Source organism: Salvia hispanica, chromosome 1 (assembly GCF_029641045.1).
Source record: "Salvia hispanica isolate PSC_SH4W2 chromosome 1, Shi_PSC_v1, whole genome shotgun sequence".
NCBI classification, from domain to species: domain Eukaryota; kingdom Viridiplantae; phylum Streptophyta; class Magnoliopsida; order Lamiales; family Lamiaceae; genus Salvia; species Salvia hispanica.
The window spans coordinates 41,105,838-41,232,463 of NC_142692.1; the positions used below are offsets into that span (position 1 = coordinate 41,105,838).

At 34.2% G+C, this 126,626-nt stretch overlaps 19 protein-coding genes and 1 long non-coding RNA gene across 50 annotated transcripts in view; 11 read left to right on the plus strand and 9 right to left on the minus strand.

Annotated features, from left to right (window-relative positions):
* Window positions 1–11,335: 11,335 nt before the first annotated feature.
* Window positions 11,336–12,973, plus strand: DGL (alpha/beta-Hydrolases superfamily protein). Its single transcript, XM_048122822.2, has one exon. The coding sequence runs from the start codon at window positions 11,336–11,338 to the stop codon at window positions 12,596–12,598; it is 1,263 nt and encodes a 420-aa protein (XP_047978779.1). The 3' UTR covers window positions 12,599–12,973.
* Window positions 12,974–23,385: 10,412 nt separating this feature from the next.
* Window positions 23,386–24,873, plus strand: LOC125223639 (RHOMBOID-like protein 13). Its single transcript, XM_048126878.2, has one exon. It carries the CDS (start codon window positions 23,786–23,788, stop codon window positions 24,596–24,598), a length of 813 nt encoding a protein of 270 aa, XP_047982835.1. The 5' UTR covers window positions 23,386–23,785; the 3' UTR covers window positions 24,599–24,873.
* A 696-nt stretch (window positions 24,874–25,569) lies between these two features.
* Window positions 25,570–26,830, minus strand: LOC125223638 (ENHANCED DISEASE RESISTANCE-like protein (DUF1336)). 3 transcript variants are annotated; one of them, XM_048126876.2, is made up of 2 exons: window positions 26,710–26,830; window positions 25,570–26,603 (listed from the first exon to the last, which is right to left on the minus strand). In XM_048126876.2, the coding sequence occupies exon 2, from the start codon at window positions 26,600–26,602 to the stop codon at window positions 25,706–25,708; it is 897 nt and encodes a 298-aa protein (XP_047982833.1). In that variant the 5' UTR covers window position 26,603; window positions 26,710–26,830; the 3' UTR covers window positions 25,570–25,705. The 3 variants fall into 3 exon arrangements, with proteins under 3 accessions (XP_047982833.1, XP_047982832.1, XP_047982834.1); XM_048126875.1 differs by having other exon boundaries at window positions 25,570–26,635; window positions 26,710–26,823; XM_048126877.2 differs by having other exon boundaries at window positions 25,570–26,619; window positions 26,710–26,790.
* Window positions 26,831–29,280: 2,450 nt separating this feature from the next.
* On the minus strand, window positions 29,281–32,443 carry LOC125185563 (uncharacterized). 19 transcript variants are annotated; one of them, XR_016136241.1, is made up of 9 exons: window positions 32,244–32,442; window positions 32,090–32,135; window positions 31,487–31,558; window positions 30,877–31,363; window positions 30,493–30,791; window positions 30,224–30,409; window positions 29,905–30,019; window positions 29,743–29,801; window positions 29,281–29,497 (listed from the first exon to the last, which is right to left on the minus strand). It is a non-coding gene; the product is annotated as an uncharacterized LOC125185563 (long non-coding RNA). The 19 variants fall into 19 exon arrangements; XR_016136216.1 differs by having other exon boundaries at window positions 29,743–29,817; window positions 32,244–32,441; XR_016136228.1 differs by having other exon boundaries at window positions 30,316–30,409; window positions 32,244–32,440.
* A 255-nt stretch (window positions 32,444–32,698) lies between these two features.
* LOC125223874 (putative transcription factor PosF21) lies at window positions 32,699–35,474 on the minus strand. The gene is made up of 5 exons (XM_048127187.2): window positions 35,314–35,474; window positions 34,178–34,812; window positions 33,665–33,797; window positions 33,415–33,499; window positions 32,699–33,191 (listed from the first exon to the last, which is right to left on the minus strand). The coding sequence occupies exons 2-5, from the start codon at window positions 34,801–34,803 to the stop codon at window positions 32,995–32,997; spliced, it is 1,041 nt and encodes a 346-aa protein (XP_047983144.1). The 5' UTR covers window positions 34,804–34,812; window positions 35,314–35,474; the 3' UTR covers window positions 32,699–32,994.
* An 850-nt stretch (window positions 35,475–36,324) lies between these two features.
* On the plus strand, window positions 36,325–45,783 carry CHR18 (chromatin remodeling factor18). Of its 2 annotated transcripts, none has more exons than XM_048121272.2 (24): window positions 36,325–36,761; window positions 37,431–37,488; window positions 37,599–37,696; window positions 37,780–37,835; window positions 38,011–38,086; window positions 38,280–38,346; window positions 38,483–38,549; window positions 38,693–38,759; window positions 39,732–39,815; window positions 39,887–39,928; window positions 40,685–40,840; window positions 41,269–41,346; window positions 41,694–41,762; window positions 41,837–41,902; window positions 41,992–42,120; window positions 42,411–42,467; window positions 42,754–42,843; window positions 43,347–43,412; window positions 44,065–44,133; window positions 44,194–44,298; window positions 44,372–44,497; window positions 44,724–44,782; window positions 44,931–44,967; window positions 45,334–45,783. In XM_048121272.2, exons 1-24 carry the CDS (start codon window positions 36,546–36,548, stop codon window positions 45,553–45,555), a joined length of 2,160 nt encoding a protein of 719 aa, XP_047977229.1. In that variant the 5' UTR covers window positions 36,325–36,545; the 3' UTR covers window positions 45,556–45,783. The 2 variants fall into 2 exon arrangements, with proteins under 2 accessions (XP_047977229.1, XP_047977230.1); XM_048121273.2 differs by having other exon boundaries at window positions 37,599–37,633.
* Window positions 45,784–47,763: 1,980 nt separating this feature from the next.
* ASHH1 (SET domain group 26) lies at window positions 47,764–52,337 on the plus strand. Of its 6 annotated transcripts, none has more exons than XM_048120562.2 (12): window positions 47,835–47,965; window positions 48,307–48,390; window positions 48,511–48,605; window positions 48,698–48,752; window positions 49,023–49,179; window positions 49,792–49,878; window positions 50,072–50,156; window positions 50,236–50,329; window positions 50,441–50,639; window positions 51,143–51,177; window positions 51,322–51,760; window positions 51,943–52,337. In XM_048120562.2, coding segments are annotated over exons 4-12 (1,374 nt in total). In that variant the 5' UTR covers window positions 47,835–47,965; window positions 48,307–48,390; window positions 48,511–48,605; window positions 48,698–48,750; the 3' UTR covers window positions 52,219–52,337. The 6 variants fall into 6 exon arrangements, with proteins under 6 accessions (XP_047976517.1, XP_047976516.1, XP_047976519.1 ...); XM_048120561.2 differs by having other exon boundaries at window positions 47,888–47,965; window positions 48,326–48,390; XM_048120560.2 differs by lacking the exons at window positions 48,511–48,605; window positions 48,698–48,752 and adding an exon at window positions 47,764–47,807 and having other exon boundaries at window positions 47,900–47,965; window positions 48,326–48,390.
* Window positions 52,338–52,402: 65 nt separating this feature from the next.
* LOC125218790 (GPI-anchored adhesin-like protein, putative (DUF936)) lies at window positions 52,403–56,588 on the minus strand. Its single transcript, XM_048120557.2, has 4 exons — window positions 55,196–56,588; window positions 54,624–54,923; window positions 54,373–54,464; window positions 52,403–53,564 (listed from the first exon to the last, which is right to left on the minus strand). Exons 1-4 carry the CDS (start codon window positions 56,150–56,152, stop codon window positions 52,694–52,696), a joined length of 2,220 nt encoding a protein of 739 aa, XP_047976514.1. The 5' UTR covers window positions 56,153–56,588; the 3' UTR covers window positions 52,403–52,693.
* A 6,242-nt stretch (window positions 56,589–62,830) lies between these two features.
* Window positions 62,831–64,332, plus strand: LOC125185586 (large ribosomal subunit protein eL38z/eL38y-like). The gene is made up of 3 exons (XM_048082147.1): window positions 62,831–62,875; window positions 63,644–63,827; window positions 64,161–64,332. Exons 1-3 carry the CDS (start codon window positions 62,873–62,875, stop codon window positions 64,181–64,183), a joined length of 210 nt encoding a protein of 69 aa, XP_047938104.1. The 5' UTR covers window positions 62,831–62,872; the 3' UTR covers window positions 64,184–64,332.
* A 23-nt stretch (window positions 64,333–64,355) lies between these two features.
* Window positions 64,356–67,742, minus strand: LOC125185585 (uncharacterized). 2 transcript variants are annotated; one of them, XM_048082146.2, is made up of 10 exons: window positions 67,602–67,742; window positions 66,982–67,094; window positions 66,795–66,895; window positions 66,308–66,504; window positions 65,947–66,228; window positions 65,800–65,858; window positions 65,676–65,712; window positions 65,463–65,534; window positions 65,233–65,383; window positions 64,356–65,133 (listed from the first exon to the last, which is right to left on the minus strand). In XM_048082146.2, the coding sequence occupies exons 2-10, from the start codon at window positions 67,082–67,084 to the stop codon at window positions 64,594–64,596; spliced, it is 1,542 nt and encodes a 513-aa protein (XP_047938103.2). In that variant the 5' UTR covers window positions 67,085–67,094; window positions 67,602–67,742; the 3' UTR covers window positions 64,356–64,593. The 2 variants fall into 2 exon arrangements, with proteins under 2 accessions (XP_047938103.2, XP_047938102.2); XM_048082145.2 differs by lacking the exon at window positions 67,602–67,742 and having other exon boundaries at window positions 66,982–67,301.
* A 7,377-nt stretch (window positions 67,743–75,119) lies between these two features.
* LOC125185201 (mediator of RNA polymerase II transcription subunit 7a-like) lies at window positions 75,120–78,576 on the minus strand. Of its 3 annotated transcripts, none has more exons than XM_048081700.2 (6): window positions 78,417–78,576; window positions 78,256–78,322; window positions 77,418–77,584; window positions 77,247–77,320; window positions 76,594–76,681; window positions 75,120–76,382 (listed from the first exon to the last, which is right to left on the minus strand). In XM_048081700.2, exons 1-5 carry the CDS (start codon window positions 78,549–78,551, stop codon window positions 76,621–76,623), a joined length of 504 nt encoding a protein of 167 aa, XP_047937657.2. In that variant the 5' UTR covers window positions 78,552–78,576; the 3' UTR covers window positions 75,120–76,382; window positions 76,594–76,620. The 3 variants fall into 3 exon arrangements, with proteins under 3 accessions (XP_047937657.2, XP_047937656.2, XP_047937655.2); XM_048081699.2 differs by having other exon boundaries at window positions 75,120–76,409; XM_048081698.2 differs by lacking the exon at window positions 75,120–76,382 and having other exon boundaries at window positions 76,426–76,681.
* LOC125185198 (putative peroxidase 26) lies at window positions 75,308–76,597 on the plus strand. Its single transcript, XM_048081694.2, has 2 exons — window positions 75,308–75,568; window positions 75,640–76,597. Exons 1-2 carry the CDS (start codon window positions 75,308–75,310, stop codon window positions 76,432–76,434), a joined length of 1,056 nt encoding a protein of 351 aa, XP_047937651.1. The 3' UTR covers window positions 76,435–76,597.
* Window positions 78,577–78,679: 103 nt separating the features above from the next.
* On the plus strand, window positions 78,680–80,618 carry LOC125185199 (pentatricopeptide repeat-containing protein At1g62350-like). Its single transcript, XM_048081696.2, has 3 exons — window positions 78,680–79,032; window positions 79,387–79,773; window positions 80,453–80,618. Exons 1-3 carry the CDS (start codon window positions 78,727–78,729, stop codon window positions 80,480–80,482), a joined length of 723 nt encoding a protein of 240 aa, XP_047937653.1. The 5' UTR covers window positions 78,680–78,726; the 3' UTR covers window positions 80,483–80,618.
* A 91-nt stretch (window positions 80,619–80,709) lies between these two features.
* LOC125185197 (uncharacterized) lies at window positions 80,710–84,523 on the minus strand. 2 transcript variants are annotated; one of them, XM_048081693.2, is made up of 10 exons: window positions 84,289–84,523; window positions 83,526–83,676; window positions 83,249–83,432; window positions 82,974–83,044; window positions 82,204–82,341; window positions 82,024–82,115; window positions 81,585–81,856; window positions 81,391–81,476; window positions 81,202–81,303; window positions 80,710–81,054 (listed from the first exon to the last, which is right to left on the minus strand). In XM_048081693.2, exons 1-10 carry the CDS (start codon window positions 84,396–84,398, stop codon window positions 80,893–80,895), a joined length of 1,368 nt encoding a protein of 455 aa, XP_047937650.2. In that variant the 5' UTR covers window positions 84,399–84,523; the 3' UTR covers window positions 80,710–80,892. The 2 variants fall into 2 exon arrangements, with proteins under 2 accessions (XP_047937650.2, XP_088919301.1); XM_089063175.1 differs by having other exon boundaries at window positions 83,526–83,690; window positions 84,289–84,402.
* A 392-nt stretch (window positions 84,524–84,915) lies between these two features.
* LOC125185203 (F-box protein PP2-B11-like) lies at window positions 84,916–85,941 on the plus strand. The gene is made up of 2 exons (XM_048081701.2): window positions 84,916–85,007; window positions 85,404–85,941. Exons 1-2 carry the CDS (start codon window positions 84,916–84,918, stop codon window positions 85,810–85,812), a joined length of 501 nt encoding a protein of 166 aa, XP_047937658.1. The 3' UTR covers window positions 85,813–85,941.
* Window positions 85,942–86,074: 133 nt separating this feature from the next.
* LOC125185200 (FKBP-like peptidyl-prolyl cis-trans isomerase family protein) lies at window positions 86,075–88,367 on the minus strand. Its single transcript, XM_048081697.2, has 7 exons — window positions 88,258–88,367; window positions 87,639–87,883; window positions 87,125–87,208; window positions 86,883–86,932; window positions 86,753–86,801; window positions 86,562–86,636; window positions 86,075–86,331 (listed from the first exon to the last, which is right to left on the minus strand). The coding sequence occupies exons 1-7, from the start codon at window positions 88,286–88,288 to the stop codon at window positions 86,215–86,217; spliced, it is 651 nt and encodes a 216-aa protein (XP_047937654.2). The 5' UTR covers window positions 88,289–88,367; the 3' UTR covers window positions 86,075–86,214.
* A 3,797-nt stretch (window positions 88,368–92,164) lies between these two features.
* LOC125220668 (MATH domain and coiled-coil domain-containing protein At3g58210-like) lies at window positions 92,165–93,615 on the plus strand. The gene is made up of 3 exons (XM_089061617.1): window positions 92,165–92,324; window positions 92,424–92,711; window positions 93,482–93,615. Exons 1-3 carry the CDS (start codon window positions 92,165–92,167, stop codon window positions 93,613–93,615), a joined length of 582 nt encoding a protein of 193 aa, XP_088917743.1.
* A 5,134-nt stretch (window positions 93,616–98,749) lies between these two features.
* Window positions 98,750–101,159, minus strand: LOC125220667 (fatty acyl-CoA reductase 2, chloroplastic-like). The gene is made up of 7 exons (XM_048122820.2): window positions 100,886–101,159; window positions 100,429–100,517; window positions 100,151–100,350; window positions 99,979–100,079; window positions 99,718–99,868; window positions 99,467–99,628; window positions 98,750–98,843 (listed from the first exon to the last, which is right to left on the minus strand). Exons 1-7 carry the CDS (start codon window positions 101,157–101,159, stop codon window positions 98,750–98,752), a joined length of 1,071 nt encoding a protein of 356 aa, XP_047978777.2.
* Window positions 101,160–121,032: 19,873 nt separating this feature from the next.
* Window positions 121,033–122,156, plus strand: LOC125220666 (MATH domain and coiled-coil domain-containing protein At3g58250-like; the record flags this gene model as incomplete). The annotated part of the gene is made up of 5 exons (XM_048122819.2): window positions 121,033–121,132; window positions 121,430–121,542; window positions 121,599–121,672; window positions 121,758–121,924; window positions 122,008–122,156. Coding segments are annotated over 5 exons (603 nt in total), but the record flags the coding sequence as incomplete, so codon positions are not given.
* A 4,076-nt stretch (window positions 122,157–126,232) lies between these two features.
* The window catches only part of LOC148933815 (MATH domain and coiled-coil domain-containing protein At3g58250-like), a 1,733-nt gene continuing 1,339 nt past the window's right edge, over window positions 126,233–126,626 (plus strand). The window contains exons 1-2 of the mRNA XM_089064665.1: window positions 126,233–126,267; window positions 126,376–126,504. Of these exons, the coding sequence (XP_088920791.1) occupies window positions 126,233–126,267; window positions 126,376–126,504 (164 nt within the window). The remainder of the gene's footprint in view (window positions 126,268–126,375; window positions 126,505–126,626) is intronic.

Below are 126,626 nucleotides of genomic sequence, written 5' to 3' on the forward strand. Positions count from 1 at the left end.
TGGTCGATTTTACATTACTTAATTAATTTACACTACAAAAGACCATATATGTAGATATATATATTGCTGAATTTGATTAGTGCAATGTTCGATTTTACAAGTAATCGAACTCTACAAAGTAGAAAGAATCAAAGAACAAAAGGTACCAACTTAAATTTTATTCGCAAATACGAGATTGGAAAAATAAAATGAAATATCACCATAATAGGCCAAAAATGCTACATCATCTATTTCAAATATGATGCCATTTCTGGATGGTATAATAGAAAATTCAGATGAGTTAAATGTGAAATGAAGAAATATTGAAGGCCGCCTAATTATATTAACTGAAGTCTGACAATAGTACACAAACTATATTTCTAATTAATTTTAAATACTGCATTCTACTCCATAAGTTAGTACTAAGTACTAACTTTTTTCTTTCTTCATTTGTGACGTTGGATAAGCTATTGATGTGATATCATCACATCATTTAGGAATATAGGTAAAAACTGAAAATAAATAACCGAATAGGAGGAGAAATTCGGAGGAGAAATATGACTAAATTATCGTTGAGTACAAACCCATCCCGTATTGGGAGACTGAAGAAAGTTGGAAGGTATATATAACTTCTGTCCAACCTTAATCTGTTTGAAGCCTTTTGAGAGTGACTCAAAAACAAATTCGGTCAGGCTTGACCCAAAACAGACAATATCAAACGTCTGTTGCAGTCGACAATCCGAACAAGTGGTATCAAAGCCAGATCGAGTGGGGCCCAGGATGACTTAAGTTCGAGTCGGACCTATAATGTCTCGATGTGTCGACTGCGTCTATCTGTTCCCAATGTGATCTGGTTTGAGGCGAAGGTTTGTTTAGTACAAATTTATCCCACATCGGGACCAATGTGATCAAAATGTGATTTGGTTTGAGGGGAAGGTTTGTTGAGTACAAATCCATCCCACATCGGGAGTCTAAGAGAAATTAGAAGGTGTATATAATTCATGTTCAACTCAATCTATTTGGGACCTTTTGAAAGTGACTCAAAAGTAAATCCGTGCAAACGTAATCCAAAGTGGACAATATCTTGTTATGGCTCCTCCATTGTCGCATTCACTTGGCATGCCCAGCATTACGCGCAAGTGCATGCACATCTACATTTTCGATTTTCCTTTTCACTTTTACTTGATTTTCCTTTTCTTTTGATAAAAACATTTTCATTTTAGTTTTCCTTTTAAAAACAAAAAAAGTTAAAGATATACACATTATGTTGGAAAGTAGAGTTATGATGGCGGGATGTATAGTAGTAAAAGGTGTAACTGTGTAAGGAATAAAAATGTGAAGTAGTAGAAAATTGGATTGTTGTTGATATGTCATATTTGTAATAATATTGAATTAATATATGTATTTATAAATTAAATTAAAATTTATCATATAGATTACAAAATTGATAATTAAATTGTCAGTTAATTTAGTCATGATTAATATTTTTCCATAAGAAAAGGTAATAAAAGAAGCAGTTGATCCACAAATTCAATTTCATGTAAATAACTTTATATCAATAATTTCATTTAATATGATTAGTGGATAAATTATGGTTGAACTACTTTCATCAATTGGACGGTCCGAATTGAATAATTTTAAGCTAACTAACTCGAAAATGAAATTATGAGATGAATTTTATTTAATACACGTTTGAGTTATAATTGTAATTTCAATTTTCTTTTCTTTTCTTTTCTTTTTCTTTTCCTCGGCATAATAAAATCAAAATTCTTATGTACACATGCAAATCTTATGTATACATGCAATAATGCTGCTTTATATATAAAATAATTGCACTACATGAACTTATATTTTTGGACTATACAATGATCAGAAGATCAAATTGATTTCCACTTATTATAATGGGGACGATTCAAATTGATATGACATAAAAAATTGCTTAGTTACTATTTTCTTGGGCCCCTTAATAGAAGGGCTTTGACTGCCCACTCAAATCTCTTGTTTGAGGTTGACCTATGCAAATGTACTTTGATAATTCTATAAAATTATATGCATTTTTTATTTTCGTCCGTCTCATAAAAATATGAACATTCTTTTTATGAAAAGTTTCCAACTCAATACTCATCTACATCGATTTATTTATAACTTATACTATTGTGATCAATCATTACAACTTACTCTCTCCGTCCTACACTAAGAGTCATATTTTCCTATTTCGGTTCGTCCCATAATAAGAGTCACATTTCACATTTTTTACCATAAATGATAAATAGGTCTTGCATTCCACTAACTCACTTCACTCACATTCTATTATAAAATTAATATAAAAAAGTGGACCACATATTACAATAACTTTTCTAACCCACTATTCTTGACATCTCTTAAAACTCGTGCTCATACCAAATGTGACTCTTATTGTGGGACGGAATGAGTATTTAACACTAATAATAATGTGGGTCCTACTATCACTAACACTACTAAAACTATCATCTTCCTCATCTCTCTGCTACATTCAACTCGAAGACGACCCGCACAAGTCACGGACACGTTAACGACATGTAGTATTATTTCCTAATGGATTGCCAAAACTAGGTCCAAAATTGTCTACGTTCAATCTAGTAAGGTCAAGCTCAACCTAAATTCATTTTGTCTGTATTCATATAAAATTTTCATATCATCTCAAAAATTATCAGCATACCACTACTATGCTAAAAAAAATTAATATCATCCAAAATTGAGATATGCAAAGAATACTTTCAAAAGGCTAGACAAAAAACAAAAAAAAAAAAACATTCTTTTTACATGTATATGATGACAGCATACATGACAGTTGATGTATATGTTAGTTTGTTTGATTAGATTATTCAACAAATTAGATGATACAGCTAGCCCAAAAAGACAGAATGTCTGAAATATAGAGGTCACTTTCAAAAGGGTGGAAATGTCAATTATGTAAATGAAAAAACATGTTTCACAAATATTTGCTTCAAAATAAGAAGGCTTGAATGTTAAATACAGTAAGATTTTGACCACAAATTATCTGAGTTCAGACATATTCGCCAGGAAAATATTTTCTGTATTTTACGCGCAAATTCAGCGTTTTCCAAATAGTTGAGGAAGAAAATTGATGTTTCTCAACCTGGCATTTTGCTCATAAGTGGACTACGATAATAAAAGAACAAATACATTAAAACGATATTTTGTGATTGTGATTGTGAAATTCCTAGTATGTTGGACCAATAAATAGAAATATTCAAAGGAAAATGATTGTAAATTTCATGATCATGCATACATGATTTAGTGAGAGTGCACATTTGAACTAGCGGATGACGTTAGAATGTGCGTTAGTCTTTTGTTTTTCGTGTCTCTGTTTCATGGTACTTTTTTCCGTGGTGGTTTTGGATAGTAGGTTTATTTTTGTGTATACGTTGATTTCGTTGTTTTCTAATTGTTGGTATTTATATGCCGAGATGCTTCTGCATTGTTATTTTGTTGTCTGGTAATTGTTTGACTTGATTGTTGTATCTAAACACAAAAAAAAAATTGAATATTCATTTTATATAAGCATATAATCAGTTTGCAGTTAATATAACATTTGATCTCTTCCATGTTTATTATTCGAATTCTAAAATTCAACATAAATTAGAGATATCAATAAAGCTATATTAACAATAATTTTATTTAATTCACAGACTAAAATAAAAAGAGTACTAGTTCAGAAAATATTGAGAATTTAAGAATATAAAAGAAATACGAATAAATTAGATAAAAATTAATAGAGAATTCGACACAAAATGTGTAATGAAATACTAGAAATTTCGGTTTAAGAATAAATATTAAAATACCTATATTTTTCTTTAAAAAAATTCTAAAATGGATCAATAACTTTATCCAAACTCAAATTCAATGACTATCTTATCCCAATTAGCACACACTAGTAGAATGTATTTTTTTTTACCAAAACTCATGGCATCCGACCAAATTAAGCAAAAAAAGGCAGTCTCCGAAAAGCTTCTTAAACGGATAGGACAAACTTTATAAAGTACTAGTAATAATTATTTAGAATTAACTAATTAATTGCATAGTACGTAGACCTTGCTAGCTAGTAGTGGTGTAATAAAAAGACCTAGTCACTTATGAAGCTTTTCATCGCATAATGTATAGTTTAATTGTAGCTCACACATGTTTCATACACTTAATATTATTACTAAATGAATAATCTTTCTTTTCTATCCTTTTTTACTTTTATCTTATGCAATAGTGTTACTTTATGATGAGTTGAAATCAAACTAAAAAATTAATCTATTGCAAAATATTACACTTGATTGGGATGATTAATTGTATCTGTCCATAAATGTACTAGAAGCTTTGCCACAGCAAGTCAATAATACAATAGATCATGATTTGTGTGATATGATATGTACTTACAAAACCAGACATACATTATTAGTGAGATCTGAATGGGGAGAATTAATTGAGATTGAGACGAAATAAATGACCATTTGTAGTAATTTTTATGGTCTTTTTGGAGTGAATTTAATTTAAGTACTCTCAGTAATTTTTATGGTCTTTTGGAGTGAATTTAATTTAGTATTCTCTTTGTCCCAAGGTAGTTTGATCAATTTTTTTGCACTCGTTTAGAGAAATTGATAATAAGTCGAGAGAAAGTAATCTGACAAAGAAAATAATATAAATAAAAGTCTTCTCTACATTATTTTCTCTCGACCTTAACTATTTATTGTCATTCTTGCAAAATTGGTGCAAAAAAAACAACGATCCAACTACCTTGGATGGAGGGAGTACTATTTATTTTTAATTAGGGTATAAAGATCTTTTTTTCTACCCTTAATCATTCAATATTTCATTTTTCTACTGCCACATTGTTTGGTCCTTTCGTTCATGATTTATAATTTCAATTCATTTTATTTATAAGTAACTAAGAATTGTAGTACCTCCACACAAAAAAATAGAGTAAGTTATAAATAGTAATATGAGTTTTAACGTACAATTGGTAAAGTAAGAGAAATTGAGAAAATGTGGTGAAAGTAGTGTTAGTAAATTGTGTGGTCCACATTTTTACTAGCATTTAATTGTTTAATATTTTGCATATTTAAAAATTGGTTTAATTTTAGTGGATGGATCCAATATGATAAAACTAATCTATTTTTTTTTATTTACTAAAAGAGTAGAACTTTATTCATTCCATTCATAATTTAAAATTTTACTTGATTGGATACGAATTTTAGATTAACATATGCTATGCAAGCATTAAGTCCATTTATTAATAGTATTGTTCCTATTTAGTCAAATTCTTGATGGGATCTGAGCCAGACGAATCAAATATCTAATCATTTCATTAAGATAATGTCTCGTTGATCAAACTCTGAACTCTCGATTTGTTGTTTTCAATCCTAACATAATTATGGGAAGATTAATTAATGTAAGTACCGTCCAACTTATTTGGAACACTATTTCATTGAGTACTAAGTTTCATTCTCATACTCCCCTGTTCCATTAAAATATTTTTTTTAAAAAAAATTGGATGATTCTATAAAATAAAACGTTTCCAAAATAGAAAAAAAATTATTCCTATTTTTTCCTCTCTCTTAGTCCCTCTTCATTCAAACACACAAAATATATTCCAAAATGTAAATGTTTCATATTAATATCCCCAACCATTTATGCCAAACTCAAACCCATTTTTGAATACACGTCACACCAAAAAGTAGTTTTACTCCAACCATTTACACCATCTTTAAGTTTACACCATTTTTGAGTATTTGTCTAACAAAATTTTGGAATAAATACCATATTTGGTGTTATTCCATTGAAATATCCAAAAATGGATTTGAGTTTGGTGTATGGTTGGAGAAATTATCTACACCAAAAATGAGTTTTGGTGTACGGTTGGAGATGGTCTTAGAACGAATAATAGCTCCATATATAATAAATACCCCACATTGACAAATAAAATAATAGTACTAATTCCCTAAATAAAATAATAGTACTCTAATTTCCTTAATAAATTAAAAATCTTCACGGCGGTATCACTCACATATATTATCAAGTCAGTCTCCTTTATAAGTGCAATTACACAGAAACTACGGTACAAGAATATAGTTATATAGTCACTCAATTAATTAATATATCAATTGGGATTCTGAAAAAAGAATAGTTAATGAAAACCATGCACTAATAATTCAAAGCTGAGATTCAACATAGATCTTTTGAAGTCAACGAGGGAAAACCATGTAATGGACGGTATTCTACAAATTCATGCTTTTTTTCCACTCTTTTTTATTTTAATCCAAAAGCCGCAATTAACTTAATTAATACAGATAAATACTACTTCCCCTAACCGACCAATATGTTGTAATTCTTTATATATCTTTCATTTTTAATGTTTTGAATTTGGGTAGGTCAAACTCCTTGCCTAACATATGGATTTTTACTAATGTACATATATAAGTGATTCTGAAATATATGTGCGTGTGTTGGCCGAATAAGAAAATAATTATTATTCGAAGACAAAGTTTTTCAGTACAAGTCTAGCAACAAAAACAATATCAAGCTTTGCGGCTGATTTATGATCATTTTATAACAAGATTTGTTCAGTTAATGCACAAGGATTTTGGTTGAGCAACGAGTTAGAGTTTCATCGAAGTTAGTTAAGACATTAACTAGTTGTTCTTTGCTTCTTTTTTGGCAAAACTTGTCCTTGTTACTTAACCAAATGTTGCAACATTTTCTGACAAAGTCCAGACATAAAACAAGCTAATCATGTTGTAAAACGACCAAAGAATAATTGTAATCTTGATATAGTTGTTGTTGGTTGCATTAAACAATTTATCAAAGTTTAGACTGTACAAAAGGTAAATTTGAGTTAATGTAGTAAATGAATAAGGAAATATTTGTATATATAATTCATATCATAGTATGAAACAGGAGTGGTGTTTTTAAAACATTTTTTCGTTTACAAGATTAGTGAAAATCAAATTGACTTGATTTGTAAGATAGTGGTGTCGTAAAATTTGAACTGCCCACTTATAATTTCTTCCTATGAATTTGGGGAAATTAAGATAGCTGCTCTAAGAGGATTGGCTGAGCGTGGGTCCCAATAGGATGACCTGTCAAACCAACCAAAAATATTCCGGCGTTGAAACTTGAAACGTTAATTGTTGCCACGTGGCCAAGGCAATGAACAGCCTCGTACTTTGCTGATTTTAACAATGAACATCTTTTATTTTTACTCTAGAATTTATATTATTTAATTTTAAATAACAATTCAAACTTTCAACTTGTTATTATTTATTTGAGTTTTAAAATATCGAAATATTTATTAAAATATCTGTATTTTTGTTTATAGTGTGTTAAATACTACCTCCGTCCCCCAAATATTGACACACTTTGACACGACACAAATTTTAAGAAATGTAATAGAAAGTGAATTGAAAACGTTGGTGGGATGTTGGTCACACTTTGTTCGGTGGGGCCGAGCTAGACTAAACCGTTTAACTATTCTAGTAATTTAAATACTCCAATATAATTATTTTTAAAAGTGGTGAGATTGACCAAGTTTGATCAAATTTTATGATTTTTTTGACAATTTACCACGTAACATATGAGACACACTTTCTTATGTAGTAGTATTACTTAAAAAATCAAGTAGGAAACTTGTATACGCCCTCGTAGTTAATTAGATTGATTAGAATATTAATTAGAAAATAATTAAGATATAATTAAAATGACTAAGTATTAATTAGAATAATAAAGATTTAATTAAAATAATTAAATTCTAATTAGAATAATAAATTACGTGATCTCATTTGGTTGTGTTGCGTATGGTAAGGTAAAGCTCACAAGAGACCAACTCAAAAATCAATCTCCAAAGCATAAATTTGCAAAGTAATCGAATATGCTGCCTAAAACAATAGATCGATGAAATAGTGGTCATAAAGTAGCTTGAAATAAACCAATAATATTTTTTCTTGATGTGAGTACGTACTGATATATTTTAATAGAGTCGCCCAATAATTTGGAGGAATATATATTTGATTAATAATCCACATGGCGAATAGTATATAGTATCGTTATTCATGTCAAATATGGAAAACCTATGACTACTGACCACATCCAAATTATTCACAAAACACCGACCGTGCGTCATCATAAAAAATACTACTCCTATAATTGCTTTGAGATATTGGTTAGGAATTAGCTGATTTATGTATTTAAATAAAATAATTTGGAAAATTTGATTATTAGTACAAAACAAAATGAATAATAGTAGTACTAAAAAGTCATAAAGGTTAAAAATGGTAAAAATCAAATCTCGCCCTAATTGAATCTCATGTGACATAATTGTTTGATATAATAGTTAAGCTTAACTCAAAGCTCAATATAAGACAAGGGCCCTATGGTCCCTATCCAAGCTTACCAAAATTATAACTTTAATCATGTTTATGTAATCCATCAATTTGTCAAAGTAAGCCATGTTATTTAATATAGTATACAAATTTAGATAATTTATGTTCTATCAAACAACAATAACAAAAAAAAATCATAACTTTGCATATCTTGACATGAAACCCGTATTTGTTATCTTATTTTACATATCTTCATATATCTCATCTTTTTTATCAAACGAGTCTACCATCTCGATGTGAGGTGACTTTACATATTGTTTAACTAGATAAAAACGTTTATGTTTTGTTTACTAAACATAAAAAATCAAATTACATACTACCTCATCCTTAAAAAAAAATAGAAACTTTTAAAACAACGTGGATTTTAATGAACAATTAGTAAAGTAAGAGAAAAAAATTAATAAATTTATGAAAGGATAAGAGAAAAATGGATAAAGTAAGAAATATTGTTAGTTGATTGTGAGACCCACTTCCTAAAATAAAAGATTTCAAAAGTTTTTGTTTACACGAGACATACTAAAACGGAAATACTATTTTTTATATTTAAGGGAAGAAGGTAGTACAAAAAAAAAGCATGTAATTAATCAAAATGGCATCGTTTCATTTGTTGATATGCCATTTCTACACAAATTTTGTCATGTCATTTTCTGCGTCATTTAAAAATTGCCACTATATTTTTTCAAAATATTCAAAATTAACGATAAAGACGTTAATAGGTGTATTTTCTAACTATTAATTAGATCTGAAAACAATAAATGGGAATATGCGGAAAACTTTGAAAAAGGAAATTTACAAAACTGGATTATGTTCTTTGAGACTATGATTTAAATCAAGAATGTATTGTGATTTGTTTCCGAAGAAATTGAGTACGGAAAGGGACTTAGTGCAAAGTCGTGTTAGTGATATGCGACTCTTCCGAGTCTTCAATTTTGTCCCATATTGATTTATTTCCAAATAGGGGACCCCTCAAATACGAGTTAGCAAATTTCAATTTGTATTTTACAGTAGATTTTGACAACTGTCAGTCTATGACGATCGCTAATGCATACAACCTACGTATCTGAAAAATAGAAACATTTGAAACTGCACAAGTTTTTAACGCACAATTGGTAAAGTAAGAATAAAAAATTGGTAAAATAAAAAAGATAAAGAGAAAAATGGATAAAGTAAAAAAGAAGAAGAGAAAAAGTAATTGAAGTAGTCTTAGTGGATTGTGTGGTCCACTTCCTAAAATAGAAAGTGACTATTTTTAAGAAACGGACCAAAATGAAAATAGTTTCTATTTTTAAAAGACGGAGGTAGTATAACAGAAAAAATAAACTAAAAGGATAAAGAAAATCACGAATTTAAGTTCATTTTTCAGGTTTAATTTAGAAAGTAGACAAAAAATCATATAGTACAAATTTAATACTAGTAAAGAATTTCGGACAGTTTTCACCCAAATCATTACATGGTAGTATGTAAGAATATTTACGTGGCTCAAAATTGTTTTGATAAAGTCGGAATGTCTACGAGACACAAAACGTGGTCATTATAGCCATGAAATATATGAAAGAAAATGATCAAGTTATAAAATTTCATTTATCAACCTCATCAATTCATACAATGTGACTCCTTTTCCTACATTCTTATCATTCTATATATCCTTTATTTCTTATTCCATTAAACTCGTTGACGTTGAAATTAAAAAAAAATATAAAAAATAAAAAATAAAAAAAAATTGAGAAATACTAGAATGAAACCAAAATTGATTTGAGGATAGGGTTTAGAGAAAAAGAAGGAAGCGACGCCGTTTCATTCCTTTGAGAAGTTGGAATTTTTATTTTTGCTTATATAATAATTGTTATATTCGAAATGACGTCCTTCTAATATATTGACCTGCCACGACAACTTTAATTTTTCCAAATAAGTTTATTTTTTGACCGTAATTCTAAAACATTGGAAATTGGCTTATAAGTGAGCAGCCTTACATAAAAATTAGGATAGTGATAAACCATATAAGCTTAATTATTGAGAAACCACTAATGCTTACTTTAAATTTACTTCCTTAGTCCTCTATTCCTCAATTCGTCATGGATTTTAATGAATCGATTGAGTATTTTACAAGAATACTAAATTATATACTGATTTCAATTTTGGAGAAATAATGTAGAGGCAATAGGTTGGTCAATACAGATCCCACTTACCAAATGATAAAATGACAATACCAAAAAATTTACAGTACAATTTATCAACGAAAATTAGTACTAGCAATTATATTATGTTGCTATTTGTAGCATTTATTGGCGGAAGAATATACACCGGTAATTTTATCAACAGAATAGTAGCGGATTTCGGTGCCTCGATTAACCTCCGATAAAAATGATACATATCCCACCTATCAAAATGATAAAATGACACTATCCAAAAAATCCGCACAGTTTATCAACGAAAATTAGTAGCAAGTGTTTTCTATCGCTATTCATAGCATTTATTGGCGGGAGAATGTCCACTGGTAATTTTAGTAGCAGAAATAGTAGCCGATTTCGGTGCCTCGATCTCATGCAATAATTACATATAAGAGGGAACTGAAAATCAACCTCCATTTAACGTAATTAAAACAAAAGTAAAATATCAGGCATCGAATCGATTAATTAGATAATAAAATACTATAGTATAAAAAAGTGTCCCTAAGTGCACACACATAATAAAAAGAAATAAAAAATGTAGGTCATATGCATGTTTGATGTGTAAGCGCGTTCACTTTGAAGTCCTTCCTATTCTTCTTCCATGTCAAAACACTCCCTCTATATTGCCTACGCGTCGTATACATACTTACCCATATATATATATGCCCTCATTTCCATTTCCACCAACTGATCTAACTCCCATTTTCCTCTCTCTCTCTCTCTAACTCTTGAGGAATCCATCCATTAATTCCCCATTAATTCATGGCTTCCTCACTCCTTCACTGCATCCCTAATCCAATCCCAAACTCCCCCACTCTACTATCTCACTCCCCTCCTCACCTCAAATCATCAAATTTATCCTTCCCCGTCTCATCCCGGTCGCGAGCTGCATCGCCACCATCGCAGCTCGCGGCCGGGTGGAGGGAAATCCAGGGGCTCAACAACTGGGAGAATCTCGTCGAGCCCCTGCACCCCCTCCTCCGCGACGAGATCGTCCGCTACGGCGAGTTCGTCGCGGCCTGCTATGAGGCCTTCGACCTTGACCCCGGCTCGCGCCGCTACCTCAACTGCAAGTACAGGAAGTCGAGCATGCTCGAGAGCGTCGGCCTGGCCGAGTCCGGGTACGAGGTGACGAAGTATATCTACGCGACCGCCCCTGACATCAGCCTCCCCACTATCCAGCCTGGCCCCTGCAGTAATACAGAGGCCAGATGGATAGGGTACGTGGCCACCTCATCAGACAGTGAGGTGGCCACTCTGGGGAGGAGGGACATAGTCATCACATTCCGGGGTACCGTCACGAACCCCGAGTGGATGGCTAATTTAATGAGCTCCCTCACCCCGGCCCGCCTCGACCCTCACGATCCGCGGCCCGAGGTCAAGGTCGAGGAAGGGTTTTTGAGCCTGTACACGTCTGACGAGCGGTCAGATAAATTCGGCCTTGGGAGCTGTCGCTGTCAGCTCCTTTCGGAGATTTCTAGGTTAATCAATAAACACCGGGACGAGGAAGTCAGCATCACGATCGCCGGGCACAGCATGGGGAGCTCGCTAGGGCTTCTGCTGGCGTACGACATCGCTGAGCTCGGGCTCAACGGGGCCGGGAAGATCCCGGTGACGGTGTTTTCCTTCGGGGGTCCGAGGGTGGGGAACACGGGCTTCAAGGAGAGGTGCGAGGAGCTCGGGGTGAGGGTTTTGAGGGTTGTGAACGTGAACGATCCGATAACAAAGATGCCCGGGGTCGTTTTCAACGAGAATTTCAAGAGATTTCGAGGCGGATTCGAGTTTCCGTGGAGTTGCTCGTGTTACGCTCATGTAGGGGTTGAGTTGTTGGTGGATTTCTTCAAGATGCATAACCCTTCGTGCGTGCACGATTTGGGGAGCTACATAGGGTTGCTCCGGGGCCAGATGAAGAGCCCGGAGAGCCCGAATTTGGTGGATCGGGCCAAGGGTTTCTTCGCCGGGGGCGGCGAGTGGAGGGAAGCCGCCGTTAATATGTTCAATTTGGTGCGGTCGCAATGGACGTGATATATATATATATATATATATATATATACATAGAATGATTAAAGAGGAATTAGGGTTTTTTTGGGATTTTCTTAGGGGTTAAATTTTTTGGCGGGGATGTATGATTTTTTGTATCTATAGTAGAGAGTTGAGAAAAATTAGAAACGGGATAGAAGTATATATATGATCATTAGTGTTGGTCGATCATGATCTTGATCACTTGGATCATGGATGGCTCGTTGGGTTAGGAGATAAACGAACGAGTAATCGTTTGATACTATGTGTATCTATGTCTGTTGGCGGTGTTAAGCCAGATATTTCACTGTAATTTTCGAATAATGCTTACAATGAGATAGAATAACTATATATAGTCAATATAGCTATAAATTTCAAATATTACCTTCGTCCACAAAAAATAAACCAGTTTTACCATTTTGGACCGTCCACCAAAATTAGACCACTTTCTAAATATGGAAAATTGTAAATATGGAGTATTTATGATGTAAACCCAACAATCCACTAACACTACTCATCTCTTACTTTAATAATTTCACATTAAAACCCGTGTCATACACAACTATGTATATTTTTGGTGGAAGGAGGTAGTACTACCTACAACGCCAGACCAATAATTATACATAGACAATATAGTGAAAGCTGATTCCAGTAACCATAGGATTTCGTGTTGCGGAAGTCAAAAATGTTTGGTGGTGGTTTTAGGAAATAAACACACAAGTAATCACGAATATAATAATCAAGATAAATAGATGAATTTTTTTTTCAACTTCGATACGATGTGTATCTAAGTCTGGAAGCAATGTTAACCTAGATATTTCACTATAATTTTCGGATACTATTTATAATGAGAGAACAAATATAAACTTGGCGATTGATTCACTTCCTTTCAGGCTTCATACTCAAGTTGAAGCTATGGCGAGTGGTTCTATTACACATGTTTTTTTTTTTTTTGATAAAATTCTATTACACATGTTTACCAAGTATTGGAACCGTAGTAGTACTACGTAGGTACGTAGATATGTTCGATACAGACAAGAAATGATGTGGGCATATATATAAGATTTTGTGTTCAGCTTCTTCAACGTCGTGTTTTCTGTGATGTTGAAAAGCTTAAACCAATTTAAGCTGGACAGCATATCTCTGCGTTAATTTGCTAATATAAAAGGATTCCAATTTGCTTTGTTTCGGTTGTCAAAAAACCTAGTAAAAATTAAGCATGTTCCAAAATAAATCCTAGTAATTCTTTTCTTTTTTATACTGATAAAAGGAAAATAAATTAACCGATATTAGGCGGTTCAAATTGGTGTCAAGTACACAAAATACACATTAAATGCATTAAGGTATGAGTTAAAAGTTAAAAAATCAATAAATTTTTAAATGTATAGTAAATACTAAGTATAATAGTATAAGAAAGTGAACAAAAACTGGAAAACCCTACTGAATAGGGTTTGGCTCTTGTCTGGTTAAGATGGCCGGTGGTGGAGGAGTGCCGGTGGTTAGGAATACGACCAAATAAAATAATAATTGATGGGATGATGAACCAAAATAATTACAACAAAAAGGAATCAAAAAGAATAATAATGATAATAATAGTTATTATTATTATTATTATTATTATTATTATTATTATTATTATTATTATTATTATTATTATTATTATTATTATTATTATTATTATTATTATTATTATTATTATTATTACTACTACTACTACTACTATTTTTACTCGCAAATTTATTTACACTTGTTTGAAACTTTAGCAATAAACAACTACTACTAATATTGAAGATATATGTGAATAACATCTAATATATGATCAGGTTAAAGTTGTTGTTGTGGCTGCCAAATAGGTAAAGTACACTAGTCACGTCAAATTTAATTTTGTCTAATTTCGATTACTGTTGTATATATACAAAATTGTACTCATATTTACGATATCAATGTTTAAAAGTTAAATTAATGAGTTCAAAAGCATTCAAAACAGTGAAAGGATGGGGATTGATATATGCCTATTAAAAAGAATAACACAAAAGCTAATAAAAAACGAAATCAACTATATAGCACAATGTCGAGCTCAATCGTCTTCTTTAACATAGGTATTGATCTTTGTTAAACTATGTAATTTTAATACTTTATATAATTTCGCTATAATATATGGTGAAGATTCTCTTCTAAAAGGAAAAAGGTAAAATCTAATTACTTAAATCATGAAATTGTACTGGGGAGTATTAAATTAACAAGTAGGTGGACGTATCTTGAACATCAATATTATAGGATTAGCACGTGGTTTCTAATTAAGCACTTTGGTAAATGAATAACGAAATATAGTGTATTAACTTAATAGTTACATTTGTTTTAAAAGTATAAGTAGTACTCCCTCCGTCCCGGATAATTCAGGTCACTTTGACCGGGCACGGGTTTTAAGAATTGTAATAAAAAGTGGGTTGAAAAAGTTAGTAGAATGTGGGTCCTACCTTTATATATTAGTTTTATAATAAAATGTGAGTAGGAATGAGTTAGTGGAATATGGGGTTCACTACCAAAAATGGTAAAAGTGAAGTGAGATAAATTATGTGGGACGGACCAAAATAGAAAAATGGGATGAATTATCTGGAACGGAGGGAGTATAATTGAGAAAACTTTATTGAGTAATTGCCAACTGAATTCAAACGTGGCATTTTCATCTTAAATAAATTGACAAATGGCGTAAATTTTGTAGATATATAGTACTCCATGTCACTAATTAATTCATCATGTATGTGACCTCTTGAATAAACTCGATTAAATAAAATAAAATCGGAAAACTTGAACAAAGCCTATATTTATTTTGCCAAGGCCAATTTACATTAGAGATTATTGTTTGGGTTCGTAGCTAATTAAATTATTAAGATTGGTCAAATTTTGGTCAATACATAAAATTTGAAAGAAGAATATCAATCACGAAGTTTTAACTTTTTTTTTAATTGTCTCGTACAAAATATCGCCTTCTAATGATATTAAAAATGAAATTATTTTATTAAAATAAGAAAGGGTAAAAAAGGAAGGAAAACAACTTAAAATTACTCCAAATTTTCGACCAATTGAAGCTGATGTCTAATGTCAAAATCTGATTATAAATAAAGCTTATGCTTTGTCTTGGTTCGTTTAATAGTTTTACAAAAAAAATTCGTTCAATTGATTAGACGTACTGTCGAAAGTTGATTAGACATAGGAAGACCTAAATGTGATCATGAAGCTTATCTGTGGAAAAGAATGGTACTCACTTTGTCCCTTCATAAACGAGACAGTAAATTAAAGGGCGAAAGAAATCAAAATGTCTGACGGGTAAAGAGAAAATAAAATAGGTGGGAATATAAATAACAGATAGAAAATGTAGTATTTACTCTGTTCCATAAAAGATGTCACATTTTCTTTTTTAGTTTGTTCCATAAAAGATGTCACATTTACTTTTTTGGAAAAAATTCTCTCTCAAGTAAATATAAAAATTATATTTTCTCTCTCCATTTAACACACAAAATAAAATCTCTTAAAATCTCGTGTCGTCCCACAAATTTGACATCTTTTATGGGACGGAGGGAATATTTTTTATTAAAAAGAGAAATAACTCATTTTAGATGGGGCATTTCAAAAAGAAAAATGACTCACTTATAGGAGACCCTAGGAGTAATTTTTTAAATCAGCTCCCAATGATGCACCGACGTCGAGCTAAAAAGTACTACAATAGAATCAAATTTTAGGCTGTCATCGGAAGGTTAGAACAACATTGTACCAACCGATTCAATCTTTCAAGGATATTTTGATGTTGTTTGTTACATGGTTTTTTGTTAGACTTTTTTATTATTCATTTAGTATATCGAATTGTTTGTTTTACTAGTGTTATCACTCTTGATGAACCCTATTCTCACTATCCTCATATTTTTCAATTTCTATATTCTTTCATAGGATTTATTGAATAAAAGATCAACAAGCGTCACAAAATCACCATGGTGAGCATTAGTAATATAACTAATTTTATGACTGTCTCCCTATATATGTTCTAGTTAGGCTGTCGTTATTAGGCATATGTAGAAAAAAAATAAAATAAAATCATTCAAATTGGAAAAAAAAAATGTTAACGAAAAACTGTCTGTCTCCCACATGTATAGAATTATTTAAGAGTCAAACTATTACAAATGTAAATCTAACTTATTTCTATTCTTTATTATTTGATGTTTGAATATAAGGGAGCAAAAGTTTGCTCACCGACCCCCAAAAAGGCCAAAATCTCATCATAGCAAACGACTTTTATCATAATAGTATCACTCAACTATTTATATTATTGGACTTTTTGCAAAAAGCTGTAAATTATTACTATTTGTCAAGTACTTCATTTGGGTTTATTTATGAATATATGATTTTAAAAATTGTAAAAAAATTATATGTATTAAGAAAAAAATAGTTCAGATTATAGGGATTATCAAGAATATTGGGATATCTAGTAAATAAGTATACTACTACTATTTCTTTATTTGTAAAGCTGGTAGAAACATGTACTAGTAGTCATAGCTGCTTAAAAAAAGTCGCAATTATTGTGTAAAATTTAAAAAGTAGCCAGTAAAAGTTTGTCCAAATGAAGTAAAATTAAATCATTATTATGATCAATATATTTTAGTTGATGCTAGTAATTAATAAACTCGAATTAGAAATAATTAAAGTAAAATTGTAAATGCTAGTTAATTTTGGGGTGAATTATTTACGAATATACTTGTCTTATTCTCCTTGGAATTATGTGTATGTCCACGTAGTATATGGAGTATATATAAATGTAGTACTATAATATAGTGATGTGAAAACAAAACGAGTCAAATTAATTAGTAAAAGAATAAATTGGATAGACTAAATTAGAAAGACTAATTAGTGAGTGTATGAATATTTAGCACTGTTCATTCTATGGCTATTAAGGAGTAATCCTCTAGATACCTCTATAGAGTAAATATTATTATTATTAGTACTCCAATATTTTCAAATGTACAAGTACAATTTTCAAATGTACAAGTACAATTATTGATTATTATTATTGACAATTTTACAATAATCTTTTACTACTCCTCAATTTATTGTATTTTATATTTCGCGATATCAGAATCAATTAATATGGGTCATGTTCACATATTATCATATTAATTCCTATAATCTATATTTTCAAATGTACAATTATTGATTTGTGATCATTGCATGCGTCATTGAAGCATAGACAATTTTTTTAGGAAAGTACTGATTAAAGAAGTGTGAAATTAAACCTAGATTGTAGTTAGAAATGAACGTCCTTCAATAATGTAATAGGAATTACAAGTGTGAAAAAGTTGAAAGAATCGAAAAAGTTATGATACTTGTCTGGTAAAAAAAGAAGAAGATAGAATACTGGGAATGTAAGACAAAGTCCATTATTAGTTTTAGATACGACAGACACTTTTTGGCACGACACGATAATATGACACAAAACCCGCACGAAATTAATGGATATGTGTTAAAGTTTATTGGGTTCGTGTCGTTATCATGTCGACACAATAACGACACGAAAACTTTGTGTGTATTCGTGTCGTGTCCGTGTTACACATTAAGAAATACCCCCTCCGTCCCACTTTAGGAGTCCCGGTTGAGTTCAGCATGAGTATTAAGAAATGTAAAGGAAAGTTTGTGAAAAAAGATAATGGAATATGGGTCCTATTATTTTATATTAGTTTTATAATAAAATGTGAGTGGTAAAAGGTTAGTGGAATGTAGGGCCTAATACCATTTATGGAATATTCCAACCGGGACTCCTAAAGTGGGACACCAAAAATGGTAAGCCGGGATTCCTAAAGTGGGACGGAGGGAGTAATATTAATATATTATATTATTATTATTATTTTATTTATTCTAAAATTTTAAAATTAAAATTTAATATTAGAAATAATATTAATATATTATAATATTGTTATTAGAGCCAGCCATAGGCCAGCCACTCTCTCTCCCTGTCACGTCAGCAGCACTAAAAATCCACCTGCCACGTCAGCATTTACTCAAATAGGTCAGCCACAGGCCAGCCGCAATAAAAATAATTCAAAACAACTACATTTACGGAATTAAATTTACGATTAAATTACGTAATTAAATTTACGAGACATATACGGGAAAATTCAATAATTGCATTTAAGAAAAAGTACATGCATTTAAAAAAATAAATTACATAATAAAGAAAAAAAACTATCGCCGTGCAGTCTTCCGTGCCCACAACTCTTCAATTATATCCTTTTGAAGTTGAATATGAGCATCCACTTGGTGCATGTCGGCATATTCCTGGAGGCGGCCGACTTCATCGTGAGGTACCCCACGTCGTACGCTAGGGGTGACCGTTCTGTGGCTTGGACCGGCTTCATCATCATTGGCCCAACTAGTCAGTTGTACGCCTTCGTCTTCGACGATCATGTTGTGCATGATAATGCAGGCGTACATTATATCAGCAACGCATTTGACATCCCACAAACGCGTTGGACCCTTAATTGTCGCCCATCGAGACTGGAGCACACCAAATGCGCGCTCCACGTCCTTGCTCGCCGACTCCTGCCATTCCGCAAAGTAGGCCTTCTTGTCATCCGCCGCGTGCCTGATCGTCTTCACAACGACAGACCACCTAGGGTATATCCCATCCGCCAAGTAGTAGCTCATATCATGTCGGTTGTCGTTGGCCACAAATGAGACGGCTGGACCGATGCCCTGACACTTCTCGTTGAAGAAGGGCGACGAGTTGAGGACGTTGAGGTCGTTGTTCGACCCGGCTACCCCAAAATATGCATGCCAGATCCACAGCCGGTAATCAGCTACGGCCTCGAGGATCATCGTGGGATTCTTTCCCTTGTAGCCGGTCGTGTAGGCTCCTTTCCAGACAGTTGGACAGTTCTTCCACTCCCAATGCATACAATCTATGCTGCCTAACATCCAAGGGAACCCATGCTGCTCCCCGTGCTTCTGCATCAGATTCTGATAATCTTGGGGGGTAGGGCTTCGAAGGTACTGCTCACCGAAAATTTGAATCACGCCCTGACAGAAAATCTTTAGACATTCCAGAGAAGTCGTCTCACCGATGTGGAGCTACTCATCCCACATGTCTGCCGCGCCTCCGTAGGCCAACTGTCTGATTGCCGTCGTGCACTTTTGGATAGAGGTGTGGCCGGGTCTGCCAGCCGCATCGTGCCTGAAGCGGAAATAAAGATATCGACGCTCCAAAGCGTCAACGATACGCATAAACAACTCCCTGCGCATTCTAAAACGCCGCCTGAACATGGTTTTGGAGACCGCGGGTCCGGAGCGAAGTAGTCGTTATATAGCCGCTGATGTGCAGCTACGCGATCCCGATCAATCACTGCTCGGCGGTGGACAACCGGTGGAGGGCGAGGTATCGCCTGCTGTTCGACCCTTCGCATGTACCGCTCGCGGTTCATGTAGGCCTCCATAGCCTCGTTCATCTGCCGTTCGTACTCCTCAGTATCCCCACCACTACCACCACTGCTACCACCCGCGTTACTCATCGCTCGATGTTGCTCTTGTACAGAAATTTAGAGAGAGAGAAAACTCGTTAAAACAAGTGGTGCAAATGAAAATGAAACTAAAATCGCGTATATATAGGTTTTCAAAAATTTTAAAAAAAAACGAAAATTGGCGCTGGCCGATCGCTGACCGATCGGCACGCCACAATGGCGGCCAGTGCCCTCAAATCGGCTAGCCCACGCCGATTTTTTTGCCGATTCGGCGCTGGCCGATTACAATAGTTCGGCTAGCCGACCGGCTAGCGACGCGGATCGGCTTGCCGGTCGGCTAGCCGCTATTGTGGATGCTCTTATAGTGTCGTTATTGTGTCATGTCATATATGTGTTGTTATCGGGTCGTGTTGACCGAAGTGGTTCGTGTCGTGTTCGTGTCTGAGGGTAGCGAGTCGTGTTCGTGTTTGTGTTTGGAGTTTTTTTAACGGGTCGTGTTTGTGTTTGTTGTTATCGTATTGTGTCATTATCGTGTCGACACGATAACGACACAACACGCACGATTTGTCACCCCTAGTTTTAGAGATATCAATTAAAGCAGTACTAAAGACTTTTTTAAAAATAGCTTGCACATTATATGTTCAACAATTTAATTAATTAAGAGATTAATGTTATTTAGGATGTTAATGGAATTAAAGATTAGTACTCCCTCTGTCCCAACTAAGTTGAGTCGTATTTATCTTTGGAATGCCACACCTAAATTGAGTCATTTCTTTTTTTAATAAAAAATAAAACATCTAATTACTCATATTTTATTCCACTATCTACTTTACTGTATCTTTATCTTTCTTACTTTATTCCCATCTCCTACTTTTTAGAATAACTTTTTAATCTTTGTGTCCAAAAATTATGTCTCAACTTGGTCATGGAGGGAGTATAAATTGCCACGCGACCAAATTTACATTTTAATTTAAATAAAAGGTATCATCATCACCTAAGGTATCAAATAAAAAACCAATAAATTAAATATAATGAGAGGGAGTATAAATTGCCACGCGACCAAATTTACATTTTAATTTAAATAAAAGGTATCATCATCACCTAAGGTATCAAATAAAAAACCAATAAATTAAATATAATGAGAATACAAATACTGCAGTTTACAATGTTATTACGTTTGCTGGCTAAAATTAGGTTCAAAGATTATGGGTCAAAGATGAAATCAATATTTAAATTTTAATATTCATAAAATCATACAAACATATGTAGTCACCAAGCAGCCGCAAAATCTCTTTGATGTAACCTTTTTTATTCAATTATTGATTTTGTTCCCCATAGAGCCAAGTGACCTCATTGATATGGTTGACCACATATAATGCTTGTGTTTGAATTTTGAAATAATCTTTTGTCCTTTTTCAATTGTATGTACTATCTTTTATACTAGAAAAATAATCGAATCACATGATATCTCTATGTAATAGGTACATCTTTAATTACTTTCAATCGTATATATTGAGTAAATGAAAATTTTATTTTCAAAATATTGTTTTAGTAATGCTTGTGTTCTCAATTTTTGGTGTGTAATGGATAATTGATTATATTCCTGCATGTTAACGAAAAATTGTGAAGACCTTCACAATTTATAAATTGATATCGTTTTCACAATAAGATGGACTTAGGTGCATAAAGTTTTGGGCTTCTAAGAGCCATTTGGGCTTTAAAAAGTAGCATAAAACTTTGGGTGATTCTTCTTAGCCTCATTTAAATTTTAATGTCCTAGTGAATAAAATATTATTATTATTATAGGGGAGTATTATATTGCTAACTCAATATCTAATTGCTAACTATAATTAAATAATAGCTATTAGATATTCAAATTAAGGGCCTAGATCATCAACCAAGAAATATCAGTACGATCAACAAAAAACGTCAATAAAGCCATAAGATTAATTTCATAAAATATCAATAGGGGTATTAATGTCAATTAACTACATGTTTAGTTATAACTAACTTTTAAAAGAAATCCCAAAACTTTAAATTCATATAACATATATCAAATTAAAGATAATTTTATAAGGATTCCAACGATATCATATATGCATATGTTCCGACGTCAAAATTTGAAAAAAAATTCAAAAATTTTTCAATTTTTTCGTAAAGCAGAAATGTCAACATACTATATAAAATATGTCAATATAATACATGTAGAATGTCAATATAAGCAATGGGTTAACATTCTTAAAGCATCGTGTTGACATCCTCAAAGCATTGTGTCGATATTTCCGAAACACTATATTGACATTTTCATCTAAAACCCTAATTTGACGTTTTTTATTTATCTTTTTTTATTTTATTAATAAAAACGAAAATTACACGTGGCAAATTGTAGACCACACATTTTTCTAAAATCCTATGACCTTAAATTAATTGTAGTTAGTAATTAAATGATTAGTTAGCAATTGATCACTGCCCTATTATTATAAATTTCATTATATCGTGAATGCTATTTTAAATTAAATTAAGTACTATTGCGTGGGAAAATGGTGGACTACGTATAAAATTACCTTGAAATTTTAAAGCTTTATAAAAAAAAGACATTGGGCCTCAGTAATTTGTAGTAATATATTGGGCCTTAGTAATTTGTAGTATTATGTTGGGATCCATGATTATCAACGTATATTGGTTTGATTTGGTTCAATTGTACTAAAATACAAATTGATATTTTTATCAAATCAAATGAAATTGTATTAATATCAAAATCAAATCAAACAAAATCAAACTAAGTTGTATTAATATGTTTTGGTGAGGTTTTGATAACTTGATTTGTCATTTTATACGTGTGTGGTTCATCCATCCCGCACACGTACGGGACACTGCCCTCCTCATGATGAATCAGGTGGTCTTGTGCACGACAAGCGCGCACGTGAGGCGCCTAGTTCAACCACTCTAGGGAATCAATGTCATTGAAGACAAGAACAACATCGAGATAGAATGATTCAATCTAACCAAAGTTCGAATCAAGTATTCAATGGAGTCTTGAGGAAACAAAGGCAATAACCGAACTCATCACTAATCCCTCCATTCTCACTTGACGTTACCAGTTACCATATTGTACCTCTTGACATGTTTTTACAAAAGTTAAAAGCATTTTAGGGGATGACCTCAACAGACTCTTTTATAGATAATAATCACATCTACTTCTAACATTGTTTAAGTTTTGTTTATCCATAAAAAATCATTATTTATTTTATCAATTTAAGACACTAAAAATACAGTATAAAATTTCATGTCGAAAAAGTAATGCTCGAGAGATATGTCTCAAATAAGAAGAAACCTCTAGTAAGTCTAGTACTTCCCAGATGCCCCTAATCTCTAATTGATTTCACCTTCAAATTAGGGGAGATAGTCTTTCCCTACTCATTCACACCATTCGATTATTGATTCTTTGATTTCTGAGGAGTCGCGTTTATTCTCTACATTTGAGGGTTCAGATTCGACTCTGTCCCTTGTCGGTGAGATCGGCCTTCCATTATTTGGTTTCATTGTGCGGAATTTTCGAAATCTTGGAATCGAATTCTGTTTGTTCTCACAGTCAATTCATCAAACACTTGGTCCTCGACTCTAGGTTTTTCCGAGCATATGAATCAGATGCTGTAGAGTCTCAGAGTCGCGTCAATAACTTCAATTTGTGTAGATGGGGAAACCCCTAATCTACGAGATTTGGGAAAAACCAGCCACGAGCTGTATAATTGCGATATGTAGTTTAATTTGGTTCTACATTCAGAAAAAGGGGATTGGGTATTCACATGTGGGGTTGAGCTACGACACTGCATTAGAGGGCCATCATTGGCGGATCATTACATCTGCATTTTCACACATTAGCATCCTTCATCTTGTTTTTAACATGAGTGCTCTTTGGAGTCTTGGGGTGATTGAGCAGTTAGGGCATGTAGGGCTCGGTGTCGAATACTATCTTCATTATACGATGCTGTTGGTCGTGCTGTCGGGGCTGCTGGTTCTCGGTATCTACCACATTTTGATCAAAAGGTTCAATCTTGATTACTTCCGGAGAGTGACTGCTGTTGGATACTCTTGTGTTGTTTTCGGGTGGATGACTATACTGTCAACAAAGCAGCCCTCTTCGAAGCTGGAGCTTTTCGGGCTCCTCTCCCTTCCTATCAGTTTTGCACCTTTTGAGTCTCTCATCTTCACGTCCATAATCGTGCCCCAAGCTAGTTTCATTGGTCATTTGTCCGGGATAATCGTTGGCTATGCCATAGCCTGGGGTGTGATACACGGAATGAACAATTACTGGGCTGTGTCGATGCTGGGATGGATGGTTCTTGTTTTCATTCTTAGTTTGAAGAAGTCTGGTACATACGATTTCAGCTTTCTCGAGATTGAATCTGTGGAAGAGTCTTCCTTGCCATCTGTGCGGTTTCTTTCTCCTGGAAATGGGAGAACCCTGCAGATGAGTGCGTCTGATGTTGGTCTGAATCTTGTGTAGCTTCTTAATCGGATTTGGCTCTGCTTGTTCATTTAGTCTGAATGCGCAACTATGAGGATGTCACAGAATATTGGATTGAGAATAAGCTTTTATTGAAAAGCAACACTTATTTCTTGGATCTTAGTCCTCGCTTGCAGTAGCCATCGTATTCTTGTATCATGGTTTTTTGCTTCTCTTGCTAGTTTGTGATAAGATTTTAAACTGACTTACTTTGTATCATATCAGTTGTGACAATTGGGAATGGATGAATGAGATCGATTGACTTTCATTCTTAATCAGAGTTTCATTCTTGTTGAGTAAAACACTTACAAAAATGAGCTTTTCATGTATCGCCATTAATACTCGTTTTTAATGATTTGTCTCTGTTCATATTTGGTGCATTTGATCTCTTTAAATCTACTATATTCACAATAAATTTTGTTAGTATTTGGCTGGTTTTCTTTCAGCAATGAGCTTCTATTGTTTGTGATACATCATTCGACATGAATGCGTATTTTCTGTTTCAGTTTTGGTTGTTTTCAGTGAAGAAAGTTTAGTACTTTCACTAGTTATTTCTGAGATGATGCTATAGTTTGATTTTATCTGTCTAAACTAAATGGGCTATCTTAAGAAATGTCACACGCCATTTGATTTGAGCATTATTTATTGAAGGGGGTGTCGATTGAAGGTCACACCGAGACAGAGTGCAGCAGGCGAATCGATGTGTAACAGTGTAAGTGAAGTAATAATGTCCTCATCAATTTCTTTACGTATTCTTGTCGTGTGGGATGGGCGTGATGAATTGCTGTCTGCAACCCTTTTACGTTGATGTTCGTGACTACGATAGCCGGTGCCCGGATAGCAGTTAATCTATCTAAACTTTAATTAGACAACTTTGGATAGTTTCTTCAGGTTTTGTAGTTGTGTAGTTTTGCTGCTGTTGTTGTGATGGTGTCTGTGTTTTGTATGCCTTAGGAAGCAAGAATAGCAAGTAGATAAAAATATTGATATACATTTTTTATCAATCTATTGATTGTAGTCTTTCCCTCGCAACGCACAGGATTTATAACTAAGATTTTGAAAAACAAAAGAGAGAGAAGAATAAGATTGGGATGTCAATTGTAAGAACTATGTGTTTTCTTCATCTTTGGTAGTAGTAGTAGAAGTGTGTTGATGTGTTGGCACATTGGCATGAACTAGGTTGGTAAACCCTTGCCCCAATGATTTCCAAAGTCTCGTAGGTAACGGCGACTGCGAATTCCCACAGCATCCCGAGTCAATCTGCAGCGCCCGAGCATCATCGAGCCCAGAGAATCGAACAGCTCCCAAGATCCGCTCTGGTAGCTCCGACTCGGTCTGGCCCTCAATAACGAAAGCTAGGTCTACTGTGAGCGCAGTCAAGTATCCGAACGCGAGGTGCACGATCGCACTCGCAACCATAGAAGATCCAACGTCGATGTCAACTTGCACGAGGTTCTCCCCCATCGAGTATCTACAGCTAAGCCCCCGCCCTATTATGCAGATTGCCTGCTCCCCGATCGCTTTCTTCACCATCCACGGCCCTTCCACTACGTTTGTTATCAACTTCAGCCTCGAGTTTCTAAACCCATCGTCTCCCTTTAGGAAGCGGCGGATCAGAGGATCTCGGTGGCTGGCCTCCGTACCCTCGAAATACACGACTATGCTATGGTTGTCTTTGGTTGGGAGCTGGAAATTGAAAGCCCAGACGAAATGCGATCGGCCCTTGGCGTTTTCATCATCGAGAGTTTGCCTAACACGGCCGTTAGGGTTGTTTAAAACATCGGAGATCTTGGATGGAGATTTGATCCAGTCGAGGCCGAGAGGGTGTAGGAGATAGTCCCCTCCGGGGATCTTCTCCTTTGTCGTTGGATAGCCTGCTCCTCGTACCTTGAATTCGTCTCCGGGAGGAGAAGCCCAGCCGTTCGGGCAATTGTGTGGAACACTGCCTCCGGATCTCACTCTCTCAATCCATTCTTGATCTTGTTTTTGCTCAAGCATTGCCATTCTGCAAATGGAAATGTCTTCAGTTAAAAACAGCTGAAGACAATCAGAAATAAATTAAATCTCTAAAAAGAGAGAAAAATAACAAAATGTAGAAAATGAGTGATCACCTTAGAAAGAAGAGTGCTGAATGGTCTGAATAAGATGTGGTTGTTTTATGAACAGAAAAAAAGAAGGAAAAATATTTATGTTGGAAGATTCTTGAGATAGGTGGTGAAGAAAACTCACTGGGAATTATTTATATATTTTATTCAAATATCATATATAAATAATTAAATATGCAATCTACAATAATCCAAGTCATAATTGTTTCGTATGGATAACCGATTGTCCGTCTCTTTACTCTTTGGGCATTATTAGTAAATTTTTAATTAAATTTTTCACTATTATGATTCTTATTTTGAAATTTAAAGGCAATATTAGAAATGCATTAATATCACCACATATTTATTCGTTGTAAAATTAATATTTCTAAACTTTAGAAGATAACGAAGAGAAAATGTGAACGTTTTTCCAAAAAGGGTCAGTATATTTGATACCAATAATAATACTAATAAATAAGATATGTGCAATATTAAATCCTGTCTATAGTCTATAAAATATCAACACAAAATTCATGTGAAATTGTTGCCTCAACTGCACGTAACTTATTAATATATGTAATAAAGACAAATGAAATAACTTATTAATATATGTAATAAAATTGAAATTAAGTTTAAGTATTTTTTAGTACCACTATAATTATTTTTAAGGACTTTGACTAAGGAAATTATATATTTATTCGACTCATTAAATTTTAATAGACTACCCATTTTTGTTGTTATTGTTCTTATATAATTATGAGTTTTGAATTAAACTTCCCATACTACTTTGTTTGTTTGTAATTATAGAATCTGAATTAATAACATAAAATTCAATCTAGGAAAATGATATTGCATTATTGCCTCTGGGACTTGGATTTTCCTGAAAGAAAAAAAAAACTATAGACATAAATACAAAATTATTTTCTACACTTACTACTCCTATATTTGGATTAAATATCATATTGGCCCACAATGACCTGTCTTTATTTCCGAGGTTACATTGATGCACAGCCATTATCTATCAATTTTGTGGAAGTTGTACATCAATTTGTAATTAATTATTAACATGCTATATGTAAAGACATGTGTTAGGTTCTCTAGTGGAGATTTTGATATTACAAAACAAGAAATTGATAGCAATAATATGAGTAGTTGAGGTGTCCTTTTAAAATGATGCAATATAGTTCTCCATTTTTCCATTAACTCGAATCCCAATCTATTGAGTGGAATAGAAACACCTCCTTCACTGCCTTGTTATCCATTAACTTGAGCCCCAAAATATCAAAAAAAACTTGATTTTATACACAAATATTTTTGTACTCACCCTCGAACTCCAACCTATTGGTTAGACGAGATGCGTGTTAGGAGTTGAACTCATGACCTATGAGTCAAGAGACCAACATCTCTACCACTCCACCACATGTACTTGAATGAAATATTATGAACATTAATTATTGTTATACATTAAACCTATAATTTTTTTGTCCACACAAATTAATAATTTGTGTTTAATTTTATACTTTTAAATAATTACTATTAGTTGTGATATGATTAATATTAACTATCCATCACTAAATCTTACTTTTATTTGTATAATGTATATAAATAATAGATTTTATCTAAGATTTAACATTGTAGTATATATATTATTAACATAGTTTATTACTCCATATTTACTAAATAATACTCCAAACTTATTAATAATTCATGTTTAATTTATGTATTAACTAATAATACTAATATAGTATATATTTATCCAAATTAACTAAAAATTCATGTTTATTTTTATATATTGTCTATAATATTATTTCACCACATAAATATTTTTAAATTAATATAAATTTTATTTATTTATATATGAAAAATATTGTACTTTTTTAGTTATTCTAATTAATAATTTATGTATTTAGTTATTATTTAAATTTTATCATTCACTTATTTTAAATGCTCTTCATATTTAATTTATATACAAAGTTTAATAGTATATGTTTTTGTTATATATTACTAATTATAATTTATCACTCATTAAATTTAATATACTTTGTATGGATATATTTAATTATATATATTTGCAAGGTAAAACAGTTCGACCAGTGATTGAACCGGTCGGACCGGTTGAACCGTGAACCAGTAGCCTCACCGGTTCACCGGCCGATCCGATTTTTAAAACATTGGTGTTATGTTATCAACTGATGCGTGTTATGTTATCAACTGAACTGCACTCACTACAACAAAAAAACACATCTAAGGACGCTTATTTAGTTAATTTGGGACGCTATTTTGTGTTTCCAAATATTTCACCGACGCTTTAAAAAGTGTCCTTATTGGTGGCGTGCCAAATAAGAACAAGGACGCAAATAGCAAGCGTCGGAGAATTAATTGGAGACGCTTTTAAGTTGCGTCTCCAACATATTTTCCAACGCAATTTATAAAAGCGTCCCAGTTTTCACATCCTTCTTAACATTAAGACACTATTAAAAAGTGTCCCTAAATGGACTTAAAAGTGTCTCCAATTATGCATCAAAGATATTATTCATTAAATATAATATATACTATATAATTGAGAATCCAAACAAAGTAGAAAGCAACAATTGTAGGTGTCTTAAAAGCAATGCAATAATACTCTGTAAAATGAGTCATTAATACAAAATGGAGTGACTTCATATTTGTGGGAACTGACAAAGATAAATATTTAAACTAACATAGGAGGCTAATTGACTTGGTCCACATTTGCAAATGAAGTTTACTAAAACATATCTAAACATGCTCCAGTCCTTCCTTAAGGCCTTCGCTTTCATTTTCTTTACTAATGCCCCTGTTCAACAATAACAAAAAAATAATAAATATAATTTTATTAACATATTAGTATACCTTATACTAACATAAAAATAATAAATATAATTTCTGCAGACACAAGGCATGTTTCAGCTACTAGAACTTCAACATACATTATGATGCAAGATTGTGAAGCTAAAGTTCAAATCTTGAATATCATTCATTTAACTAAAATTCAATGCATAACAATATATATAAAAAAAGAATCAAGTTGTGCTAAAAGACCTTGTAAGAATGTGGAATTCTTAAGTGCTTTGAGTTTCTCGTTGGTCCGGCTTCACCTCCTTTGTCAAAAATAGGCTAAATAGCTAATGGTTTGAGACAGATTTGCAAATCGAAACCAAAAACTTCACAAACTACATGCAATAAACTATGATTATCACACACCTTTTCTGATAAATTGTGGAATTCAGCAGCTCTACTTCTCTTCTAAGAACGAGGTGCCACCGGTTTCAAAGTGTGTCACAAGCTTCACTTCCCTAATGAGAAGCTCCACAATGATCTACATAAATCTGAAATTAGATTAGATATTATCAATAAAACTATTAAATCATCTCATGAAGGGGAGGGGGAAAGTCTGTGTGTGGCAGAAATTATGCAGTTAGCACCATATGATATTTCTGGAAGTTCTACATAGAGGAATCAATTATCAGACATGGAATTAATAACATAATTTCAAAAATTAATGGGGATGAACTATCATCACCTGGAAGCTTTACATTTCCCCCACACCTCCACACACAGCATAGTGCAGAGTGGATGAGACATTATCAAAGTGGCAAGGCATATGTAGTGTACCTCTTTGCATTCCTGCTTGCTCGATTATGCCTTTAAAGTTAGGTATAAGTTCTTGTAAAGCAAGCATTTTCTGATTGATCCTATCTCTTCGCCTCTGTCATGGAACTACCATTATCAACAGAAAAAAAAGCAAAAGAGCAACTAATGTATGTTCATAACTGGATTACTTAAACATACCCTCCCGAAAGATTATGCGTTACCACTCGTCTTCTCTTTGATCCCTGATCTCCCTCCTCTTTAGCTGGAGTAATTTTTTCAGATTAACAGATTCAGTTCGGATTTCCTATTTCGAGATCTTACAAAAGAAGAATTAATAATTTAATTTTCATCCAGAGGCCTAGTTGAATCAATGGTGTTATTTGACATAGGAGAATCACCATTAGTTCAATTTAGTGCACTTATAGAATATCGAATTAGAAGTTTGCAAGGCTATCATCGAGTTGTTTCTCATCTTCTATAGCCACCTCCAAGATTTTCTGAGACGAGGGAAGCCCGACAATGATCTTAGTACAATATTCAAACTAAGGTGAAAATTAGCACACAAAGAGGATTAACACTTACAAGTATTCTCTGCTTCATCTAATTCCCCAAAGATCATGAAATGTTTGTGTCAAAATCGGCAGCCTCTAAGCCTGATCTTCACATAAGCTCCATCCAATCCTGCAAGTTCAACTTTTCCATCCAAGCCACATTATCAATACACTTTTACATATTAATTCATGTAACTGCCAAGTCATCAGAATAAGTAAATTGGATCATGGTTCGTATTGAACATAACCAACAAAGGGTACTATAGCCTCTAACGCAGGTGCCAAGGCAACAAGTCCAACAACACTAGCTGGAGCAACTAAATCTGTTCATTTATTCACAAGTAAATCCAATCGAGTTTTACATTAACCATGAGAACACTACAAGACGACTGAGAATGAACAATATATGCATACCTCCAATAACGGCCAATAATGTTCCTCCAGTTAATGCATTCTTCTTGGGTTATATAGATCGAGGAAAAAAGGCATTCGCGATAGAATGTGTGTAAAGAGCTAACCTGCTCAAATATTACATAATTTATTTACTAGTAAATAATTCAATGGCCATATACAAATGATTAAAATACATCACCAGTTTATACAATGTAACAATTAAAAGAAATATAGAAATAAGCTCATACTGGAATTGGATTTGAGTGGTGTAGGCGTGGCTTTGGAGCTCCAATATTTGTGAATACATGCATGTTGATTATCTGCCAAAAAAGAGAAAGAAAAGGCTATTCAACAGTGGGACCTCAAAATGTTGATCCATCACACGAACGAAGAAATTAAAAGCAAGTGCAAAACTAAACTCAAAATTAGGTTACACTGAAAATTGGAACATGTGAAGTCTTATAAACAAAAAAAAATCGTAAGATAGAGGATCATCATAGATATACTTTATTCTCAGATTCATCCGTGACATGAAGTCTTATAACCGTGTTTCAAATCAAAAAACAAGTAGCCTTCAGTATTCCCAATCAATACGAAATGCCAATAAAGAAATGGATATTGTAGCTTAAATTATAGTAGTTGAGTATTTAATTAATCGTTTGATCGGATTTAAAACTCCAAATCTGATTTACAATCATTAATCTGTCCCTTTTTGGATCTGGTATACAGTTCATCGCTAAAATTACATCCCAATGAACCTAATTCATTGCAAACAAGCACCAATATTCCGACACGGAATGGTCCGAAATCATCATCGACAAATTCAAAACAAAACAACATAATTAGCATACCTTTATCAGCGTCGTCTTCTCATTAAATGCATTGTCAATAGTTACCCTACACAATTCCCAAATCAAGAGAAAGAATTACGAATTAAGACTCTTCGAATCACTGAGAATTGATGGAAAAAAAACAGAGAAAGAAGACTGCGAGACATGAATTGACCTAATCCATTTCATCCATAACTCCGTTGGCGGTATATTGAAATCGCAGTTCATAAATTCAAAGAGCTGGTTTTATCTATGGAGATGGAGATCAGAGTTGGGTTCAAAAGAAAAATAAGAATAAACAAATGGTGGTTCGATTTCGGCACTGAGACATCAACGTGTCCTCAATTTAAGGGCATTTTATCATTGCGTCCCCAATTCAAGGATATAGGGGCGCTATTTATTATTGCGTCCCTGATTTAAGGACATTTTATTTTTGCGTCTTAGATTTTGGGGAGTTTTAAAATTTGGCAACGCAAAGAATTGCGCGTCTAATGTTGCGTCTGTAGATGATGGATTTGTTGTAGTGACTTCATTATATATTTATTCTCTACTAAAAACAATTGGAAAAAAATACGCCGTATTATATTGCCAAAAATTCCTAGTCAAGGAAATGCAATAAATAAGCAATAATTACCTCAAACAACATAACTTTTTATGTTTCTTATATGCAATAATATATATTTGCAAAAACAATGAAACAAAATTGGTTTGTCAAAAGACTTAAAGCTACTTAGATAAGAGCCGTCCACAACTACAAGGGACTTCAATAAACAATCTAAGAGCTGAACAAATGCAACAAATTCTAAGGCTAAATGTAGCAAAAACAAGCCTACAAAACCCAGCTATCCAGCAACGAATATATACGAACATTCCATTTCCGACACACCAAAAGCAATGCCTGCAGTCGATTAGTGTTTATACCGAAACTAATGGAGCAGCAGTTGACGCGGCTGAAACTGGTCCAGCTGATGCTGTCGGAACTGATGCTGCAACGGTTGAGCATGGCTGTTGTGGTGGTAGTTTTGGTTAGCTCCATAGGGTGTAGGATTATGGCCATTCGGCATTGCCTGGCCAGTCAGCACCTTTAGATGCCGGATCTCGTCCCTCATTGCCTCATTTAGAGCTGTGTTCCAAGGAAAAATGAGAGAATGTATAACATTAAGCATCTTTTTCAGCCGTAAAATGATAATGTGATTGCGACTATCATTCTTCAACTATTGTGTGTACGCGTTTGCAAGTTAACTTTTCTTCACAGCTCAAGTTCGAAACGTTTTGTTTAGATATCTTGCGACCGAAGAAATGGATCGATACTTTTCTTGCATAAGTAGTGAAGGGTGAATTATTACCATCTTGCAGTTGTCCTTGCCGTTCAAAGGATTGCAACTGTAGTTTGAGTTCAATATTTTCAGATGCAACACAATTGGTATTCTCCTGTAAGGAAAGGCAAGAAAAAAAATGAAACAATAACTAATGTTGCATAGGAAGAATCACAATCAAATCAGTTTTCCAACTTATTTCATTCTTTTGTTTAATTTATGGGGTTTTATTTTATGAAATTTAGGCTAGTTAGAATAAGTAGACTAGGTTTGAGATAACCTGCATTAAGGCAAACTGCATGGACAAGGATGCTTTATCTGTTTGCAATGACTGGACTTTGCTTTGAAGCTCAGAGATATACCTCATCTTCCGTTCCTTCGACCTTGCAGCTGACTGCCTATTCGCCCAGATCCTGTAGCAAGACATGGATTTGGAGAAATAAATGACTTAGCATTCCGCTTTTCCCTAAAGCCTTTTATTCTTCTAAGGACAAACAGGATGCCACTATGCACCCAACCAAGGCAACAAAACAAAGTTATATGCATATAGATACTAAAAAAAAATAAACAACATACTGCATAAATTTTATTGGTAGAAAGTTGTGAGCTGTTGAGAGATGCAAGTAGCAAGAACATGAGGTGTGAATCATAATTTACCTTGATAAAATAGACTAATTGCATTGTAGAAACATGAGAAGTTAACAGCTATTTAAAATATTTGTACATTCACCAAAAGACCCCGACAGGAGCGACAGAAATGAAGGAATTTACGTAATTAGCGTTTGTCAACAACCTTTTAGCGCGCTTTGGGTCAGTAAGAGCAAGCTCAGCGAGATTGGCAGCAGAAATGGATTTATCAGACTCGGCTGAAGATGGTTTTTCTAAACCTGGCTTTAGCATCTCTGTTTCGATATAAGTATTTAAATCCATGGATCGGCTGTGCTGAAGCCTATGTTGTTGTACATATGAAGAAGCTGCCTCTGCTGCAGAAGTAGACAGTTTTTCCATTTGCAAAGCACAATTATCAGATATCGAATTGGAACCATCCAAATCAAGATATTCTGGCAGCAGATCCTCCTCAGTCTCATCAAAACAAGAATATCCATCTAATCCACCTACAATGCCTAGATCAGTACCATCAAAGCTAACATCATTCAGGAGGGTGAGGACATCAGAATGGGTACGTCGATGGGCCAAATTCTTCGGGGGATTGTCAGACATCCGACTTATCTCTGAACTAAACGGACTAGCATGAGCTGACATCTTATGATCCTGTTTGGATGAACACTCCGGCCCTATTGGACGGAAATTTGGGGATGCTGCTTGCTCGGGCTTTGTGCTATAGCTACGATTGGGTTGGAAGGGAAGAACCGAGCTTCTTCCCGACGGAGGTAGCGAACTCCTACTGTTCATATTCATCAATCAATCCTACAAAAAGGTGAAAACTAATCAACACAATACCTAACTTCTCCACACCAAGCCAATATAAAATCCCCAAAAATACGCAAATTCCTTGAAACGAGATTGAACTGGCATCTCATTTAACGCAAGCAATTAAGATTCTCGAGTTCAATTTTCCAATATAGAGAGAGCCCTAGAAATGAAGACTCACACAAACAGAATCCGAAATCAAAATTCACTCATTCTATAAAAGGTAAAAGCTAATAAACACCATGTCTTACTACTTCTACACACCAAGCTTATATAAAAGCCCCAAAAAATTAAGCAAATTAAGATTCTGGAGTTCAATTTTCTCTGCACGGATCCAATATCAGAACCTCACAATATACAGCCCTAGAAATGAAAATTCAACGCAAACAGTTTCCGAATTTAAAATTCAATCATTCTAGACAAGGAAACAACAAGAGATCAGTAAGAATACGAAAATCGAGATGGAAAATGAGAAATTAACAACACGAAATTGCTTACGGAGAAAAAATTGAAGTTTATTTCTCAATCGAAGAGCTGATCAAGCGTACATAGGCGACGATCGGAGCGATATTCGGAGTTCGAGAGAGATGATGATGTGCATGCACATGTAAATACGTACACATATATTCACACATGCACACACGCATGAGAGAGAGATGAGTGTGTGTGGTGTGTGTGAAATGGAATGAAGGAGAGGCTTATATAGGTGTGAAGAAGGTGACGTGTGTCGTCAGCTCATTGTGGATCCGAGACCGAGACTATTTCTGTGGATTACCAACTTTCTTAACTGCTTAATTTTTTGTTATAAACTTTTTTAAAATTCAACTAATTAGATTATTCTAATTTCTAAACTTCGAGAATTAAATACACTGTGACTTGTTTAGATTTTTAATAGTAATGATTAGATTTTTAGTCCACGTTACTTTATAGTTAATCCTATATTTTTATCTTCCCACTCCATAATTTAATATTTAAATATTATATTATGTGATTTATTTCAAATTTATTATGTTTTAATGTTGATTTGCATAGATTTTTTTATTTTCATATAATTAAAATTGTTACTTTGTTCATTGTTAATATTGATTCTAATTTTGTTTAATTAATTTAAAATTAAAGTTTAAAAATATACTATTAATCTGTGCATTTCACGCATTTCTTTTAAAACATCATAATTTTTACAAAGTTATACTATTTCGCTTGATATAATCAGATAGGCTCACTAAATTCTTATATATGATTGCGTATAATTTATTATGTTCTTTATGTTTTTGATTAAAAGTTTCAATTTATTTTTATAATAAATAATAAATACTTACAGTTTCATATAATTATGTAAAATATGAATAGAATGAATTAATGGAATAGGAGATTTTATTGAAATGGGAAAAACAAGTCGGGCGTAGTTTATTAAATTTATTAGTCTGTTGGCCCACCAACAAAGAGCCCGATTGGCCCACAATACATTCAAACTTTTCAAAATCTTTTTCACTAACTTTTAAAAGTGATTTCTTCTGCCCGCGGAAAACCCAGAGCATCACCCTCTCAAAACCTCCATTTCTTGCGGCGATTTTGTGATAATTACTGTAAATCATCACTTGACGACGTTCATACTGAACTAGTCCAGCACTCACCGGCGCTGATTTTGAGACCGGACGGCCGTTTATTTCCAGAATTGCGACGGTGATTTATTTGAATCTTTTTGAATTGTGATGAGGTGAGCGAGGAAAATGGATGACTGGGAACTGAGCCAGGAGGAAATGGATTCCCTAGAAAGAGACGCCTATAAGCAACTGGCCGAGCGCAATCAGTCATGTGCTGCTGCTACAACCAGTCATAGTAGTAGGACTATGCCCGCTGTGTCTCCTCTGCAAGGACATGTGCCTTCTTCTCGTTCCCCAGCCAAGCCTCCCTTCCTCTCACGTCCTCATCTCAACAATGATAAGGTTGCTTTGTTTCCTTATATTATGCCCAATCTGATTACTACACTTTTTGTTGTTGTTGTTGTTGTTGTGTGAGGTAGTCAAACTTTGTTAGCGGTTGGATTTGAGATTTTGTATCAATTACTATTCAGTTACTGTGTTTGTGAACCCTCTTCTGGTCTGGTCACGTGTTGGTATTTTCTTATCAAATACTCCCTCCGTTCCAGGCGTCTCTTTTAGTTACGGAGATTAAGACATTGATGTTTAGTGTGTTAATTAGGAGAGAGAATAAAGTATGAGATGAATAGAGAATAAAGTATGAGATGAATAGAGAATAAAGTATGAGAGAGAAAATGTACTTTTTGCCAAAAATAAGAAATGACTATTATGTTAGAACGTCTCGAAAAGGAGTACGACTCTATTAACGCTTAACACAGGGAGTAAATTTCATGTTACTTGTCTCGTTTTGCTTCTAATGCGGCTTTTGAAAGTTAATGGGTGTGCACATGACTTCTTATACTAGCACTAAGTACGTAGTTACTTCAATCACTCTGCATTTGCTAAAATCATGAGATCAGTGAGTCCTTCTAACTGCACGTTCTACGTAGCAAAATTTTCATCAAGTCGGATAAACCTTTTAAACTGTGACTCATGCCTTTAGCTTGCACCTTCTGATTTAAATCAATTAAGCAGATTAATATCTCACAGCAAGCCAGAATAATGCCTTCACCAGCGGTGCCAAAGATGACTGGTGGGTTCTTTTATTCTGTTACAACGTTTTTTGCGTGTGTCTTATGTTTATGATTGATGTGCCCTTATATTCGTCCCTTCTCCTGGTGTTTGTTGTGTCCTTCGTTTCAGTTAATGATAATCCTCCAATGCCACAGCAAGCGAAGGTAACAGTTAAATTTTTCCTACATGCCACTGGTAATATAGCTTCAAAGTGTCCCTACGACAAGGTATGGCGTCCCTTATTAATTAAGAATTGAGTTTTAATTGGACATAAATGTCCGTTTTCACTTACCACCGTTCTCTTATATAGTTACTTGTAGGAGCTTTCCACAATATCCCTAGAGCTAATTGGAATGCAAAAGAAAGGTACAGTCTCTTTTCGCGAACTTCCCCAACCCAGTCACATGAGATATTGAATATCTTCTAGTCAATCTTATTGGAGTTTTATTTCTTTGATTTCTCTCACTATCTTTTTGTTTGTTTTACCCTTGGAATTTGTTGCCAAATATTAAAATTATTCAGTTTGGAATTTTTTTTGCAGATTATGGATGTTCCCTTTGTCATCATTACCCTTTGCAGAAAGTGTTCTTCAAAATCTCCCTGGCTCTAATGTTGAGGTGAGAATGAGGGATTTTTAAATGTTCATTTTTCATGTTCACCTAAGCTTCAAATAGGTCTTCTCTAATGAAGATTGAAAATTATGGTGTCGTGATAGAAATATCAAAGCCATATTCAAAACTATAGTGCATGTAACTGAAGATGGATGGTTAGCTTGATCTTGATGAGATTATTTTTTTATTTACTTTCCAGATAGAGAACTTGGATCCTTTGGTAAGGCATGCTATTGCTGCTGCAACTGCTGTTCCAGATCTTCAAGGTAGATTTTATTCTTCAGATATTCTTAATCCATTCATCTTATACGTGTTATATTTACTTATTTAGTTGGTGCTATACCACTGTTCTAGTGTGTTATCATGTCACATACAAGTGTACTCATTTCATGTTTTTAACAGACAAATATGATAAAATGCCCAGTTATATTGAATCAAAGCTCCTATCTTTTCAACGTGACGGTATCAGGTAAGTAAGATTACCTCTCCTAAATTTGTTTATCCATGCATTCAGTTCAAGACTGCAGGTTGTGTTAATCTGTAGTTACATCGACATTCATTAATGAGGTCCATCTGAATCTCATTTAAGTATAGGTAATCCTCACATTTCAGGTTCATCTTGCGGCATGGAGTGCGGGTCCTTTTGGCTGATGAAATGGGGCTAGGAAAGACTCTTCAGGTAGTGGGCAATTTCATAAGTGTGCTTTGTTCCTTGTATAATTCTCTTAATCTGGCTCATGGTCATGTTGTCAAGGACAAACTTGCAGTAGTGTATTATACTAAAGTAAAAAGATGAGGGTATATTTTTAAGGTGCAGCTTAGTAAATAAGACTTACACACATCTGAGTCTCTAACAAACTGCACTCCAGTATTCTGCCTTAGTGAAATTTCTGTCAGAGACCCATGCCATATTTCACCATTAGTTCTTGACTGACGGGTTACGTGTGCTTGAGTAGCAATGTACTATATAACTTGTGAATTTGCCTTTTGGACTTGATCAGTTTGACATAGGAAAGACCTATCATATTTTTGCTGCATAATTTTCCTGTAAAAGCTTTTGTAGAGCTGTGGAACTATTTATTCTCACTTTGGTTTTCCATGCAGTATTAACAGTATAGTGCTCTGCTCTCGACATGTTATGTCTTTTGGTTACAAAATATTTCTGGAAAAAATATACTCCCTCCGTCCCACAAGAATATGCGCTCTTTCCTTTTTAGTTCGTCCCACAAGAATATGCACTTTCTAATTTTCGAAAGTCTTTTCTCTCTAATGAGGTGGGACCCATTCTCCACTAACAATACTTTAATTACTTTTTCTCTCTACCACTCTCCTACTTTACCAATTTTACATTAAAACCCGTGCCGAACCCAAAGTGCATATTCTTTGGGGACGGAGGGAGTATTTGTTTGCTGTGACACTTATGTGCTCCATACTCAATTATCAATAAGGACTAAATTGAGACTTGTCAGCAACTGCTGTTTTAAAGATTAAACCATTAGTTTGAAGATTAAAATGACTTCAGGTATTGGACTGACTTAAACATGACCTATATATAGTACCACACCATATGATGGCAAATTAGTAGTAACACTTCATTCTGGAATCAACTCAGTTAACTGAGGAAATTGAGGCAATTTGATTATATTCACAGGCCATTGCAGTAACCTCTTGCCTCCAAGAAGCATGGCCTGTTCTTATTCTGGCTCCGTCTTCTTTACGTCTCCATTGGGCTTCTGTAAGTGATATGGTATATGCCTTTGCATAAAAGTATTGTGTATTTGCACTAATCTTTTAGATGTATTGCAGATGATACAACAGTGGCTTAATATTGCACCTTCAGATATATTGGTATGTCTTTCCTACACGTTCTGATTGCCATTAACTTGTTTTGGTTATGATGATACGATCTAGACGACTTGTACTTCTAATTTTGTAAAGTTCTAAATCATAGTATCCTTTCTGTGTCGTTCACAATGGAAGCTATATTTCATGGAAATGCAAGTATGCCTTGTAACTCTGTAAGGTTTAAGATGCGAGTTACAATTGAAAAGCCATTTATATATCAGAATGATACCTTTTGAACATGTGCGGTATTATAAGCTTGCTTGAAAACTTTATTTTTGTTTATTTTTTATTCACATCCTATTTATTAGCAAAGCATGATTTCCCATCCATGCAAGTGTAGCATCTCAGTATATTTATCTAGTAGCATGGTTTGTTGCCTGAATGGGTATTAGCAAAATCAGAAGTCAAGTTGTTCTGCTCTCCTGTGAGATAATGCAAATTGTATGTTTGGGTAATTTTCATGGGAGCATTTCAATTTCCTCTCCCAAATTTGAAAAATGAAAATACAGCTGCATGCGTTAATTCTAGTTCTTACTATGTAACCAAGTTCTCATATCAATAGTTGCTTCATCTATACTATATGGGAATACCTTCAGATTGTGGTCCTGACTTGATTATTTTGGATGTTTGAAGTATGTCCTCAAACATTAGGACTAAATGCTGTAAGCATAGATCGTCACAGTATGTTCATTCAATTATGAAATAGTATCTTAAACATGTGATGCAATTTAATGTAGCCTGACAAAGAGTCATGAACAGGTGGTTTTGTCTCAGTCGAATGGTTCAAACAAAGCTGGATTTAACATAGTGCCCTCAAATTCCAAGATGCCTATTATTCTCGATGGCATCTTCAATATTATATCCTACGACATTGTGCCTAAGTTACAGAACACACTTTTGGCTTCAGCTTTCAAGGTAATAGTTTGGTACTCTGTACTGTTTGTGCTACACAGGCACACATTCGTCTTGTCACGTAATTTGAATGTAAGAGGTTCCTGCACCTTATGTTTTGATTTCCTTGTTACACTAGTTAACATTTCTGCAGCAGGGAAATGTATAACTGGCGGCAATGTATCTTTAAGTTTGTCTTTTGCCGTAACTTGTTTTATTCTTGAACAACCCAGAATGCCATCTGATGGGTCCTCTTAGATGCATGAAAGCTAAGTACTGTTCATTTTTCTTGAAAATGCATAGTTTGAGGAAACAGTATAGCATTCATTCATCCAACATCCATTATTAAGATTGTCACTTTTACTCGATAAATTTGTATGGACTATTTTAAGGATTATTACTATTGGTTATGCTGTACTAAGGAGTTTGATAACTCACGATACATTCCTCAGGTTGTAATTGCAGATGAATCACACTTCCTGAAGAATGCCCGAGCAAAAAGAACAACCTCCTCCCTTCCCATATTGCAGGTTACTAATTTTCTGTTTTATGTGAAACTTTTCCCCCTTGAACGGTTTGACAGCAGTTAAAAACATAAACACTTTCTTATCACTATAATGGTCTTGTTGCATAAAAGAATTCTGCTTAATCTCTTTGTAAAGTACAATGGTAGAAAGAAAGAGTTGTTTTATTTGTTATTAAGTACTCAAATCTCCTGTAATCTTTTTTCGTGACAATCCATGTTCAGTAATATATGTTCGTTGTAGCTCATTCTTATTGATCTCTCTCTCTCTCTCTCTCCATTCTTATCTATATCTATCTCTATCTCTCTATCCCCTCTTTCTCATTCTCATGTCACTTTTCTGAGGATCTTCAGAAAGCCCAGTACACAATCTTGCTCAGTGGAACACCAGCTTTATCTAGGCCAATAGAACTTTTCAAACAGGTATATTGTTAAGCATACCCTTTAGGAGTTACATAGTTTATGCTTCAAATTGACACTTAGCACCTGAATTACAGTTGGAAGCATTGTATCCTGATGTGTATAAGAATGTCCATGAATATGGTAGCCGCTACTGCCAGGGCGTAAGTGAAAATTCCTATGAGTAATCTTCTATGTTAATGTTTTAACCTATACATATTTTGACAGACATCATTTTCTGTACCTTTTATAGGGCGTATTTGGAATCTATCAAGGTGCAAGTAATCACGAAGAGCTTCATAATTTGATGAAGGCTACATTGATGATTCGCAGACTTAAGAAAGATGTTCTCTCTGAGCTTCCAAAGAAACGCAGGCAACAAGTGCGTTACTTTTCCATCAATCATAATTCTAAATATTTTTTAGTTGTTATACTTGAAAGCAAGCATAAATTTTTTAGAAGCGTTTATATATGGTGTTCGATCTCTAATACAAGTTATTGTGGGCATTAAGCTTGCTTAAGGTTCCTTCTCCATTCTGTTTTGTTTTAATCATATTACACACTCTTCTTTTCCCTCTTTCTTGAAAATCTATGACAATTCTTGGGGATTGGATAGATTGAATTCTGATAATTAAGCAAAACTGTTACTTGACTCTGTTTTATTTCTTAAAGGTGTTCTTAGAGTTGGGTGACACGGAAATGAAACAAATTAATGCACTGTTTCGTGAGGTAATGTAATTTCTTGTGCCATTTCTGTTTACCAAAATTCATGGCTTCTTATTGTGATTTATCATTATTTTATTGAAACATCAGTGACCTTCTTAATTCAACCTGCTCTTTCTCCTTCTAAAAAAAGGAAGGCTTTCTTTGTAAATACTCGGAGTACTAGTTATTTTTCTTTTAATAACAAAAGGCATTTTGTAAGTGCTTATTCTGGATGCTCAAATAACTATTTGTCCCTTCATAAAATGCTTTAGATGAATGGAGAATCCTATTAATGAGCTTTTGTTTTCAGCTGGAGATTGTGAAAGGGAAGATCAAATCATGCAAGTCCAAGGAAGAGGCTGAATCATTGAAGTTCACAGAGAAAAATCTTATCAATAAGGTAGGCCGGTCAAACTGGGAACATCTTTGTATATTAACAGGCATGTTCCAGACTTCCAGTTTGGTATAATCGTATAAGGGAGACCCCTAGAACCCCCTACTGTAGTGGTGTTCACATATGGTGATCTTTATGTTTTATTGCTGACTAGACATGTTGAGGTGTCCAGAGTGAGCATTAACGGAAAATTGGATGCAAATAAGTGTTGACCTACTGCCTATAACCTGGATCAATGCCTTTGGGGCTTGTTCTTGGAGGATATGACACAGTATTAGCAGTTGTAATTTTAATGGAATGGTTACAGATATAAGCTATAGTCTCTTGCTTGCAAGTTCAAGCAGAACAATTCTTCTGCATAACTTATTGATCTCCTATATCCAATTATCCAAGTCTGGGGTGATCCTTCAGTTCAGCTTTACTTGACCAGTTCTGTTTCACCATTTTGTTACATCAAGCACACTAAATGATTGCATGACCTTTTGATTTAATTCATTAAATGCTTCCAGATTTACACTGATTCTGCTGCAGTCAAGATTCCAGCTGTTCTGGACTACCTGGAAACCATAATTCAGGTATCATGTTATCAACTTTAGTTTCACATATCTTACTTCCCCTCTCTTGCTGAAAATGCACTGATGTCAAACTGAATGAAGAAAAAGCTGATGCATTCATTTGGTGACCATCGTAAATTCATAATATTGGCATCAACTTTTCCTTTTAATGTATGATATTGATTATCGAGCGGCATGTTTTCTTTTATAAAAATAAATAAATTTATAGGAGTAACTTAGGAAGCTTTACTTCAGACTTGTGAAAATATTACATGTTAGTTGACATGCTTTTTATACTAAAAGTTTGTAAGTTTACTAGAAGCTGGCTTAAAGCCTATAACAGGGGCCTAGTGCTATCTAGAGGAATATGTTAGAAATTGTTGAGTGTGAAGTGTTAGTCCATTTTGTACCCAGTTTATTATTAAGATCTGCATTGCTTATCAAATATCAAGGCTCAATTGTAATATCCATTTGTAATCGTGAGTAACATTTGCACTGAATGTTCTTATGCACTGTAATATTAGGGTGTACTTAGAATTTTTCTCTTCGATCTCCTGATTTATTGTGAGTAGCCTCTTTTGGTTTTTGCAATAATTAATAAGCAAGCATTCCACATTTCTAACATTTCCACTCTCTTCACATATATTCTTATTAGTATGGTTTATTTGTGCAGGAAGGTTGTAAGTTTCTAATATTTGCGCATCATCAACCAATGATTGATGCTATACACAAATTTCTTCTGGTAAGATCCCGGCTCATTTTAGAATGTTATGCACATGCTTAATCGATATCATATTTTCAGATGAAAAAGGTGAAATGCATAAGAATTGATGGCGGCACACCAGCATCATCAAGACAAGCTTTAGTGACAGACTTTCAGGAAAAAGATTCTGTGAAGGCTGCAGTGGTATTTCTTCTATTTATTTGGTTTTTGCTAATATTGTTTGCTATTTTACTTATTATGTGTTTATTGTTGTCAGTTGTCCATCAAAGCTGGAGGTGTTGGTTTAACATTAACTGCTGCAAGCACAGTAATATTTGCAGAATTATCTTGGACTCCTGGTGATATCATTCAAGCAGAAGATCGTGCTCATAGGATTGGTCAGGTAGATTTTTAGGGTCATAGTGATGATGTATGTTGATTTGGAGTTTGAAGTCTGCTCTTTTATGATGGGTACTGAGAGATTTGTAAGCTTTGCTTTAGTAATCATGTCGGTTAAATATTCTTGATCAACTGAAGATTTTGTGTGATCATAGGTCCTCCGTTGAACAATTTGTGCTGTTCCTCTTTTTTATATTTTGTTTATCTGATGAGAAGTATTTTCTTATTAGGTTTCGTCGGTCAATGTGCAATACTTGCTTGCAAATGACACAGTAGACGATATAATCTGGTACTATTTCTTAATGCTCTTCCCACTCTTACCAAATCACCAATGAACACTTGTTCATTAGAATTTTAACGTGTGCTCGTTACTACTTATCACAAAAACTGTCTTTGAATGGGACTCGGTGGTATCTAACTTGGCTCACTTGTTATAGGGATGTTATTCAGCACAAACTGGAAAATCTCGGGCAGGTATTTGTCCTATATTTTTTGCTCTTTTCTTATTCTTTGCCAGTGGCTCTAGAAATGTTTTTCATGAATTCAAAGGTGACAATATGTCCTAAGCCTGTCCACGGCTAGGGGTTTGGACTTCAGAATGCCATAGTATCTCGAAGGAAAACATGATCTCTTATAAAAATATTCAGTCAGTGTCCTACCTATATTTGCAAGTTGCGACAAATGTTATGTTTGTTCCTAACAGGAACATATTTTGATTCCTTTACTTGTGAAATAAATTTCTTCCAATGATCGTCTCTATGGTGGTCTACTGGATCCACATTTTACTTATGCTGTGCGCCTGTGCGTGTATGACCTGATGGTTTGTACTTTTCTGGATAGATGCTCGATGGTCATGAAAATTCGCTAGAAGTTTCTGTTAATCGACATGGAGCCAGCCCTTTGAAAGCTTCCGGCAGTCAACCTGGAAGCAGCCCCTTGAAAGCTACAGGCAGTCAACCAAGAACCAGCCCAATGAAGCAGACTAAACTAGACTTCTTCCTGAAGCGCTGTAATAACTCTGAGCCTGATGATGAACGCAAGCAGAAACAGCCAAGGAACTGAAATCCTAGTAACGTATGTGAGTCTCTAGTTCTGCAGAGATAATTACGGATGCTTAAACTACTAGAGAAAATTTTCAGCGCGTAAAACCTGTTCATAATGTCTAGTCATTCATAATTTTCCAGTCTACATTAGTACGTGTCTGAGATTCTTTCCATCTTCTCTCCTTCACAATTGGGATTGGAGGTGACTATTATGTAATGTGTTTTGAATGAAGGTAGTTTTTGTCTATTCATTGTACATAAACTTTGTCTTTCTTGTTTTGTTGTTAGAATTGGGAGGGTTGAATTGAGAATTCCTTGACAGTGAAAAAATGTGAATATATAAAATTGTGTCAAGTTATGATATGATATAGTACATCCGATGTATAATAAGGGCATTAGTAATGATGTGCACATAAAAAGGACTAAAATCTGAATCGTAGGGGTGGGAATACGGGTATCTGTGGATACCCGACCCGAAAAAATCGGGTATCCAAACCTGAAAATCACCAAAATGTCTATCCAAAACCCGCCCGGATATATTTTCGGGTACTCAAATACCCGCCCCAGGTATCCATACCGACGTATCGGGTACCCGAATACCCGACTTTGTTAATAACTAATAAAAAAATTTGAATATTATATATTAATGGAAATATAGAAATATCTAAATTGACCAATGTCTTTAATGTTTTATTTATTTTGTAGTATAAAACAAAAAAAAAAATGGACCACTTTTATTTTAAAGTATAAGATTATTTAATGCAAAATGACTAAACCTAATTTAAAATATGCTTAAAATAATAAATTGGATATTCGGGTAATACCCAATATCCATTCGGGTTATCCCAATACCCGATTTATCTTATATTTCAATACACAATCCCAAACCCAATCTCATAAAATTGGATATTACGTATCCAAAATCCGACGGATATCGGGTCGGATACGGGTAAATCCAATACCCGATATCTGTATTCTCACCCTTACCCATGCGATTCACTAAAACCTGAAGCCTAAACTATGTACTGAGTTTTTCTGCATTATCCATAGCCATATAATAGCAAAATTACTCCATATTTATTATTATTATTATTATTAATAAAATGGAATTTAATAATTTTATTAAACAATTACTCGGAGCTAGTGAAATATGAGTGGAATGAGTTAAATGAAATGTGAAATCCTATTAACTTTATTGTAAAATTGAAACAAGACTCTTATCCATGGACGAACTGAAATGGAAAAAATGGGACTCCTATTCACCGATGAGGAGTATAAGTTACTCATTTGAAAAAAATACATAAATTGAAATAAAAAAAATAAATGAAAACAATAATAACTCAATAAAAATTGAAACGCACACCTAAACGACCATTTTATCTTTTTAGAGCATCCGCAATGGTCGGCTAGCGACCGGCTAGCCGATTCGTCGCGCTGGCCGATCGGCTAGCCGAACCATTGCAGTCGGCGAGAGCGAAATCGGCTAGCGCTTCGGCGTGGGCTGGCCGATCGCTCGGCGCTGGCCGATGCGCTAGCCGACGCGCTGGCCGCCATTGTGGCGGCCCGATCGGCCAGCGCTATTTTTTAATTTTTTTTTTAATTTTTGAAAAATTATATAATGTATTTTTTTAATATTTTTTTATAATTTTTTTTTAATTATGTAATTTTTAAATAGGCACACAGACGACGGGCTAGACCCAATACAAAATTAAGACCTAAAACAGAAACATGTCATACCGTCGGGACATGTTTTAAGGCAATCTATAACGGATTCAAGGCATACTAATATTTTTTAATGTATTTTTTTAATAAATTAGTGAGGAGTAGAGTGGAGCAGTGGCTCGTGTGTGGAAGCCCGGAATTTTTTTTATTATGTAATTTTTTTGATTTTTAGTTAATGTACTTTTTTTATTTAAATAAAATTAACGAATTTTTCCCGTATATGTGTCGTAATTTTAATTCCGTAAATGTAGTATATTTTGAATTATTTTTATTGCGGCTGGCCTATGGCTGGCCTAAATCTGATATGGCAGGTGGTTTTTTAGTATTGCTAACGTGGCAGGGGAGAGAATGGCTGGCCTAAGCACCATTGCGGATGCTATTAGGTTTAAACAATCATTTTATTAATTACGCAAGTAAATAATTTGCTTTTTTGTTTAATTAAACAATTTACTAGTATTTTATTTTGTAAATCTAATCGAAACATTTTTTTTAATAAACAATTCATTTTGTAAGAAACTGGAAAACAGAAGAAGCTAAAGAAATTTGAAGGTAGCACATTTCATTCACTCTCCCTCCAATTGAACTCGTTTCACCGAATTGTTTGCATTATACGATTCTTTCATATCCATATTTCAATTCAGAAAGGGCGAGTGGGGATGGAAGGCTTTGAAGAAGCGAATTCGTCAAAATCGATGAGCCCGAATCTTGTAAGTTGTTTTATCCAACATATTTCATACTTATCCAATCTAGGTTTTCGTAATTTCCGCTTTACTTCGTTGTTTGTTGTCAATTTTGGGGCGTTTGTTTTGGTTTGGGCGAATTCACTTCAGTTTAGTTTGAGAACTTCCAATCTGTCGCATATTCTTAGTGTAGATGTTGATTTCACTGCGTTGAGAATTGGGGGATTTTTTTGTATTCATTCAATTTTCTGTTGGTCTTGTAGCTCATGCAATATGAATTCCTTTCATTTCCTGCATTTCATGTGTTACAGAAGCTAGATTATTAAACAATTTCTGCTAATCTGCTGTATTTGATACTCAACTGACAGGCTGTTTATTGTTTTGAAGGACCTAGAGAGTGAGGGGCTTCCGCCGTTTGTGCTTATTAGACAGAATGATTTTTGGGGAAGAAAGTACTGTCTTCATTTTTCTTCCCATTTCACTCTAGCCAAGATTTGCATTCTGTTATTTTTCAGGCCATGAGTCTTGAGATTAAGTGTGCGACTCATTTTCATGGCATTACTTGCTATTAGGTGAAATATTGATGACTAATCAGAATGTATCGAGTAAAGAACTGATAATTTGTATTGATATGACATACGCAGAGAAATTCCTCTCCTTCACTCATGTGAGGACCTAGCAACCAAGCACATCCTTGTACTTCCATACATTACTGGCTACTTGTTCTAGTATAAAGCTAATCTATTTTTTATTCAACAGGGAAAATTTCTGGATATACTTGGTGCTAGTGACTGAAGGAGAGGGATCATCTTATGTATGTTACAAATGAATATGCAAAAACTTTAATTCAATTGTCTGCATCATAATTTTATTACATTTTGGAACACTTAGTAGCAGCTTCTATTGACAAACAGCCCGTCATATACCTTGCAATCACCATTTTATTACAACCATTTGTTCCACTTCCACCTCTTGGTTTTGAAATATAAATTGCATGTTAGTTGTGTCACGTTTAGTGCTGCAATGTTATTTTAATCTATCATGTCTTAGTTTATGGAATTAAATTTATTATATTTTATCACAGGCACAAAAAATTGAAAGAAGAGGATATTGCTATTTGTGAGTGCAAGTATGATCCTTGTAATCCTGAAAGTGCATGTGGGGAAAGCTGTCTGAATGCGTTAACCAACACAGAGTGCACACCAGGATACTGTCGTTGTGATCAGCACTGCATGAATCAGGTGAGAGAAAGCATAGGATGCATACATCTTTTACAATAAATATAAGAAGTAAGCAGTAATTTAATTGAGCTGCTCCTTGTCGCCTACAGGGATTCTGGATATATTCTTATTCATCCTCCTTAAGTTGTATCAATACTTTTACCATGTTTATCTTTTTTGGATTGTGATATTTGCAAATACGCTGAGAATAGAAAAGTCGGTAAAGGATGATTAATGCGAATGAAAGGATTTCATTTTTCTTCTTGATTAGAGAGTGATTCATTTCCTCTTTGTAGCTCAAACAGTTCTATTTAACTAATATTTAAGGATTATCTGCTAAACCTTTAAACCTTTATTTTAAAAAATAGATGAATAAATAGTTGGTCACATGTTTCATTAATCAACAAATTTCATATGCTTAACCTAGGTCAACATAGGAGGTTATTAAGATAGTTCATCCCAATGAATCTGGTGAAAATCGCATGCATAGTTTGTGCTTGTTGCTGTTTTATATTTTGGTGTGCCTCGTAGAAGAATAAATAATTCCTCGGGGGAAGTAGTTGCTCCTGATGAACTTGCATTAGTGGGATAATTTTGAAGATGTCATTTCATTTTTACCCTGCCATTCTTCAGAAATTTCAGAAATGTGAATATGCAAAGACAAAGTTATTCAAAACTGAAGGGCGTGGTTGGGGTCTTCAAGCTGATCAAAACATTAAGGTAATCCATCTGAACATGCCTTCATACGGTGATTTGTAAATATCAGATATAATTATTTTGTCGATGAAGTTATCCTTTTTATCCACAATTGCATTTGGTTCGGGAGCCACGGTTACTCGTAGATGTAGGTTAGCAAAACAGTATAGCTCTTGCTTTCTTGTCACTAGCAACTTGTGCTTCTGCCTATGATCAGGCTGGAGAATTCATTATTGAGTATTGCGGGGAGGTAATATCATCAGACGTAGCAAAGCGAAGATCTCATGCTTATGAAGCTCAAGGTCAAGTATTATTTGAAATAAACATGACATCTTCTCTTCGACTGATATTGCTGATGTCTCCATCCTTGAGGTGTTGCAGGTCTTAAGGATGCATATATTATTTCACTGAATTCGAACTATTTTATCGATGCCACAAAAAAAGGAAGCATTGCGAGATTTATTAACCATTCGTGGTAAGTCCAGCAGACAACAAGATTGTTGAAATTCGGTTTGGCTCAGCTCTAGATGACCTACTAAAACATAAAAAAATGTCAAAAAGCACTCACATTTTTCTGAATTTGTAGCGAACCAAATTGTGAAACGAGAAAGTGGACAGTGCTGGGAGAGACGAGAGTTGGAATATTTGCAAAGATTGATATTGCTGTTGGAACTGAACTGGCATATGACTATAACTTTGAATGGTATGGTGGGGTCACTGTCCGGTGTCTTTGCGGTGCAGCTAACTGTTCTTTATTCCTTGGTGCCAAGTCTCAGGGTTTCCAGGTAATCAATTTTTTTTTAAAATGCTATATTTAAACTTAATGTTGACTTCTGTAGGGCCTTTTGATGAGATTAGATTTTCAGAGAGCCAATATGTTAGTTGGCCAAATCTTGAGTTACACTTGAGTTACTTCCTGTACTGGTCTTGCATGTTGATTCGGGCCCAAAACAAGTTTAATTGCCATTTATAATGCACTTCTAACACGCTCACCCTAGCGGCCACCAAAAATATCAATTTGTTTGCCACCTCTACAAGGACCTTTAGTAATTGAGGGAAATCTTTATAGAAACAGGATTTATGCCCAAAGACTTTGAAACATAGTTCTTACAACAATGGCCACATCCCTTATGTTTTCCTGCAACACAGTTTTTTTTAACTCACTCTACCTCTTTCTCATAAAACATTACTTCGCAAACAGCTACTGTTGTTGCTACTACTACAAATTGCCATGTGGTTAGATTTTTTCCATTCCATGATTATGTTTTTTTTTCTATGATGCCTGCAGGATTATTACCATGTCTGGGAAGATGGAGATGAAAGGTAAATGTTCCTGGGCTCATTATTGGTTCTCAGAAGGATTGAGATTTGTTAAATGCTAAAAAAATGTTTTCTATTTCATTTTTCCTTTTATTTTGTATATTTTGTGCTTGAAAAGAATCTTATTGTGTTTGCTCTTGTACGCAGATACACAGTTGAAAACATCCCTCTCTACGACTCTGCGGAGGATGAGCCTTTTCCAAAACCTGCTTCTACAGAATTCCCTGTCAAAGACGAATCATTAGTAAATGATCCAGCAGCAGGGCAAAAAAGTTTGGCATCTGACGTTAAATTGGAGCAAGATGCAACAGGAAAATCAGTGGCAACTGACAATAACAAGGAGATGGAATTTAGTTTAGAAGAAAGTGGACAAGTGTTTCCGCAAACAAATGCTATGATATCTCGTATTAGAAGCAACAGTACATGCCGGAATTATAACATTGGTCCAAGTCCTTCCTCGAAGAAAAGACCACAGCATACTGTAAACCAAAAATCAAAAACTTCTGGCAAGAAATATGTCAGCTCGAAACCTGTTGCTGAACTATTTGCGTCAAAGCAAGCACAAGAGGAAATAAGGAGATATGAGGTGAATACACTTATTATGTTACTGACTCATTTATATTCGTGTGCGTAACTCCATATGACCCTTTAATAATTCTGGGAAGGATACTTAAAAATCATATCAGGCGATAAGTATGTTCATTTTGTCGATTCCATTTGAAAGAGTTTGTTTGTGTAGAATTATATGGTTTGCTTGAATATGTGCAGAAACTTAAAAACAAAGCTGTCTCGGAGCTCAACTTATTGTATGATGAGATTCGTCCGGCAATAGAAGAACACGAGAGGGACAGCCAAGACAGTGTGTCTACGAGTGTAGCAGAGAAGTGGATACAAGCCACCTGCTCTAAGTGGAAAGCAGAGTTTGACTTTAGTTTTTCCATCATCAAGAATGTGATGTGCCCCTCGAATGCTGCTGCTCAAGAGCGACTCAACCCTTCTTCTGTAGACGATGCTCACAACGAGATCAAGTATTTGATGAATTAAACTCTTTTACAGTGGATTTTGATTTCATGTTGTTAGTTGGGCTGTTTAGCAGGGGGCATACACACTTCAAATTTTAAGCTTGGTTTCTCCATTAGTGCATCTTTCTGGATTCTTGATAACTTCATTGCTACTCAGAGTGTGTGTGTGTGTGTGTGTTCGTGCTGATTTTTATGAAATATGTATGTATACACACCCAAATTCCAAATTGCAATTCACTGTAAAAGAAGACTGTTCAGAAACAATTCCTTAGAAGAAAAAATAAAAGGAAAGCCCCTCTCACCCCTAAAGTAAAAAGAGAGAACAAAAAAAAGAGAATGGTAAAGCCTTGAATATTCATCAATGGCTGCTTCACTTCCACTTGCCTTTCTCAATCTGTAATCCATTGCTAAAAATTATATACATCAAATATATGATATGTGTCATCTTCTTTAACACCTTGGCAGTATATGAGGAGAGAGGAATTACACATTTGAGATCACCTTCTTCCCTTTGCTTCTTTTGTTGGAGAGCCCTGTGTGCTACCACCACCACCCAGTGCCGCAGCTGCAGACTCTACATGAGTGAGGAGATACTCATATATCTTTTTTCGTATCCGATCGATCGTCTCTGTGGGTATGGGAGGCGGTTGTTCTTCCTCCTTACTTGCTCCTATTTCATCCAGCCAGTCATTCACACTCTTGAGCTGACTCAGCATTCCAGCTATCTGACCGTTATCTGACAGAGACGACGTGTCCACATCAGCATCCAAGAATCTCTCCACGAATCCCAAGAACCAATCCTGCGACTCCAGCCGCAACTTTTCAGAGAGCTCTGCAGCCTCATCAAGGCCATCTCCTTTAGCCCACTCTATCGGAGGGGAGCTTCTCGTGCTATGGCCGACAGCCGCCCCGTCGTTCGGCTTGCGCAGTGTCCCGACTGAAACATTCTTGGAATTTGCCGTCTGCCGGGGTTTTGAAAGTGCCTTAGGAGCTGCTGCTGCTGTGTTCTTGGGAGAGTTTTCAAGGACTATTATGGGTTGGTTGCCCGTGCTCGTCTTTGAAACTGGAGAGGGAGTTGATGATGCAGCTGGGCTGAGGGTGCCTGATTTGCTGTACAATGCGAAGGAAGCCAAATTGGTGGCTAATGCAGCATTAACCCAAGAAGCAGCTTGTTTACACCCTTCTGAGGTCACCTTCAATGCCTCTTCTGACGGACTTTCTTCGTTATCTGAATCACGAGAGAGAGTTTTCGATAAAGAATCTGCAAGAAGGTGCGCTTTGCTCAACCGTGCATGGAGATGTAAGAACTGCTCAACCGCAGGCTGTGGGTTATCTTCTTTTGCAGTTAAACTCAACTCAGAATATGTGCTGCGAATCAAAATACAAACGATGAGTAAGCTTTTATTACACTATCTCAACACTCTCCATGATTGCGAAAAACGGTGGCTGCATATAATAATCTGTATATCTCGATGAGTCTTTTTCGGTCTATTGTAGAAAAAACAAATTGCAGGGTTCAAGTTAAGTCTCATAGATCACACTGTAAAATATGAAGCGTGCTTTAGGCACCTGGAGATCGATTACTGAAACATAAAAGTCGCATATGTGGGTTCAACAAGACCTAATCCCGGAGGAACTAAATAATTTACTATTAGTCTATAATCTGCTTAACGAAACAATTGAGCAGCATAATGATGCACAATTAGTCTCTGCTTACCTTTTCATGCTTCTAAGTCCTTAAACTTTCCTAAAACTCTACCTAGTAAATAAAACCACATAATTTAACACTCAAGTTTCTAAAAATATCTGTCGAGCAGTCACAGGAAATCTCCAGATTTCTCAAGAACGTTCCGTTTGTCCGGGGAGAAAAAAATACAGCTATAAACTTGTACTCAGTTATAGATCCCAGCTTAAGGGGCGTGTAGACGTGTAGTAATAGAAAGTTATTTGCATTTAAAACCGACAATGTTGCCAGATTTAGGATCAAAGTTCATAACGCCACTTCCTAAATCTAAATAATAGCCTTCGATACTTAAGACTGAAAAGGCAAGGTATAAAATTTCCTAAATGCACAAGACCATAACAAAGTCGAATTCCATACTTGACACGCAATATATGTTGTCTCAAAATCCATAGTTTGATGGAGAAGTTGGCTTTTCTTTTATAGAAGAAATACCTTAAGCATCGAAGCAAAGTCTCAGCAATTGAAGCCTCTTGCATTGCTTCTACAGCAGCCGTCTGTGCTGAATCCCTGTGCTTCAATACTTCCTGTTATAATGGTCAGAGAGTTTTACAATCAGAAATCAAACAAGTATAAACTCAAAAAGAAGTTCATCAAATTGCAAGTGAATTAGCCGATAAGGACAATATTACATCTCATGCATTCTCTCATGTGTTAAAAAATATTGAAGCGAAAAAATACGACACCTTCCCGAGCTTTGCAAGAGAAGATGGCAGTGAGGCCCACGAGACATTTGCGTCTGTCAGTCGCCTATTACTAACAGAAACCTTCACCAAATTTCCTGGAAATCCATTACTAGAAACTTCTCCAGATGACTTCTTTCCCACAGAAGTTCGTGTAGATGCCTTGACAATATCGGGTGCATCCCCATTGGCGGGAGCCTTCTTGACAGATGCATTAACTTTGCTTTCATCTCTGGTAGATTTTGAAGGCTTCCTATCTTCTTCTTTAGATGGCAATCTCTCGCTCACTGATTTTCTCGGTGCCTACACAGTGAAGAATAAATTGCAGGTCAATGCATATGAATGAATGAATATACTTATCTGAATAATTAGGAGAGACAATAACTATCCATTAATGACAAAGATTGCATCAACCAAATGAAACCTAACAATATAGCACAGTAGCAATCCATCATTTACTGTCAATAATTCTCTTTTATTCTTACTTTGACACTACAACTGATCTATGGATGTCGACGCCTGCACATAATAAAGAAAAGCTGCTTTAAGGATACGAAGAAGAAAGAAAGACTCACAGAGTTACTTCTTCCATCTGGCTTAATCTCCTGTCTGTGAACTTTCAATCTGGGGCTTTCCCGGTTCTTGGCATCCATATTCCCTTCCCAGCTCTTCCTCAACGCTTTCGGCCCCAATTCAAGCCCTTGAACAATATTCTTCATCAAGTTCCCACTCGAGATCTTCTTCCCAGCCGAACTCCCCCCACGAACAGGGCTAGGCTTCTCCTTTGACCCCGACACACCACTTGCCTTCTCCAACCTCTCCAACCCCTTGATCTTCGCCTGATTCCTAACGCCAGTCGAGAACTTCTCAAAAGAAGTAGGCAGCGAGTAACAGCTAGTCGGAGACGAGGGTATCGACCTAGACCCCGACGACTTCATCCTCCCACCAGCAGCAGAGTAGTCCTTCTTCACATCCACAGACAAAGACAGCTTCGACAGCTGGGACTTGGATCGAGTCAATCCCGGAGCCTTCCTATCCTCCTTCAAACCACCCGAATGATTCGATTTCCCATCCCTCACCCCCACATTGCCCCCCAACTTAGACCCTGATCTACTTTTACTAGCAGGGGATGATGGATTCCCATTATTGTTCAAGAACCCTAAAGAGTGAGTGGCAACTATATCCTCAGGGGTTCCCACACACGGGTGGCGGCCCGGGACCGGCCTCACGCCCCTCAAGATGGGCACGGGGGAGGCGGCCTCGAGCCTCTCGACGTGGACAAACTGCCCCAATTGAATCTTATCACTGAGAATCAGATCATCATGCTCATCAGGCAAAGACACGTAGGTAGCGTGGGAGGAGTCGGATACCTTGAGGTAAAACCCTTGATTCGGGAAGAGCTCGCCGGCGGCCAGCGCCGGCACGATGCTCACCACCTGCAGCAGCGACGAGCGGTGCTCTCCGGCGACCTTCACGTCCGTGTTCATGTGCTGCAGCAGCTTCAGCAAAACCCCCGGGACTAAAGCTGCCATTTCTTCTCACCACTGCTTCTTCAATCCCCAATTGCATTTATGGCGCTTCCAAATTTCACACGGATCAGCCAAAATCTGCGGTGATCCTCAAAATTAGGTATCCTAATTTTATTAAAAAAAAACAAATTGGTGATTTCTACTGAGAAGGTGTGATTTTGAGGAGAGCCCGGATTTGAGAAATTGATTAATTGAGAAAATGTGATGGGTACAGCTGAACAAGAGACGAAAGAAAAAGTACACGAGTTTGTGTGTGTATTTAATGCTCAGCAAAATCCAGATAGGTAAAAAAAGGTGGCTTTTTTTTACAGGAATATTGCTTCAGCAGTAGGGAAGATGAATTGCAGAGAGAGAAATAGAAAAAAGGGGGAAAACAGAGTGTTAATCTAATTGTATGTATAATGTGTGTATAATATTGATGACAGAGTAAGGGAAGAGTGAAAGTGCAATCTATGATTGAAGAAGACACCTTTTTTTTTTGTTTCAATTAGGGTATCTGACACACAACTCACTGCGTGTTGTGTGTGTATGAATATAATTTAATTTGTTTACATGTACAAATGAAATGAAATGAAATTATAGAGTATGATTTTGATAGGGACACATCTGACTTGAGCTTTGGATCAATTCTTGGGGTTATGTTTTTCATGTAATTAATTAGTGATTTTGTGACGTGAAATTGAGTTTGGTTCGTGTGTCGTTGTCACCCATATCAAATTTGATATACTCCTATATAATACACACATATTGTTATTATATTAGTATGTGTGTACATAATAGTATTTGACTAGGTGTGTGATTGTGTGAATTGACTGATTCTGGTTTTTATATATGTGAGGCGAGGCATGATTTTAGGCAATTGTTTATCATACAACAAAAATTGTTACTCACAATTTATTAAAAAGGACTTTGAATTATTATTATTATTTTAAAATTGAGTGGATTGTGCCATTTATCTATATGTATTATGTGTGAACGGCTCTTATCCTACTTGGTGATAATTTTCAATAAAATACTTACCAAACTTGGATAAAGAGAGATAAAAATTTTCTAACCACTCTTATCCCGCATTTATTTTCCTAGTTATTATCCCATCTAATAAATCCTACCTTGGATAAAACATGGCATTTATCAGAGGTTTCCAATCATTTTTCAATCTTATAGTATTACAAAAGTTTAAAGTTAATTTTAATAAAATACTAGATTTGGATAAAAACGTAACTTTCGTACACACACAAGAGTTTTATGACTTTATCTATAAATGGATAACAAAGGAGTAAAATAATCTTTAGTTATCACTAGTGGTGACGATTTGATGTTATTAATATTTTTTATTTGAGATGGAAATTAAAATAATATGGTTTTGATATTATACTTTCTATTTTAGCAAATCAGTTTCGATTTTAAGTTATTGAGAGTTTATTTATAAATTATTTTATATTCATTCAATACATCAAAATTCGGTAATAGTTCGCGGTTATTCCTTTTTAAGGAATCTCACTTTTGTTGTTGTTAATGAAATGGCAATTTGGAGTTTGAATTTTCTTTGGACCTACAATACATCTGTGATTTGACGTTGCTTCATTCATAGGCCATAGGCCCATAGCCAAGTAATTCAACGTAATAATATGAGAACTCATTATTCAAAAATATAATTTGTTATAGTAGTATAGTAGTACTAGAGAAAATTGAATTAGGGATATGAGAATATTACTATGTCAAAATACAATCTCTAATAGTTATTTAAATGGAGAATAAAATGTGTAGACTTGTTTCATTGCATTTGTTGGAGAATTCGAGATCAAGGTTAGGACACCTCACTTAGGAAAAATAAAAATAAAATAAAAAAATTGAAACGATACTACATTAATTAATTACTACTATAAGACTGGTTTGTCCATTTGTGGCGTGACAGTTGCATAAAATGGTGCATGTGCATGGAGATGCCATTGTCGGTTGCATATAATTTATAATGTGCATATAGATATCTTTACAATTTATTTTATTTGATAAAAAATATATATCTCGACATCTCCTAACTGGACTTTATTTTTATGTTGCCAGTGTGTAATTATTTATTTTTATATTTCTGTGAGAGAATTATGTACTTACATTCCTCAAGTAGCTAGTGGACTTTTACTATTATCATTTACATGAATTAAATCGATAGTAGTAATATTCTACTATTAATAAAATATACTTCAATAACTATGTTAATTTTTACAAAAATACACGTTACATATTTGTATTGTGAAAAACATGTGGCTTGTGGGTTTCGTGACCACATCAATCAAGTACCACTAATTTATAGTATATCTACAATTTTCACACCAAAAAAGTATTCTTGATTTAAGTGAGCCAAACAAAATGAGAGGACAAGGAGAAATCGAATGTTGTCACTTATAGATTTGCAATCAAACTCTCATTCTATAGGATTTATATTCAATTAATTGGTTATCATTAATTTATTGATAATTGAACCGAATAAGATTCATTATTGGTTAATATAATTGAAATTACTATTTTGATTCAATTCTTGTTAGTGTTTAAGGAAAATTTATAAGCCAAATAAAATGAGAGGGCAAGGGCCAAGGAGTAATCCAATTCAATTACAAAATTTGTAATGTCAAATTCTCATTCAATTAGGATGAGTATTTAATTTGTACTCCACATCATTACTTACAAGCAACAATTTATGAGGTTATTGTAACTCAATTATTGTTAATAATTTATGGTAAAAAAGTTGATGGTATATTGATATGGACAATTGGACATCCTGCAGGCCCCTATTAATAAATGCTTACACCAAACCAAATAAGATTAGTTTAACTTTGTCGTTATTAAATGCAATAATAATAACAATAATAATCAAAATTAGTATACAGAGTTGAATTAGAATACAACCAGTTCCAAATCTGACTACAGATGTGGCATTCGTTTTGTTAAATTAAATGACAGATTAAAAAAAAAAAAAAAAAAAAGTAAGATTATTGTATCCACAACACAACAGATAGTTTTTGGGAGTGCCAAACCGCTCGAAGGGATGCGGTCTGTGGTACCTCCCGTTGTAGGGGAGAGGTCTGGGGTGGGACCGAATCTAGTGCCAGGAGAGGGGCGTGAGACCAATTAGATCGAAGACAGGTCCAACACCGAGAGGAATGCACGTCGGCGAGAGTAAAAATTTAATCTAATTTTCAATCAAATTTTCAATTCCATAAATATAACCACATTTTTAACTAATTTTTTTTAAAAAAATGATCACAACGATGGTGATTTCCTCTCGGTCCAAATGAGCAACAACAATTCGATGATTTTAATAACTGTATTTTTTATGAATTTTAACGGAGTTATTATTATATATAGTGTTATTTATTTTAATTTTACAAATTGGATGATAATTAAAACGGAAAATTAAGTTGTGATATAAGTGGAGGTATAAGGATGTAAAAAGTAAAAACTATGCTCGGGTGCAATATTTAGAAAAAATGATGACGTGACATGAAAATTTAACTATAAGCTAAGGTATGAAATGGATTATGAAAGATCTTAAAAATTACTGACATATACCATAGGTGAATTTTTTATTTCCCAATATCAAAAGTGATTTAAGACAATTAATAAAAAAAAGCATTTAAACAATTTTAAACAATATCCCTAGCTAAGAAGTCGTTTGATTGGCTTTAATTAGAGGTTAGTTAGATTAGGTTATATGCGCCTTCTTTTTAAATAAAGCATTCACCTAATTAATTATAGTTTTTAATTATATCACTATGTCATTATACAAAGTCAGGGCCCAATTAATTTAACGTTTTTTATAATTGAAATATTGATGCTTCCTTGTACACTAAGCTAACTCTAGAAACATGCTTATGCTTATATCTACTACTATTTCCTCCGTCCTCCATAATTTGTCACCATTTTACTCGACACGAATTTTAAGAAATATAGTAGAAAGTGGATTGAAAAAGTTAGTGGCATGTGGGTCCTACATTTATATATTAATTTTCTAATAAAATATTAGTAGGAATGAGTTAGTGGAATATGAGGTCTACTACTAAAAATGGTAAAAGTGAAAGGTGACAAATTTTTAGAAACGGACAGAAATGGAAATAAGTGACAAATTTTTAGGGACAGAGGAGTATTATTTTTTTTAGTGTATTTTAACTAGGGCCCCATTAATTTAATTTGCATCAATATGCTTCAAAATTATAAAACTTTTAGCATCAATAATGAGAAAATTGATTCAATGATTGATATGATTACAAATTTACAATGTAATAGAGGGGACATGCAATAAGTTGATTAAAAATTTGATTAAGTCAAGTTTTGGATCATCCAGCATCATTGGTAGGTATAATAGAGCTGACTTAATGAAAATAAATAAGCTACATATCACCTAAGTGATAAATTAACAAAAATTGTATATACAAAGTTGGACATTTTAGGAATTTTACATTTACAATAAATGAATCATAATTAATTACAACAATGTAGTACGTGATTACCCTTCTATGAGCATTTAGGAAAAATTAAGTTTTCCATAATCGGCGTTTTCACATTTAGGAAATAATTTACTACTACATCTTTGCAAATTGCAATCAATTACGTACATAATATACTTTAGTTGTACAATTTATTCTTCCATTAACAATAATGAGGATATTTCTTCCTTCAACTTAATTTTTTAGTTTTACCATCAAATGAAATAATTATTTTATTAATAAACATTTTTTATAATTTGTAGTTATAAAATGGCTACATGCAAATATACTTAATTCTTAGTATTATCATCAAACGAAATAATCATAGTCATTCACATCCAATTAAATTATACTCCAATTAAATAGTTTTTAAAATTTGTAAATTATCTCCTATATGAATACATTCTTAATTAATAAGTGTTACAAATAACAATAGTATTTCGCATCCAATTAATTTTTTAGTACTACTAAGTAATTCTTAATTAAAATTCTAAACATAAAAATACTACATGCATATATACTTAATTTCTTAATTAGTGCTATCATCAAACGATATAATCATAGTCATTCATATTCAATATTTTATAATTAAATAATTTTTAAAATTTATAAATTATACTCCTAAAAAATGACTATATGAATATATTCTTAATTAACAAGTGTTACTATCAAAAGAAATAACAATAGTTTTTGCATCCAATTACTTTTTTACTATTTCTTAAAATTCTAACTTATAATTTCTTAATTAGTGCTATCATCAAAAGAAATACTTATAGCCATTTGCATCTAATTATTCTTACATGATTTTTAAATTTCTTATTATAAAAAATGACTATATCAATATATATCTAAAATAATGACTATATGCATGTATACTTAATTACTATAAGTGTTATCATCAAACAAAATAATCATAGTCACTCATAATCAGTGACTATTTTATTATTAAATCATTCTTAAAATTCTAAGCTATAAAAATAACAATATGGACATATGCTTAACTTTTTAGGTCATGTTTAGTTGCCAAATATCTATCAGAGAAAGTAATAAGACTAATATTTTGCATTCAAATATTTTCTTATTAAATATTTCGTAATGCTTTGCCATCCAATAAAATAACAATACTTTTGCATTCAGTTTTTTTTTTTTATTATTATATAATGTTTAATGCTTTAGGAAAAATGTTATCAACCAATTTGTTAGTGTAACCTCAATTTATGCGATCTCTCCAAATAAGTGGCACTTTTATTTTAAAGTGATCATCCATATTTAATATTTTCATACTCTATTTCCATATATATTAATGTAATTTGATATAGATTGACCTTTACAAATATAGCAAAAGGGCAATTAAGTAAAGAAATAATAATTAACAAGAAAACCGGTTTAAATAAAGACCGGTTAAAATTAATTTGAGGGTATTTTATATGTACAATTTTTGTTAATTTATCTTTACCCATCACCTAATTTGTTGCTTAAGCACATTGTTAATTGGACAGAGACAATCACTATACATTAAGCTAGTTTTAATTAATTTATTGGGCATAGGTTAAGGACCATTGAATATGTTACTCTAGCGGAGAATGTCAACCTCAATCTGTTAAAGAACTTCTAGCTAGCTTTAAATATTAATTAAGGAATAAATTAGTGTCATTTATCACAACTTTTTATTGGACATGTACTGAAAAGGAAAAAATCAATGTAACAATAAGTTTATGAATTAATTACACATAATTTATTGCTTGAACACATTGTTAACAGGATATTGTCTCTCAATATGCATGAAGACAATTTCAATTGATTTATTGGGGTATAGTTTAGTTAAGGACTAGTAGAGTTTTATTATGAAAATAGACATTTTTACACAAAATTGACAGATTATGATTTTTAACATGTAAGGAAAAAAAAAGTTGTGATAGTATACTTATATTTCTTCGGGTGACAGTACCCATTACAAATTTTATCATTCCAATCTCAATTAATAATATTTTAACTATTTTTTTCTCTTAATTTTTTTACATTAAAATTAATGTCCTCTTTAAACAATAAAAGATGGTGGATTACTAATTTATTCGATCCAACATTACTAATTGCTATGGGCCTTTAAAAAATTATTATGGGCCGAGTCCGAGAGTTTAGGCCCATTAGGGCTTGAGATCTGAATTGGCCTACATATAAATGCAAGAAGAGAGCCATTTCAATCGGAGTTTATCGACGGAATTGCACAATTCAATTTGCTAAAATGGTGAGCTGTTTCTGAACTTTTTAATCATTTTGAATCGTTAATTAGCTAATTTGTTCATAGATATATTTGTTGCTATTGCTACTAATCAAGCTAGAGCTGTATCATGTATGTAGATTAATGGTTTAGTTTTTGCTTTGTTCCTTTGTTCTAGTTCATGAGAAAATAAATCCTGATAATTTCCTTTGTGTTTATTGTATGAATTGCGTTGGCTGTATGCGTTTTACGCTTATTTTTATAATTTCCTTGTAATTATCGATCTGATTCTGGTATGATTTTTTACTCAATTACACATTTGTTAATCACTATTTTTTCAAAATATGCTGTGTTATGAAACAAATCAAAATTCATCAGTTTCAGTGTTTTAGGCTTCATTCAGCATTTGTATTTTCCACTCATATTTGTTTCTTATTGATCGAAGATAAGATGATTTTCTGTTTCATCAGTTTCTATTACATCAATTTCTGTTTTTTAGGCTTTCTAATCCTGGCTACAATACTTTATAGTTTTCCTCGGATGCTTTGAAGCTTTTTATTTCTATTGCATTGTATCTCAACGCACTTTTAGCGATTATTTCGATAAAATTGTATACTGTAGGCTACAATACAATGCACTTTTAGCGATTATTTCGGTAAAATTGTATACTGTAAGCTACAATAGCACTGTGTTATTGCTACTGTTAGGAGTGAAGTGTTATGTTTGATGGCTGATTAGGTTTCTGCAGCAAACTTTTGTTCTAACTCTCGCCGTGTTCTGTTATGTAATTTGCAGCCGAAGCAGATTCATGAGATAAAGGACTTCCTTCTGACAGCTAGAAGGCCTGACGCAACGTCTGTGAGGATCAAGAAGAGCAAAGATGTGGTTAAGTTCAAGGTCAGGTGCTCGAAGTACCTGTACACCCTCTGCGTGTTTGATCTTCAGAAGGCTGACAAACTGAAGCAGTCCCTTCCACCTGGTATGTTTTTAAACTTCGTTTATATGAATGATTTATATTCGTTGCATCTATACTCTCTAGTAGAGAATTTGATTTTCTAGTGGAAGTATGTGACTATTATCAGTACGATATACGACTACATTCTATGCTTCTTTAAGAAACTTGATTCATTATCAATGCACATTGGCTGTGTACCGTCTTTTTCATTCACAGGAACAGTTAGTGAAATATAGAAATTTCGTGATATATATACTTGGAAGTGATAAAAACTTCAACCTTTTATGTTGATCATCCTATTTTTTCATTTAATTATTCACATACTAAAAAAATGAACTTTCTTCATTGTGTTTCCAGGTTTGAGTGTTCAAGATCTGTGAGCATGCCACCCTGAAGAATTTTCGTTGTTTATTTTTCTCTAGAGAAATTGAATGAAAGATTTATTTAAATGGAATTTTGGACATCTTCTGTAGTAAATCAGATTTTGGAATTTTGGTGATATTTATTCTCCCTTGCCTCTTTTGTTGAAGCTCTGTCTTGCTGCATTCAGTATTTTACATAAAGAGTTGATTTTTATATTCTGAAGTGTTTCTGTAGTGCTGCTATGTTGCTTGGCAAAAATATTTTTTTGGCCTAAGCATTTGTAATACAAAAGGGAGCCAGGGGTTTACCCCCGTTGGCTCTATATCGTATTGGTATAATTCTACAGCGTGTGTTGTATTGGATCACCTAAACTAGGCCGATTCTCTGTATAATATGTGTCTACCTGTACAAAAACCGATACCGTCTACTATATTCTGTCTCTGGTCTGAGCTGCTTCAGATTCCAGCACATCAGGTGTGATAAAAACCGAGTCTGGTTTCACAGAAGCACTGAAAGAATGTTGTGTCCGTCGATGTTGTGCTCCGACAACCGAAATGAGGACTAACGCAACCATGGTTAACGAGAGGAAGAGCAGCGAAGCCCACACCATTTTAGCATGCCTCTTGAGAGGCCCACACTCTTTTCCGAGTATCTCAGCGAAGGCATCCTCCACAGTTTGGCACTCGACTAGTGCTTCCATGCTGGGGTAGACGTCTAGAAGCTTCTGTATCGAGGAGGTGTAGGCTTGAATGGTGTTGTACTCGGCTGCAGGGACCAGGATCCCTCCGTTGCACACCTGCCCCTCCGAGTCGGGACACACCAGCATCCGCAGCACCCGAGGGATTTCGCCTATTTGGATGGATCCAGAGGGACAGCTCCACGGCTGGTATTCGTGCAGAGGTGGCGGAGAAAAAGGGTTGCAGATCTGCATGATGTTTCCAAATGATGTCGATATGTTGTTGTTCACCTGCATTTTCGTTGCTTTCAGTTATAATCTTGTATGTCGAAAGGTTATAATCTTTTTGTTGAAAGGCATGCCAATGTTGATAGATCCCTTGTACCATACCTCGTTCACCAAGTCGTAGATTCCTGCGCTCACATCGTCCAAGACCGATTTTGCAGAGAGCAGCTCGTCACAGGGTAGGATGGAGCTCAGGCTGTTGTTGTATGGATCCTTCTGGAAGCTTTCGAGCGCGGTACACGTGTCTTCGGAGAAGCTGGAAAACAAGACATGTTGGATCAGAATCAAGCGTGTGTTTTCCTAGTTTAGTTCAGTTAAGGAATCCAGGAACCTACTTTTCTAGGAAGAAATAGATTCCAAAGAACAACCAGCTTAGGACAGTCAATATCCAGCATATTGCAATAATCCTGCAAATGCCAAGTTAGTGTATGAGAAAAAACAGTAATACTATGTTTCATAAAGAAATTGGACGAAAGTTTGACGAAAAGTTTTTAAGTTTTTACAGTTGAGTTACCCAAAGGAAAAAGATGAGTGAAAAAAGTAATTACATTTGAACAATCTTCTGAAATTTCAGGATGCCTAATGCTGCATAACAAAGAAAACTCAATTAGTTTATATTTATTGTGAATGAAATTAACGTAGATCTATAGTGTATTAGACTATTAGTGTTACCTAGAAGAGAAATCACAGCAACCAAAGTCAATGAAATTGTTACCGTTGTTATTATATAACTGCAAATATCAGCAAAAATTAGTCATTCCTCTGCATTTTATTATAGACATAAGATATGGATATGGATATGGAGAGAAGAAGACATACACAATCTTGAGGCCCTTTTCGATGAGGCGCCGGTTCTTGGAGGCTTGTCTAGCGATATCATCGGCCTGGACATCGAGCCTCTGGGACGTTGAGGTGAGGAAGCGCGTCGTCTCAGAATCCGCATTGACGGATTCTAAGGTTACGCTCATCTCCCTCATGGCCCCGGTCGTGTTGTAGATTGTGTCCGAGGCGTCGTCCGCTGTGTCGATTATGATGTCTATCACAGTCTTCGCCCTCGAATGGAACTTGGCATTCCCTCCAAGAACTAGTCCAATCCCCAGTCTGAAATAAATAAACATAAAATTTTTTAAAGGCTGAATCATGATGGACTCGAACCCGAGAATAGCAAGAGTTTACTTACATGGCAAGAAGGGTAAAAACAATTGATAAGAGGATAGGTAGGACATAGCAATTTTTGTGACAAAGTGCTCTCTTTTTCTTGAGTTTTCTCCCTTTGAAACAACAGCTTCTTACAAGAAGAAATCCTCCATATGCAACACCGCATAGAAGCCACACAACTGCAATGCTGTATCCATATATGCCTGTGAATGCGGTCGACTGCACGCAAAAAAACCAAGGGTCTGTTTGGTAGCATAGAATTAAAGACGTGGATTTGAAATTAGACCGGAGTCTTCAATTCCAAATTCACTATTCTACAATCTGAATACCATAACTACGGTAAATATTTGAAATTCGGAATAGTTGTAAAATTAGACATCTCTCGAACTCTCACACACACTGCACACAATGCAATCAACACATTATAAAAAATACAAACATATATTCAAGTCAATGTCAAATTCTTTGACGTACGAAACAAAAGATTTGAAATTGAATTAGATGCTTACGCTCCAGTAGTTTTTGTCCGTTATATCGTAGCCTCCTCTGTATTTCTTGAAACCATCCAAAGGGTCTACTCTCCCCGTATCATCCAAGTAACTACTCGAATCTGATCAAATTTAACACTATGTTTAATGATCAAATTTAACTACAGATTTATAAACATAACATCAATTTTTTTTTTTGATGAATTACCTGATTGTGAGGTGCTTGACAAGATTAGGAAAGCCATGTTAATAGTGATGATGAATAGGATTTTGGCTGTGGATTGGCCGCCGCCGCCGCCGAAAGAGGCCATTTTCTTGAACCTTAATGAAGTTGGGATTATGAGAAATAATTAGTACCTAATCTAAAACTTGAGATTAGATCACTTCCTCCACCAACATGCACCTTGTTTAATTAATTAAGCACAATCTATAACAAGCTATAAGGGATTGTGATATTTTTCTAATCATCTAGAGGAGTAGCTAAGGGAAAAATGGGAGTGGGGGAAATATATGTGGTTTTGAAGTGTGAAAGAAATGGTGGGAAAAGAATGCAATTTGGCAAAAAAGATTCAATCTTTATCTTGAAAAAGATAGTGGGGGAGAGAGGCTTATAGCTTTTCAAAAATAGGTGGGCAAGTAAAGTATATTTATTTTGGTCATGCATCCACCAACATAAAGCACAGAAACAAGATGAAGATTCATGGAAAAACAACTTCAAGAAAAGCTAAAAATCCCAACTTTATGCTTCTAGTTCTTGATGCTTAGACGTCGGGTGTAGGTCGATCTTAAACGTCGTCGTTTACGGTTCATGCACAAGAAAATACTTACTGTGTAAAGCAAAACCCTTTTCCTTCTTTTTCTCTTTTAGATGTTGTGATGCATCAAGGTTTGGATTGCCTTGGAGTAATGAACAAAAAAATGTGAAATAATGTAAATGGTATAATTTGTAGTGTTTTTTTGTGAAATGAATTGAATATCAATTTTGGTTCTCTTAGTTTAATTGCACTATGTATATATATATATATATATATATATATATATATGTTGAAATCAAAGATGGGGTGATGGGATGCTACTTTTTATCTAGAGGGTTTAGTTTTGTCAAATGCTATTATTTCAAGTCAAACGACCAATCCCATGCGAATTGGACTTTTTTTCCACAAACAAATGCTGGGTGTTAAATGATTTCAGACAAAAAATTGTGAAAAATCAAAGAAAATTAATTTGCGAGAAAAAATAAGATAGTTAAATTGCATCTTTTTAGATTTTTAAAATAGAAATCATTTCAAAATTGTGTATTTACATATAAATAACTTTATAATTTAGGTAGATATTTGGCGGCTAAATTAAATTTTTCGCGCTAGGAAAAGATGTGGAGAGTTGAAAACTATTTAATTAATAAGCATGAAATTAAAAGGTGGGAAATTTTAGTTTGACTTGTCTTAATTGTGTTATGTAGTATAAGGGTGTCATATTAATTGTTACCTACTAATTTTAGGCATATCATTAATTGTTTCATTTGGGATAGCCAAAGTTTAAAGAATAGTGAGACACATTTGGAAGAAGTGAATATATATGAGACTCATTTAGTAAATATAATAAAAGTTATACATGAGCTATAGTATATATGTAATGATGAATATTTTAAAACGACAAAATAAAATATTTAATGATAAATAAAGAAAGTATTTATTAATGGAAATATGAAACTAATTAAATTACTCGTAATTAATAGATAATGCAATATGTGGAGTAGTAACCTTATTTAAACAAAACTATATACTTCCATCTTAATTTTATTATTACAAATGGTTATGGGGCCTTATCTTTTGTTATTGTGGAAAATTCCTCAATTATAAAGTTTTTTTCTTTATGCATGAGTGAATATAAATTTGTAGTCGCTATTTATTATGCGCTTTCCTTACTGAGGAATGAGAGAGATGCCATACCACTAAATTTCTTACAAAATTAATTATGTTGTAGAAATAAAATAAAGTAAAGGACTATATTAAGTCTTTGACCCCAAAATTCACGCATATTTGTAGGGCAGAAAAAAAGAGAGATAAATTAACGATTTTACGTGTAGTGTTTGACGGTCCATTTTTGCTGTGTAGAAGTCTGTTTCTCACAAATTTCCGACAAAAATCTGTATATGCGTATATAATTATAAGATAGTACGGATCATTTAAATTTTGAAATTTGATTAAATTTTATATTTAAAAATTAAATATTAAAGTAATTTTTTTAAAACGATGTTATTTCTTTAAAATAAAAAAAAAGATTATTTCATAATTTAAATAACCATTAAGCCTATAATTATGTATGTCATATTTTAGATAGAACAAACATTTGATTATTAGTCCATGTATATTCATTATCTCCACAAAATAGCCCAGTCATAGGTTGTACTGTACTATAATAAAAACATAGATTATGACTAATTTTTGTAGATCTGATGAAATATATGATTATGAATTTATAATTACTACTACAAGCATGCTAATTAAAGTAAATTTATTTTTTTTCAATATTTTGTTTCAGACAAAGACAATATGTGCGCCGCACCATCCTCAACCTCTGCAACCGATTGCTTGCCCCAACATCCCATCGATTCGCCTCCCAGCCACCTCCTCTTTCAAGCTCATTGTACACGCGCACACGGGATAAACTATAAAATTAAAGCCCCGTGCTCTATCATTTTGAACCCAGCCACATGACATAAAGGAGTTGAAAAAATAGAGAAAGTACATATGTATGGATCTCTCCATGGATCTACAAAACAACACCCCACATGTCTACCAAAATATTAGTAGCAACTTTTGGATTATTACGAGATAAATTGGTAGAAATTAGAGGAATTGAGGGAAAATTTATTGCAAACCAACTCCTACAATATAGATTATAGACACAAAAAGAAGTCATTTACTTTAATTTAATTTAGGATGAGGTAAAGTGCAATGAATGAGATTCCACTTTCCAACCGAATTCCCAAAATTAGTCAAGTCAGAGATGGATGAAAATTGAAAACAGATTCGGGTCAATTTTATAGCCTCAAAAAGATAAAACCCCCAAATATTATTTAATCATGAGTAGTAGTATAGGTCCAAAAAATACGTGTGAAAAGCGCTTTCCTAAAAAGATTACGAAATTGATTGCGTCAATTAAAATATTGACGTTTTCACCTACGCGAAAACGCGAGAGCTGATTCATTTTTGTCGACCACTATTTTTCAAAGTATTGAAAATATGTGAAAACTAACGAATTATTGTGTCGAGTAAATTTGTATTTTGCAGAATGGTGATTATTCTTTTTCTCCCGGTTTCAGTTTTATTATTAATTTTTTGTTCTTGTTTGAGGTTTCAATTTTATTAATTATTTTTAGATGTTTTATCAGTCCAAAACTAAGCATTACTCCTATTTTACTTTGGACTAAATTGTAAATTCAGGTCGATTCCGATTTTTTCAAAAACTGAATAATATACTAAGTTTGCAATTTTTGCAATTATCATATCCGTCTCATTTCTGGCAAAATATGCGGATAATGTGACAAACATTTTTAAACACTAGGAAATATTATGACTATGCTAGGAATATTAAATCTCTTTCTTATTCGTATGATTATGCATGTTTTATGTGATGAGTGATATGCTTAAAAACAATTATTACATCATCACGTACTCCGCTAAAAATATGACAGGTGAAATAGCTACGAAAATTGAAAACTTTGTGATGTGCATGATAATTTTTCCTTTAATTTGGACAAATATACATAAATTACACATTGCATCACGATTATTAATATGATTAGTATTATAAGTTACAGAAACTCTATTAATTTCTGGAAACTACATTTAATTTTGTAGGAGATTATCTTTGCAGCCAAATTAGGCTTTTTAGGTGGGGTCATAATTAAAGAATTTGAGCATCGATTTTCTTTTTCATAGAAATTGAAGCCGTAATAAAAGACATTTAACTAGTGGTCTGAATCAAATTTGAAAAGTAAATTGTAAATTATCAAACTGGTGGATTATTCAATATCGAATAATATCACGCTTACTAGCCAATCACAAATTTGTGTGGGAAAAATTGTTTCTAAAAACCAATAATTAAACCATCTATCGTGAATCGTTTACTAACCAACAATTTTAAATACAATTATCATTATGTGGGTGCGTGAAAGAGATATTGACGTATAGGAATAAGAAAGAAGCATTGGGCCTGAACTAGAATTGGGCTAATTAGATTAGGCCTTTAATTATTTTTGATATGGAAGCCCAATTCCCATTTATATTCTAAATAGCCCATTTAGAAATAGGAAGTCAAAGGACCACATTTCTTTATTTATTGTTTTCCCAATTTTCGAGGTTTCCTTGTGTTTTATGGTTGTTATATTAAGTGGATCCTCTTTTAAAATGGTAAAAATTATCCCGTATAATTTGGGTCACTTTGACCGGACACGGGTTTTAAGAATTGTAATGAAAAGTGGGTTGAAAAAGTTAGTTGAATGTGAGTCCTACCTTTATATATTAGTTTTATAATAAAATGTGAGTATGAATGAGTTAGTGGAATATGGGGTCCACTACAAAAAATGGTAAAAGTGAAATGGGATAAATTATTTGGGACGGACCGAAATGGAAAACTGAGACGAATTATCTGGGACGGAGGGAGTAAACAAACATTAGAGCATCCGCAGCGGTGCATTTTTTGCCGTCTGTCCGTCCGTGCCAGCGGCAAGGACGACCTCGTCCGCCGCTGCAAGCTGTCCGTCCATGCCGCTGAGCATCCTTACGTGGCATCTTCTTATTGGCCAACGGCATAGCCGTTGGCAAATTCGAATTTTCTTTTAAAAAAAAAAAAAAAATTCATAAATAATTCAAAATTATACCAAATTTTTTTTTATTTTTTTTTGGATTCCAAAAATATAGAGCCGTTTATGGACGTTTTTTTTTTTATTTTTGTGATTTTTTTAAATCCCAAAATCATCTATAAATACACACATTCATCATCCACTTTTCACATCAAATTATCTCTCATTCATACTTTTTCATACTAAATCATCTACATCTTCCTCTCTCACCCAAACTCTCTCTAAAAAATTCAAAAATAGATTTCACCAATCTCATTGCGGAAGCGGAGCGCGAAGAACAAGAATATTATGAACAATATCGTGCCGCCTATGAAGCCTATGTCGCCGCCAATACCCCCGCCCCTCCTCCTCAACCAACTAGAGCAAAACGTCGCTACATCCCTCGTGATCGAGAGAGAGCCCATGAAAGGCTCGTTGCCGACTATTTTTCCGACCAATCGCGGTATCCAGAAGATTACTTTCGGCGCCGTTTTCGCATGTTAAAACAGTTGTTTATGCGTATTGTCAACACATTGTCCACCCGCGTTGAATACTTTCAAGAAGGTGCAGACGCAACCGGTCGGCAAAGTCTCACGGCGTTGCAAAAGTGTACTTGTGCCATCCGACAACTTGCTACTGGGCAAACGGCTGACCTCTTCGACGAGTATTTGCATGTCGGTGAGTCAACTGGAATCCTATGCCTCAAGAATTTTTGCGATGGCGTTCGTTCTGCTTTCGGCGAGGAATTCCTTCGGGCACCCACCACCGACGATTGTCAACGGTTGCTTCGTTTTCACGAAACAGTCCATGGTTTTCCCGGTATGCTAGACAGTATTGACTGCATGCATTGGAAGTGGAAGAATTGCCCGACTGCTTGGAGGGGGCAACACTTAAGCGGCCACAAAGGTGGCGGCCCAACGCTTATCCTTGAAGCGGTTGCCGACTACCGCCTATGGATTTGGCATGCATGCATATTTCGGTGTTGCCGGATCCAACAACGACTTGAACGTGTTATATTCTTCACCACTCTTCGATGATGTTTTGAATGGTGTAGCACCAGCGATCGACTTCACCGTCAATGAAAATGCATACCACATGGGTTACTATCTCGCCGATGGTATATACCCAAGGTGGTCGACTTTCGTGAAGTCGTTCAGCAATCCACAAGAGCAAAGACGGATTCTTTTTGCGCAGCGTCAAGAGTCTGTTGGGAAAGACGTCGAAAGAGCTTTTGGTGTCCTTCAAGGCCGATTCAACATTGTGAAGTCCCCTTCTCGGCTTTGGTACGTTAAGAATATCGCTGACATCATGTACACGTGTATTATCTTGCACAACATGATTATAGCTGACGAATGACCGATGACGGCTAACTTTTACGACGAGGATGAAGCCGGAAGCTCAACCGCGAGGTCTCCCCCACGCCGAGGTGTGCATACGACGGTGAACGAGAGGATCGAAAGAAGACACACAATGCACGACACAAGAGCCCACACTGAGTTACAAAAAGATCTAATCAATCACATTTGGACGAAATTCGGCAACGAGTAGTGCGTCTTTTTAATTTTATTGATTTTGATTATGTAATTTTTAATTTTTAGGATTTTAATTGTGTAATTTTTAATTTTTAGGATTTTAATTATGTAATTTTTAATTATTTTGTAATTTGTAATAGTATTTCGGGTATTTTTAATGCATTTTAATATTGTGGAAATATTTTTATTTAAATTGAATAATAGAATGGTGAGACCCTTGAGCTTGTCCTTAGCTAAGAGCACGGATGTGGGTGTTGTGCTTTTAGCTAAGGACAAGGAGTAAAAGTGGATCCGGACCCACTTCCATGCTCTTAACTAAGAGCACGGATGGAGATGCTCTTATGGACTTGTTGATCGGTAAACATACATGCTTAATAGTACTAATTGAATTGTAATATATAGTTTGTAAATTCTAGATTAATTATTTGGAATTTGGAAAGAGACCCAATGCATAGTTTGTAAAGTCATCATGCATATGCAAAAACATGATAAATATGACATGAGAAATTTATTTTTCTATGGTCGGCTATCACAGCTGTACAATACTCGTTTACCCATTCCACGCACTTTGTATTTTACTTGAAGACACATTAATCACCTTTTCTAAGCAATTCCAATTTTCATTTATTTGAATATTAATTTGCATGATATATAGAGACTATAGAAAAAACTACAACTTGCTGCGAAGCTTGTGGCTGGGTTTTAGGAGTACATTTTTTTATAAACTTCAAAAAACCCCAATTCAATTTTGATAAGAAATTACAATCTGATAAGTCATCATAAAGAAAAAATAAAGAACTTTTAAGAAAAGGAGAAAAAATAATTATATACAAAAAATTATAAGAATGATACTAATCTTGTTGATAAACAGAATTTAAATCTTATGTGTGTCGATTCTTTTAATTTATTGAAAAGCAGCTGGTATAAAGTTTTCAGTAGTTGACAAAAATCATAATTTCAAGACTCGATAAAAACACCACATGTTGCTTAGCCATAAGAAAGATGAGAACAACTTGGTTGTCAAAGATTTTTAAGAGTTGACATAGACTAAATTTAAGTCTTGCAACACACTACATTAGATGGTTGGAAATGTCTCAAATTGACATGAAATCTACTCACTTTCTTCTAGCAAACGGGTGACAAATTTTTGTATAATTGGTACCTAAGTAATGACTTAATAACGTCTATTTTAATTTTTACATATATGTGCTAAACAATACTTCATTTAATTCTGAATAAGTAGTACTATTCAATAATACAAAGCATATGAAGAGTATGTAGAGATAAAGTTTCTTTTAATGTGATACAAAACACTCAGACTAAAGAGATAGCAAATTAGAAATAGTAAACAATTAAGAATATAAATAGCAACAAAAAAAATAGTAAAGCAAGCGTTATATATCTAAACCCATTAGAGAAACAATAAAACAAAAGCATACGAGTAACACAGGTCAGAATGTTATCTATCAGTCCTCATCCAATAATAAATTCAAAACAATTACTGGTTGTTGCCTACTATAAAAAGTGGGTCACACACGTAGTGGTTGTCGTCTATCAAAACATAAAGGCGGTCTTAGAACTAGATAAAGATAAGCATAACATCAGAAACAAAATCAAAGCCCTAGACACATCACTAAGTAGTTTTCCCTAAATGATAAATAAACTCCTCATATTCCATTAATCATTTCACTCGTATTTTATTATTTCATAAAAGTGAAACTCGCATTTCGTAAAACTCATGCCGTGAATAAAGTAAGACTCCTATTGTTCAACAAAGCGAGTAGTATTAGTATATCAAAGAAATTACACTAGGAGTATTAAATTATGCATGGTAACGTAAACATGTCACCATCCAAAATACTACTAAGAAAGTTGCATTAAATTATTCTTGGCATGCAGGCAACGTAAACTCAGTACATTGAAAAAATAAAACTACTAATAAAAAATCATCTAATTGAACAAGCTAAGTAATGAAGCAAACATTTGAAGCATATATTAATACTATTATTTACAGCTTGGCATTCCGATGTGTTCCCACGCCCAATGCTTCACTATATATTCACACTCATTATTTCATTGTTTTCAACACAATACCAATAACTAAGCTTCCTATTTTTGTAATTCGAGATTGATAGTTTTCATTTCTGAAACATAAAATGAGGAGAGAAGGCGGGTTCGATTTGGTAGCGATATCGTTGGTGGTAGCGCTCGGGCTGAGCTTGTACGCAGGGCAGATGCAGGCAGCGATTACTCTGACACCAGGGTCGAAGCTGCTGAAGCGGCATTTCTACAAGAAGCTCAACACGTGCGCGAATGTGGAGCCGTTCGTGAGGCATCAAGTTACGTTGTGGTGGAATCGAGAGAAGAGCATTACCGCCAAGCTGCTTAAACTACTCTATGCCGACTGCATGGTTAATGTGAGTTTTCGTGTTTTAGCAGGTCTCATGTTTCATTAACTCATTTTCCTCATATTTTATTGTAAAAACAGGGGTGCGATGCATCGATTCTATTGGATGGTTCAAAGACGGAGAAAAAATCTAACAAGAACTCAGGACTGGATGGGTTCGTGCTGATTGACAAGATCAAGAAGGTTCTAGAAATACGATGCCCCCGAGCTGTTTCTTGTTCGGACATCCTCCACCTTGCTGCTCGAGACGCTGTTTACTTGTCGGGAGGACCTTCGTATCCAGTGTACTTAGGCAGAAGAGACGGAAAGGAATCTAAAGCGTCATGGGTGGATCTCCCCTCCCCAGCCATCTCCATCGAACAAGGAATCGCCTACTTCAAATCGAAGGGGCTAGACGATATGGACTATGCTACTCTTCTAGGAGCGCACACCATGGGAAAGACACACTGTGCTAACCTCAATGATCGTCTCTACAACTTCAAAAACACGGGAAAACCTGACCCCTCCATGGCCAAGTCCGAACTGGAGAAGCTGCGAAAGCAATGCCCCAAAACCCTCAAGAAAGGCCAGAGAGACCCAACGGTGTTCTTGACAGACAGAAACGGAGAGCAGTACAAGTTCAGCAACAACTACTACAGCAACGTGGTGTCGAACAAGGCAGTTTTGAAGGTGGATCAAGACCTGCTCCAGAGCTACAACACCACACAGCTGGCGCTTGAATACGCTGGCATGTTGGGGCACTTCAAGCAGCAGTTTGCGCTGTCAATCAGCAGGTTGGGAGGCCTTAATCTGCTCACCGGGAAGCAAGGGGAGATTCGACTCAACTGCCGTTTCACCAACAAGAACAACCCCTATATCAATCATCACTTCAAATAAATTCTTCAATAAATCTCTTCTAATTTTTTCGTTTTTTTTTCATTTTTACTATGATGGAAGGAGATGGAATGCGTTCAAGTGTTTTTTAACTAGTGTATCGTTACACTAGTTTATTTGTGCACGGATGCACTAAATAAAGTTTATAAGCTTTCAGCATACTTCATCATTAAGCCTATGAGTTGATCTTCATTGTCCATCGAGAGTTCCAAGCGCCTCTGTGAGAAGCCTTTGTGCTTCTTCTCTTCTCCTGTCACCAGATATACAAACGTGAATGATATATAGTGAAAGCATATAACAACTTAACGAGAATGCAATGCAAGAACGAAACGTGGATAAGAATCCGTGGTACTAGACATGCTACAGATTCTAATGTTATGATATTTGACTACACATGCACCGAGCATCATGCCTCATTTGCAGATTCTGCCAACCACCCATTGAAATTTACAGCATCAATCTCAAAAAACTTAAAGCTCTTGTCTACTCCCATTACGAAATATATTTGAATAATTTATACTATTTGTCATCTTGAATCATATTTCAATAAAAATCTAATTTCTACAAAAGAAGAGTATAATGTCCTTGACTCGGAATCAATTATAGCGCTGTCAATAACAGAGAAAATTGTAATTTGTAACGAGCAAAAACCTTATCTGTGCAAGGTTAGAAACATTTTACAATGATCTTATCTTCAGATTGTTAACTATACATGGTTAGTGAAAAGTGGAAACTGAAATCTAAAGTATAAGTCTCATTCACAATACAACAGATACATTCCAAGTCAACTGCAGATCTTGGCAAAGGTGACATACCTTTTAATGTCTTCCACAGCCTGTTTACGCCGCTGTATCTGGAGTTCTAGAATATGTATCAATGTTGCTCTAGCCTGAGAAAATAACGGGACAATGTCAATAAAGCAGAAGCCAAAGCCTAAATTTGTTTTTTATTCAACAACTAAATCAATGCAGCCTAAGCTACTTTACCTGGTGTGGACGCAGAGAATTCAGAAGGTGATATACATTCTTGAAAATTAAAGAGATGTCTTCTACTCTCCTAGCGTACTGCGATGGGCGCTCTACAAGAACATCAGCAAGCTCCAAAATATTCAACTGCAGTTCTCTGTTAAGAGACCTGAGCTCTTTCTTGAAATCTAATTTTTAACAAAACAAACTAGGTTAAAAAAGCTAAATTCTACAATCAGTATCATTTCCAGATAACATCTAGATTGCATGTAATTTGAAAAACGTACTAAGTATATACAATCAATCTTAATTTCCAGGATTTTCTTTTCTCCATGCCCAACCTCAATCTCTGTGATGTTCACAGTGAATTCCATGGTCGATGTGATTATTTTCCCCTGAGAAAGTAGTCCTATGGGAACTAACTAAGAAGATCCAAGGACAGCACAGCTTTCAGGCCCGGCTTGGATGCATAGATGTCATAGACTAAGGTTCTTGCGAGTACCATATTCGATTAATGTATGGGATTTCCACCTATTTAAAATGGACATTCAAATCTAGGTTACAGAAATACTGATTATTAAAAGCCATAGTATTCATTATCCAAAATTTGAATCTTTTTGGAGCCTAAGACATATCTATAACTCACTGACACCCAGACACATAGGATTCTGACCATTTTATACACATCCAGAGAGATGCAAAGCATTGGAACTACACTATCATTCATTCTCATAAGCAACCTAAGCTATAAAAACAACAGAGTAATTAACAATTTAAGCTTACACATTAACTCCATTAAAATTTGAAATCAACTTTAGTGTTTTCTGCAGTGTGAAAAGTACAAATTGAAGGCACATACCAATATCCCCTTTAGGGTACAATTGACGAACACCCTGTTCTTCTAGACCGGGAAGGACATCATCCGTCTACAGAATCGTTGAAAGAAAAAGTTAGGGGAACATTGTATCAATGGTAATTCAACTAGGTCTAGGAAGATTATTGTTGGAAATTGAGGGATACCGTGTAGCTGGCGCCGTAGAGGAAGTAAGGGCCTTGAATAGGTGGCGGCGGCGCGGGGCAGGAATCGGGGTCGTCGGAGTAATTTTTGTAGAGCCGGTAATACGGCGGTGGCGGTGGATAAGTCGCCGTCGCCATCGATAAAACTGAGAGGTTAAGTTTTCTACAGAAATAATGCGAAAAAATAAGTTACTCCCTAAAATAAACGTTGAGCGACGTCGTTTCGGAGCACAGTAGAAAATTTATACCCAAATTGATTTGTGCCCTAATTCAATTCACTCAATTCTCCAATTGAAGGACTGAGCTTGCTGTAATGGGAAGCTTCAGTCTCCAATTTTCTCAACTGGGACTTCAACAGAAGCCTCGGATTTCGACCTTTACTCTCACGCTGAGAATCAGATGCGGAGGTCTTAGAAATGGCCCCAGAAAGCCTATGTGGAGGACGCGAGTGCTCTCCTCTGAAACCATTCAAGCAGTTCAATCTTTGAAATTGGCGCAAAAATCGCCTTCTAAACTGGAACAAGTCCTCACCACTAAGCTCGGGAGGCTTTTGAAGGCCGATTTAGAGGATGCACTGGCCGAGTTGCAGAGGCAAAATGAATTGGATTTAGCCCTCAAGGTATGCTTAATCAGCTGGATTGGTTCACCAATTTAAGTTTAAATTTTGATTAATAAATCATAGTTAGAGATTAGTAAATCTCAATTGGGGATTAGTGAACCCTAATTGGGGTGGATTCACGTTGAGCTTCATGGGATTGCTGATAGTTGCTTATGATGAGCTAGAATCTGAAGATTTGTAAATTTGTTTGTTTTCACATGCTCTCTTATGATTTGTGAAAAACATCAAGCATTGAGTTTTTAGACTATATGATACTATGATATAGGCCTTTCTCTTGCTTCTGTTTTAATCAGTTCTGTTATTTGTATTTACTCTTTTCGAATGAGCTTACGATGTAAAATCACTAGGTTTCAGGTGTTTGATTTTGTGAAGAAAGAGACGTGGTACGTGCCCAATCTATCTCTGTACAACGACATGATACGGATGGTGGGTAAGCACAGAATGATTGAGATGGTTGAGCAGTTCGTTGTAGAATTGCAGAATGAAGGCCTGCAGCCGGATGCGAGAACCTATACTGAACTGATTGGAGCATATTTCAAAGTTGAAATGGTGAATAAAGCAATGGAAACGTATGACCAGATGAAGGCTTCTGGCTATGTCCCGGATAAGTTAACACTGACTATTTTGATAAGAAACCTCGAAAAGGCTGGTGAGAATGCCCTTTCGGAAGCTATAAGGAAAGAATGTGCTGAGTATTTTGATTACCCGAACAAGTTTCTTGAAGAAGTTGAAAGGAAGCATGTGAGTATCCATTACCTTCAATCTCTCTCCCCTTTCGTAGGTGGTGTCATTTGTTTCTATATGATTTCTTTAACACTATACATGTTCTTGATTATTGAGGTTCAGCATGCAATAGTTGAATTTTGCCACTAATATTCATGTTTAGAAGCATCTTCACTTAGTGTAGTGAGGGTTTGTGAACTAAGCATATTAACCTTCTCCGTTTCTAGTTTAGGTTACAAGTGATGGTCGAACCAGATCTTCTTTTACCCCACCAACCTAGGATGGTTTCATCTAGTGAGATATATTCCGGACTTATTGTTGAGATGCATCTAGAGCTCCAAGCGTTTGGTAGCACCCGCTTTGTATCTAGATATATAGTTGGACTTTTCATATATACTATATCAGGATGCGAATTTTTATTAGTCCTAAGCCTCAATATGCCAGAGGATTATATGATCCATGAATTAATAAACTTTGTTCAATTTCCTGATTTATAATTGAACCATAGTAGAACTTAAGAGGGTTCTCAGAAATTTGGATATCACTTATTGTGGCAGATGTTTATCAGAAATTGTTGCAGAGTGTGTTATAAGTTTCCATACATATTTTACGACGTTTTAAGTTTTCGATTTAGTGAACTTTGCCATTTGAGTTATATCCAACTCTCTTTCTCATATGATTTGTCTGTCTTTGGCAGCCAAAGAGGAAGAAACTTGTCATCATCTGAAGATGTCTGTCATTGCTTATTGTGATCATACCAGTTTTGATGTGTGTCCCTTTGGAAAAATTCAGTTGATTTACAGTATAATGTAAATATAAATTCTTCTTGCTCATTGGAAAGTAGAAATTCTTAAAAGTTTTAATCTTTTGTAAAAATTAGTGACATTGATTTTAGTTAGGAACTTTAGTGATATGATGAATAAACAAACACAGTATGTCTGCTAAATTTGTAGATGCAACTAAAAACTACACAATCATCATTAATGGATTCAAAAGTTGACATTTTTGCAAATGTTTTTAACAACTGTATTAAAAAGCGAAATTAGAGCCAAATTACAAGATAATACAGCAACCAGCAACAATCATGGTAAAGTAAAAATCAGTTAAAAAATCACAAAAAGTATAACAGATGATGATTCAGCCAGCTAAATGACTAGGTGAGTTGTTGAACATGGTGTGCCACATATACGCTTGAGAGAGCACCATCTCTAGCTCGACATCGGTCCAGTTGTGCGTAGGAACGTGCTGAAGAAACATCACCATCTCCTGAAAATCCAGCTTCCGTAGCTTGTCCGACCACTGCACGCATACAAATGCACTCAAAACACGTAAAAAACTCGAATACTGAGAGTTCGTACAAGAATGTAGAAATAACATGTCTGGTTCTGATGCTATATACGGAAAAGACAAAAATAACAATAGACGGACTACACAAAGTGATCTTACCGTCAAAAGGAAACTGGCGGATATGTAGACAAGAAACTCAGGTAGTGCGTCCCCTTCAGCAAGATATGTGTCCCACAAGCGACTAACGAGACCAAATGGAATCTGAAAACAACATTAAACCATTCACAGTTGATACAAACGTTATGCAGGCAATGGCAAAACTTGAATAGCATGATTATGTCTCTAAACCTCTCGTATAAGAAGGCAATTGAACCAGCGGAAAGCAAATTGAAGAAACTCGAGCCCCTGCTCCTCTATGTGCTTTGATACAGGTTCTAATTCATTTGGAAACAAACGAGTTAATCGGTTAATCAATGATCTTGATATGTGGCAGATTTATAAAACTAAAATTTTTCATCTAATAATCACACTTAAGATCATACCATCAATTCTTCTAACCAATTCCTTCAGCTTAAAAACAAGACGTTGAATTCCTGGCTGGGCAAATGTGTAATGGTCTTGCATACCGTCAAGCAGCTTCGATAGACACCAATAACTATCGGCTTCAACGTTTAATATTTTCTCACGAGACAGATCAGCCATTGACCAAGTTTCAATACTACCCTCCAGGTATTCTGATAAGAAAACAACCATGAAAGGTGTTGCGAGATCGTTTATTCCTTGCACGTAACCACTTGCAGGATGTCGTATAGCCCTTGAATCGGAAAAGAAGAGCACACTTACTACAGAGTTTGATATGAAGGATGATAAAAGGAATCAAAGAAAAAGCACGGTGATTAATGAGACGCCCATAGATGAAAGAACAGGATCACCAATAAAATCCAAAAAGATGCAAAATTAGATCAAGAAACAGCATCAAACCATGTATAAAGTATTCGCTCCAATGACTTCTGAACTTCAGCTTGTTGAAAGAAAGATAGGTCGGGTACAGTTCTGGGACAATCAACACCGATCTAAAAAGTACATGAGAAATCATAATTATTACGCATGTGATAATGCGAAGGATGCAAGAACCATAAAAGTGATCTAGGATTATAAAACCTGACGAAGCATGCTAATCTCTTCATCCGTGCGCTGCGTATCAGGAATCTCATAATATTGTGCAACGTGATCGAGATACTCCGTGCGCTTTCTTCTCAGAACTCCCTCCCTTCTATCTGAATTAGAGGGTGCATATCCCTGTTGTCAGTACATCTTTAAAGTTCAAGAATCGAATAAATATACTAATAATTGGTATCATAAGCCTTAACAATCACTAGACAAGAATAAGGACAATGCAAAAGCTTCTTTGAAAATAATAGTACTAAAATCATGCAGCATTACCATAGGATTATAACCCCATATTCTACTCTTAGAAGTTAGAATACCAATATGCAAGCTAGACAACCGGACTCTTTAATCTAATAACACTTTGATGCATACATACGGATACTGCAAATAAACATTCCTGGTCAGCGACTTATGCAAGTGGACATTTTCATACATGTTATGTAACTTTTACTCAATTTTCTGGTTGGGATCTGGGATCTGGGATCTGGCAATATTGGCTTACTCAATATCCATGAGCTATTATTTTTATATATGCTGTTTTTATCATGAAATCCTTTATACTTTTTTTTACCTCCCGTTGCACATACTTTCACATAGAGATAGACATGTAATAAGAAAGGTACATGTTAATAAAATCTGCAGCATAACAATGTTCCAAAGAAATCCAAGTAGAAAACCCTACAAATGAAAATGATCTAACTTACTAAAACTTCACAGTAATTTGTTGATGCAAAAAAAAGTTCAACTATAAATGCCCATACCAAGAGAAGTCTCCACACAGTTGGACGCAAATGGGGAGGCACACCGCTCCATGCTAATTCACGTAGTTTTTCTGCATTATATGAGTAAATAAAGAAAAACACTAAAAGAGTGAGGAAAGATAGCCATGAGAGACGAAATGGGAGATGAGAAAAAAAACTGCAATGCATGCCAGATAAGCTATTAGTTCATGCGTGTCCAGTTTCGCAACATATATAAATAAACTTGAAATATAATTATCTCCACCTAACTGTGGAAAACGAAGAACAGTACATACCTAAGATGACAGAGGACCCAGATAATAGTTTTGTGAACTTCATTAGCCTAGCAGAATCCGTAGCTCTAGCTCCCACACTGGACTTAGGAATCTCTGTTGATGTGCTTAGACTACTCGTGCTTGAAGATTTTGTAATGTTAACTGAGGAACTAGCATTTCCGCTACTTCTGTTTTGAAGTTCATCCTAGAAAGATGACGAACAACATTTAGTAAGCAAAGGTTTGGCTTTTGGGCTTCTACGGATCTGATTGCATATTTTGGCAACAAAAATGGATACCTCAGTCCATCTGTCCAGGTGCTCACTATGATTTCTATCACTCTCTGGAGACCTCCGGTCAATGTTTGGCGAATGCAGAGTTGATGGATCCAATGGGTCTGATCTCTGAGTTATCAATATCTTTCCCGGGAAGCTGCGGCCCTTGAGCAAACTGTACATAAGAATCTGTGTTACGTTACGTTGTCACTCTTTTGACAAAGAAATCAGCTCTAAGGGCCGGCCTATTTTATGCAATTGAACACTGCAAGTTAATAATGCGGAAACAGATACCTAATCATTACTTAGAGAGATTACGAAAATACCGGATAGCCAAGTCACACCACCACTAACATTTAGCAGACAAGTTGCATTACAAAGCATAAAAAAAAACCAACTAAAGCTTACCAAATTCAGTCACACTTTGTATTACATCGTATAACCGAAAAGGCCTAAAAAAAGAAGCACAAAAAACACTGAATCCATCAGATCAGATCTCATAAACTTTGAGCTTCCAATTCAGTTGCAGCATCAAACTATCAGCACAAACGGACACACTGAGAAGTTCACAGTTTCAAGATCTTTTTCTACACAAAATCACACAATTAACTAGCCAGATGGAATCAATTGACTAAAACTACAACTAACTAGCCACAAAATCGAACAATTTTGTGGGTTGAAGAGAAACCGCAAAATGGGAGTTACACAAACATTCAAATTAGGGGTACTGCAAGAAATGGGATGCTCTGAAAATCAAGTGTAGATCTAGAACAGTGAGCGCACATACCCTTGAACATTTCTAAGAGTTTGATTGAATCTGGAATCGGTAGCTGGAGGTGAAGAAGAAGTTTGTTTGCTTCTGTTCTCATCTCTACTGTTGCTGCTGTTGTTCCTCATGATTTTGGGTCTTCTAGATTTCCACTAAAATCATCATAAATTTGCCGCTGTTGCCGAAAAAAACCAATCTTGCGATTTAGCACTGCTTGATCGGCGTAGTGATTAGTGGATACTATTGCTGAGTTCGTTTTTTTTTATTTTATTCCAATTTAATTGTTTTTAGTTTGATTTAATTTAATTGTTTACGCATTAATCTACCGAATTTAAAATATTTAATGTTTGTCCATTTTTATCTACGTTGCGAAAAGTTTGTTGTAATTTTCCGATGTCTTAGCTTAATAGGATATGCTTTGTTCACGTGAGTCTTATTTTATTGTTCTTTACTATTTTATTTTCTATATGTCGATAACCGATTATAGCGGCGTGGCACGCTCAATGTCTACATGCCTATATATACCAACACATATTTGATGATTTACACAATGATAATAAACCTCTTGAGACAGGAACAATCAAAATGGTAAATATTTTTCATATAATTATGATTAATTATCATTTGATTTGATGAAATTAATTGATGCAGAGCTTTTGGATAGGAGCAAGGGAGCTTTCTATCACTTGGAGTGAGGATCCACAGTATTGGAATTGGCTTCATCTTGATTCTTGCAGGTTCACTCATTTCATCATTTCTATAAACAAACACACACTATACACGCGTGTACATGTCTCATAAATTTCCACAAAATTCGTGATTCATACAAGGGTCTGATGTCAATGCAACGCAAGAATGACCGAATCAAGAGAGAATTCAAAGAAATCCTAATTTAGTATCGAAACCAAAAAATGGCGTAAATAACGGTTTCCTTGCTATTTATATGGGACCCAGAAGTTCTCAGAGCCCAATTGGGCTTTGATATTAACACACCATTAGGTTTTAATTAGGAATTTTCTTTTGTAATCTCTTAACTAGCTCATATAGTCATGATATTCATAAATATTAAGGCTCTTTTACTCTCTATGCCAAAATATTTAAAGCTTGATAAAAAAATGGATGCATGAAAACAGTGGGGAGGTGGCTGAGCTTGTAAGAAGCTGCTGGCTGGAAATCATCGGAAAAATCGACACGAGAAGCCTGCGTTTGAAGACGAGTTACAGTGCATATCTCGTGTTCAAGCTGCAAGAAGGGTGCAAGGAGCTGCAGAAGGCGACTGCATCGGTGAGGTTCGTGAAAGAGATAGGCGAGGGCAGCGCTGACGAGGGCTATGGCGTCTTCATCGACACCACGGCCTGCGATGCTGGAGAAAGGGGCCGGTTTCCTCACTGCCGCAGCGACGGCTGGATGGAGATCAAGCTCGGGGAGTTCTTCAACAATCTGGGAGATGATGGGGAGGTGGAGATGCGCTTGATCGAGAAGAATAATCCTAAATGGAAAATCGGTCTTGTTGTTCGGGGCATTGATATTCGACCTAACTAGTTTTGGACCTAACCGGAGGAGTTGGAACTCGTTGGCTAAAGAAGGTCGTCGCCGACTTGCCAACATCTGAAGAAGTGTTTTTTCTTATCTAGTGCAAAATGTGTAAGCAATAAAATGTTGGAATGGAAACTAAGTTGTCATAGAGTCAGAGGCCGATTACTGGAATTCTCCGATGATAAACATGGGCTGGCTGTCCATGTCTTTCGGGTAAAGGCAGCTCGGTTTTAAATCGAGATTGAAATGAGAGTTCAACAACTACATATACATACAAGCATACCTGTAGTAGTAGACTCGAAGTTGCTTGGAAAACCGGATCTTTACAAGGTAGCAATCAATATTTTTACAGCAGAGGTATATATCCAAAAGAATAAACCAATGGGAGTAGAGAATGTTGAATGAGAGTTACTCCTCATCGTCCAGCCCCGGGATGAACAGCAGACTAACATCGAAGATCACCGGGCTGTTGGCAGCGACACGTGGCCTTCCCGGAGCTGAAGTCAGCCCTTTGGGAAATGCTAGCTGATCAAAACACAATGCACCTTCTGCTATCAGCATAAACTCACACAACTTTTTCTCCATAATTTGACGTCAAAAATTCTATTTCTTGATCTCTTTTCAAGTTGAATATCTCAAGAGTTTAACCAATTCTTATGCATGAAGGGATGCTATGCTTTCTTTTTAGCAAGATATCTTAATCTGGTATGAAAAGATCATATACTGAGGCAGAGAGAGAGCTTATAGATTCTTACCGGTCCGGGGATGTAGAGTCTTCTTTTGCCTCCAACTTTCATGCTGAGAATCCCCTCATCTAACCCCTTGATCACCTATTCATGATGTTTCACTTCAGAATATCAGATAAAGAAAGTAAAAGTTCAAATTTGATTCTCAGAGTTTCTCTGAGACTAAATTCGGTGAATGGCTAAACTTCTTAGAGTCTCACCTGACCAGAGCCGACCCGGAAAATGTAAACCTGACCTTTCTCCAGTGAACTAGGAATATCGAAAAAAGACAAAGAAAATGCATTAGGACAATGCTTTACACAAGTTTTTCCATGCCATAACCACCAGTACCTGTCAAATATTTGGCCAGAAGGAACCATGGCAACATAATTTGCAGCTACCTGTTGAGAAGAAAATACAAGAAAAATGGAGAAATGTGAGGAATTTTTACTTCTTTACCTTTGTCTTGAACTAAGTTTTTCATTTTACCAGTTAGGGAAATAAAGTTATATCACTTCATTGATTCCTTTATCAACAACCATTCTTATTCCGGTTTCCTAAAAACACAAAAACAAAGATATTTCAGTACATACCTGAAATCCAATAGGAGGACTAGGTCCGCTACCAATTTGTATATCCTTGTATTGCAAGCCCGACTCAGTCGTTACCATTGGAACCTTCAGCATCAGATCCAGAATGCTTAGCGATATAATCTTACTTCGATGTTTGAAAAGATTGAGGGGAAGAGACTAATGACTTGTCTTTCTGATCACAAAAAAAACTATCCTGCTCGATCTGGGAGGCTTATTTTAAACACCGAATATAAAAGCCGAGAAGGAAAGCTGCCAATCTAAAAGGCTGATAATTTGCTTCAGATCATTTTCTTGTTGACAACGTGCTAGATATGGCATCAGAGTAACCTCTAACAGTGAGAGGAGAAGCATGATCCTATCTCTCAAAATGCAGAATATATACAATGATTACAAAAACAATAATAATTTGATTTTATCTAAAGGAGATGGCATGGTTGATGCAAATCATCATTAGAGACCCCAAGATAAGGAAAATACTGATAAAAGTATAGGGAGCTATGTAGTCTCACCATACATTTTCAAGCTCTTTCTCGCACGCATCATCACATAGCTTCGGCTTATCCTCCGGGGGCAATCCAGCTGCTTCAGCCAAAGTAGCACCGCCCACGAGTCCTAAAATCCCAACTCCGACATTCATCAGGCTTCTCCGGTTCATGACAGCACACTCATCCTGTAACCTAGGTTCTGAAGCTAAGGCACTAACTCTGATTTTATGTGCTCTTTGGTGACTGAAGGCATTACCCTTTCCAAATATACAACCTAATCTCACACAAATACCTCAAATTTTAGTAATTAGATATAACACCAACAGCAAATCAAAGGCACAAATAGCTCCAATTAAACCCCTCACCTCACCAAATAATGTGAATTATAATCTAAAGCCTGTTTCAATTGATAAAGCACCCAAACCCTATGAAACTATCACGAGGAAATTTCCTTAATCATATTTATCCTTGACATTTCAAATTTCAAATTATGCAGTAAATTAATCATCTTACCCTGCTTCAGCAAATTGCCCATTTAAAATGATTAATACAGTATTTCGAATCACATTCTTTGTAACTCAGTTCAATCAAGGGTTAGCAGAAACAAAAAAATGAAGATAATTAAGAAATGCAGAATTAATTAGGTACCGAGTGGGAGTAGTGAAGAGAATGATGCCATTTCCTTTTCGTTCTGCAAATGGTGGTGAATTATCAGTCGTTTGAATTTGTGGATAACAGATAACGATTTTGAGAGATGCTGCTGCTGCATTTACGATAATACCCTTTAACGCGGGAATAGATTAGGTAATACCGGTATTCTATTCTTAACTTAAAATATATTTGCGCCAAACATTACTACTGAAAATATTATTGCACTCCATCCATCCCGTTTTAGGAGTCTCGGTTGATCAATTTTGGGTGTCCCGCTTTAGAAGTTCTGGTTGAGATAAATTAATAAAAAATGTCTACAAAGTATTAAAAGTGGTAGTGGGTCCTAACATCCACTACAACTAATAAAAAAGTGTTAAAAGTGGGTCCCAACATCTACTACAACATTTATTTATTGGACACTCAATTAAAAGTGGGTCCCAACATCCACAATAATAATTATTTATTACACACTCAAACATTTTTTTCTTAAAACATGTGTCCGACTCAACCGGAACTTCTAAAGCGGGACGGATGGAGTAATTGAGAGTAGTTAAATTTGTTGAGGATTGAGTAGTAAGTAAAATGTTAATTGTTTATTAAATAACGAAGAATGGGTGATTTGGTTAATCACGTCACAACAAATAGTATAGTACATGTATACCACTAAGAATTAATTGCACTTGTCAGGGACAAATTTTATGGAATAATTCTGAATTTTTGATTTTTTTGATTATTCAGTTTAGAATGACACTCTATTTTATGGACAAACCTTAATTAAAGAAACGATTGAACTAGTTAATTAATATCACAGGAAACTATTGTACTTGTTGAATATATTGGTTCTTTATAAATTCAATAATAAGCCTCCATTAACGATTTTTTCTCGGTAAAAGCACGGAATGTTGACTATTTACTTTTCAAATATAAACTCATGATGTTATGTCACTGTTTCTTATTTTTCCTTTACGAAATAGCAAAATTTATTAGTATGGGTAGACTATATGAAAAATCTGTATTTATACTAGCCAAAATCTATCGATTTTTTAGTGTTTACAAATATTTAATAAAAACTAAAATAGTGGGTCAAGTCAAATTTTCTATCTCAGCCATGAGGTCATATTTGGACTTCCCAATATACATACACTGCTAATTTGACATATTTAATTTTTATATTTTTCCACCATGACTTGTTCCAGCTTTACTCTATAAATTCAGAAAATCAAACCATAATTCTCCATCCTCAACTCACAACATCAAACATATAGTTCTCCACTTAGCTCCAAATACAATCGATAATTAAGATGAATTCCCCGAAAATAAGCATTCTCTCAATCATATTCCTAGTTTTTGTGTTTATGTGTACGAGTCAAGTACGAGTATTGGATGCAGCAAGAATACTATCAAAAGATTCATCACAAATGAATCAACTCAACTTTACAAAAATGTACGAGAACGCAAGGGAAACAATGTCGTTTTGGTTTCAACAGCTAGCATCGGGACCTAGCCCCAGAGGACCAGGCCACTAGCTAGATTATTAATCGTTAGTGGTGGTGGTGGTGTAATTAGACGAAGAATTAGCATTAGAATTTAATTTAGATTTTTTTTTCTATTCCATTCTTTCAATTGTTTTTGAGATATTTGGGCATATACTTTGTAACACCCCATATATTCCAACCGAAAAAATAATAATAATATCATAATTTAGATATGTTAAACCGCAGCCAGTTAAAAACATTTTCTCAGGTCGTTTAGACCAAAACTATGCCAAAATATCAATAGCAGAACTTGAATAATATATCAAAATTTATAGTATCCTTTGGTTAAGGACAACCTTTTCTACAAATTTATCAAAATATTAATTAATCTTACTACCTACCTACTGTCCTTCGCCTCCATCCACCGTCAAATTTCACTTTATTTTATAACACATTAACACATGCTTAGTTAAATCATGAGAAATCAATCTCATTACCAAACAAGAATTAAAACCAAAGCACTAAGTCCAATAAAGAGAATAGTCGGCACTTTCCTACCCACCCATCAAGAATTCCATTTGTTTCCTACTTAATTATTCACTTTCAACATATGAAACTATTAATTACAGAATGATAAAATGCTTACATTTAATTGTAAAACTGAAGGTGAGTATCAAGAAGTGGAAGAACAAGAGAATGTGATGTTGTTGAGATTGGAGCTGAGGCGACAAACGGCAACAGTGATGCGTCACTGCGGCACCAACGGGAAGAGGCGACGACGGTTCACAGGGGAAGATAAATTGCAATATTCCTCCTCCTTTTATTATTTTCATTCAAAGATGTCTTCCTCCCCCCCTCTCTGTAATTTGACAGTGACTTGATATATTTTTGGGGGTGAAGATTCTAGAGAAAACATGAAAACTAGAGAGGCTTCTCCTCTATGTGCACCGACAATGGGGTGTTTAGGATAGGCTTTAATTATTTATTTTATGGTATATTAAGTGTACAAATGGCATGACTTTAATGAATAGATATCCTTGGTCATTTCTAATAAATCGTCAAAAAGAAATGCTAAATCGATGATTTTCTTATTCTAATTTAAATCTCTTAGCATTCTTTGTGCCACAGGTCATATACTAATTCATTTTAACATCTTGTAATGCTCTCTCTATCTAATTATTATCATTTACAAAATTGAATTGATCATGGAGAAATCCTAAAGTATCCATTTTTTCATCGGATTTTTGAGTTTCATCTAAGCCTATTTTTAGGATGTTACATATTTTTTGTTTGAGATTTACAACCTGAAATGAAATAACTGTAACCTATTGATTGAAGAAAAAAAAAACGCTATATTTTTTGTTCAAATCGCGTAATTTGTTTATTTTTTTATTTTTAGTAAGTGAATCTCATCTTCCATCATCCTATAAAAGTGACATTTAATTGTAAAACGGAGTATATAAAAACGACATACGTATTTTATTAACTTTTTTCAACTATTTTTTTTCACATTTCTTAATACTCACACTCAGTTAAAATTGGACTAAATAGTGGACAGACTTTACCTCATGAATGGTCTTTTATATCCAACTCTTGAATTGATCTTACGCATATTAGTTTACATCTATTTTAAAACGATATGATTTGCTAAATTAAATCATAATTACCTGCTCATTCATTTTAGGATATACATCTAACTCAAAACAATATGGACAGCTAGCTTTTGTTTACAAGGAAATGGCAAAACGATTACAAAAATTAGTTCGAACTTTCAATATGTTCTGATTTATTCCGAACTTGTATTTTTAATATAATCTAAAAATACAAAAAATACAAATATTGTCTTCTCTAAATTTTTTTTTCTAGAATAATTTTTTCACTTAATAGAACTATAGAAGCCAATGTATTCATCGGAAGTGTCAGCGTGACAAATTATGAAGTTTTTTTATTATTATAGTAATGTATTTAACCGCAAATACACAAACTTAATTTTTTTTTTCTAATTTTCCCCCAAACCATTGATATTTTCTAGGGCTTTCCCAAAATTTTGATTTTTTTTTCTGGTTTTTCTTGGATTTTCCTCTGAAATTATTCGATGTCAAAGTTGGATATATGTCATATGTGTAGTTCAAATAATTATAAAATTGAATATTTATTTTAAAATTATAGATCAGCACTAATTTAATTTTTAACCCAAATAAAAAAATAGTAAGCCCTGATCCATAAAAAACCCTAATCATAAAACTCACGCTATATATGATCGATACGCATTCAATTACTTCATAATCTCATGTCCTATTAGTTCTTAGTTAAAACCAGAAAAAGTCGTTTCAACGTCATCTTTAATTCCAACAATTAATGATGGACAAAAAAGGGTATTATAATTGTTTTGAGTTGGTTTACTAAGAAGTCCATATTTGGAAAGGAAAATGATAATCTACCCCAATGGATACAATGGTGAATGCAACAGCGTTTCCGTACACTTCTGCATTGCTGACTCTGATTCACTCCCGGTCGGGTGGGAGGTTAATGCTGTCTTTGCCTTCTTTATACACAATCAAATAAAGGATAACTACGTCTGCTTTCGAGGTCATGTCATATAATTTTATTGTTTTTATGAATTTCTTTTTATGTTTCAGATTTAGGTTTTTGTTGTTAGTAACTGAAATATGCATGATGATGTATCAGGAGTGACTCGTCGCTTCAATTCTTTAATTCAAAGATGGGGATTTTCCAAATTAATCTCTAAGGAGACTTTGATGAATCCTACTAATGGCTATGTTGTGGACGACAATTGTGTGTTTGGTGCTGAAGTTTTAGTCATCAAAAGTGAACGTGTTAACGAATGTCTGAGGCTGGTAAAAGACGCGGCTCCTACTAAGCACGAATGGAAGATTCCTAACTTTTCGAAGCTAGGGGATGTTTGGGAATCGGAAGACTTCGATGTTGGAAATTACAAATGGTATCTTTTGGGATGTTATAACTATTAAATTTCCATCTATTTTTTTTATTTCGATAACAAAAAATACTTTTTACATAATTTTAACCCGCGATACTTGATTCTTTTTTGAAGATAAAAGCGACCTATTTATTTATTTATGCTTGCTCTTGAAGTAGAAACCGGTCCATTTGTTCCTGAATAGCTTCTTTTAAAAGAGCTTCTGCTTCTTCAGTAAATATCTTAGTAGAAGATATTATTTCTTGGAACTGAGGTTTATTGGTTTTTAAGTAAGTACGTAATTCAACAAGAAATTTCCTTACCTGTCCAATTTCTAATGAATCAAGATAACCGTTTGTTCCGGTATAAATAGTCATTACCTGTTCTTCTACCGTAAGGGGGCCGCTTGAGATTGTTTAAGCAATTCGCGTAATCGTTGATCACTTGTTTGTTTCATTTTTTTTTTGATTAATTTGAAACTTTTTTGATTTTATATACTTAGGAAAGTTAAGCTCTAAAAGGCACAACGTTCAAATGAAGAGTACATGTCCTTGTTTGTTTCCCCAAAGAGCATCCCTCCTCATCAAAGGGTGAAGGCAAAGGTTTTGATTAGCATCAAAACCAATGATTCCATCTTCTCTAGAAAATGTAAGTTTTTTTCATACATCTATATATCCTAGTGGTTTTGATTCTGACTTTTGTGTAACATGGTATGATAGATCTAGAATTAAATATGCCCTTTTCTTCCATATAAATTAAATTTAACACTTATTTTCCATTGCAGATACACATTGGTTTACATATTCAGGTGAGGAATGGGGATATAGTAAGTTTATGTCGACGGCTGATATGAGCGCCAAAGGCTTCCTTGTCGATGACTGCTGTTTTGTGGAGATTGAAATCACGTTTCAAGCTACTGTGCGTGAAGAGTTTGAATTCTAGCTAGCTTTAAATATTCTTAGGCTGCGTTTGGTAACACGGAATTGGGGCTGCGAAATTGGAATTGGAGCCTTCAATTCCAATTCCACTGTTTGGCAATACAAAAATATGTAGAATTAGAATTGAAATTCAATTCCACCAATTTCAATTCTACAATTCTAATTCCACACCGTTAAGAAAAGAATTGTAAATCAATTCCACATAAAATCGGGTCAAAATTGAAAAAAGCGCGGATCTTAGTTCCGGGTCAAAATGTAAACGGGTCACATATAAATTGCAAAAAAATCACTGTACGCGTTTCCTTTCTCTCCCCCTCTTTCTCTCTCTGCGAATTTTCCCACGCCGCTCTCTCTCCGCTCTATGCCCTAGCTTCTCTCTTTGCTACTGTGCTGAGTGATTCATCTCTACAATTGATGGATAATTAGGTAATGATTCAAACTCTTCCCCACATCTGCGTTTCGAATTCACCATTCCTTCTCTTTTATGCTTCCGATTTACTTTATTTCATATATTTGATGGGAAAGGGGATGTTGGATGTTTTATGCTTTCATATGCTATTTGTGTCTTCTTAAATTGAAATTGCTCTGCTAGAGGCCACTGACTCAACTTCAATTTGCATTTATTGTAGCCATTAGAATAAACAAATTAGCAGATGATAAGTTGTTGCTCCTTTGAAGTTGTTTCTATAGAGAAATTTGGTGATCCTTGTATTTTTTTTCTTCTCATAGTGTGATGTTGTTTGTTGTAATAACCTACATGAAGGTGCTAAAATGCGTAATATAGTAGAAGCTGCTACATTTAGCTAATGATTGAGTGAGTGAAGTTAGACTTCATTCATTTATTAGTTTAGAAGTCTTGGTGCTGATGAAACTGTGGATTATGTCGAACTTAATTACAGCTTTGCAACAACAAACTTCATGGACATAGATATTAGCTAAGTGGAAAAGGGGATCAGTGTCACAATCCTATGGTTTTTATGCATTGATTAAGTATGATATGTTGACAAATAATTGAAGTATACATGGTTGTTTTGACCAATCCCACAGTTCAATTTCCAACACACATATAAAGATTGAACCTTTAATTTCATGTGCTTGGGGTTGGTTTTCGTGGAAGATGGAGGTGATTCAGGTTCGATGTCAAAGACCTACTCTCAGCAACTACAACTTTGATAAAATGTTAGAAGCAGAAGCAGAAATCCGCTCTCAGGGAAGCCTACAAAAACAAGAAGTATCTGCCTCTCGATCTCTGCCCTAAGAAGACTCGCGCTATCCGCTGCCGTTTAACCAAACACCAGGTATTTCCCTTTTGCAACCTTTACCGTTTTAATTCTGTGATGAAAGTTCTGCCAAATTAAAATGTAGTTGAATTGTTGGTCTTTATCTGGAGTTATTGGTTAACTTTGTGTCTGTTATTCGCTTTTCTTTAGCAATATATATTTATGACTTCCTTGGATTTTAGAATATGCAAGCATGGCTATAAGCTTGATTCTGACCATTAAATAACCTCTTAGCTAGTACAAAAGTGTTTATGATACTGACCATTAAAAACAAAAGACTAAACATGAATTTATTTTAAGTAAAAATATATATGTTTAATTCTCTTAGCTAATTAAACATGATGGCTTTGTGAGACGTGATGGCGTTTTATATGCGAGGAAAAATGGCTTTGTGAAACGTGATGGCCGTACTATGCAGCGCTGGAATGTTTAATTTATTCAGCATATTATAGGGCTTGTTTGGCACTTGTTTTCGAGATAAGCCTATTTAATATCTGGATTGAAGTGATTAAACAGCTAGGATACTAATGGTGCATCTATAAACTTTTTATACTATGTTTCTCATGTGTGCACACTAAGAACAACAATAGGATTTAGTTGACGTTGCTTGATTCGGATAAAATATGCTAAAGTTTTTGACTTTTGTGTCTGATTGGTTTTTCTACATAGTACATTTATGTCTCATTCATATTTTTGTTGATTGTTGTTTGGATTTTCAGATCTTGATTGTTTGTAACGAAGCTATATAAGTTTTTATTGGAAGTTGTATTCTTGATCAAGTGTTTAAAGTTACATCTGCTGCCACATAGCTCATATTTCTCATTTTTCCTCAAATTTTTTTGTCATGATTGTTGTTTATATTATGGTTAGAATGTGATTATTTTATAGCTTATAAATTTTCACTATCTTTTAACTTTAGTACATGGATATTGTTGAGTATGACTCCGGTGATGGAAGTGACGATGAGAGTTCTTCGACTAAGGTGTTCACTATTCTTCAAGTTGTGAAATTTGCTGCATTAGTCAGTCAATGACATGAACAACACATGGTGAAAGAGCCCAGTCTTGACTTTTCCATAGCACGCGAGTTATATGTAAGACGGCTCTATTATGGAAGTGACAGAACTTGTAAGGAACAACTTAGATTGACTAGGCATTGCTTTACTGTGCTATGTTTTAAGTTAAAAGAGATGGGTTTGAAAACCACAAGAAATATCACGGTTGAAGAAGTAGTAGCCATGTTTCTATATGTTATCTCTTTTAATTTAACAAACCGTAAAGTCGGCTTTGATTTCATTAGATCCGGAGAGACTGTTAGTAGATACTTCCATATAGTATTAAATACTATACTAAAATTAGGAAGTCATTATGTTGTCCAACGAGAAACAGTCATGGATGGCTTCGAAGATGAAAAATGGGATTGGTTTGAAGTAAGTATTATTCTATTTGTTTATTTTTTGTAAATCTATCTAAATTATACTAATTAATTAGTACTTTCCGTGATGTAGAACTGTCTCGGGGCACTTGATGGAACACACGTTGAAGTAAGTGTTCCATTGAATGATCAAGGAAGATACAGAAATAGAAAGGGTAGGATAACAACCAATGTTTTGGCTGTGTGTTCTCGTGATTTGAGCTTTACATACATTTTACCTGGATGGGAAGGATCTGCAGCAGATAGCAGAGTATTACGAGATGCACTTACTAGAAATTATCCATTCATAGTACCTAAAGGTATGTTCTAGTAAACAAGTTTCAATTTTTTCTCTTTGTTATCTGATTTAAGCTTTAAGTAATAATCATAATTTACTTTGATTAAAGTAAATTATTGTGAAACTTTAGTACATACCATTTATACATAAAGTATCTTAACTTACATTATTAATCATCATTGCTTCTATTATGATTATTATTATTATATACTATTATATTACATACTAATTCTATAATATTTTTTATCTTTGAAATATAAGAAAAAAAGTTTAGATTTACTTAGTTAGTTAATGCATATATAGTATATTGTTCAAAATGAATGCAAAAGTAATTATCAAAAGATAATAAAAAATAATATATACTAGTGTGTTGTTCAAAGTGAATGTTATTTTAAAAATAATCAAACTAATTCCAAATCTATGTTAATTTTTTAAGTTACCAAACAATGGATTTGGAATTATAATACAATTCTATATCAATTCTGTAATAATACCAAACAGTGGATTTGGAATTGAATTAGAATTCAATTCCATCCAATTCAATTCCATAGAATTCCAATTCCAATTCAATTCCAATTCTGTGTCCCAAACGCACCCTTATACATTTTTGTTTATTTATTTCCTGAGGGACAATTCATATTTCATTTGTTATTTTAGACTACTAAAAAATTTTATTTTCTTAAATAGACTCTTGATATTACTTATGTCACTGTTTCTCAGTTTTCCTTTACGACTAGGAAAAGTATGTATGTATACTATATCCCAAATCGAGCGAATTTTTAGTGTTTACAAGTACTTAATAAAAACTAGTACTCCCTCCGTCCCAGAGAAATTGGCATACTTTGAAAATGGCACGGGATTTGAGGAGGTTTTGTTTTGTGTGTTAAATGGAGAGAGAAAATATAATTTTTATATTCATGTGAGAGAGAACTTTTTCCAAAAAGGGAATGTAACATCTTTTGTGGGACAAACTAAAAAGGAAAGTGTGCCAACTTCTCTGAGACGGAGTGAGTACTAAGTACTAAAATAGTGGGTCAAGTCAAATTTTCTATCTCAGCCACGAGGTCATCACATTTGGACCTTCCAATATACATACACACTACGAATTTCACATATTTGATTTTATATATTTCCACCACTTTTTCCAGCACCCCTTGGTCAACACGAAAACTGAGAGATTTGTTACTTATAAAAATTAAGAAAATCAAATCATAATTCTTCATCCTCAACTCACAGCAGAAAATTACATATAGCTCTCACTTAGCTCCAATTACAATCGATATTCTTTATAAGTTAGTTAAGATGTATTCCCATAAAATGAGTATTCTCTCGGTCATATTTTTAGTTTTTATTATTATGTGTATGAGTAAAGTACAGTTGTGGATGCAGCAAAAATATTGTTAGAAAATTCGTCACAGATGAATCAATTCAATCTTCCAAAAATGTACGAGAACGCAAAAGAAACGATGTCGTTTTGGTTTCAACAACTAGCATCCGGACCTAGGACCAGGCCACTAGCTAGATTATTCATTGTTGGTGGTGGAATGAGAGTTTAAGAATTAGCTCGTAGTATTTCACTTGGTTATTCTTTATTTTTCTCTATTCCATTCTTTCATTCTTGTAAAATTTCAAGATGTTAGATATTGTTTTTTAGATTTACACACATCGGAAATGATATAACCTGGGACTTACTATTGAAGGAAATGTATAACCAATGACCTTATGTATTTAGGTGAATTTTCAATTTGGCTCGTATTCAAATATTATATTTAATCTATGCATATATACGTGTCCACTAATCGCGTCTATTCTACAATAAATCCTAAAAACCCATAACCAAATGCAATTTCAAAGATAAAAATAAAAAATACGTATATCAATACACAATTCAATGTTGGGGTGCAAACCCATCTCGCATCGGACGAGGAAGGAAAGTTGCATCGGATGAGGAAGGAAAGTTGGAAGGTGTATATAATTTCTGTCCATCCCAATTAGTTTGAGGTCTTTTTGGGTTTAGGGTTTAGGGTTTAGGACTTGGCCCAAAGTGGACAATATTAAACTAATATTGCAGACTTGCAGTCGACGATCTTAACAGGAAGTTACATAGGATGCACTAAAATAGAAAGAAAGTAGAGAAAGTAGTGTACTTACAACATCCAAACATCCAAAGGCACTAGCGGATTTGCATAATAAGCTGGGAGTATCCCCTTTCCATATGAAATGATCACGGGTCCCAACGTCCTAAAATCAAATAATTAAACTTTTGACCATATTTGAACAATAAACCGTTTTATGAAACTTTTGACCATATTTAAACAATAAACCGTTTTATTTCATAAATTGATGTCGTTCATGTAAACAACCACTAAAAAAAATATCAGTTTACCGACGGAATTACCGACGGAATTTTCCGCGAGTGAAATATTTCCTTTTTAATTAATGTATTTTCTGTCGGTAATTACGTCGATAATGCCGAAAACGTCAATTGTGTCATAATGACATGAAATTTGTCATGGGCTTGCGAAACTGACCAACGAGGCAAACTCATTGCATTTGCCATGATCTATGATGGAATTTCACCATCTGTCATTATTTAAGAGACAAAATCGTCATTTCAATTTGTGTAATTTCATTTTACTTCAAAACTTATTGAGTTCTTAGGATTTTAAAACCATTTTTAAATAGTGGATTTAGTTGTTTTGCATTGTAATCTCCATATATTTCGATTTCAAGAATGCATTGTAATCTCCATATATTTCAATTTCAAGAAACTATGATTTCTCTGATATCTCTCGAGTTCACGTGACACGTTTACATCATAAATAAATAAATAAAAAAGAGTATGTATAAATATATAAATATACCTCAATCCTTGTATCCAACCAGGGAGAGGTTCACGATAGCAGCTCTCAATGCAAGCTGGCCTAATTATAAGCAAAGGAACATCTCCTCTTATTTCATTCAAACACATCTCACCTATAGCCTTGCATAATTGATAAGTGGTACTCCATCCCAACAATTTAGCTCTGTTACAACTTACATCCTATCATTAAAACAAATTAATATGCAAACAAATATAATGTTCTTACTATAATAAAATTTTCACAATTATAACCTCTGTTGGCCACACTTTACGAAAAAATTGGTGGCATCAATGTTGTTTGGGGATGATTTGAGAAGCAAGCTAATCTCATCAGCTACATCAAGGCCTCCCATATTCAATGGCTTTTCCAACACAACACCTTCTTCTCTCTCAGTAACATAAGCTACAAAATGAAGTTATGTCAAACTAAGTTACACAACGGATTCAGTAAATTTATACGTCTAGTACATTAATACTGGACTAACGTACTAGCAATATTCCATTATTAATTACCCGTAGATATGTGTGTGAATAGGTCGAGTTTGTCGCATGTCTTGGCAAACCTCATAACTCGTTGAGGCGCGTTCACATTCGTATCAAATAGGAAGTCATATCTATACATGTAAAACATAAATTTTTGCAGTGTAATGGAGTATATATATTGAGATGAAATTGGAAGCTAAACCTCTCATAAAAAGTAGTGGAAGCTGCAGAATGGATAATAACATTTACATCTTTTTTAATTGATTCAATACTTTCAAAATCCATTCCAAGATTTGGGTGACCGATATCTCCCATCACAGCTATTACCTTTGCCTTCACAAATGCTTCAAAACATTTCCCATGTTTTTCTTTCAAACACGTGAACAATTCTGAGTTTATTATCTACATAAAGTATTAATTGATCTAAGATTAAATAGGGAAAAAATTACAAATCTTTTGCATTTAATTATGTAATTGTACCTCACAGTTTAATCTATTAAATGCAGCTTCCTTGTCTTTTGCTTTTATTAGCAAGTACATTTTGCCCACCGATGTTAATCTTAGACCATCTCCGAGGGTACTCCAAAACCTAAAATGAGATAGGTATTTGGCTCCAATAGTACTCAAAAACCAATCCCATTTTTGGTTTTTGAGAAAAAAATACCTATCTTTAGGTTTACACTAAACCTAAACCTAAAATTTTTTCAAATTTTGTGTGTAAAAAAGGCATAATTTAGAGAATATTCTTTTAAGTTTGAGTTTAGTGTAAATGGTTGGAGTAAAATCAATATTTAGTGTGACATTTATACTAAAATGAGTTTGAGTTTAGTGGAATGGTTAGAGATGCTCTTAATATCTTTTCCACAACAACAGCAAACCAAAAAATAGTTAAGATAAATATATAATGAGAAATTTTGATTTATAATATTTCAAGTACCCTTTCCAAGTAAGCCGGTAGCACCGGTAACAAAAATGTTATTCCCTTCAAAAAATTCAAGGATTCCTATTCCGGCATCCACCTCTTCTCGATCGGAAACTGCAGCTTGATCGAATGGTGGCGGATGGCAGCGATGGGAGAAGTGGGAATTCCTTTTGCCTAAATTTTTCATACTAAAACCGTTATAGGGAATGTTTGGTTTGGTAAAGGATTTTCCTACATAATTAGTTTTGAATGAAATTGGAGGGTAGAATAATGAGGTAGTAGCTGCCATTCACCAACATTATGTCAATCTATGTTTTGATAGAAAATTTTTCCTCGATTTAAATATAAATATCCATGATAATATTATCATGTTTTCCACCCTAATGAACTTAAGACAAAAAAATGGTAAACCCACTAAATAATTATGGTATAAAATTGCTATCTTTTCTTATCCCGCATGCTCAGTTTGTAACTTAATTAGCTAGATAAAAAATACTAGTACTGATGATAGGTCTATTTTATTTACTACTACTAACTAAGATGGATTAATGGAACTTTGGGGTGTCTCAAACTCACACATTGCAATTTGCTTGATTTTGGTCACATTAATTGAAAGGAATGTAGAGTAACCTCACAGGAAAGTAATCAATTGCTAACTAATTAGCAATTTCAAACTAAAATTAAATCTTAGTCATTAAATTATAAGATTTAGTGGTTGAAATAATGCCACATGGATTATATTTTTAATTAAAAAAATTAATAATTAAAATTAGATGGTATTAATGTCAATTCTCTCTCATTAAAATAATCTAAAAACTTTAAATTTACGTAACTCTCTCGATTTAAATTATTTTTTCGCAAAAAATATATCAAATTAGAGATAATTTTATAAGGATTCCAACAAGATCTCAATTGCATATGTTCCGACGACGTTCGGATGATGAAATTTGATATTTTTTATTTTAGTTTTCGTAAATGTTGATAACCAGATTTTTATCAACAAATACATGTAAAAATATCAATAAAACTATGTAAAAATCTCAATAAATATGTGTTGATATTTTCTTGTACTAGTGTTGATATTTTTATGTCATATTGTTGATATTTGTAATACACTATGTTGATATACAAAAACATTCACGAAACATAATGACGATATTACCCTTTTGTTGATATTTTGTCTACTATTTATTGAGATTCGTAAGATTTAATCTCATCCACTTATTTTAAAATTTAAAAATAGAAATTTGGTCTTAATTTTGGATTAGGGTGATATAAGCATTAGAATATGACCCACCAATCAGATATCTTATAACTTAGGATAAATAAACACGGCTATATATTGTAGTCTATGTTAGTGTTGTTCTCAACCGCATCAAGTATTTGCACGCTAATGTATTTATGTTTCATGGCAAAATATTATAAAAAGGACCGATTATAGATAGACAAATATTATTTTATACTAATATATGTCCCATAATAGATGTCACATTTTTCTTTTTAGTTTGTCATACAAAAAATGTCATATTTCATTTTTCTGAAAAAATTTCTCTTACACATTAATATAAATATATCAATTTCTCTTTCCACTTAACACACAAAACAACACATCCTAAAATCCCGTGCCAATTCCTAAAGGTGAAATTTACTATGAGACGAAGGGAGTAATATTTGTGGGCGAGCAAAAAAAGTTCCTAACACACGTTGGCAATGTCACAAAAATGAGGAAAAGCCAGTTGCATGGGTTTGGTTAAACAAAAGCCTTCATATCATCTAAAATATACGTCTCCCTCCTTCCCGACTAAGCTAAAATCAAAATTTTTGGACACAAAACTTAAGTAATTGAGTTAAAAAGTACGAGAGATGAATAAAAAATAAAAAGATAAAGAGAGTAAAATAGTGATAGAATAAAATCAGAGTAATTGGATGTTCTGTATTTTGTTAAAAAGAAAACAAACTTGAATTAGTTGGAATATTTTAAAAAAGAAATAAGACCCAATTTAATTGGGACGAAGAAGATGGATGAATTATTGCTCACCACTTTATAAGAGATGTCAATGCATCCCAAAATTTGTGGGCTGATTCAATAGTCTGCCCCAATGGGCTTGCTGGGTTGACCCTTGGTGCATCTATTGTTTATTTGCCCACCTTATTCGATAATTCAATGGTGACTTTGATAAAATAAATAAAATTAAGTTTATCACAAGAAATCTTCTTAACTTTAAAACATGTTTAGTTTGATCGACTTTGTGTATAGATTTGATTTCAATTCTACAACTCCTAAACTAGAATTTTAACCTGTCAATATTCAGCATGCCTATATATTTTTATTGTTACATCATTCAACAATTTAAAAGTTATCAAACATAGTTTTTATCCAATGTACTAGCATTTTTTCATATTTTATACTGATACTAGTATTTAATCGTGTTTTAATCTATATTTGCTGAGTTATTAATAAATTTAATTTTTATCTATGCCAGTGAAAAAAAAGAACTAGATAGCTTAATATTAACCGTTAGACTGTTAGTTTGATGGACTACCCCAAAGGTGTAGAGTTTAGATTAAAAGAATTTAAACTAATAAAATATCAATCCATTAATTAGCCCATAGAGCGAACCATCTCTATTCATAATCCACAAATTTTTTGAGTTGAAATGTTTTTTTCCGGTTCAGCTTATATGTTTTCAAATGCAGAGTGGAAAAAAATGGATTACATAACAAACTTGTGTTGCATCATAACAAACTTTTCCTGCTATCACCGTTATAAACACACAGCATATTACATTTTACTGTTGCCACCAGCTTCCAAATTCCGAGCTCCAGTTCTAAGGTGATTCACTTCTCCTACTTTTTTCTTCTCTAAAAATAATGCTAGTTCTCCATTTTTTTGCTTATAGATCAGATGATGGCACTGCAACATATTCGAGGCCGTCTCGGAGGATTCCGGCATTGGTTTTCTGATCACCGGTTGAATCATAATCGATTTCCGGTAATGATTTTCTTATCCCTATTTTCCTCGGTTATGATTCAATTACATAGTCTTAGAGAAGTTAATTTAGAGGAGAGAGAAATTGAAGAGAGAGACTGGAGTTGGACACATTTTGATTTTCTGGTTATCCATAATTCTGATGATCATTTCCTATCTTTCCGGTTATGATTCAATTACGTAGTCTTAGAGAAGTTAATTTAGAGAAGAGAGACACTGGAGTTGGAGACATTTTGATTTTGTGTTTATGAATAATTCATGATTTCCTTTTTGATTTTCATCCATCCCACACCACCGAATCCAAATCCAGTTGCATATGCTCTTTTACGTTCGATTATATTAATCACGCCTTTGATTTTATTAAGTCGCATATATATGCTCATTATTTGATGGCTTCCATTGCATTCAAAGATGCTGTATGATAGTTGATAGAGAAGTCGTAGACTCGTAGTAGATTATAGTGATCAAATGAATGCTCCTCTTTTGCATTCTATTGCACTTTTTATTGAGTTGCATATCCTCATTTCCGTTGATGGCTTGAATGGCATATGTTGAATGACAAGGTTGTAGTACGATACTAAAATCGTAGCAGATTATAGTGGTCAAATAAATGCTCTCTTTTAAGTGATCTACACAAGTAATTGTGCCTTTCATCGAGTTGAGTATGCTAATTAGCCGATAGTTTCTGTTGCATATGTCGAATGATTAACTCAAAGAAGTATGGCAGAATATAGTGATCAAACTAATGCTCCTCTTTTTACGTTCTATACTAATAATTGCGCCTTTATTGAGTTGCATGTGATCCTACGTCGATGGCTTCAATAGCATATGTAGAACAACTAACTCTAGGAACAGTCCTCGAGATGTTTTGTGGCCAAGTATATTTATATATACATTAAGTTCCTATAATTTTAAAGTTTGCACGCATACGTATTTATTTATATTAACTTTTTCACTTTTATATGTTTTAGTTCATATGTCAAGTTCGACGTTGCAGCTCGAGTGATCCATTTAATAGATATCCATTCGAGGACACCTTTCACTTTCGATAGTGATCCACTTGAAGTGTCCGGCAGCATTGACACTGATCCATACGAGAAGGAATGCGTCGGAAAACGTGTAGTAAAAATGAAGTTTTCATTTCTATTCCCCCATTCAGAAAAGGGGCTCAAGTAAGTAAAGTTGAACCCCGATTATATGCTTACGGGATTTGGAACATAAGAAACTATGTTTAGTTTGGTAAAGATCAAGACTATAATGATGCGGTAAACAAGAGCTTGAAGGAGTATGCTGATGTAGAGTCCTATTATCCACAAATCCACTCTTAAAGACCGAATTAGAGACCAAATTAGGACCCTTAGATTTAGTTTTTAATGGATGAGATTAGCCCATACTTTAATAATTTCACTCCTTCATTAAGTAATTAATTTATTTCAATCTAGGGGTATTTTGGTCAAAACACATGTAGGGTAAATTTTTTGAATCAACTGATTCAATTCACGCGGTTCTCATTCAACTCACGCAGTGTTCGTTTTCAATTCTCTCTCTATTTCTTCTCCAAATCGACGAATTTCTCCTCCAAATCGACGCTGATTTCTCTCTCCAAATCGACGTTGATGTATTTCTCTAAATCGACGCTCATCTTCTGCTCCAAATAGACAATTCAAAGTTGTTTCTCAGGAAAAATCGAAATGGTTGACACAAGGAAGTCCTCGGGCGATAGTGGATGCCAATTGCGTTCCACCAGAACTTCTGGTGAAGGTAATATACTTTTAAGATTTCCAGATGTTTAATCTTAATTTACTTCATCTAGTTCTTAAATTTGTTTCCGATTTTAATCAAAACAAATCTAGGACTAAAATATCACTGCAAGAAGACAGCTACGGGAAGAAAAATTCCTGAGGAAGAAGGTATAAAAAATATTTGTTATGAAGTAGTAATTTGATAAAAAGAAGTTAAAGCCCTAATATAAAAACTATTTGTTTGTTTGGTTTCTTCATCTCGTCAGATGCTTAATCTGCTTTAGTTTACTCGATTTTATAATGCTCTTGTATGAAACTTGCTATAGAGGTTAAGGGGTGATGATGGTAATGCTTAGAATTTCTATACAATGACACAAACACTTGTTGGTACATTGTTGGCTACTACTGTAAAATTACATACATTGATCTGTAAAATTTAATTACATTGATCTGTAAAGTTTACTACTACTACTACATCACAAGCAGAGATCAGGTTGTCACAAGTAGTTATAGATTCATGTTCAGCTTATCACACAAATTTATGAATTCATGTTATATTGCATATAATGATCTTCGAGCCTGTACAATTCATGCCCGTAGATGATTTGAATAAGGTAAAAAAAAAATGCACGCCACTACTCTATGAATTAAAGAGCCAAATGCAATACACTGCTCACTTGCAGCCTGCGGGGATTGGGATTTTAATGGTCGGCATTTTTTTGTCATTGTGGATCTGTTAGACGAACAAAATATCAAACTGGTTAAGATTTTCAGTACGCTATCTCGTCCATTCGACAATTGTAGACCGGTAATTAAATAAAAGCTTCAATTATGTACAAAACCCTAACGAAAATGCAGACAATTTCATGATTTATAAAAATATTGACCAAAACGCGTGTCCCAACCGTGATATTATCTGAGAGAAAACATTGAATCGACTACTAGGCAGTGTTTCGTCGGTGAAAATCAATAATTAAAATTGGGTATTACAAAAAGTCGAAGTATTTAAACCCTACCTTGTTGTGGTCTTGAAATTCATGGTTGAGCGCGACGGTACTGAGGTTTCGACTGACGAACATCGTCGGAAGCTTGGTTAATCGGTGAAAATCGAAGCTTGGATTGATTTCTGGTGGCGGCTAGGGTTTGGAAATGAAGGGGAATTAGAGGAGACGATTTTTTGTCGTGGGTTGAGGAGTGAGACAGTTGGAATGAGAGAGAGAGTGAGTATCTATGAAAATCTTGCCTAAATCTCGCTCCTTCCATTTTGAAATGCGTTAGATTTACTGTAGTTTTACAATTATACCCATATAATGCAGAGATTATGCCGAATAATGCAACACGTGATCCTTTATCAAAGAATCATCTAGTCCGTCCATCCATTAAATCTAATGGATGATATTAAGAAGGAAATAGACACTAAGGGGGCAATAGGACCTTAATGCTCCCATATATATATATATATATATATAGGTGTGCGATCATATCATAACTCATATTTATGTGATAACCTAATAACCCTATCATTTTATGGGTCAAAAGTATCATTTTTACTAAAAATGATATTTATACACGATAAAATGATATTTTTTCAGCATGCACAAAATGATACTTTTATTCTATAAAATGATATTCTGTTCCATAAAATGATATTTTTCGTCCATAAAATGAGGGTTATTAGATATCACCATAAATATGGGTTATGATATGATCACATCCCTATATATATATAGAGAGAGAGTTGTGATCAATGTCGAACCAATTTTAAAGACCGAACTAGAGACCAAATCTGGGCCATTAGATCTAGTTTTTTTTATGAGATGTGCTGCTGTGAAATTTTTTTCGGCTTCATTACAAGCCCATTTTACTTCATTATATAGGTTTATTACTTCATTCTGTACGTAATACCTTGAAACTACAACATGTTTTTACTTGCTTCCAATAGGTTTTGAAATGATTCAACATATGCTTCATTCAAATTCATTGACGTGGGTTTTTGCTTGATTAACATTTAAAAATGCAATTTATTCAAGTGAGTTTATTACTTCATTCAGAAACGTTATTACTTCATTGGATCAGATTTTTACTTCATTCCCGTAGGACTTCAAATGCTTCTACACATACTTCATTCCAATAATTTAGTACATTATTCCATGTGTTTATTAAACCATATTAGCGCCATGGCGTTGGTGATAGATATTGTAGAGAGAAAGAACGGCACGCGACGGCGAAACCACATTTACGTACTGGAATGAAGTAAAAATGTAACATCCCGAATTTCCGAACCCTAATTTTAGAGCCCTAAAATTTATTATTGATGACGTGGGAGATGTGAGATGTGAATTATTTGATAAATGAATTTATTGCATGAGTTTCTTTGACCGGGAAGTTTGAAAAGTCAAACTTGTTGACTATGTGAAATGGCATGTGATTTATTAAATTATGAGGTGAATTATTTGTTTAAGGGTGAGTGAGAATATTTGGGAAAATTTTCCATACTAGCCACCTAAATAGTGAGATTTACGAACCTTTGGACTTTTGGAGAAGGAATTCTATTTTTTCCGGATTTAATTTAATTCTTGGGATATTTATCCGAGTTAAATCCAAAACCCAATTATTTCCCTATTTCTTAATGGGAAAAATCGAGCCCTATTAATATTAAGGTGATTTTAGAAAATCACCTAGAAGAAGGAATTTATTTCATTTTTAATTGATCCCTTATTGATTTCCTTCCATATCTAGAATTTAAATATTCTACCAAATCTTTCCATACCTCAAGAGATCTTGCCATATCTTATTTTAGTTAATATAAAAAAAAAAATCCATTCCTTATATATTAACCATACTACACGCCTATTTCCAATCTCTAAGTGGGTGATTTAATATTTTATTTTGCTCCGTGATATTTTATTCTACTCCGTAAAATATACCAAAACAAAATCTTGGCTAATTGGGAGCCATATATTCGAAAATTACATGCCTTGATACCCTAGTCTATTTTTGTTAATTCTTCTTCCCTACTTCACAATATTTATTTATTTAATTGTCGAGAATAAAATCTTACCAAATATTCTATTACCTAAAGATCTTGTTGAGCACTATAAATAAGAGAACCCCTAACCCTAGCCCCAATAAATTTCGCCCCTCTCCTCTCTCCCACTCTCTCCAATTTTTCTTCCATTCTCCAATATTTTTGTCATCTTTTGAAGAAGAATTGAAGTTCAATCCAAGAATCTTGAAGAACCAAGGCTAATACTTAATTCCTACCGATCGTTTTTCTCATAAGGTATTTTATATTCATCTTCTTCGTTTCTACTCGACTCCTCTTCTTTCTAACCGATTAATCGGTCTTCTTGAACCCTCATGCATCTTGGTTGAGTGAAAGTGGGATAAAAGGGATGTGGGAATATGTTACATGTGTGTGGCGTGTATGTGTGTGGCGTGTGTGTGTATGCGTGGCGTGTGTGTGTATTGTGTCATGTGTGTGTGTGTTGTGTTTGTGTAGTGTGTGTTTGATGGCTAAATATTCTTGTGTGATAAACATGGTTTTTATTGATTAGTAATGATAAGATAAATCGTTGGAAAAAGGGAAAAGTATTGAGACATGCATGAGTAAGAGTAGTGTTGAACCTAATTCGTGATATGTGCCTATGTGATTAAAAGGTGAAACTTTGGTTGCGAAGCCGGATAACGGAAAAGCAAAACTACTTGAAATCTAAGCAGTCGAGGTGGGCTTTATTCTTAAACTCTTTTACTTCTTGCAAAAATATTGATTGGTGTTACAAGGGTGGTTTAACTGTTATGTCATGCCTATGTTTGTTTTGTTGTGATATTGTGCGCCCGATGCCTAGTTTGTGAGTTCGCTCCATTGGGCTAGGGCTCCGGATATGTTATACGAATTCGGGTCTGAGTACGGGCCGCAAACCCTACCAGGCTGTGTACACGTGGGGATCGGGAGCCGTCCTTGCTAGTCGGCCGGTCTCGTGGGCGAAAAGTGTGGCCACACTTTCGTCGCACCATGGATATGATTGTGATTGTGGAATTTGATAAGAAAATGGGGGGTTGTTTGATTGGCCAATCTATGGAAATATTTTTGTGATACTCGTTGAATATTTATTTTGAAAAGTGTAAAACCTCGAGTTCACTATGGTAAGGGTGGCATAACTTGTAAAATGTTTTGGCAACGAGCTCACTGAGTATTTCAAAATACTCAGCCCTGCATGTGTTTTCCTTATGTGCAGGTTGAATGGCGATGAGCGGTGGCGGGTGTTGAGCACATTAATTAATTAAGATGGTTATTTTGAACAATCGAGTGTAGTTATGTCTTCATACATGGCTCCACTTTCTCTTGACCTTTTTCCGCTGAATCTTTGAACACTTTAGCATCACTTGGTTACTTTGAGCTTATTCCTTTTGAATTCGGAGTTTGAGACTTGTTGTGGTTTTTCATTGGAATCATATTGAACCCTTGTTTTTTTTATCACAGTTATAATATTTATCCTTCATTTATTTCTCTCGATTTAATCGTTGACTAAATTCCTAGTAGTTCGTTCAATACCTTGGTCAAACCTCTTTAATTGAAACCCTAGGCTTTATTCTTGGTGCTTTTAAGTCCGCTTTGGTAGCAGCCCCTGTAGTTATTGTACCCTAGAAATCCGGGCTGTTACAAAAAACCTACTAGAATGAAGTAAAAACCTACTAGAATGAAGTAATATATTCTGGAACGAAGTTAAATCTTCGTAACATGTTAGTATGACTTATTTACCTTCAGATGAATTAAAATAGGCTCGTGATGAAGGCGAAAATAATTTATAAATTTCTGTATCTTATCCATAAAAAACTAGATCTAAAAGCCCTAATTTGGTAGGGTTCGGTGGTTCGGTCTTTAAGAGTGGATTTGTGGATAATGAGACTCTATATATATATATAGGGATGTATTCATATCAAAACGCTAAGTATGAGTAAAAACTTAAAACACTTGCAGTCCATTGGATCGTGTGATCTAACGGTCAGATTAATGCCACGTGTCATCTAATAATGTAGATTTTTAGCCTAATAATGTACATATGATAATAATGTAACATTTTAGTCTAATAATGTACATTTCCATTCTAATAATGTACCTCGGCGAATAATGTACATTTTTAGTATAATAATGTAGCTTATCACAGCCATCCAATCTAAGGATCCAAGGACCGTGATTTGTGCTGTGTTTTACATTGAGATGCTGTTATGACCCTAACATACCCCTATATATATATATATATATATATATATATATCATAATACAGAATAACATAAGCCATTATAAAAACAATTCAGTCTATACTCTTTAAGATTGCAAAAAGTTTAAACTAATTCAAATTCAAAGTGTAAATGAAGTAAGAAACTACCGGTCTGAAGTACAGAACTTAAAAAAATGAAGAACAAAACATATCCCACTGAAGTAATAAACGACGGAACAGAACTACTGTTACAGAACAGAACAACAAGCCTCAACATTGTTGTTTCCTCTTTTTCTTCTTCTTTAACTCTTGTATCTTGTCACAATTCCTTGAATCATGCTGACCAATCTCGCCACATTTGCCACATTTCCGACTAGGCTCCGACGTCTTTGATGAAATATATCTCCGACGTCTCCATGAAGCTATGGCGGCGCATGTACGACCAAAGCTCACACACGATGAGGATGACTCTTTAGTTCCAATCGTCGTCGGCGAACGTGCTGTTCCTGAGCGCGTTGCTGTAGAACGCATCGTGCTTCCTCAACTTTGGCAGCTCCGACGGTGTGATCAATTTCTTGGTGAAGGAGAGGACCTCTGGGAGATTCAACCACGACGGATTTATGCTTGGGCACATATTTGTTGTGTCTGTGTTTGGCAGCGATTGAGAAGATTAGTTCATAAAAGTACAATTCATCACGCACTTATGCATACAATACACTTCAGATTAGCATTTCTTATTAACCGGTATTAAATTCATTCGACATGTTATTACTTCATTCGAACATGTTGCTACTTCATTCTACTAGGTATACAGCTATACGCAAACTTATGCATACAACATAGTTAAGTTCTTGTTACTTCATTCGACATGCTGATTACTTCATTGAAATGAATTGTTACTTCATTATTGATCTGTGTATAGTACAGACATGAAAAAATCAAAAAAATATTCATCAACAAGGTTCAACAAGAGATTTTTCATAATATTGGTTAAAAAACTTCATCAAAAATTAAAAACACATCATGTATCCAATAAAATAAATCATAAAAGACGTGAACCTTCAAATAAGTTGTCTTCTTCTTCTTCTAGCTTTGAATCTGAATCATAGATCATTCATATCATCCATGCTCCATGCTCTGGGATGTTGAATTCTCCATGGAAATTCAGATCTAAGCTTCAAAAGAAATCGGAATTACCCACACACAAAATAATCAGAGTTCTTCACGCCAGGCTTCATTGTGCAGATTTCTCAAGCTTTATATTCAGATTTGAATCACGATTCGATAAACATTGCAACACGATTTGAGAAAGATTGAGAGGCGAAGATAGAGATTTATGATCACGAGAAGTAGATCTCCGAGAATTAGGCTGCGTATAGAAATAAGTTTCAGATCGTCGATATTCTCCATGAGAGTCAGAATATTGCCGAATTGAAGCAGAACGCGATCGTGAATTGAAGCAGAACGCGGTCGTGAATTGATGGCAGATCGTGAAATAAAAGCAGAACGCGATCGTGAAATGAAGGCATATCGTGAATTGAACGTGAATATTTTGAAATTGAATTGAACGTGAATTGAAGAAGATCGACGCAGATCGTTGACGGCAGATTGAAGAAGATTGAAGAAGATCGTGATTGTGAATTGCAAGAATTGTGTGAAGATTATGTGAGAACTGAGACAGAGAATAACATTATGAATGTTAATAATTGATTTCCTAAAATACCCCTCAGCAAGTTTTGATTGAATAAAATATTAATTTTATTGTAAATTCATCCTAGCCACAATATTAAAAAAATGAAGGGCCCTAATTTGGTCTCTAGTTCGATCTTTAAAAATGGTTCGACATTGATCACAACTCTGCTGATGTAAGTGATATGTACACTAAATATTTACAATTATACTGTAGTATTATCTTAATACATTAATAATGTCACGTTTATATTTTTGCAGATGTGTAAAGTTTACAAACGTCACATTAGATGGTACTGGATTGATTTTAAAAAACCGTCTTGTCCATACGAAACTTTTAAGTTTCATATGTATAGTGGAAGAAACATGGACTACATACCGGATTCGATTTCAAAGTATATTCGTTTTGTTGGAATATATAGGATATATGTTGGAGGAGTAATTTAGTTTGGAGGAAATATTTGAGAGGAGAATTGGTGGAATATGTGGGAAATGATTTAGGAGAGGTTGGTTATGTGAGGAAACAAAGGAACACTTTAATCTCTAACTTTCTCAACTTACTCAACTTATTCTCCACTTCTTACCCTTATAGAAAATGATACAACTATGCCATATTTATAGGCATTCATCCCATATTCTAGAATTCTCTACTAGATATTTTATATTTTATATCTAGATTTTTCTCCATAAAAATCTAGATATTCTAGGGAATTCTACTAAAAATATCTAGATATTTCTACTAAAATATCTAGATATTCTCCTACTTAATTCTAGATAATTCTATAATATTTACACTATTCTCCTTAAATATCTAGATATTTCTACTAAAATATCTAGATATTTTCTCATGCCTATTAGATAATTCTTGCCACGACCGAGTTTTGTTAAAGATAACGAAAGCGGGTAAATCGCGACTAATAAGGGGGATTAAAGAAACGGGGAAAAGAAAAGGGAAAGAACTCAAGAGCTTGCACCAAGGCCAAGTCAATAATACCATAGAAAAGAAGTCAAGTATGTCATTACATGGTCTTAGAAACTGAATAAACATCGCATCAATAAATCAGAGTTCGATGGTGAGATTCTAAGATTTCTCACTTTACAAAAGAGCAGCGGAAATAAGTCCTTACTAAACGACTTCATGTATGAAGACACGAATCGTGAAAAGATCCATTGGATTATTTAATATCATCGACTGCGATCATTTCTCCATCCTCTTGACGTTCAACCTGCACATTTATAAATATATGCAGGGCTGAGCACAGGAGTACTCAGTGGACACATGTCGAAAATCAAAACATACATTATATAGTTGTCATCCATCCACAGTATCGCACGGGGGTTTTTCTTAAAAGACCCGAGCATACTAAATTCTTTTGTGATCTTAAAAGTCCGACTGCGGTCTAAGTTCTTTCAAAACTCTCGCCTTATCTGAGAATCGTGTACCGTGAAGGTGGCCACCTTCAGCGGACACATTGCCGGCCAACATCTGATGGCTCACGACCCTCGTGCACATTATTTTGAATAGGATTTGTGGTCCTATTGGAAACCGAATTCGTTAAACTAGGTTTGGCATCGCCGAAACCCACGGGCTACAACCCCAACAGATAGGCCTCAAAACAAACATTTTATGGTATGACAACAACTTTAAAATAATCACTGCTCCATTTTGAGTAAAGATGATTTTTCATAATTTCACAAATATTTGCTTTATATCCACACTATAATGCTGGATATTAAAAGAAAGCCCACCTGATACGCTTATTTCTCGACTCAATTACTCGTCTTGGCCTCACTCGACCTTGAGCAATTTATCCCTTGAAAATAAATAGCGTAGCACGCTAATTAATACTTGAACTATTTTTCTTGAGAGAAGAATGCATGCATCCTATTGGATAGCACCTATATCTTAGTCTCGGCTTATAGGATTTTTCCTAATCCTACCTTGGCTTCACAATTCTGCGGAATTTATTTATTCTCTTTACTAACTTGGAGAAATTCTATTTTCCCTAAAATTAATATTTGGGCACTTATTTAATAAGATATGGACTCTTGGTAAATCCCCTTCTTAAATCCTTTTTCTTCGAAATTTTCTTAAGGCCGCCCATGGTGACGCCGGTCGGCCCTCGCTTCTTCAATATTTTCCATCTTCGAAAACTTAATACTTTATCCGGGAATTAATTAATCAAGCAACTCGATTCTTAAATTAATCCATCCAATCAAAATAACTTCTCAAGTCCAACAATTATTTTATACCTTGGCCCAAAATCAAATATCATTGAATTATTAAAAGAGATCGGCCATCTACTAATTAATCTCCATAGCCTATTCCATATTACTCCCTCCGTTTCTTCATAGTTGAGTCATTTTTCTATTTCGGAAAGTTTTTTCCTAGTTGAGTCATTTTCATATATGGTGATTTTTTTTCTCTTTCTTACTTTACTCTCTCTTACTCTATTCTCTACTTTATTCACTTTATACTTTATTCTCTCTACCTTTTCCTCTCTTACTTTTTTATCTATTTATCTAACACACCCCACATTCATTTCTAAAACTCCGTGCCGAAAAATTTCGCCTCAGCTATGAAGAAACAGAGGGAGTACTTCATTATTAAGGCCCAACTCAAATCCTTAAAGTGGGCCATCCTTTTAATATACTTCTGGCCCAAATAAAAAGAATAAGGACCCAATATACTCCTTCCCCCATATTTTAAGAAGTTTAGACCTTGAATTTCTTTTCAAAGGCAATAGTTATTTGGGGTTTAGTTTTGATGCCTGAGTTTTATACATGATTTCTGTGGAAGGACTTTGATGGGTTCGCTACTGTTCTATATTTTGATGTGAGGATCTATTGGAAATTCTAAGTTCTTGTGCTACATATTTGTTCTATATGATGCAAAGGGTAGTGTGGTGGTGTTGAGCGAATTACCTCAGCTTTGGTGATTTCCTCTTGTTTTGTGGACTGATCCTTGCCCTCCCTCACTCCTTGCTGCTCTCCTCTATGAATTCTTTTGTGAAATTTGTGGTGTCAAAGAGTGGGGGAGAAGAGGTGGGGTTGGGCTGCTTAAATAGCCTTCAAATATTGGCATTTTGTGCTATTGGGGAGAAAGTCTCTTATATTTGGCTGGCAGGTTGGATTTCTTTCCAGTTTGCTAGTAGGCTTCCATGCCTACTTTGGTGAAATTCTTGGCATTCTAATATGTATGTATATGCTCCTGCATGAGCCTTTCTCTTTTGGGGGTTTACTATGAGCTCACATAGTTGTTGCTTTTGAATTGGTTTCTTAATTGGTGAAAGTTTGGAAATGGTGCATGATCTTGCTGATTTTTACAGCTCTTTAGAGGGCATCTCGGCTGATCCTTTAGCCTGCTGCTTCTCCCTTTTTGCTCACTATTTTCATCACTTTATTTTGAGGGGATTTCTTCTAACCTCTTTGGTGTTTAATATGGCAGGTACATAGTTGTCAAAAGTTGGACTCTTGTGGTGCAAGGACGAGAGGGATGGAGGAAGGAAGAGAGAGAATCTACTAAAATCTTCTTACTTTGTTTGCTAGAGTTAGCTAATGGTCAAGTATTAGACCTTGAGTCCCTCCCTTTTAGGCTCACTGTACTCTCTAAATTCATGCAAGGGAAATGAGTTCCACAACTTGTAGCATTGCATGTTCAAGTAAATCCAAGACTTGTACTTCCATAATTCTTGTATTTCTATTTCTTCATGGTGCATCCACATTTCTCTAATAAAAATATCTCCTTTACTTTTATCCTCGAAATAGTAATTTCCCTGCACTTAAATTTCTTTCCAACGAAAATATGTAGATTATCTAAGGTAGGAATTTCAATGAGAATTCTACAATTACACGTTCTCTAAAAGAAATTAATTATACTAAATCTGATTTATCTTGAAAGAAAGGGTCGATTTTTTCCGGGGTGTCACAATTCTAGACAATATCTAGATATTTCCTTTACAAAATCAAGTTTATATTTTAATATTCCAACACCCCCCTTAAACTTGATTTGTCATCCCGAGCAACGTCCTGAACTTGATAAAGTCTTCGTACTTGAGGGGCTTTGTGAAAATATCGGCAACTTGATCATGCGATTTGACATACTCGACTTGAATCTCCTGGTTTGCAACGTATTCTCTGATTTAGTGGTAGCGGGTGTCGATGTGTTTGCTTCGGCTTGGATAGTGCAATCGCCGACTTGTTATCCACACAAATAGTTGTTCGCTCCTTTTGTGGCCACCCGAGCTCCAACGTGTCATTCTTCTCTATGGCTTTGATCTCTTCATCCATCGCGACTCGCAATTTTCATTTTTTGAAGCTTCTTCAAAGCTAACTGGTTCACAATCAGCACATAAGCAAAATAAGGTGAGATCTTCTAACCTTTCGGTGTCGCCATACAATTCACCCAAACTTCGTGTGCGTTGTGTTGCTCTTTCATTCAAGAAAGATGATGACGAGCTTCTGACAAGGAGATGCAGGTGGAGTTGTTTTTTCTTGTTGCTCCTCTCCCGTCTGCTCGCCTGTTCTTTGATCTCCAAACGGAGGTATGAAGGTGAAGTCATTGTCTGAGCCGAAATCCCATACTCCTTATTCATCGAACTCCACATCTCAGCTAAAAATGGAACATAAAATGGTAGACATTTATTGCATTATAATAATGTTAAACATATATAATTAGATATTTATTCATACTAATTCTGGACTATGAAGAAATGATACATATTGGAATGATGAAAAATGAAACTCAAAAAAACAAATATTGTTGTATATCATAACTAACAATCATAATATAGCTCAAGAATCTACACCAATTCTAGAATTATTTGCAAACAATAAAAGGGAATCAAGGGATGCCTGAGAGTCTAGTCTCCACTCTTCTTGAATCTTTCGCTCCTTACTCTTTATCTCAACTTTTGTCAAATCTTCCATCTTTGACGTCGCTATACTCGGCTGAGGATATCTCACTCTCCCCACTGTCACCCATTGAAACATATCTGAAATTTAGATTGAAGAATTTTGTTGGATGAATAAGTATTTATAGAGAGATATGTATAAATGTGCTAACATTATTACATTAATTACCGTTCTTTTGAATATGCATGGGTGCATTAATCATTTTTTATTATATTTTAAGTATAACTTATTGGAATTCGAATAGTCTAGCCTATTGTATGAAGTAACGCATACAGAAGAACTAATAAAGAGTGAAACCATGATTGGGAATATTAATTTTTTACATTGTGGACTACTAAGAAGTAACGCATGTATTAATAATACATATGAGGTGTGTGATCAAATACTAACTAAGTTATGGTAATAACTAATAATTAATATTAATTTTGTATGTTAAAAATATCAACACAAAGACATAAATTTATCAATTTTTCTTGTGTTGATAAACTTATGTCTTTGTGTTGACATTTTAAATTTACATGTTGTATTGATTTAATTATGTCTTTGTGTTGATAATTTTAATGCACAATATTGAAAGTTATTAGTTATTACCGTAAATTAGTTAGCACACTAACGCAACCCATACATAAATATGCAAATTTATATTAATTATAATAGCATCCAAAATTTATAAATATTTCAAAAAATAGTTCAAAACTCGCATTTTATATATGTATAGATAGATAGATTAATTGAGAGTAGTTAAAATTGTTGAGTATTGAGTAAAATGTTAATTGTTTATTAATTAAAGAAAATAGGCTATTTGGTTAATCATAATTTCTTTTCAAATAATTTGCGAACTTTTTAAAATTCGTAAATATCTCATTTGACCAAATTTAATTAAAGCTAAGTTCATAGACGGAAAGCATGCGGGTACGTAGGTGGTGGCCAATCAGCAACATAGACTAGACTACATGTAGATTAGAGAAATGTGATTATAAAAAGAGTGAACTACTGATCTTTCACTTTCACGCCAAATGATACCTGATTTTTATTTTATATTATTTTTGGTATCCAATGACAAAAATAATCTTAGGTATCAAATATGTAATTTTTTTTTTATAAAGGATATTTTTGAAAATTTTCATTAAATAGCACCAAACATGTGATTATTTTTTTCTTCTGTTCTTTTTTCTCCATTTTCTTAATTTTTTCTCCATTTTCTTCTTTCTCTTTAGTATTTTATCTTTCTTTCTTCTTTCTTTTTCTCCTTAGTTTATGTTTCCTCTTTTTCTTTTCTCTTCTTTTTCTTTTCTCTTTCTTTTTAGTGTTTTATATATACATCCAATTGCATTCATAATATAAATCAAGAACAAAACACCTAATTAAATGAATTATTTAAAATAATTAAATCAATTAAATATTTTTATTTAATTATTTTATACTCATTTTAGGGTTAAAACACCTAACTAAAATTATTCAACTCTTAATATCATTATGAATACAATTCACAATTTTAAAATTTTATTAAAACTATATTGATTAGTTATTAATTTAATATAAAATGATAATAATAATAAATTATTAATATTATTATATAATATAGTGTGATCCATAAATTAAATAATTATACTATAATTATTTATTAATTTCAACTATTTTTTAGTATTATAACAATAATATTATTACAATAATTAAATAAAATTATAATTATAATTATAATTAAGTATATTTGAATGATATTAAATTAAAAAATAATGTATAACATCAAAATAATAATATTAATATTGATTAATAATACTAGTATAAAGAGTGAGAAGAATGAAAGAAGATATTATAATATCACTTTTGGTACTAATTTTGTGTATACCTAAAATACTCTTAATGACACAAATGGAAAAATGTATTTGTATAGAGGGTATTTTGGGGTGAAAATTTTATCAGGTACCAAAAGTATGATTAATAGGTACCAAAACATTTATGTGCGAAAGTGAAAAATCAGGTACCATTTGTGTAGTTCACTCTTATAAAAAAGGTAAAAAAGACAATTTGTTTTTTATTTTTATAATTTTTAAGCCTAATTAAAATAGTGTCGTTTAAACATGCATCATCTCATTAATAAACACTTATTGGCATAACTATCGAAAAAAATAGACAAATAATGGCAGATAATTATTTTTATTAGTAATAATTGATTCTTAAATTAATAATCACACTAAATTAGAAATAAAATTACCAATGCTTCTAATCGAATAAATCAATGAAAGGAAATAAAGATGGCTCTGTCCCCTATGTCAGAGAGTAATTACAAGTCATTTTCTATTCCTCACTCCTCTCTACCCCTTCTCTCTCTCCGGCATCTTCTTTCTCCATACGTTGTCTCTGTAAAAAAAAACCCCAAATACACTATAGGCGAATCTGGGAGGAAAGCAACGGCCAAGCCCCTGCTGGAGCGGTGGCTTGGCCTATGCTATCTCCGTCCATGCCTTGGTCAACACGAAAATTGAGAGATTTGTTACTCTAAAAATTCAGAAAATCAAAACATAATTCACCATCCTCAACTCACAACATCAAACATGGAGTTCTCCACTTAGCTCTAAATACAATCAATAATTAAGATGAATTCCCAGAAAATGAGCATTCTCTCAATCATATTCCTAGTTTTTGTGTTTATGTGTAAGAGTCCAAGTACGAGTAGTGGATGCAGCAAGAATACTATCAGAAGATTCATCACAAATAAATCAACTCAACCTTCCAAAAATGTACGAGAACGCAAAGGAAACGATGTCGTTTTGGTTTCAACAGCTAGCATCGGGACCTAACCCCAGATGACAAGGCCACTAGCTTATTATTCATCGTTAGTGGTGGTGGTGGTGTAATTAGATATGAAGAATTAGCATTAGTATTTCATTTAGGCATTCTTTATTTTTCTTTATTCCATTCTTTCATTCTCTTACGTATTTGAGAAGTTTGGACAGATATTTTTTGTTTGAGATTTACACACCTGAAAGGAAATAACTGTAACCTATTGTTTGAAGAAAAAAAACGCTTTAGTAGTATTATTTTATGTTAGATAAAAGACGTGACATTATATCTCTTGTTCAATCGCATTATCATATTTATTTCAAAATTCCAGATATTTAATCAATTTATATTTGGGCAGGAAATTGATGATCAATATTGAGGATACGTGGAAAAAATTTGATGAAAACAATTATGTATCTGTATACTTTTCCATAGTTGACAGTGATCAACAAATCTATGTGACCAAATTTTGTACAACCAAAAACTAGTTTATTTGTATAAAAATAAGTTTATTTATGCATTTTGATAAAATATATGGATGCATATATAGTACATGGAAAGTGTATAATATTATGGTTATATATTTATGATTTATGTATACTTTTTTTAATTTTTTAGAACCATTAATTTTATTTAGTGCATACTTTAATTCAAAATTTAAAATAATAGAAAGAAAATTCAAATATAAAAATAAAAATGAGGTGAAATGCTAAAAATCTTTTTAACTTATCCACTTACTATATTTATGATTTAAATATATAATTAATACATAAAATATTAATATTACCTTATTTTGGTTGTACAAAATTTGGTTGTTTATCATTACTCGACAGTGATTCCTTGGCATTGGGGTGGGAGGTTAATGCCAACTTCACCTTCTTTCTCCACAATCATTTCTCAGATAACTACTCCTCCTTTCGAGGTAATCTTGTTAAATATGTTTCCTGATTAGAGTTAGGATTTAATATTATGTTTCCTCCATCCTTAAAAGTATAAAGTGAAAATCTCTAGCTTGGGGATTCAGTGTTTATTTCCCAATATTTTGATCCTTAAATATGTTTCCTGATTAGAATTAGGATTCTATTTTATGTTTCCTCATTGTAAATTAAATCCATCCTTCAAATTATATAGTTTAAAATTGTATAGTGAAATCTCTGGCGTGGGGGATTCAGTGTTTATTTCCCAACAAAAATGAACTTATATCTTGATATGTGATCAGGAATCACAAGACGCTTCAATGCTGTTAACAACAAATGGGGATTTTCAAAACTGATGCCGCTCAACCGTTTAAAAGGCTATGTTGTGGACGACAAATGTGTGTTCGGGGCTGAAGTTTTTGTCCTAAAAACCCAGCAATTCGTTGAGTGCTTGGGTTTGGTACAAAACAGTGCTACGTATATGGCTTCTCCGAACTGGTGGATATGTGGGTTTCGACAGAGTTTGTGGTTGCAGATCACAAATGGTATTGTATCTTCTTTTGTAGTTATATAAGTAATATACATTCCCTTCTATCTGTGTTTAAGTTGTTTTGTTTTTGTAAAACTTAGGAGGGTGCATGTGTATCCTAGAGGAAAGGAGGGCAAGGATCGATTCGTGTCCCTTTATCTTGAATGTGTATCAGCACAGAGCTTTGCTCAACACCAGAAGATTAAGGCAGAAGTTGAGATTAGCATCAGTGAACACGGCGATGATCACTTTTCCCACCGCATCAAGTGTAAGTAATTTTGGTCTTAATTTTTCCATGTAATTAGTGTTGTTTAGAGATCAGTGTATAATCTAATTTTTTTTGTGTTGCAGTTGATCGTTGGTTTAGCTCATATATGGATCTTTGGGGAGGACATACTGAGTTTATACCAATTCGTGATATGAGAAACAATCTGAATGAAGGTTTTGTTTCATTACGAGTAGGACTCTATGTTGAAGCTAGAGTTTCTTGCTGCACCTAAAAACTAGTGGTTCTGTTTCGGTGGTTTATTTTGAGTCTCTGTTTTGTACTTCACTCATTGAAGGGATTTCTAACAATCAAATTGGGAAAAAAAAATATTACTACTACTCTTCTACCTTCATACTCCCACTTTATTCTGCACTAGTATCTCTCCCGTATGCACGGCACATTATATTTTCTTCCAGAATCTATATAATACCAAAGAATTATGTAGCATGAATATTAAATGAAAAATAATTTATCATAATTAATCCATAAATATTAATGAAAATATTTTCACATCTAATATAAAAATTGCGAACACACATCAACAACATATAATTAAAAATATATATATAATTCAATAATATAACACTATCACCAATAAATAAAAAATACAACTAAAAACTCATGATAAAAAATTAAATGTTGTATATCATGAGACTAAAAAATAAAGCAAATTCACATCATACAAAACAAAAAAAAACCTAAAGAATGTATAATTACCACTTCTCCTAATGAGATTTTAGATATTGTTTATCAAAAGCTATAATTTAAGATTGCATTAGTGAGACACTTCCTAGTCGAACTCCATTTGATTACAATATAGTGACTCTATACACTAAAAACCCAAACCTTGAAACCTAAATTCTAAACCCTTATCTTAAAAATATACTCATCATGACCAACAAAATGAGCCAAATATCAACAAATTTCTCCCTCAATTTTACTTTGTTGATAACTTATTCTATATTGGGGGTTTTAGATCTGTATTTGATATCTTAGTCTGGGTCGGCCTACTTGATAATCCTTACTGATAGTAGATGTTTTTTTTACCCGAATCTTGGTTGTAAATCTGTTTCTATGCTCATATAAAGATAAAATTAACGGCAGAATGACGATAGATCGATCAAATAATATTTTTTCTATTATTGTTGTCTAGTTTATTTTATTTTATTATTCTAATGATATAAAAGAGGGAAATAAAGATTCTAATGATTTAAAAGAGGAAAATAAATATTCGTAATCTCACATTTGAAACTGCCGTAGTTAAGACAAATGTAATTAAAAAATACTCCCATACATTTTATCATTATAGTTTATAATTTTAAATTTAAATGGCAGTTTTGTAAATATTCCTAAAACTCCCATACATTTTTTCATTATATTTGGATAAGTCTTCTGTCACAAAGACATACATTTGACATTTTAGTACACGCAAATATACATACAAATATTATCTATACTTGAATGTATTAACTCATCACAAGTGATCATCATTTACCATATAATATAATTATAATGTCTGTGATAGTATAGACACACAAATAATAATTTGTGTAAAGATGGAGAAAAGTAAAGTGTTACAATTTTTCCCTACTTTTAACTCTTTACAATCTAAGATAAAGAATAATAATAAATGGAATGAAAATTACGATGAAAATTATAACATAAATCGAATTATAAGTCAAGTCGAGGAGATCCCTCTTAAAGCAAGACAAATTACGGCACAGCTAGTGCTCTCAGATTGATATAATAAAACAACATTCTCCTAACGTGTAGAAGCATCTTAAACCAGCTAGTCATTGACGTACTTGATGGAGCTATGAGAATGTAGCAATACAATGCTCCTGAAATGCAAAATAAAATATTGAAAAATTGAGATAGAAAGAAGAATGCTTTTGTTGATATATAATTCATCTACAATTCTAGGCCTTTTATAGGAAAAATAGACAACTTAAGAGGTCTTGAAATTAAGGTACCATAAATCATAAAGTGATGACAAAAGAGGTTACAAATTCTCCACTACACATGTCATTACTCCAATAAAAGTTTCCATTCAATTTTTTCTTAGCATATTATTAGATGTCATATGCGATAGTTATATAAATTAAATCTTTTCATTTCTCTAATTATCACATAAATAAATAAAATATTTTCATTTTTCTAATTTTATTTAGATAAGATGTGTGAATTTAACACTCACAATAATGATTAGAATAAATTTAATTTTGATAATAAATATATAATCATGCATGAAATATATTGAGAAACAAAATGGTACACCTTATCTACTCCTATTTGATGATAATAATCCACAAACTTGAATATCCTAGTAACTGCCGGTTGAGATATATACAAATTAATTATCAAAATTAAATTTATTCTAATCATTCTAGCCTCAAAAATTTCAAGTCCATAAATACCCCCAAAACTCCCCTTGATAATTCCAATAATATCCCCAAAACTCTCCTTTTATATATGTATAGATTTTATATATATTTCAAAAAATATCTGTTGGACTAATAAATCCACAAATAAAAGGGTCCTTTCAATTATAAAGTTGATCAAATACTAATATTATGTTTAGTAACAATTGAAATTGAAATATTACATCAAGAACCTTTTTAACTTTTTCCTACTGTCTCATACTGTGTATAAATTGATGGCTTTTGGTGATATTAAAATAACATAGTTTCAATAAAATAAAAAAAAAATATTAAAATTAAAAATACTTATTTTTAATGAAATAAGTTTTAAAAATTATCAAAAGGCTTTTTTACATGGACGAGACAATTTAAAAAATTGAAACTTCATGAGTATTACCAATTCAAAAATGTGACTAGTCGGATTTTGAATATATTTCATGAGTTATGCATATTGATATTAATCCAAATAAATAATAAAGTTCTCCTTAATTTAGAGCATCCGCAATGGTAGGCTAGCCATCGGCTAGCCGATTGACGTGGCTAGCCGATCGGCTAGCCGAACCATTGGAGTAGGCTAGCGGGAAATCGGCCAAAATTTCGGCGTGGGCTAGCCGATCGCGTTGCGCTGGCCGCCATTGTGGCGTGCCGATCGGCCAGCGCTATTTTTTAATTTTTTTAATTTTTTTTTTTGAAAAAATATATAATGTATTTTTTAAATGTTTTTTTATGAATTTTTTTTAATTATGTAATTTTTAAATAGGCACACAGACGACGGGCTAGACCCAATACAAATTTAAGACCTAAAACAGAAACATGTCATACCGTCGGGCTGGGGGCCTCTCCGCGCCCCCGGACCCCCATGGCAAGGGGGCGTCGCCCCCCTTGACCCCCGTTCGGCTAGCGGCAAACTATAATGGATTCAAAGCATACTAACATTTGTTAATGTATTTTTTAATAAATTAGTGAGGAGTAGAGTGGGGCGGTGGCTCGTGTGTGGAAGCCCGGATTTTATTTTATTATGTAATTTTTTTTATTTTTGGTTAATGTACTTTTTTTATTTAAATAAAATTAACGAATTTTTTCAGTATATGTGTCGTAAATTTAATTCCGTAAATGTAGTATATTTTGAATTATTTTTATTGCGGCTGGCCTATGGCTAGCCTATGGCTGGCCTAAATCTGATGTGGCAGGTGGTTTTTTTAGTGTTGCTGACATGGCAGGGGAGAGAATGGCTGGCCTATGGCTGGCCTACCGACTATTGCGGATGCTCTTAGGCTGTAATTATCAAACGCCCGAGCGCGACAATCATACTTTTTTAGAGAGCCAAGAAGTCAAATGACGATTCGTATTAATTCATAAGAAAAATGACGATTCAAATTTGTGGTTCCATCGTTTAAAATAACAGTAGTATTTCGTGTAGTGTTAAATATACTCCACAAACAAATTTTGGGAAGCCGAGAAGTCAGTTTTATTCATATACGAATTTTGTATTGGGAGTATAATGATAGGAATTAATATCAATTCCTATTGAATATATTATATGAAAAGAGAGCACACAAGAAGGAAAATAGATTAATAATTTAATTTTTTATTCTAGTTGATAATAATAAAAGATTCAACATGTAGGATTTAATTTGCTTTGGATTTGTTTTACTAGAGTTTATAGGATATCCAGCAAATCAAATCCTAAAGAAAATAAATAAAATCATAAAAAATAAATAATACTAAAGTATAAATAAACTAAATAAATATATAGAGAGAATATCAATTTCCTTCCGGAATAAAATAGAATACCCTGTCATATAACTATAAGTAACTCCATTATCTTTTCAATTGATTCTCAGTTAAAAACAGAAACACTCGTTTCAACATTCTCTTCCAACAAGCCATGAGTAATGACAATTCTTCAACCGGATGTCAACAGTTTGTTTTCTTTTCAATCTCTAGTGTCTAATCTAAACCCTATTTTCTAACTTTAGCGTTAGTATACTTATGTTTAAGGTGTATTATGTGTTAACGATATTTAGGCAGATTTCTTAAGGAAACTAGATATGCTTCGCCTGCGAACTTGCTGATGAAGATCCAATGCTTTTCCTTATTATCGAATTATGCAATTGACGAGTATGAATCTAGGGTGTTTGAATCTGGAGGCTATAAGTGGTTAGTTTACTTTATCTTGCAATTTTTTGTGGTTTTTTACTATTTTGGGATGTCCATTGTTGACTTGTTACCGTATTTTTTTATGAGTAGTATCGCATTTTGTTAACTTGGTCCACTCATGT

What these genes read in the sequence shown, in the direction of transcription:
- LOC125185586 (XM_048082147.1), top strand. An exon ending in GAAGCAGTCCCTTCCACCTG is followed by an intron (nt 63,828 to 64,160) that starts GTATGTTTTTAA and finishes TTGTGTTTCCAG; the next exon opens with GTTTGAGTGTTCAAGATCTG.
- LOC125185198 (XM_048081694.2), top strand. Translation starts at nt 75,308, where the DNA reads ATGAGGAGAGAAGGCGGGTTCGATTTGGTAGCGATATCGTTGGTGGTA. An exon ending in ATGCCGACTGCATGGTTAAT is followed by an intron (nt 75,569 to 75,639) that starts GTGAGTTTTCGT and finishes TTGTAAAAACAG; the next exon opens with GGGTGCGATGCATCGATTCT.
- LOC125185201 (XM_048081700.2), bottom strand. Translation starts at nt 78,551, where the DNA reads ATGGCGACGGCGACTTATCCACCGCCACCGCCGTATTACCGGCTCTAC. An exon ending in GTACCCTAAAGGGGATATTG is followed by an intron (nt 77,585 to 78,255) that starts GTATGTGCCTTC and finishes GTTAAAAATTAG; the next exon opens with ATTTCAAGAAAGAGCTCAGG. An exon ending in GCTGTGGAAGACATTAAAAG is followed by an intron (nt 76,682 to 77,246) that starts GTATGTCACCTT and finishes ATCTGGTGACAG; the next exon opens with GAGAAGAGAAGAAGCACAAA.
- LOC125185199 (XM_048081696.2), top strand. Translation starts at nt 78,727, where the DNA reads ATGGGAAGCTTCAGTCTCCAATTTTCTCAACTGGGACTTCAACAGAAG. An exon ending in AATTGGATTTAGCCCTCAAG is followed by an intron (nt 79,033 to 79,386) that starts GTATGCTTAATC and finishes ACTAGGTTTCAG; the next exon opens with GTGTTTGATTTTGTGAAGAA. An exon ending in AAGAAGTTGAAAGGAAGCAT is followed by an intron (nt 79,774 to 80,452) that starts GTGAGTATCCAT and finishes TGTCTTTGGCAG; the next exon opens with CCAAAGAGGAAGAAACTTGT.
- DGL (XM_048122822.2), top strand. Translation starts at nt 11,336, where the DNA reads ATGGCTTCCTCACTCCTTCACTGCATCCCTAATCCAATCCCAAACTCC.
- ASHH1 (XM_048120560.2), top strand. Translation starts at nt 47,915, where the DNA reads ATGGAAGGCTTTGAAGAAGCGAATTCGTCAAAATCGATGAGCCCGAAT. An exon ending in AAGCTGATCAAAACATTAAG is followed by an intron (nt 49,879 to 50,071) that starts GTAATCCATCTG and finishes GCCTATGATCAG; the next exon opens with GCTGGAGAATTCATTATTGA. An exon ending in TCATGCTTATGAAGCTCAAG is followed by an intron (nt 50,157 to 50,235) that starts GTCAAGTATTAT and finishes GAGGTGTTGCAG; the next exon opens with GTCTTAAGGATGCATATATT.
- LOC125220667 (XM_048122820.2), bottom strand. Translation starts at nt 101,159, where the DNA reads ATGGCAGCTACTACCTCATTATTCTACCCTCCAATTTCATTCAAAACT. An exon ending in TACCGGCTTACTTGGAAAGG is followed by an intron (nt 100,518 to 100,885) that starts GTACTTGAAATA and finishes GTACCCTCGGAG; the next exon opens with ATGGTCTAAGATTAACATCG. An exon ending in GGTTGGATACAAGGATTGAG is followed by an intron (nt 98,844 to 99,466) that starts GTATATTTATAT and finishes ATTTGATTTTAG; the next exon opens with GACGTTGGGACCCGTGATCA.
- LOC125185203 (XM_048081701.2), top strand. Translation starts at nt 84,916, where the DNA reads ATGCAGAGCTTTTGGATAGGAGCAAGGGAGCTTTCTATCACTTGGAGT. An exon ending in CTTCATCTTGATTCTTGCAG is followed by an intron (nt 85,008 to 85,403) that starts GTTCACTCATTT and finishes GCATGAAAACAG; the next exon opens with TGGGGAGGTGGCTGAGCTTG.
- LOC125223639 (XM_048126878.2), top strand. Translation starts at nt 23,786, where the DNA reads ATGGGGAAACCCCTAATCTACGAGATTTGGGAAAAACCAGCCACGAGC.
- LOC125185197 (XM_048081693.2), bottom strand. Translation starts at nt 84,398, where the DNA reads ATGAGGAACAACAGCAGCAACAGTAGAGATGAGAACAGAAGCAAACAA. An exon ending in ATTGGTTAGAAGAATTGATG is followed by an intron (nt 81,477 to 81,584) that starts GTATGATCTTAA and finishes CAAATGAATTAG; the next exon opens with AACCTGTATCAAAGCACATA. An exon ending in CCGCCAGTTTCCTTTTGACG is followed by an intron (nt 81,055 to 81,201) that starts GTAAGATCACTT and finishes GTATGCGTGCAG; the next exon opens with TGGTCGGACAAGCTACGGAA.
- LOC125218790 (XM_048120557.2), bottom strand. Translation starts at nt 56,152, where the DNA reads ATGGCAGCTTTAGTCCCGGGGGTTTTGCTGAAGCTGCTGCAGCACATG. An exon ending in CAGATGGAAGAAGTAACTCT is followed by an intron (nt 54,924 to 55,195) that starts GTGAGTCTTTCT and finishes TTCACTGTGTAG; the next exon opens with GCACCGAGAAAATCAGTGAG. An exon ending in ACTTTGCTTCGATGCTTAAG is followed by an intron (nt 53,565 to 54,372) that starts GTATTTCTTCTA and finishes TTTGATTCGCAG; the next exon opens with CACATATTCTGAGTTGAGTT.
- LOC125185585 (XM_048082146.2), bottom strand. Translation starts at nt 67,084, where the DNA reads ATGGCCTCTTTCGGCGGCGGCGGCGGCCAATCCACAGCCAAAATCCTA. An exon ending in GTCAAGCACCTCACAATCAG is followed by an intron (nt 66,896 to 66,981) that starts GTAATTCATCAA and finishes AAATTTGATCAG; the next exon opens with ATTCGAGTAGTTACTTGGAT. An exon ending in GAAAAGGGCCTCAAGATTGT is followed by an intron (nt 65,859 to 65,946) that starts GTATGTCTTCTT and finishes TGATATTTGCAG; the next exon opens with TTATATAATAACAACGGTAA.
- LOC125185200 (XM_048081697.2), bottom strand. Translation starts at nt 88,288, where the DNA reads ATGGCATCATTCTCTTCACTACTCCCACTCG. An exon ending in GCGAGAAAGAGCTTGAAAAT is followed by an intron (nt 87,209 to 87,638) that starts GTATGGTGAGAC and finishes CTGATGCTGAAG; the next exon opens with GTTCCAATGGTAACGACTGA. An exon ending in GACTCTACATCCCCGGACCG is followed by an intron (nt 86,332 to 86,561) that starts GTAAGAATCTAT and finishes TGTTTTGATCAG; the next exon opens with CTAGCATTTCCCAAAGGGCT.
- LOC125220668 (XM_089061617.1), top strand. Translation starts at nt 92,165, where the DNA reads ATGATAATCTACCCCAATGGATACAATGGTGAATGCAACAGCGTTTCC. An exon ending in TAACTACGTCTGCTTTCGAG is followed by an intron (nt 92,325 to 92,423) that starts GTCATGTCATAT and finishes ATGATGTATCAG; the next exon opens with GAGTGACTCGTCGCTTCAAT. An exon ending in CAAATGGTATCTTTTGGGAT is followed by an intron (nt 92,712 to 93,481) that starts GTTATAACTATT and finishes TTACATATTCAG; the next exon opens with GTGAGGAATGGGGATATAGT.
- CHR18 (XM_048121272.2), top strand. Translation starts at nt 36,546, where the DNA reads ATGGATGACTGGGAACTGAGCCAGGAGGAAATGGATTCCCTAGAAAGA. An exon ending in TTTCAACGTGACGGTATCAG is followed by an intron (nt 38,550 to 38,692) that starts GTAAGTAAGATT and finishes CTCACATTTCAG; the next exon opens with GTTCATCTTGCGGCATGGAG. An exon ending in GTAGCCGCTACTGCCAGGGC is followed by an intron (nt 41,903 to 41,991) that starts GTAAGTGAAAAT and finishes TACCTTTTATAG; the next exon opens with GGCGTATTTGGAATCTATCA.
- LOC125223874 (XM_048127187.2), bottom strand. Translation starts at nt 34,803, where the DNA reads ATGAATATGAACAGTAGGAGTTCGCTACCTCCGTCGGGAAGAAGCTCG. An exon ending in TGCAGTTTGCCTTAATGCAG is followed by an intron (nt 33,500 to 33,664) that starts GTTATCTCAAAC and finishes CTTTCCTTACAG; the next exon opens with GAGAATACCAATTGTGTTGC. An exon ending in GCAAGGACAACTGCAAGATG is followed by an intron (nt 33,192 to 33,414) that starts GTAATAATTCAC and finishes CTTGGAACACAG; the next exon opens with CTCTAAATGAGGCAATGAGG.
- LOC125223638 (XM_048126876.2), bottom strand. Translation starts at nt 26,602, where the DNA reads ATGGCAATGCTTGAGCAAAAACAAGATCAAGAATGGATTGAGAGAGTG.